A 144179-nucleotide genomic window follows, 5' to 3' on the forward strand; every position below is an offset into this window, starting at 1 on the left:
AAGTATTTGGTATTGAGATTCCCTTCTGTGCCTGTTTCATAATATGAACCATATCTCCCCCTATCTCCTCCCAGAACACCTTGTAAAACTCTAACGGAATCTTGTCAGGCCCGGCCGCTTTTCCAGAAGGTAAACTCTTCAAAGCCCCTTTTATTTCCTCTATATTTAATGGGTTATCAATCCTCTGTTTCTCTGTTTCGTCCAACTGAGCCCCTCAATAATGATTTAAATACTCCATTATATCTTCGGGATCTTTTATATCGCTTTCATAATATAGATTCGTATAAAAACTCCTGAAGACTTCCCTAATTTGTTGCACATTGGTTACAATCCCTCCTGAGCTATCTTTTATTGCTTTTATCTCTCCGAATGATGCCTTTTGCCTTGTTCTAGCTGCTAGCATTTTACCAACTCTTTCACTCATCTCATAACAATTCTCTCTATTAACCATATATTGTTTAGCTGCCCTCACTGCTATATGTTCTTCTGCTTCCATTCGTAATTTTGCAAGCTTCATACATGCAGGATCCATTGCACCTCCATTACTAGTCTGGTCTGGTCTATTGTTTAATTCTTCCTCTGCTAGCAATAATTCCCTCCTTACAACATCATTTCTCTCTTTCTCCTGTTTCCTTCCCCTAGCCCCAAAACTAATGGTCTCTCCCCTCACTCCTGCCTTAAAACAATCCCATACTATCCCTACAGGTGCTGTATGCCTATTTGTTGTCATAAATTCAATTATCCAGCTCTTCATGTGTTGAATATATGCCTCATCCTCTAACAATGCCTTTTCAAATGTCCACTCTGAGACCTTCCTTGCAGCTGCCAGTCCCTTTAAGGTGACAATTAGGGGGTTATGATCCGCTAATAACCTTGGTAATCTCTCAATATCTGCTCCGTCAATGCCTTGACTACTAATTAAAAAGTAATCTAGCCTTACACTTACTCTGTGTGGTGCTGAGTAATATGTATAACCATCTTGACCTGGCTTAAGGGTATCCCAAACATCCAATAGCCCATTATTCCTCGCTAAAGAATAGACTGCTTGGAACACTCTTTTCTTCCTTCCTTTATATTTACCTGGGGTTCCTAACCCCAGACCCAGTCCCCCTGCTCCATTGATATTAAAGTCTCCTCCTATTACTATAAATGGAGCCCAAGTCGCCAACTCAATGTCAATCTCTTCAAAGATTTCCGGATCATCTCCTGTGGACCCATAAATAGAGCCAATGGTTACCCATATTTCTCCAATCAAGCATTCTATTAAAGCCCATCTTCCCCAGGCGTCCTCCCATTTTTTCCTAGTAGTAATGTCTCTTTGTCTTGCCATTACAGCCACCCCCCTATTCCTAGCCCCCTGCCTAGAGTATGCTATGACAGTGAGACCTAACTGGTCTAGCAGCTTGATTTCAGACGCCTGTATATGGGTCTCTTGAAGTATTAAAAAATCTAGTCTTAGACTTTTAATCAAGACAGCCACCTTCTGCCTTTTTATTTTGTCATTAAGACCGCACACATTCCACGTCATTATTCGAGTGTTCATCCTGGGTTTTTAGATAATTTACCCTTGATTTTGCAGATTCTGAAGTGATACATACTACATATTGGACTCACAGCCATATACAACTCATATATTATTTTATTGATCCGTTTACTCCAAATTACTTCCTGTCTACTATAATTCCAATTTTTTTGGTGTTCCTCACCCCCCCGTGTCCCCCTCCCTGAGCCCCCACCCCGACTGTCCCACCCCCCCTACAGGCAAATAGGTCCATAGGACCTATGTGTGACAGCTGTGTCTGCTCGGGGCCACCGCGTCCCCCCCTCCCCCTCCTCTTTTACCTACCTAATAAACAAACAAGGTGAACATTTTAAATCATACATATATACTGATTTTCCATACAATACAATTCTCTATTCTTGTGCTTCTTCTCCCTTTCATACAGACATATACATACTCTATTTCTTATTTCCTTTGGCCACCAAAGCTACCGCGTGTTCCCTGTCAGCCTGTGTCTGAGAATGTGATTGATTCTGTGGGTTCCTTTCTTTTAGCCATGCCAAAAACTCAGCCGCTTTAATTTCAGAGTAGAAATTTTTGAACTGGCCATCCTTTACCACTTTCAATCTGCTGGGGAACATTAAATATGTCTCACAACCAATTTTTTGAAACAGTGATATTAGTTCCCGCAATCTCCACCTGCGTTCTACCGTTGTGTGGCAGAAGTCTGGTCTAGCGAAGAATTCAACATCCTGGTATCTACCCTTAGCCTGCGGCTTTGCCTTCGCCATTATTTCCTCTCTCAGTAGATAGTTACCCACATACATTAGTATTGCTCTAGGCTTATTTGAGACATCCCCCTTCCTCTGTGTAAATGGAAATCTATGAGCACGCTGAATCTCTGATTCCCAATCCCAACCTTTTAGATCAGGAAATGCACCCTTGAGAAGTTCTATAACGTAGGCTCTGACATCCTGCCCTTCTCTTCCTTCTGGGATACCCAAAAGCCTAATGTTGTTTCTCCGCTGCCTGTTCTCAAAATCTTCCAGCTTCCATAACACATCACTGTTAGTCTTCTCTTGCTCCTGTCTGAATTCCTTCCAACCCTTCATTTCATCTTCCAGAGCCCCAGTTCTTTCTTCCATCTCCGTAACTCTCCCTGCCAAGTCTGCGTATACTTTACTTACTTTACGTAAGAAACCTTGTATCTTTTTACTTTCCTGTCTGGCTCTACGACTCTCCACCCTTGCCTCAGTTTGTATTTGCTTCAGCATTGAAAACATCATTTCGAACCCCATTGGTGAAGTATGTCCCTGTGATTGGCCCTGGCTCTGGCTCTGATTTTCACACTGACCTTGCCTGGGTCTTTGCTCAAGAATCCCTAAAGAGCCCAGGTTTTCATCTGAACCCCCAGCAACCTCTTGGTACATCCGCGACGTGGCTGAGTAATCCCAGTCAAGTCTCTTTGCGACATTAGTGATTGCAGGGCTCATAGAACCCTTTGGTTTTCTCCTTTTTTTTGTCAAAACTTTGGATTTGTGCTTTGCGGATAACTCTTGTTCTGAAACCTCTCCAGATCCTGATGTAGCTACTGTTTCTGTTACCAAACCTGACATCGTTTGATCACTCTCCAACTCCTCAGCATTAGAAGAGTCCTCCGACTTGTTCCCCCCTCCTCCACCCGCCCCCACAACTACACCCTCATCTTCACCCTCATTTACAGAAAAGAAGCATTCGTCAGCCGGAGAACCAGGTAGAGCCAATGAAACATTTAAACCATCATCATTATTAGTATCCCCATTAGCCCCCAATTCAGCCAGATTATTCACATTAGGCCCAGTACTGTCATCCCCGTAACATCTACCAAATTGGGTAGGGAGACTTCGTACATATTAGCAATAATTTGCTCTTCTCTTAGCGCCTCTGTTAATGCCTCTGTCAGCGCCAAAATTTTATCTGAGGCCAGGTCTGTGGGCGGAGCATTTTCCTCAGCCTGCTGAATAACATTATCAACATTATTAACATTGTCAGTATCAATTGACATTCCCTTCTCTTTCCCATGTCTCTGTTGATCTAGCCCATTGAATTGTTTTTCCTGGGCAGCAGCCTCTCTACAGTCTTCCCCTTTCCCCTGTGCCGTTGCCCCTACCGGCGGTTCAGCAACCATGTGCGCATTCTCACTGAGAGGTACCAGTATATTAGTTTCAAAGTTTTCTGCCGAAAACTGAGCTGCAGAAGGGCCGGCATCTGTTAATCTCGCGTGGGAGTCGGGGTCAGGGTCAGGGTCTGGATCTGCGGGGTCTGCAGGGGATGCCACGATAGCTGACATCCGAGGATTAGCAGCAGAGACAGGGAAAAATGCCTCCGAAACTAAAGGCTGCCTCAGATTTCCCTGTTCTAACGATTTTCCTTTACTTGTAGAAGCCGCCTTACTCTTTTCTTTTTTCTTGTTTTTTTCCCCCGCATTGCCAGTCTCCTTACATCTTGCTGCGTTCTTCCCTTGTTCGGTAATGCGCTGCTCCTCCCGCTCCTCCTGAGTCCGCGTCAGTTTCTTTGCTCGTAAGTTGGCCGCCGGAGCATCTGACTCGCTCCAGGCGGCTTTCTCCTCCCTCAGGGCTCTTGCAATCTTCGGAGCCATTGAGCGCCAAAGCCTAGATGGAGCGACTGCAAAACTCTGATGCCGATGACGCTGCTGCTGCCTCCAACCACTAACCTTCACCATCAGCTGACGCGTGTAAGCCAATGTCCACGCCAGCGCCGATCCCACAGTCGAGGAGGTTAGTGCCTTCGTGAATAGCTTGAACTCCGTTACGGGTGGGATTACGAATAAATCCGTTGAGGTCTGTATCATTTCCTCAGTCGTGTCGTAGCCAAAAAACTGAACCACAAGAACAAAAAACGCCGTCAGTATTCCGCCGTCAGCATTCCGCTAAATCCATCTCCTTTAGTTTGATAAACAGCTTCAGGGAGTAAAGGGAGAACGCGTCCTCTCCCTATAGACTGCCAGCGGCCATCTTGCCGATGAGTCTGGGGACTGAATTCCGAGAAGTAAGTATTTTTGATGGCTCCTCATTTACTTAGAAGTAAGTATTTTTGATGGCTCCTCATTTGTTTCTAGTGTCGGCAGGATTAAGAATCTCTAACTACAGTCCTCAGCCTCCTGCACTCTGTGTGTAAATGTGCTCTCCCTGCCATCAGGAAATCATTGAAGTAATGCAGTACTTGCTACAACCCCACTACTTCATCCACCGATTCTTCGAAGAATGTATTGAATGGCTCAAATCTGGCAAATGCAACAGAATATCCCATCTACATGCCATAGTCCGCAAAACCCATTTAGAAAAACTGGATACACAGGAATTGGAAACCGTTCATATGGTCTTCCACATCTCAGTCCTCATGCCGGATCTGCTCACCGTTTGTAATGCCTCCTCTGTTTCAGAATACATCATTGAGAACTCACTTTGGCCCATAAAGTCATGGAGTTTTCTCGCTTCTGGTCATGAAAGACTGAGTATTAGTCTGAAATACCATTGTACTTTCTTTCTTCTAATACCTACTGGAGAAATGATACAATCCTTTATGTAAGTAAAAGGACCCACTATTTGCCACCTGTACTTCTGTAAAACGTTTATCCTTTACTATACGTCCTTCGTCCTTGACCTGCTGTAGGTTCTCAGTCCATCTTCCTCATCTGGGGCCTACAAATATTATTATTATTATTATTATTAAGAACTTATAATGCGCACAGCTACCCCACAGGGTTTACCGGGGCATGGCAGAAAGGGGGATTCAGAAAGCTAAGTAAGTGGATTAGAAGAGCCAGGTCTTTAAGCCCCTATGAAAATCAGAAAGAGACACACAGTTCATCAATAAAACTGGAAGGGAGTTCCAAAGATGAGGACCTAGATAGGCCAAAGAACGGCTGTCATACGGGACAGGTGAAATCAGAGTCCAATAAAACGGGTCTATTGGGAAGATCTCAGAGGGTGGGATGTGTGATATGGATGGACCAAATCCATAATGTATTTGGGACCAACTCTGGTTTTTGCCTCGAACATGTAGCATAAGGCTTTAAACTTAATGCAAATTGAGACAGTAAGCCAGTGCCACTCTTTGGAGAAGGTTAGAAACTGAGGCAAATTTGGGTAATCGATACAGAAGCCTAACAACTGCATTCTGCGCAAGCTGCAATCAAAGTATAGTGGATGTATTTGCTCCCAGGTATAGCACATTGCCGTAATCCAATCTGGAAATAATGAGACCTTAAATCACCATCCTTTGTGCAGAAAAGGGGATCAGCCAAAGGATCTTTTTTAGTCATGTAAGTACCGCAAAGCAAGTAGCCTTCATCTTAGCCACTTTTGGTTTCATCGATAATGATTAGTCCCAAATAAAGCCCAGGTTCTAAACCTTGTTCGAAGGTGTATGTGGAATACCTAAATTGGCATGCCAATGAAAAGGTCCCCAAAGATCGAGCCTCTTGCCCAAAACCATGGCTTCTGTTTTATCCCCGTTGAGTTTGAGGTTGTTATGCATTCAGTTGGAAACCTTACTCAAACCCAAACTACGATCAGAAGACCCCTGCCCCTGAATAGATGACAAAGAGAAGATAATCTGAGTGTCATCAGCATAGGTAAAGAGAGACAGCCCATAGGTTTCTACCACCTCCACTAGCGGGAGGATATAGATGTTAAATATCATTGCACTCCTAACCGAGCCCCGCGGAATGCCAGAAGAAAGGGCTTGGGAATTGGACCTGGCATATGAAAAAAACCTGAAAGGAGGGGTCCTCAAGAAAGGAACGAAACCACTCCAGGTCCACACCATCAAGACCAAGTACCATCAACCCATCCACAATGATGGGATGAGACACAGTGTCAAAGGCGGAGCTTAGATTTAATAGGATGAGTGCCGTTGTTTCTCCCTCATCCAAGTGCAGCCTTACCAACTTGGTTACCCCCAAAAGGGTGGTTTCCATTAAGTAACTTGCCCTAATGCCAGACTGCGAAGGATGGAGGAAGTTCTGGCCTTCTGTAAAAGAGGTTCACTGGCCGTTAACATGTTTCTCCAGAATTTTAGAGATGGGCAACAAAGAAATAGGACGAAAATTGGACAAATTGCTGGGGTCTAGATTCACTTTTTTTAAGAGAGGAAAGGCCATTGTGTGTTTCCACTTCTGGTAAACAACTCCTTCATTCAGATAAGCATTAAGAAGGTCCATAATCATGAATAGTGAGCTGGGGTCCAGCTGATGAAGCAAATGGGGGGGGGTCTAGAGGGGAGCCTGATTTAATGGACTGGAGAATACAATTAAAGAATATAAAGTTCTGAGGGGGCCAAGTATTAAGTTTAAATGAATGGCTAGCATTAGGCTGAGGGTTAAATACATCAACAGGCAAGGGATTCTGAATGACGGCCAATATCTCAGCATTGTTCAATTGTACTCTCTGTGAATGGTCGCTGGCCAATTGTGAATGAATATATAACTTTTTTAGTAAAAAAGAGGGCAAGTTCCTCACATTGAGCGTGGGAGAATGGGGGAAGCATGTAGACTTACAGGGATCAGATAATTCCTTCACCACCTTAAAAAGTGTTTTTGCACAGTTTTCAGCACCTAAAATATTGTTGGAGTAGGAGTCAGCTCGAGCAGCTTTACAAAGCCCATGATATTTTTTTTGTGCTGCTTTGTAGTTGGTTTTGAAGTCTTCTGTATAGGATTTTCTTCAAAGCCTTTTAAGTACCTTACATTCTTTTTTCTCAGATTTTAGCATTTCATTAAACCAAAGAGCAGAAGGCAAAGACCGGCCAGAACTTTTTACAGTGGCCGGTAAGCATTTATCCATGACCCCCATAAGCCAGTGATGGATGTGTTCATGGTCTAGAATCAACAGTTGTTTAAGGTCTGGTCTCGTATCGTGAAGTACATTATTAAAAGCTGGAATGTTCAGCTTAGACCAGATCTTGGTTTTTGCTTTAGAAGTCGGATAAGATGGTATGCAGGAAGATGCAATTTTCAGCATGAAAGGCACTGTAGAGTGGTCAGACCAAAGTAGAGGGCAAGGGGGAGCGGTAACCAGGTCTAACAGGTTTGAAAAGATTGGGTCCAAAGGATGTCCTGCAGCATGCGTGGGAATATGATTACACAATTTCAAGTGGCAGGCCCCAGGATCCTCAATAAAAGAGGTGCTTTTGGAGCAGTTGTGATCATCCAAGCGAAGGTTAATATCACACAAGATCGTGAAATTGTCTGATTTTAAAATATGGGGAGCAACTAAATCTGTAAAGGTGAGGTACCAATTCCCAGGTTGGCCAGAGTGGCGATACACCAGAATGGTAAATGACCTTCACTCCACATCCGTAACCCTGCATGCTGTCACATCGCGGTCGTAACAACGACCGTGTTATGACAATGCGTACCATTATCCCGCAAGTCGTTACAACGACTTGAGGAGGGGAGAGAAGGTGTTGGATTTAAAACCCAACCCCTTCCCTACAGTCCGCACAGACTGGAGTTGGAATCGTACATTTTACTATTCCAACATCCAGCGCCCCCCCCCCCTCCGCAAGTCGTTGTAACGAATTGCGGGGTAATGGTATACGTTGTCACAATGCGGTTGTTGTTACAACCGCGTTGTGACAGCATGCAGGGTAATTGTATGTGGGTAAAAGAGCCATATTCCACCAGAACACTAGAGATCGAGAATTTAGGTGTTAGTGAAAGGGCAAAAAGTAGTGCTTCGCAGGTGGGGGCAGGGAAATCTTCAATTTTACATTGAAGAGTATTTTTGAATACAATGTCCACTCCACTGCCTGACCTATTTTGCCTATCCTTCATGACTATGGAGTAATTGGGCTGAAGAGCTGCCACTACATCCAATGCTGATCCCTCATAAAGCCAGGACTCTCTAAAAAACTGCAACTGGTTTCACATCCTCTAAAAAGTTTAAAATATTTAACTGGTGTTTTGGCAGGTACTCAAAATTAATATTGTGGAAGTGGAACTCTTTAATGGCATTTGGTGATCCCAAAAGTGTTAGCATAGGGGTGACCCTACTAGTTAGAGTATCTAAACCCCTAGCAGGGAGCAAAGACTGATCTCTGTAAGCATTGTGTTTTGAAAATGTTGAGCTGATGAAATTACAGCAACTGCAACTAAAAGAACTAGCTCAGGCACCAGGGACTGACAATTGGACAAAGGATCTTGCGGTAAAGCCATAAGTTGGTTAATAGAGTAGCAATGTATCTACAGTGCAGATGGACCAGGGTTTAAGGTCCCTGGCCCCAGACGGACACGGACAGGTGCAGACGGGCTTGCCGTAGGCACGCCCGCTACATGTGTCAGCTCTGCGTCCGCTCCACGGCCATCTTATATAGGGCCTTAACACAGGAGCTGTACCGCGAACAGCCAGGAGAGACGGCACCGCTAGAATAGCCACCAAAAAGGAGGAATAGCACTAGAACACGTGCTTTCCTTCGAGCAGTTGATATCCTGAACCCTTTCAAGAATCCCACCATCACCAACAAGGTTGCTCTCCCATTAAAGCCACCCGACAATAGCCTCTATCTCAAATGGGATACTATTCCTTCTCCAACACTACTCTCCTGGCACCTCTGCAGTTGAACCTTTTCCCTGCACCTTACTGCCTGGAAGAATGCACAACTGAGACAAGTGGGTATTTGCCACAACATTTGGAACACTTATGTCGAGATCTGCAGGCTGAGTGGCAGCAGGCACCCTCGTTGAATTTACAGCACACTGCTTCTGGGCTGTCTTCCTACCTCTTGTGAAACAGCACTACCTAGAAAAGGCACAAATTGCAAAGGAAGCCCACTGGACATGTGTAACAAGGAGACTGGCTGTGTCAATGGCATCAATGGAAGCCATACTTCATATTTCTCCCCATGATTTGTCAGTGTTCAAATCCCTTCTTTTCCTAAGCTTTTTGTCATAGCATTGCCATACTAAAACACCAAAACGTATCTAAGCTGATATGATCATATCAAAATATTTAATGTTGACAATGCAGCACTCTGGGAATTTTTCACAAACAAATGCGTGCGTAAATCTTGAATGCTGCTGTCCATGGATCCTTATTAATCCAGCCACACGCAGAAAATCAGCGCAGGGGCATCGCCTCTTGGCACTGCATCACGCCCTGAGGGAAACGGCAGGAGCTTTGCACACCGGGAGACTCCCTCCCACCTACAATCCCCAGCAGCCGCACCAACCTCGGGGGCGGCACGCCTGACACGCGTCAGCAGAGCGCCCGGAGGCGCTACAAAAACACACAGCGCCCTCTAGCCACGCGAGTCACGCGGGAGCGTCCGGGTGAAGCCCGGGTCAAGGGCGGGGCCTTCTGTGGCCGTCTGGGGACGAAAAGGGACGGGACGGGCCACCCCCCTAATATCCTATCAGCGCCATGGGCAAAAGGAAAAAGGTATGTGCTCCTGATGATATTGGGATTAAAGCTAAACACCCAAGGAAATCTGAGTCTATAATTTCCTATTTAACATCTGCCGTGGGGGTCCTATCAAAAGAGATTGCCAATACTGAAAAAGAACTGGGCCTTAACCCCACAGAACTAACTGACTCTATACAAAGGTCACCAACGGGTAACACCCGGCCGATTCCTTCAGAGCCCAATGTTGTTATTGTGACCCGAGGTTCACTCCCCACCCAGATAACCCCCCTACCATCCAGGACATTCCCCCGGAGACTGCAACCATACCGGATGCTGCTACACATAAGCCCCCTTCGAAATATAGACGAAAAAGCACCATTACGATGGGCAGAAAAAAGACATTAAAGACCAAGACAGTGGGAATAGAACCTGCCCTTAAGGACTTAATCGGAAATATGGTGGAAGACTTATTTATCTCGCATTTGGAACCAGCCCTGGTGTCCATAGCAAAGGACATTGTTGATACCTTAAATACATGTGTGTCTGGGCTTTTGAAAAAATGCGAAAAAATTGATGAAATGCTTCAACAATATAGGGGGACACTGGGGGGGGGGTTACTCAGCCTGCAGTATCCGTTCGTAGTCAGATGATTGCTGATACACAGAAAAAAAGTGATGGTGTAGGGGGTCCGCAAAGGCAGACAGGGATATCTCAGGGGAACAAAGTGGTGGGGAACCCCTTACCCAATTTAAACATGGGACTCAGCCAGTCGTCAACCATGAGCAAGGGCCGACAACATTGGCGGGGCCGCAATCTGGAACTGCCCCCAGAGGCGGCACCATTGGTTGCGGTTTTCACAGTAGTACCTCCTATTAGAGGCGGCACCACTGAAACTACCGCTGAGCTAATGACTAAAGCGAGACAATGGTGCCATCAGTTTAGCTCGGATGGTGAGGAAGTCGTCTGTGCACTCACGACAGCAAGGAGGGTTCATTGGGTGGGGCATCGACCAAAAAGTATTCCTGGAGATTGTGTAGTGGTAAACTTCAGTAACAGGCATACAGCTCACAAGCTATTCTGGGATGGTTCTAACATCGATAACAAGGGGATTCGACCTCTCCCACTGGGTTTTTTCTATCCCCCAGTTGGGGCTCATAGTAGCCGTCAACGATTAAATCAGCCACACACACGATACATCCCATGTCCCACCCACATACCTTTAATATCTTATCAGACAAGGATGCGTGGTCAGGGAAGTTTAACACATGCACACCCAAGGGGTGAAGGGCCTATTGCTCCATTAAGATCAATAGCAACGCTCACTCAACCCTCAGCACCCCATCAAACAACGTTGAGCAGCCAGGAGAGTTTCACACATGAGCAGGGAAGGGGAGGGGAGACCATTACTCCAATAGGATCATCAGTCCCACCCATACAACTAGATCCCCAGGCACAGCTGCCATATAGGGATGAGATAAAGCTATATAATCCTTTCTCACCCCTATCGCAGATAGATCAAAATGATTGACTGGGGGGTGAATTAGGGGATCCTGGAAGCGGGATTATTGATGTTATTGATGTAACTGATGTAACCGATAAAAGATACAACCAGGCTGACACCAGCAAAATGATTAGCTGGAATGTTGCGGGAATTAGAGCAAAAAGCACAGATCCCATTTGGTTAAAAATTTTAAAACAGTATGATATCCTGGCTTTCCAGGAAACATGGGATGTAGACTCGGGTTTTATATTAGACGGCTACCATAGTTTTTCTATCCCCGCGGTCCAGGGCTTTGCGGGAAGACCTAAGGGGGGTTTACACTTCCTGATTTCCCTAGATTTAATAGGTAAATTCAAAAATCTTAATGGGGACTCAGATAACTTCCTTATAATTGACTGGCTGATAGCCGATCAACATTATCTTTTAATAAATCTGTATAACGCAACAGGAAATTACCCGCAAGAGGATCATTTTAGTGCATTAGACCATTATTTGTCAGTATATAAGTCTAAAATTTCGTTTGATTTTGAGATAATTTTTATGGGGGATTTTAATTTACACCCCTGTCAATGGGCTTGTTATGGTGAGGATATAATGGAACTAACAAATGGGAGACTTCCCCATTTTGAACACACCAAAAGGGGGGGCGCCCTAGAGGAACTATTATCTAAGCTAAATCTAGTTGAACCAGACAAGGAAGAGGGAGGAGAGCAAGTTCCTACTTTTATGGGACGAGGCATGGAGTCTGTGATTGACTATATTTTTGTTTCCCCATGCATCAAGATAAAAACTTGGTTGTATAAGGTTGTGATTTCGACCTTTAGCAACCACAATCCGCTTGCATTAGAAGTTAAATTGAGGTGCAAGGGCGCTACTACAGACTCAGACAGGGCTGCACTAATGCCCCTGTCTACGAAAGATCAAGGAAGGCGCATAAAGTGGGAAGCGGTAGTCCCAGAAGCCTTTTTCGAGAACTTAGCGACCCAAGTAGAGCCTAACCTTGGGATATGCCTGGACGAGAAAGCCGCGGGGCCAGAAATCCGATCCTCCTTTTCAGTAATTTGTAATCAAATAGCTGAAAATCTCCACAAGGAGAGTAGGCCCAATAACAATAAGGCATTTAGGTGGTTTGACTCAACAAGTTCAAAAGCACATGGGGCACTTTTAAAAGCCCTTAAATGCACCCCAAGGGTTAGAACTCTTGTCTCCTCCCTTCGCAAGGAATATAAACGGGCAATAACTATACGGAAAAATAAAATCAAAGAAGAGGCATGGGATAACCTGCAGTCGATAGATGTTTTGAGAGATAGCAGGAAGTTCTGGGCCACCATAAACCAGTCTTACTTTTTGGAAAGGGCTAATCCAGACACAGACTGTGTGATTCCTGATGATGTCTGGCTTAATCACTTTATGATTCAGAAAAGGGGGTGGTGATGAACAGAGTGTCTGAATTATGCAGACCACTCTTACCCAGTCCAAAGATCAGGGCTTGATCCATCACCGTTTTTTAGCTCGCTGCACCATCCCAGCTCAGAACCTGGCTACATGAAAATTAGTCTGTTCCTGTCCCAGTGCATGATGGGAACAGGGCAAACCAAACTACCAAGCCAATTCTTATACTGGGAAGGAAACAAGCTTCCGGGGACCGGTTTCTGGCATTTCAGCCGTCGTCGGCCCGGCTTGCTTGAATCCTGATGGTACAGTGAGCAAGGGACTCATGTCTGAGTATACCCTGCCACACCTATAGTGGCCAAAAACGATTCAGAAAAAGGGGGTGGTGATGAACAGAGTGTCTGAATTAAGCAGACCACTCTTACTCAGTCCAAAGATCAGGGCTTGATCCATCACCGTTTTTTAGCTCACTGCACCATCCCAGCTCAGAACCTGGCTACATTCAAATTAGTCTGTTCCTGTCCCAGTGCATGATGGGAACAGGGCAAACCAAACTACCAAGCCAATTCTTATACTGGGAAGGAAACAAGCTTCCGGGGACCGGTTTCTGGCATTTCAGCCGTCGTCGGCCTGGCTTGCTTGAATCCTGATGGTGCAGTGAGCAAGGGACTCATGTCTGAGTATACCCTGCCACACCTATAGTGGCCAAAAACGATTCAGAAAAGGGGGTGGTGATGAACAGAGTGTCTGAATTAAGCAGACCACTCTTATGCAGTCCAAAGATCAGGGCTTGATCCATCACCGTTTTTTAGCTCACTGCACCATCCCAGCTCAGAACCTGGCTACATGCAAATTAGTCTGTTCCTGTCCCAGTGCATGATGGGACCAGGGCAAACCAAACTACCAAGCCAATTCTTATACTGGGAAGGAAACAAGCTTCCGGGGACCGGTTTCTGGCATTTCAGCCGTCGTCGGCCCGGCTTGCTTGAATCCTGATGGTGCAGTGAGCAAGGGACTCATGTCTGAGTATACCCTGCCACACCTATAGTGGCCAAAAACGATTCAGAAAAGAGGGTGGTGATGAACAGAGTGTCTGAATTAAGCAGACCACTCTTACCCAGTCCAAAGATCAGGGCTTGATCCATCACCGTTTTTTAGCTCACTGCACCATCCCAGCTCAGAACCTGGCTACATGCAAATTAGTCTGTTCCTGTCCCAGTGCATGATGGGAACAGGGCAAACCAAACTACCAAGCCAATTCTTATACTGGGAAGGAAACAAGCTTCCGGGGACCGGTTTCTGGCATTTCAGCCGTCGTCGGCCTGGCTTGCTTGAATCCTGATGGTGCAGTGAGCAAGGGACTCATGTCTGAGTATACCCTGCCACACCTATAGTGGCCAAAAACGATTCAGGAAAGGGGGTGGTGATGAACAGAGTGTCTGAATTAGGCAGACCACTCTTACCCAGTCCAAAGATCAGGGCTTGATCCATCACCGTTTTTTAGCTCACTGCACCATCCCAGCTCAGAACCTGGCTACATGCAAATTAGTCTGTTCCTGTCCCAGTGCATGATGGGAACAGGGCAAACCAAACTACCAAGCCAATTCTTATACTGGGAAGGAAACAAGCTTCCGGGGACCGGTTTCTGGCATTTCAGCCGTCGTCGGCCCGGCTTGCTTGAATCCTGATGGTGCAGTGAGCAAGGGACTCATGTCTGAGTATACCCTGCCACACCTATAGTGGCCAAAAACGATTCAGAAAAGGGGGTGGTGATGAACAGAGTGTCTGAATTAAGCAGACCACTCTTACCCAGCCCAAAGATCAGGGCTTGATCCATCACCGTTTTTTAGCTCACTACACCATCCCAGCTCAGAACCTGGCTACATGCAAATTAGTCTGTTCCTGTCCCAGTGCATGATGGGAACAGGGCAAACCAAACCTTGGGATATGCCTGGACAAGAAAGCCGCGGGCCAGAAATCCTATCCTCCTTTTCAGTAATTTGTAATCAAATAGCTGAAAATCTCCACAAGGAGAGTAGGCCCAATAACAATAAGGCATTTAGGTGGTTTGACTCAACGTGTTCAAAAGCACATGGGGCGCTTTTAAAAGCCCTTAAATGCACCCCAAGGGATAGAGCTCTTGTCTCCTCCCTTCGCAAGGAATATAAACGGGCAATAACTGTACGGAAAAATAAAATCAAAGAAGAGGCATGGGATAACCTGCAGTCGATAGATGTTTTGAGATATAGCAGGAAGTTCTGGGCCACCATAAACCAGTCCTACTTTTCGGAAAGGGCTAATCCAGACACAGACTGTGTGATTCCTGATGATGTCTGGCTTAATCACTTTATGAACATCTATAGTGACAGGGATCATCAGGAATCACACGCTAGCGAACCTACCCCGAGACCTCAAACACAGCCGGTGAAATTTAGAATAGCGGATGTAGAAAGGGCAATCCGTGACACGTTGAAACACAAGGCCCCAGGCCCATACGGGGTGCCCGCCGATCTCTATATACTTTATCCCGCTTTTAGGGCAAAGATTTTAACTAAGGTTTTTAATGCCGCATCAACCATGGGTTTCCCCCTGTCCAGGGCTACTTCAATAATAGTTCCCATATTCAAAAAAGGGCGAAGAGAGGACCCCGCCTGTTATAGACCAATCTCTCTTCTGGACTCAGCGGTTAAGATCATGGGCAGAGTCATCTTGCAGAAACTGGGGGATTGGTTGACTGACAGGGGGGTGCTCTTGAATCTACAGTATGGATTTAGACAACATAGAAGCACCATGGATCAATGCCTGAACCTACATCTTTTGATTAATAAATACACTGTGGCAAAAGATGGCTTTTTATATCTCGGGTTCATGGACCTTTCGTCAGCTTTTGACCTGGTGAATCGTTCCAAACTGTGGAATATCCTACTGGAATTGGGTATTGAAGCACCCCTAGTTTATTTCTTAAGCGATCTCCACCAGAACCTAACAGCAGCAGTGAGGGTCACGCAGGGGGGAAGGTGTACCAGCCATTATAACACTAGGCGGGGTGTCAGACAAGGCTGTATCCTGGCACCCCTGTTATTTACAATATACATTAACGGCCTTGAAAAATCTTTGACTAGGGTGGGGGAAGACATCCCGTGTGTAGGAGGATCGGGAATTCCGGTCCTCCTCTACGCGGACGATGCCGTCTTACTTACTCGGACAGGGGTGGGTCTCCAAAGGCTGCTGGATAACTTCGGCACCTTTATGGAGTCACTAGATCTTAAAGTTAACAGCAGCAAATCCCATGTAATGATTGTGGGACGCAGAAGAATGACCAGCAAGGTCCCCACATTCAGATGCTTGGGCAACCACCTCTCAAGGGTACCTGCTTTTAATTATTTAGGGGTCCTTTTCGATGAAAAGGGTAATTGGCTCCCCCAAGAGAAATTGAAAAGTAACACTGTTATAAGATCTACATCAGCCCTTCTCAATTTCGCCAAAAAACTGGGAGCCAGGCCCATGGAAGCAATGTTAAAAATATATAAATCTAAATGCTGCGCTATTGCATCGTATGGGGCATCTATCTGGGGGTATGCCTCAGTTAGTAAAATCCAGCTAGTGGAAAACAGATTCCTCAGATCCTTGTTATCTGTTCCACAGTCAACCCCAACTCTCTCCATACATACGGAGCTAGGCTTAGGCTACATTACAGATCACCTAAAGACTGCGCCCCGGATCTGTTGGGCATCAACGTGGCTCAATGAGGAAATCACACTTAATCATTTGATCCTAAAAGACTGTCTGGCACTGTAGAAGGCCGAAGGAATCCCTTGGCTGGCATACGTTAGAGCGGCGTGTGCCAGACTGGGCCGACCCGATCTTTATACAGCTCCAGAGAGCATTAAGAAAGAGGACGTGGTTTGGATCAAACAAAATTTTAGAATTTTGTTGGAGGCTGATAGAGAGGATGAGGAGCTAAAAAAAAGGGTGTAAGAAGTATTTACCTTCTGCAGTAACCCCCTCAATAGAACCTTACTTAAGGATTGTCACAAAACCTTTCCATCGTTTCTTGCTGACAAGATTTAGGTTCAATTTAATACACTTTTCTTTGGGTTCTTTTGAGCATTGGGCTAAACTGGAAGATTCTGCACCATGCTCCTGTGATAACTTCTCCTCTCAAGATACACTCCATTTAATTATGTTCTGTGAAAAGTACTCTGTGCCCCGTAAAAAAATGTATTGCCCATATTTAGAGAAGCTGGATTTTTGCAAGTGAGACCAGCCCTCATACACTTGCAGCTACTGAGCAGCGTGCACACCATTTTTAGCGTAGCTAGCTTCTTGGTGGCAGCAGTGAGGATCAACAAAAGTACCGGGAATACCTGCCTACCTCATGATGTAGCAGAAGGAGAAGGGGGTAGCCACTCTCATTAAGCATATAAACCGAGGTGACATAAGAGCTTATACTTGAACAAATTGTGATTTGTAACTAAGATTGCATATTTGAATTTTGTATTTGCTTGTAAAACTTTATATTTGCACAGAGCCTTCGTGGCGCCACAAAATTTGCCATTTGCACTATAAAATTTGCCATTTGCACATATTTGCACACATTATGCACAAGTCATGAATTGTATATATCTCGCATATGTTTTAATAGTTGTTAAAAAACCAGTATCCCCATCCGTTTGTGTATAGTTTTTAAAACTTTTTAACTTGTATGTATGTTGTTTTGATGCTGCTTTTATGATTTTAATTAATCGAAATAAAGACTTTTTTTTTTTAAGTTTGAAGTTTATTAAGGCATAAAGAAGTAAAGACAGTACATGAAGAAACAATCATAAGTTATAAAAAACAAGAAATCTCTCTTACAAAGGAATGGAATTGATCAAAGAAATATCGTAAACAGAAAAATAATATGCAATAAAAAGTTCAGGAATATTGAGGGTAAAGGGAAAACATTAGAATCATATAACGTAGAAGTGATATAAAAGAAACATAGGATGCATCAATAATCTTACATATACTAAGATAAAACAATCACAGTGGTTTTTGAACTTCAACATTACGTAGTGGAGAAGTGGGAGAAGGCCTGGCAATTCTGGATAAATATTCGGTAAGGGGAAGCCATAGAAGGTCACGTTTAATTGCTAGGGAAATAGGGGAGACAAAATTGGTATCTAGACGATGATTAAAACAAACTGCGTTCCACCAAGCAGAGAAGGAAACATCCTTAGCCTGTTTCCAATGCGATGTGATATGATGAAAAGCAATGGCTATCAGGAGATCAAGTAGTTTGTGTTTATGGTGGGGTCCAGAAAGATCAGGGGAAAGAGAACCTAGAAAAATGTGAATAATTGAAAAGAGGAGAGTGAGCTTGAAAATTCTATGAATTTGGGACCAAACTAATTGCCAGAAATGTAAAATGGGAGGGCATTCGAAGAGCATGTGTTTCAAATCAGCCAAAGGGCAGGGACAGGACCAACAAGTGGAAGGAGTGTCTGAGGAGAAAGATGACAGAATTAAGGGAGTAAATAGTGTACGATTATATATAAAAAATAAGGTTTGGGTAGTGTTGGCAGCTCTAGATGTACTGTGAATTTTAGACCAAATTTTATCCCAGAGAATAGGGGGCCAATTTTGAGATAAATCTTTCTCCCAAGCCAACTCAACCTTAGATTTAGTGCGTTCAGTAGATGATTGTAGGGATTTATAGAGAAAAGAAGCAGAGGGGGATTGGTCAAGAGCATTAGAAATAGAAAGGTGAGGTACAGGAATAGAGTTGGTAGCAGGGAGGGAGGAAAGATATTGGATAAGGGAGGGGATCAGCGATAAATATTGTTTACGAGAAGAGGATGGCAACGAAAATTGGTTTTGGAGGAGATGGAAGGGAAGAGGGTGAGTATCAGAAAGAAGTTGAGAGATCCATTTTAAACCACGTGAATGCCAAGATTTCCAATAGAGTGAGCGATTACGGATTTTAAGGTGTTTATTATGCCAAAAAGGTTGGGTGTGAGTAGAAGAAGTAGAAGGGTAGGAGGATAACAAGTAAGGTTGAAGAAGAGAACGTGTGTGAGAAATGATGGGAGATCGGAGAGAGGTTACATTAGAGGAAAAGGAAAGAACCTCACTGAATTCATAAGGATGAAGGAAGGATGATTCTAACGTCAGCCAAAGTGGAGGATAATACGGAAGATCTGAAGAGAGCCAACGCAAGGCTTGTTTTAAAGAAAAGGCATTATGATATGATTTAAAATTGGGAAATTTGACTCCACCCAGAGATTTATCCTTCTTTAAAACAGAGAGGGCTATTCAGGATTTTTTACCTTTCCATAAAAACTTTAACAGAATAGAATCTATCGACTTGAAGTGTTGATTAGGGATGCGGATGGGAATCATAGAAATAGTGTAGAGGACCAAAGGAGCTAACATCATTTTGATGGAATCCAAGCGACCCCACCAAGAAAGAAAGAGAGGGTTCCAACGATTGATAGAAGTAGTGAGCTTAGTAGAGAGAGATTCGAAATTAAATTTGAGGGTATCAGAGAGACGAGGGGCGAACCAGACACCTAGATATTTAATCTTAGAGGGTTGCCAGGAAAAGCCAGATGTATCAAATAGATGTTTTAGACATAGAGGATTTAGGGGTAGGATTTCACATTTGTCCGTGTTAAGTCTATAGCCAGATACATTAGAAAAAGAGGAAACTTGATTAAGGAAGGAAGGTAAAGTTGTTTGAGGGTCTGAGCAATAAAATAAAATATCATCAGCGTACACCGATAATTTAACTTGCTGCGAAATAAAGACTTTTGACTGACTGACTGACTGGATCCTTATTAATGGGCAACCATTGTTGCTTTCCCCCTTCTTCTTTTCTTTTCATTGTCTTTCTTTGGTTATTCATTACAAATGTCTCCCTGTGGCAGAGCTTCAATATATCCAAATATTCAATCACACAGCTTTTTCCTTCATGCTCAATAGCAGGTACCCACTCAAAGAGGCTGTCACTCCTATAAATGACAGTTTAGAACCTGATGTTGGTGCTCCCCCTGAATTTCCCTTTCCTCCAAACATCTAGGGGCATATTACCAACAAGTAGCGATATTTATCGCTAAATAGGCTTAGCGACAATTTTTTTATCGCTGCCTATCGCTGGATATGTTAGCGGAGAAAACATGCTATTAGCAACGTTTTTCTCCATTGTGCTAAAATATCCAGCGATAGCGGCGAAATGTGTGAATATCGCGCATTAGCGATAAAATGCTAATAGCCATGTTATCCACCTCCCATTAGATAACATGGCTAAGAACTAGTCTGGTCAGGTGTTAGTATTTGAAGATATACGCACTTAGCGCGAATATTTCCAACGCTACGCCTGCCTTGCTAATAGGCGATAGCGACGTTAGCGACTGCTTTCAGTCGCTAACTGGTTGGGTACGCCCACTTTGCAGGTCGTTAGCGATAAACATCGCCGACATGCAAAGCGGGCCCCAAACCGCTCGCTATTGCCTAAAACCTGTCGCTAACATCAGTTAGCGACAGCTTGCTAATAGGGCTATAGAATTATCGCCGCTTAGTGGCCGAAAACGGCAGCTAAATCGGAGATAATTGCATATCGCCCCCCTTGGTAATATGCCCCCCCTTTGTTTTTAATGGTGTTGTCTGTCCTTTGACCATGTCTCGTGCTATATCTGTCACACTACTCTGACACTTACTTTCCAGTTAAGTTCCTACTTCCTTCCCATTCATCTCAGGCCCTGTTGAGTAGGTTTAATAGTTTGACCCCTCTTCTCTAGGGATTTATCCTAAGATGCCCATCATGCCCTCTGAAATTTCTGAAAATTAAGTGCATACTCCACCATCACCTACTACCCCTGCCCTGGAACCCACCCTTAGAAACCCCATTCAGCCCATCGCACTTCCCCAAATCCTACCACTTGCCAACATGCTCACTGTCAAGCCAATCCATTTTCCAGCTCTGGTTCTCTAATCACCTGGATCTCTTGTCACCAGCATCTACCCTACCCTGTGTCCAACCAACATTTGCCTTTTTTCTTTCACGGGCAAGGCCATGCTCCTCTAGGACAGTAGCTAACTTTTTTCCTGTGACCCTACTCTCAGCTTCCTCCCATGAATCATGCTTGCTCCTCCCACCTACTCTGCCATTCCTTCCTCTATCGCTGTCTTCCGCGCATGTGCCATTCAGTTCATCCAGCTCATACTTCTCTAGTCTATTGACTAATGAAGAATCCTCCAATGCTTCTTCAATAGCTCCACCATCCATCACAAAGCAGCCCATACCGTGGATTGCCTCCAAAATGTGGGCCCATTTCCTCTGCCTCAGTACTTGGACCTGTCTAATGCATGCTGGGCTTAGCTTTACCTGGGGCAGCACTATCCACAGCCACACGTTTGGCACTCCCTGACTCACCAGTAATTGTCTTTCACCCTCTTTTCCCCATATACCAGTCATCTGCATCCTGCCAACGGTCTTGTTCTGTGGCCTATGAGGGCATACACTGTTTAAAATACTTGATCCTCCTCCTAGAATCAGGGACCTATGTCTGAGACACTTTCTCCTGGGTGCCTGCGTCATCCCTACTCCGTCGATCTTATGTTCCCCCAGGTGACAGTTGAGAAAAGACATGGTGTCCTGCCCAGCAAATCCTGGGCCAACTCCACTTGCTTTGATTTGTGCTACCACCAGGAAGTGTTTACGTTTTCTGACTATCATCTCTCCTGGGGACTTTCTTGTTGGCCCTCGGGAAACTTCCTTTGCTGGCACCCTTAAGCATGTCTCCCTGTCCAAGAACCACTGGTGGTACTCCTTCAGATGCAACCATCATGGGCATGACTTCATCTTCTGGCACTGCACTGAGTCTACGATTTGCATCTCACCATCTTCCTGCTGCTATGAGGACTGCCACCACCTCTTTGATGACACACACTGATGGAGCTCTTGCTGCTATCTTTGCCATTTGCTCTGCAGATTGAAATATAGTTTACTCTCGTACTTGCTCTACAACTCCAGAGGAGCACACACATTTGTCTTCTCTGCTATCCTCCCCAATTTCCCTGTCGAAAGAGGGCAGTTCACTCCCATTAACCCAACACACAGTGTGTGTGTGTGTGGGGGTGGGGGTGGGGGTGGGGGGAGGTGAATAACTTAGCAGGCGACAGCACATTTTCTTTGACAAAGAAATTAAACACTTTGTGATACTAACTTAACATGCTCATCCTGTTAGAAATTGGGTTTCTGGTCTTTCTATGCATTAGGTGCTCTCCAAATAATATCATGCTGGGTGGTCCACACTGGAGACCGAGGTGTGCTCTTTAGTCAATACAAGGTGAAGCGACCTGGACTCCTTTAAATAAATGTGGTGATATGTAGCAGAGCGAGCTCTATACCGGGACATTAATTTAACATGCATAAATCAATTTAATGAGCATGGCCACCACTCACAGAGACTGCCCCCCCCCCCTGTATTCTTCAGTAAATACCGGCAGAGGCAACCATGATAAAGGCACAATTTCGCATAGCAGTCCTTGAGGAAACACTGTTCTCAGTCACAACTATTCAGCATTATAGGTAATCTGGAATTAATAAATACGTACATTTACCGTATTTCATGACTCCGCAAATTAATGTGTTGGTATCTAACAAACACTTGTGCGATCTGAATCAAAATAACATTTGCTTCTTTGTGTTCCTCTCTCTTTTGTAAACCAGTTAAACCTGACAGCATTAAACAGCAGGCATGTCCTAAGCTTTCGTGGCTCTGGGGCCAAATATTTTGCGAGGCCCCTCTTTGTTTTTTTTATTCCAAGTTGCAGCTCATAACTAAGGGCCATGAAGAAGAGAAAAATGAAAACACAGTGTTAGGCACCATCCAATGGTATTGCTGTACTAACTTCATCACAAGAATGAGGTCAGGCCAGCTTTTTATTATGCAGATACACATGGCAGGAATGAGAGGTCCCAAAAAAGGTCTGCCCAGGGCAAAAAGCCAAGGCCTCCATCCCTTTGGCACTGCCCTGTATAAAGGAGCCCTGAAGGGTTAACATCCTTTCAGCCCAGTGGAATTGTCAGATTCATAAGATATGGTCCCATGGGGCAGTAAGATGGTTACTTAAAACCTAAGAGTCATGTTTACTCACATTTTACACAATGCAGGGCAGAAAAGCAAAGTGAGTGCGCTGTGTTGCACGAAAGGGAGACAGATGAAATGCACCATATTGACCAAAATATGGCACATTTTTGTTGTCTCCTAGCTCTGGTGCACTGTGTGCAGCCTGGCACTAACGCAGACACCCTTGCACCATGATGTAAGGGTGTCTGCTTTACAGGCAGGATTGTTTTTGTGCAGGAAGTCATACCTTCCTGCACAAACACAATCCTTGGAGGCATATTCTTCATTCTAATTGTGCTGCGGAATGCAGCATGCATAGAAAGAGAAAGTAATGAGGAGAAATAAAAATATTTCTCGTTGTTACACCTGCTTCACGGAGGCATAGCTTTTTGATACATTCCTAGTGACTTTGTATGGCTCAGTAAACGCCAAAAAGGATTTTGCGTCCGGGCTGTGCCATAACAGTGACGCAACTCGGACACAAATCTTTAGTAAATCGGCTCCTAACTTATTAGTTGATCATAAACAGCTTGTTGGCTTGAGCCAAGCAGCAAATCATTTCATCCCACAGCATGTAATCCCAATGAGGGTGGAATAACTTTCACAGCACAGTAATAGTATTTTCAATCGCCCTACTTCAGTCGAGAACAATTTTGACAATGAAGTGTAAACACTTTATTAAATTCTTTAACATGAATCATTCTATCTACAGGGTGATAGGTCCTTTCACACGCTTCGCGTTGTGAACTTTATTTTGTCTTCAGTATGTCAGAGGACAAATATGAACCTCTCATCTAGATGGTAAATACTCTTGAGTACTTCCCTGTTATACTTGAGGTTACCCTGTGTCCAGTGAAGGGTTTAAAGGCATTGATATCTTCCACACTAGCCGAAGGAGGCTTTTAAGCACAAGCAATCACCAATACCCTAATGGGTTCATCCTTCCTGGTGCAGCCTGTGTCAGCCTTGGGACAGTTTTCTATATATGAAGCCTGAATGGGCTCCTATTGGATCACCTAAAGTTCAATAACCACATGGTATGCTGTTCACCTCAGCACATAAGGGCTTGCCCTACCAAAATCGGAGCTTGCCCTACCAAAATTGGAGCATTGGACACCACTCATACTGCTCTTAAGAAGAGTGCCAGGTAGTGCTTTTAGCAAGAACTACACTGGGTTTTCACATGAAAGAAGGCTTTTTCTGAAGATCTTAATAACAACTCCTGGTCTCTCCCTTCCACTTCTAACTGCCTCACTCACACACCCAAACACAATGGTCTCAGTGAAAGCAGGCCAAGATTCCACAAAGTCATCACATACACACCCCGCTCCAACTTGTCCTGGAACATTCCCTAATAAAAGCATCTACAACATGCACTCTATTTAAACAACATCACTTTCAAAATGCAGACACATGGGACAGGGATTTCGGATTGAAAAAAACATACAAGCATAGCACGAGCCACTGTAATTTATGCCCAGATTACAAGAGGGGGGGTGGAATGAATTCCAATCCCTGTATATAATTCACTTTGTGTAGGGACTGAATGCTGACATTTGCATTAAAGAGCACATCTCTACAATTTTCCTCTGAGGAATTTTAGCAGGGGAATCTTGCTAATATTTACCATTCAAAAAACGTGATATATTCCGATATGTGTGGAGTTTGTTGTGGGAAACATCAATTTTGCATGTAATCTCACATTTTCCAAATACATTTTTGGAATAGGAGTTAATGAACACACACAGTAAACATCTTCCCCAAGGTACTGGTATGTGGTGTGCGTGTGGTCTTTACCTCACCCTTGGAGCACAGCCACTGATTAGCAGTTTCTTGCTTTGGTCAGCAGACAATTTTTATGGAGGCTAACAAGCTGTTGGTTGTCTTGTGGTGTCACCTCCAAGGGGCAGCAAAGAGCTCTGTATTGCATGTAGGAACTTTAGAACTTTAGGTCCAGACCTTCTACTAGTGTGGGGCGGGGGAAGGCGAGGTGACACAAAGTCGAAAAATATATTTGTCTGTGTCACAGATATTCCTTGAGACTACTTTCTGTTTACTATGAGTCAAGGCAATAGGCGACATCTTCTACAAACAACTGTACTGATTCTAGTGTGCGCATAATAAACAGGCTGCAATTCTACACTGTAGGCTTGTAATCCAGAAAGAGAAGGCGCACATTTCTAAATACATAAAACTTACCTACAATCTCGGGCATATTACCAACAACTAGCGAGAATTATCGCTATGTTGGCTTAGCGGCAATATTTTTATCGCCGAACTGCGGCGATTTTTATCGCTTAGGAACCTTGCTATTTTCAAGGTTTATCTCCTACGCGATAAAAATCGGCCGTAATGCATGAATATCGCTGAAAAGTCAGCGATATTAATGCATTACAGAGCTAATGCTCTTAGCCATGTTATCCACCTACCATTGGATAACATGGCTAAGAACTGCTCAGGGGCAGGTATTAGCTTTTGAAGATAAACGCGCTTAGCGCGAATATCTCCAAAAGTTGGTAATAGGAGATAGCGATGTTAGCGACTGTTTCCAGTCGCTAACATCTTGGCACGCCCACTTTGCATGTCATTAGTGATAAATATAACTGACATGCAAAGCGGGGCCCAAGATGGTCGCTATCTCCTACTAGCTGTCGCTAACTGGTGTTAGCGACAGCTAGGTAATAGGGAGATGATTTTATCTCCGCTTTCTTGGCTTTTAAAGCCAAAAAAGCGAAGATAACCCCCCTTGATATGACCCCTGTTGCTTACTTTCACGAGAACCAGGTTAACTTGATGTTGATTTGAATCAGAAAGTAATAATTTGACACTTTGACTAGAGCTTTCACCAAAAAATCAGCACTTTTTGTTTATAAATTAGTTAAAATAGGTTGGATTATCTGGTGCCAAGTACTCCGCCTCTGAGGAGAGAAAGTGTGGTGTAAAGATTAACACTACAGTGTGGAATTGTAGTCCAACATCTCTTCTAGAAAATGTCTTTGCTGATCACAAACTACCCTGTTGATTTGCAATTTTCTCAGTGCTACTTGGTGCATTATCTTTGTCTACCACTGTTTGTGTGAGTCTTTATTCTAGTAGTGAGTTGTCATGTGTTCCCTCAATTTTCCCCATCAATGCCACCAATCGGTCATGCAATAGCAAACTTCCTTACTTGAATTGCGCCAATCATATTTCCACTCATCAGGCCTGAACTCTACAGTCAAAGGTTCCACACACAGCATGATTGAGCACTACAACCCCCGTTAAACTCATAACCAGAAGCTTTCGTCTTAGCAGCACACTGAACTACTGTTTATCCCAAAAGCGGGCCTCGCAAACCACAACAAAGTTAGTGTTTCCCCTTAAAGAAGGTGTATTGCTGCATATATATATATATATATATATATATATATATATATATATATATATATATATATATATATATATATAAATATATGTGTGTATATATATATATATATATATATATATATATATATATATATATATATATATATATATATATATATATATATATATATATATATATATATATATTATTCCCAAGTGCCTCTGAACACAAGGACGCCACTCCGCTGGTGTAGTTAAACAAACTATTTATTTCAAAGGTTGCAAGATGTACCGGATTTCTTTTCAATCTTCCCCGACGCGTTTCGAAGCTCCTGCTTCTTCCTCATGGGGTCAAGGCAGCACGTGACGGATTTCAAACCACAGCTGCATCTTTATTCATCCAGGGCATACTCTCCCAGGTGAGGCATGCTGGGGGCTGTAGTTTGATGTTTTCCCTTGGTAGGGTCCGTTGTGTGCCGTATTTTAAGAAAACGATTACTGTTCGTTTAAAACCCTCCAGTGGGCTCCAGGTACACAATGCAGCCCTCAATTGTGAAAACCACCAGCGCTGAAATTCAGGCAGAGACAGTCCCCGCCATTCAGTCCCGTTACCAGATTCTGCCAGGTGGTGCATCCTCCGCGGCTGAGGCCGCCGCGTGTAACAAGGACGCCACTCCGCTGGTGTAGTTAAACAAACTATTTATTTCAAAGGTTGCAAGATGTACCGGATTTCTTTTCAATCTTCCCCGACGCGTTTCGAAGCTCCTGCTTCTTCCTCATGGGGTCAAGGCAGCACGTGACGGATTTCAAACCACAGCTGCATCTTTATTCATCCAGGGCATACTCTCCCAGGTGAGGCATGCTGGGGGCTGTAGTTTGATGTTTTCCCTTGGTAGGGTCCGTTGTGTGCCGTATTTTAAGAAAACGATTACTGTTCGTTTAAAACCCTCCAGTGGGCTCCAGGTACACAATGCAGCCCTCAATTGTGAAAACCACCAGCGCTGAAATTCAGGCAGAGACAGTTCCCGCCATTCAGTCACGTTACCAGATTCTGCCAGGTGGTGCATCCTCCGCGGCTGAGGCCGCCGCGTGTAACATTATTCCCAAGTGCCTCTGAACACAAGGACGCCACTCCGCTGGTGTAGTTAAACAAACTATTTATTTCAAAGGTTGCAAGATGTACCGGATTTCTTTTCAATCTTCCCCGACGCGTTTCGAAGCTCCTGCTTCTTCCTCATGGGGTCAAGGCAGCACGTGACGGATTTCAAACCACAGCTGCATCTTTATTCATCCAGGGCATACTCTCCCAGGTGAGGCATGCTGGGGGCTGTAGTTTGATGTTTTCCCTTGGTAGGGTCCGTTGTGTGCCGTATTTTAAGAAAACGATTACTGTTCGTTTAAAACCCTCCAGTGGGCTCCAGGTACACAATGCAGCCCTCAATTGTGAAAACCACCAGCGCTGAAATTCAGGCAGAGACAGTTCCCGCCATTCAGTCACGTTACCAGATTCTGCCAGGTGGTGCATCCTCCGCGGCTGAGGCCGCCGCGTGTAACATTATTCCCAAGTGCCTCTGAACACAAGGACGCCACTCCGCTGGTGTAGTTAAACAAACTATTTATTTCAAAGGTTGCAAGATGTACCGGATTTCTTTTCAATCTTCCCCGACGCGTTTCGAAGCTCCTGCTTCTTCCTCATGGGGTCAAGGCAGCACGTGACGGATTTCAAACCACAGCTGCATCTTTATTCATCCAGGGCATACTCTCCCAGGTGAGGCATGCTGGGGGCTGTAGTTTGATGTTTTCCCTTGGTAGGGTCCGTTGTGTGCCGTATTTTAAGAAAACGATTACTGTTCGTTTAAAACCCTCCAGTGGGCTCCAGGTACACAATGCAGCCCTCAATTGTGAAAACCACCAGCGCTGAAATTCAGGCAGAGACAGTTCCCGCCATTCAGTCACGTTACCAGATTCTGCCAGGTGGTGCATCCTCCGCGTGTAACATTATTCCCAAGTGCCTCTGAACACAAGGACGCCACTCCGCTGGTGTAGCTGCCAGGTGGTGCATCCTCCGCGGCTGAGGCCACCGCGTGTAACAAGGACGCCACTCCGCTGGTGTAGTTAAACAAACTATTTATTTCAAAGGTTGCAAGATGTACCGGATTTCTTTTCAATCTTCCCGACGCGTTTCGAAGCTCCTGGAGAGTATGCCCTGGATGAATAAAGATGCAGCTGTGGTTTGAAATCCGTCACGTGCTGCCTTGACCCCATGAGGAAGAAGCAGGAGCTTCGAAACGCGTCGGGGAAGATTGAAAAGAAATCCGGTACATCTTGCAACCTTTGAAATAAATAGTTTGTTTAACTACACCAGCGGAGTGGCGTCCTTGTGTTCAGAGGCACTTGGGAATAATGTTACACGCGGCGGCCTCAGCCGTGGAGGATGCACCACCTGGCAGAATCTGGTAACGGGACTGAATGGCGGGGACTGTCTCTGCCTGAATTTCAGCGCTGGTGGTTTTCACAATTGAGGGCTGCATTGTGTACCTGGAGCCCACTGGAGGGTTTTAAACGAACAGTAATCGTTTTCTTAAAATACGGCACACAACGGACCCTACCAAGGGAAAACATCAAACTACAGCCCCCAGCATGCCTCACCTGGGAGAGTATGCCCTGGATGAATAAAGATGCAGCTGTGGTTTGAAATCCGTCACGTGCTGCCTTGACCCCATGAGGAAGAAGCAGGAGCTTCGAAACGCGTCGGGGAAGATTGAAAAGAAATCCGGTACATCTTGCAACCTTTGAAATAAATAGTTTGTTTAACTACACCAGCGGAGTGGCGTCCTTGTGTTCAGAGGCACTTGGGAATAATATATATATATATATATATATTTCACACGTTGCTCCTTCTGGAGCCATAGGACCCTTGGGGAGGGGCGAGCGTGTCGGCAGAGCGTACCGGCTGTCATAACATCCTCACAGTTCAGTAAGCGCGCTCTCAGGATACAGCATACACGGCACCAAGTAGTTACAGGAAACTGTTTAGTCACATAACGCGTTTTGGCTGCCCAGCAGCCTTGGTCACATGTGCTTTAACCACCATTAAGGTGTCCTTAAAAATGCATGAGAAATGAGAAAACGAAGAGGACGCTCTGCAACCTCATGAGAGACGACGAAGGAGTCGGGAAGAGACTCTGCCTAATGGGTAGGGAATCTTCAGACATTCTGATCAATGCCCCTGGCAGTAATTATTTTAGAGACACTCTGTCTCCTAATCCCCTTTGTGAGGGGACTCTAGTCCCTGGTCAAGGTGAATTACACACAAATACCCTTGAAGGTTGTACTCTGGGAGCAACACGGACTGCTTCTCATAATCACTTAGATATAACCAATATCATGTATATACAGTTTATATACTGTGTTATGCTTTGTTTGGAGTAAAATACTTATTTTTCTTTAGCGAACAAACATTTGCCGGAATTTATTTTGGTCAACTTTTTGTAGGCTTAGCCTCCACCCCACATACCTTAGTAACCTTTAGCCTGCGTCATTTTCAGTAGCTTGAGGGTCAAGTGCTAAGCTATTAATCTTGGTGCTCAATTTATGGTCCAATAGTAGGGTTGAGCACAAGCCACCTGTGCCTGGTAAATGGCTCCGATTGACACAACCTTAGCTCTGTAATGTCTTACTGTCCAGGAACTCCTGGAAAAGTTCCCACATCAAATAATCAGTCATACTTTGTTGTGGTACATCCTTTAGAAAGGACTAATTTGAACAGCTGCATATTTTGCACATTGTTGTGATGGTCCTACTGAATGGCATGTATGAAACCCCAACAAAGATGGTGTATCTTAACCCTTTCAGTGCCAAGACGCATGACTCCTCATACCTTTCACCCAAAGTCCATGAAATGTCAGGATGCACCACTTTGCAGTAGGAGGTCAGTTTGCCAATGATCACCTGCATATTTGTTGTTATAGGGTGCCAACTAGATTCCTACTGGGCTTTACGGGAAGAGTAGTTGTGACGCTGTAGAACTTGATAGCAAATCAAATGGCGGTTGTCCGTTCAGAGAGTGTGCAACAGGATATTACAATTCAAAAACCCTGTGGGTTTTCTATAAGACTTTTGTTTTCCAATAGGAAACCCATAGGTTGAATTGTGAATGGAGTGCCCTAATATTGGTTTAACTGTTATGACTCAGATTTCTGGGAAATAAGATAGATGTGGTGGTTGTAGTGGCAGGTGTGAAGTCCGCATGTGCAAGGACATGTACAGTAAGATTTTCGCCCAGGTGCTCAGTGTGAAGGAGGTCGGAAGTTCGAGGCTGAACTCCCAAATGGCATTCTCAAAGGTAAAGGAATCCCAAAGCAAACAGCACGTTTTCAAGCCAGTGTGTTTGCATGCAATTAGCATGAAATCAGAATACATTCATCTTTCCTAATAGGAAAATGAAAGCAGTCAACAGTGAAAATGATGCCAAGGTGCGGTCAAAGCACAGGCCAAAATTAATTTCTGGCTAGCAAGTTCCCTTTGCAGTTCTCAAAGGCAGTGCCCTCAGAAACAAAAGCCATTCGATCCGGCACAAAGGAAGGAATGCAAACAGAAGAAACTCTAAATCTGCGGTACAATTTGTCAGCTGCCACAGCTCCCCTTACTGAGTCATCGATAAGAAAGATTAAGCTCAGTTCCTCAGATTTGAGTGAAAGGGACAGCCCTTAGATCACCCTTGAGACAATACGTTAAATAGACATGTTCATACTACAAAGCAATATTGTACAGTCCTGACCTCTTTAAACATATACTACACATAACAATAATACGCATTTCTAGCGATTGCAATTGCAGTCCTAATTTCCTCGTGCTGTAAATAAGAGGTGATACTATTAACCAAAACATTGCTTCTCACAGAATCAACCTTGAAAGGATGAAAGGCTGAGCCGGTCCTGACCTGCTGATATTTGAATCTGTGACTCGCAGGTTTACTTAATGATCATAACCCACTGGCAAAATGTTCACCCACTAAAGGGCACTGCAATGTTTTTGTGAGTCTAGAGTGGTCAAAAAAGATAAGAGCAACCTTCATCAGCGCGTGGCCTTCCGCCATGTCTAGTGAGCAGAACCACTACCTCAACAATCGCTGGGCATAAATTACAGTTATGTCTTTCCATATATGTCATTGAGCACATGCAAAGGCTTTTCGCTTACGTACTATTTTTGACTCTTTTTTCCTATTTTTATTTAGGTGCTTGGTTAATTATGACTTACTGATAGAAACTTCAAACTGTTCTATAACAGGCAATTTCCATTGGCCCCTTACCTGTCAGATTTCATACTTTTTCCTTTGCACGTGCTTTGTGAACAAGTTAGCTCAAGTCATGGAACCAGTGTATTTTTAACTCAGTTGTTTTCTATTTTTGAAGCTATTCATTTTTCTTTTTACTGCTCGTTTTAGTTATATTTTTATGTACCTGAGTGTCACTGAACTTCAGAGGTGCAGGTTTTAGGTCAAGCCTACATAGACCGTGTAAGCTGTCTGTTTATGAGCTCACCAAGAAAATTCACAGCTTTGCAGCCTGCCCATTGCTTACCATTGGTTGGCTTTAGTCTAACTCATATTTGCATGCTTCTGTTGGTTAGCTTTCCTTGTTTCAGTCTGTCCATCTTGTGTATTTCCCTCCCCTGGAGCATGGCCTCTTTAGTATCTCTGATTGGCTGGCTTCTGTGTTTCATCTACTCGCTTTTAGGGAACTTCTTTTTTCTCTGTTTTTAAGCACTCCTTGAGATTGCATATGTTTTTCAGCTGTCTCTTGTGTGCATTTCTCCTCCCTCTTCCGCACCTTGCTCTCTCTTGCCAGGGTGCTCTCTTCCCCCACTTGCACTCCTGTTGCTCTCTCTATCCTGTGTCATTCTTCTATCCCCCCCACACTCCACATTTCTTACTTTCACACTGTTCTCTAATATTGTTTCTCCCCCCACAGTCTGTGATGCTTCCCCCCAGCCACCTCTTCTGTGTAGCTTCGGAATATCTGTGAGTGAGGTGTGTGATGTTAGGATCCTGTGTGATGAACTATCGCTCCAGACATTGGCAGTGGGGCTTCCGCACCCCCTCATTTAAAGGGGAATGGGAATACTAGTTATCAGACCCCACCTTGGTCTCTACACAGCTAGCTGAATGCTAACATTTTAGTCATACGGGCATGCTTAAGAATCGCCACTGTGCCAGTGTTTTGAACTGAGGGGGTCTACGTTTGTTGCCTTGCCACTGTCTAGATATCAAGCAGTGATTCTTTATCATTTTATTTAGCTCCTCTACCCTTCTGGCCACGCTTCCTGACCCCAGTCCAGAATATGAGCAGTTCACTTCTAGCTCCTAATACCTGCTAGTGCCAGCCTTATCTTTCTGCTAGTTAGACAGTATTAAAGTCTATTGCACTCAATGGTCGAAGTGGGCAGGACCTGAGGGGCACGACGTGCCCATACTTTTTTAATTTAAGAATAGTTCTCCTACTTTTTGTGAAAAGAGAACCGTCCTGATGCGGTTAATTCCGACGGTTGAAATGGTTCAGCTGAGTGTCCAGCAGGGAGTCTCCTGTTCTGTGAAACTGAGGAGGGATAGGCAGCTAAGCAAGCCTCATTGCCAGGGTGCCTGCTTGCCTGAAAGAAATGTAAATGTGCACAACTAGTTAACCTGCAAATGTAAAGGGTGCTTGAAAGACAATATTGGCTTTAATTGATCAAATCACTTGAGGATTCCTGATGACAGAGACAGTTTCGTTTGAGTGGTATTACAAGAGAGTTACCAGCTGATCTGCGAAGTGTGTGCTTTAAAAGACAGTAATTTAAAAATTGCACTACATACAGTCTGGGTATTACCAAAATCTATATTTTGGAAGCACTTTTTTATCTTAAACCTGTTTGCACATTTTGTGGCAGCCTATCTTATACCGTTATATTGCAAGTTTCAAGCTATGTACATGTTAAAAGCGCTTTCTGTAACAGACAGGGACCTCCTAGCACTAAATACACACAAGTCATAGTTCTACACTACACCAACTAGGCTTCAGTTTTGTGGCTCTCTGGTTATATGCACAGACCCCTTCAGTACATTAACTAATAGAGGTTTCATAATGTATGATAGTGCATTGCCCACTGATGAACTTAACTTGCCTTTATTTTCATTTAAACTGTGCGTTATTTTATATGTACAAAGCTGAAGGTGAAATCAGTCTTGACCCTGTGCCTCATTTGTCACCCAGAGTGGGACGGGTATGCCCAGACGTGGGTCCTGTGCTCTCCATGCCACTGGAATCAAACTATCCTGGCTGAAGAGGGGTGAAACCCCGAAACCTGTCCTAGGATGCTTGTTTCCAGTCCAGGGAGGACCTGGCTTGGCAGTTCTGGCTGGACTGTTCCCATGAGGCACAGGGTCAAGACTGATTTGCATATATGGCTGGGTTCAAACTGGAATGGCATGGTAAGCAAAAAAACAAAGGATTTAGGCCCAGATCTCTGTACTGGGGTGAATGTATGACATTGTTCTGTATTCTGTCCATCAACTGTGGTTTTTACATTTGTCGAACAAAGGAGTCAGGCATAACTTAGAGGCAAGGTGTTAAGTATTTGTGCAACCCTTCAAACAGTAACTCGGTGAAAACAAACCATCACACTAAGGATCAAAGACAAATTTAGAGTAATTCTTCATCAATCAAACAAGACTAAAATTACAAAAATAGCGTCAAAAAGCACACAGCGCCAACTGTAGAAGTTCAGGCCGACAAGTTCAGGCCGACTGCGCTGGAGTGCAGACCAGCAGTGGTGGCTCCTCGAGGGAGTGCTGCGGTGCGATGGGGCGGGTGGGGGTAGTAAACTCCGGCATAAGGCCGACAGAAGTTAAGTATAGAAATAAATGAATAAAAACAAATACATTACGCACACTGCAGCGCCATTTGGCATTGCAGCGCTTGCAATGTAATTTGTTCTATTTAATTTTTTATTTATTTACTTAACTCCCTTTGGCCGTATGCCGGGGTTTACCATCCCCACCCTACCCCCCCACCACCCGCCCGCCACACTGCCCTGCAGCACTCCCTCGAGGAGTCGCCACTGCGGACCAGCTACAGACTGCATCTGTATCTTTCGTGGATACCAGCTCTCTTATTACATTTGCAAACTAGGGATGTGCAATTTGCACACCAACTGGTTTGCAAATGGTAATACAATTTGCAATGTGAATTATGTACTAATAGTTTGCACAGTAAACTGTCTATTCACAAGGGGGGGCACAAAATGATCTGCATAATGATTATCACTTCAGCAGTTGACAGTTTGAACCTTGCCTGAGAACGGAGGAATGGAGGCCTTCAAAGGACACTAGGGTCTCTGCCCATACAGTTACATTCTTAATCATGAAACATTTTTTTTAAAAGCAGCCATGTCCATTGAAGGGTCAGGGGCTCCTTCTAATAAACATGTTTCTTGATCAGCAAGACCTGTGGTGGTGGGTGTGCAAAAAGTGTCCTCTGGAACACTTTCTCTCGTTCGGGGCTCCCCAAAATTTCCAGAGGGGAAGCTGTCTCACAGGGTACACCTCAGTTATCACCAACACACACGTTTAAGTTAATGATCAGTGATTTACAACTGCACTTGCGGACCCACACCATTGATACAAACATTTCCAGATCACATATAAGAGGGGGATGCCCTTTCATGTTCCCTCCTATTTGTGATTTGGAAGGAGTCACAAACGTTCTTCTAGAGGTCAGAAATATGTCTCTGATCCATAAAAAGGCTTTTACATATTTTGCTATTGCGAACCCTATGATTTGGTGATTCGCCGGGCGTGCATCCACGAAAGGGCTTTGATCTCACAGGTCCCTCAAGAGAGAACAGAAAGAGGAAACAAGGGTAGGGATTGCAAATTTTTGATATCACATTGGAAATTCGTGAAAGCTTGTGTTGCTGAAATTAGATATAGTGTTAGATTCCTTACAAGCCACCCCAGCTTTAAAGCTTTTCTTGTAGTTAATTAGGGGCATATTACCAAGCAATAGCGATAATTATCGCTATTGCTTGGTTAGAGACAAAAATTTACCGCTGCGCTGCGGCGATTTTTACCGCAAATAAACCTTGGTATTACCAAGGTTTATCGCAAATGCGATAAAAATCGCCGCAATGCATGAATATCGCTGAAAAGTCAGCGATATTCATGCATTACCGAGCTAATGCTCTTAGCCATGTTATCCACCTCCCATTGGATAACATGGCTAAGAACTGCTCAGGGCAGGTGTTAGCTTTTGGAGATATTCGCGCTTAGCGCAAATATCTCCAAAAGTTGGTAATAGGAGATAGCGATGTTAGCGACTGTTTTCAGTCGCTAACATCTTGGCACGCCCACTTTGCATATCATTAGTGATAAATATCACTGACATGCAAAGTGGGGCCCAAGATGGTCGCTATCTCCTACTAGCTGTCGCTAACTGGTGTTAGCAACAGCTAGGTAATAGGGAGATAATTTTATCTCCGCTTTCTTGGCTTTTAAAGCCAAAAAAGCGGAGATAAACCCCCTTGATAATATGCCCCTTAGCTATTAGGTATATGAAATGAGCTATTGGCTATATCAATTTCTAGCTCAGATATACTTAATGTAATTGTCCTGGTATGCTCTGTGGCAATATGCACCTGTAGTGATAAAGCATGTTTAGCAGATGCCTGCATAAAAAGGGTGCATTCCCATTTTTATGTTTCCTGGCAGAAATGCAAGGACACAGAAATTAATAGCTGCAACATTCTATCCTACGTAACTTTGACCTTTCCAATGGTGTGTATTTTGCTTGGCTGACCAATCGACCTTCGTCCCTGTTTACGCCCTTTCTCTCTCCTACGAGGAATAAATTACCAGCCAATGACAATATCAAATACGAATATGCGATAGCGAGAAAAGCATGTTGGCTAACGTGAGGGAAAGTTTTTGGGAAAACATACCACAGCGGCATAACAAACACAACAGATATATTTCCCCAAAAATAAACACGAGTATCATACAGTCTGCCGTCAGAATGGAAAAGCATTCAAAAGCTAATTATCATTTGTAATATTTCTAATCATGCAGATACCTGTCAACAAGTACTTCCCACAGTCCCACTTTGCTCATTTTTTCCCTTTAATATTGCAGAATGGTTAAAGACAAACAAATTGTATTGTTTCTCAATATGATCTCATTTCTTTTAAACAGCGCACAGGTCCTGCTTGAAATAGATATAAGAACGGGGCTTTGCCAGACTTCTCCTAACTTGTTTGCTGTGTGAGAAAGTAAATGCCCTGTTGACATTAGGGAAGATAGACAAGACTTAATCGGCCACATGCATCAATGTTCCCGTTTGCGAATTCTTAATTGCGAAAATTAAGGGATCGCAATTAAGAATTGGCAAACGGCTATGCATTAAGAAATCGCATTTTTTTTTGCGATTTCTTAATTTTCCTTAATTGTGATTCACAATTTGCGAATCGCAATTAAGGATTCCCTTTCCATTGATTCCTATGGGCCTAGAGGCCCATAGGAATGAATGTGAAGGCATTCTCATTTTCGATTCGCAATTAAGGAATCGCAAAATGAGAATGCAATTTCAAGGTTGCTGGGGGGGTCCAAAGGACCCCCCCCTGCACCCCTGAAATGTACCTTTAAGTACTTTTCACACACACACATGCCCCAAGGGCATGTGTGTGTGTCAAATGAAACTTTCAAAAATGCACTTTTGTGCATTTTTGAAATTTTTTGCTAATTACCATGAAGGTTAACCTCATGGTAATTTACCACTTCCTATTTGCGATTTCGCAATTTAAAAAAAATCATGCATTGCATTTAAGAAATTGCAAAATTGCGATTTCTTAAATGCAATCGCAATTTACGAAATCGCAAATAAATTGCGATTTCTTAAATTGCGAAATAAGCAAAAACCTTAATGCATCCCAATAAAAGGGATTTGCATTCGCAAACGGACGAATTTTGCGATTCGCACCGTTTGCGAATGCAAAAACCCATGTGCCCCAATGAACGTTCACCATCCCCAACAATACCTGTATTCCATTATTCGAAAATAGTGATGAGACAAAGGGCTCGAGATAGATTTTGGTGGACACGTATTCCATCGCAAACCGGACGGATATCCTGCCTGCCTGATTACTAGAATCAACAAGAAAATGCCAGTACTGCACTTCAATTCAATGATTTCTACTAATTGAGTAACAATCCTCAATTATGAAAGACCAATCTTTTAGTCTGGTTTTTTATGAATATTTCTTTTTATTATTATTATTTGATTATTAATCCTTATGTTTTTTATATTTTGTTGGACCTTATTTTTCAACAAAAATTATATCACAAGAATGGAGACTTGAAAGGTATATACAAAAACAAACAATATATATCAAAGATTGTCACAATTCAAATATGATGTATATCACTTCGCAAAAAACATTCAGTGGACACAATAGACATTCAAGAGACAACATTAAGTGCACTTAGAGACAAGAATATACAAGACTGGACGAATAGACAACATATTAACAAATGAACCTGTTCAGAAACTAGTGTACACGCCCTGTATTGAATGAAGTCTTTTAGAGAACAGGTGCGGGTACTAGTGATTAGTACCAGATTTGTTTCCGCATGTTTACATATAATAGACCATCTGATAATTCAGTTTTCAAGTTCTAATCCTGGGGAGATTGGTCTATTTGAGAAAACAGAGGTGAAGAGAACAGAGGTCGACGCGTTTCGAATCCCTTATGTGCCAGGGATTCTCATCAGGACCGTGAAGATTCAATCTACAGAAGTAAAAATAAATGAAAAACATTCTGTCAGTCATACTCAGAACACTCAACTTCTATCAGTCACACACACTCTCTTAGATCATACCTGTATTAATGGTTCAATGGTCGGTCTCTCAACAGAGATATCGGAACTCTACAACTTATAGAGGGGTTGGTCACCCCTTTTTCCCCTATCTCTCCCCATTAAACATCCATTGTGTTAAGAATTCATGGACCATTAGTTAGCAATAACACTTTTCACCATCACAAATCCGACTCATAATACTCTCATATTGGTTGCCAAGCAACAGCCAACAACAACCTCCAGACATTTGGAATCGGCACATCGATCAAAAAATCGGACTAGAATATGCCTTTGCACACTCCTAATATTTTAATCAACCTGTCTGACTCTGTTGCCAAGCAACAGCCAGCAAATCCTTTTTGACCCATGAATGTGGCACGATCTATCAAAAAACGGACTAAAACATGCTCTCCCCACTTCAAAACAAATCTAGCAAACAACGCAATACATTCAATATCAAAAAACTACGCTTCCCAGAAGCCTTAGCAGCAAGTTCAAGCACTTATACAACCGGGTCAACCGGCACCAACACAAACGCGCCGCAGTACTGAACGGAGCCGCGTATGGAGGAGACTTGACAAGGATTACCGGTAAGACTTCCCGAGCGCCAACCCAGCGGTACACGTTGGATTACCGCCTGAGAAAATCCGCCCTTCGAAAACGAGCTTAGACTTGCTATTTAATCCCAGAACATAGCTGGACCCAAGGCATTTTTCATTCTTCCCAATTGAACGCTCACAAACTCCATTGATTCACAGACCCGGCATCTTAAACAGCGCTAGAGGCGTTTTAAACAAATTTAAGAGCTCGACCATATCGGTCCCACTAAACCCGTTTTTTAACATGAGCACAACCGTAACATGTTTTTCACTGAGCCCATGATTGCCAAAGTAAATAGGACACCTCTCTCTTTTTCACTACAGGAGTGCTTGAAATAATCGATATCTTACTGACCACGCGGTCACACCGCCCATTCATGTAAGTACTCTGATTAATGACCGATACCATTGTGCCTGCGCTACTGGTCAACCAATACTAATTATGCCCATTGAATCCTTAATATTACAGCTACACGAGTAGCCACTCTGTTGAGAGACCGACCATTGAACCATTAATACAGGTATGATCTAAGAGAGTGTGTGTGACTGATAGAAGTTGAGTGTTCTGAGTATGACTGACAGAATGTTTTTCATTTATTTTTACTTCTGTAGATTGAATCTTCACGGTCCTGATGAGAATCCCTGGCACATAAGGGATTCGAAACGCGTCGACCTCTGTTCTCTTCACCTCTGTTTTCTCAAATAGACCAATCTCCCCAGGATTAGAACTTGAAAACTGAATTATCAGATGGTCTATTATGGTATAGAGACAAAATATCGACTCGAAAATATCGACTGGACATAATATCGAGTTTTAAATATAGACTGGACAAAATATCGACTGGACATAATATCGACTACAAAAATATCGTTTTTCAGGTAAGTGAAGTAATATCGACTGTATAAAATATAGATAGCAAAAATATCGATTTTTTAATAATATATAATATTTTATAGTGTATTTTTATGTAATAATATGTGTGAATAGTGTGTATTAATGTTATAAAATATTTTATTACATGAATTTTGTTTTGATAATAATTGCGTAATGTAATTCTGTAGCGGGTTGTGGGTTTATAGGGGAATAGGGTGGGAAGTAATTTAATAATAATTAATTAATTAATATATGTTTGTTAATATTTTTAATTAATAATTAATTGATAATTAATTAATATTAATTAGTTAATTAATTAATATAATTTTGAATATATTTTGTATTAGTAAATAATTGTTAATTAATTAATTGTAATTAGTTAATTACATTAATTAGAGTACATTTTTTATATATATAATTTTGTGTTATTTTTAAGTAATTAATTTTGAAAAAATAATATTAATTACTAAAATAATTACACCTAATGTTCTAATATATTTACTTTATTGTTATTGTTAATTAATAATTAATTGGTAATTAAATAATATTGATAAATTTTGGGTAAAGGAGCATTTTTAGGGTTCAGGGTCAGTTTTCAGTTCATGGGTAAAGGGGTATTTTTAGGGTTCAGGGTCAGTTTTCAGTTCATGGGTAAAGGGGTATTTTTAGGGTTCAGGGTCAGTTTTCAGTTCATGGGTAAAGGGGTATTTTTAGGGTTCAGGGTCAGTTTTCAGGTCATGGGTAAAGGGGTATTTTTAGGGTTCAGGGTCAGTTTTCAGTTCATGGGTAAAGGGGTATTTTTAGGGTTCAGGGTCAGTTTTCAGGTCATGGGTAAAGGGGTATTTTTAGGGTTCAGGGTCAGTTTTCAGGTCATGGGTAAAGGGGTATTTTTAGGGTTCAGGGTCAGTTTTGGGTTTTTGGGTAAAGGGGTATTTTGGGTTTTTGGGTAAAGGGGTATTTTTAGGGTTCAGGGTCAGTTTTGGGTTTTTGGGTAAAGGGGTATTTTTAGGGTTCAGGGTCAACAAATAAGATTTAAAAAAATTATTTTTATTATTTTCATTTATTATTTTATTATTATAATTTAATTTAAGTCGTTTTAAGTATATTTTAGTAATTAAAGTTTAATATTAATTTAATTTAACACTGTTTTTAATAAAGTCGATATTTTTTACATCTATATTTTTGTTAACGATATTTTGTACTCGATATTTTTGTACTTACCTGTTTGTAGATACAAACTCGATATTTTGACTGTCGATATTTTGTCCACGATATTTTGGCAAGTCGATATTTTGTCAGTCGATATTATTTCAGTGATCCGTCTATTATATGTAAACATGCGGAAACAAATCTGGTACTAATCACTAGTACCCGCACCTGTTCTCTAAAAGACTTCATTCAATACAGGGCGTGCACACTAGTTTCTGAACAGGTTCATTTGTTAATATGTTGTCTATTCGTCCAGTCTTGTATATTCTTGTCTCTAAGTGCACTTAATGTTGTCTCTTGAATGTCTATTGTGTCCACTGAATGTTTTTTGCGAAGTGATATACATCATATTTGAATTGTGACAATCTTTGATATATATTGTTTGTTTTTGTATATACCTTTCAAGTCTCCATTCTTGTGATATAATTTTTGTTGAAAAATAAGGTCCAACAAAATATAAAAAACATAAGGATTAATAATCAAATAATAATAATAAAAAGAAATATTCATAAAAAACCAGACTAAAAGATTGGTCTTTCATAATTGAGGATTGTTACTCAATTAGTAGAAATCATTGAATTGAAGTGCAGTACTGGCATTTTCTTGTTGATTCTTACATTGGCGCAGCCTTACTGCGTTGGAGCCAGAACCCCCATTATGCCTGATTACTAGGGCATTATGTCCTACTGCACTTGTAATAAGGGGGCAGGATATTCATCATGTTAGTGATGGTGAACGCGTACAACAACCTCTCAATCAAGCTCAATGTCTTCCTCAGCCATACTTGGTTCACCTTTTAGCTGCTTAGTCAAGCTCAAGGCTTTAGCCATAGCAATTTATATAGGCATGAAAAAAGCAGCAAGCACAAGTTAAAGTATTTACAAGATATATGGTTGTAAAGTACCCACTGCCGTACATTATAAGGATATTGCAAGTCACTAAGGCATTCCCGGACCATAAAGGAACGAGGCAGAAGGCCATGCTTCTTCATAAGATCATGGACCTACATTATAACCCGCCCCACAAACCTCTTAAATCATTGGGGTGGTGCTCCATCATATCGAAAGAGATAGGATATTTGTAAACATGAAGAATAAAATTTGAATCTTTAGTGCAAAACTAAACATCCCCAAAAGCTTTTTGCTGCAGAAAGATTTAAAATCAGTTTAATACAAGTCAGATTTAAAAAATTCTGTAGTCAGACTGTGTAAAAATATGTAGAGAGATTCTATCTTTCCTACAATTATATGAAGCGGGGAAAAATAACCTTCTTAATATAAATATCTACTTTCTGCTATTCACTGTTTATTAAGAAAAACAGAACAGTACAGAAAAAGCCACGTTCCTTTTTTGTTTTTAAACTACAGCTTTAATAATGCCGGTGACCTCCCTTTGCTTTTAGCTGTTGGCTCTGACTGCAGGAATTGTGATGTCAGAACTCAATTGTGATGCGTTTTTATAGTTGAGCGGCACGTCATATCTTTATTATAGGTAACTAGGAGAATCACAAGTAATCTTTAATAAAGAAATTAGAGATGGGATTTTACACAGGGATTGTGTTCTCCCATGTATCATAAAGAGAATAATACATGGATGCATTTCAGTCCAAAAATTAACACAGGAACTGGTAAGCAATAAATTCCCAGCTGGATTCAAAACAAGTTAATATTAATCATCTGATGGAAGTTTCAGATTTTAGTCCTAAAACTGACCTTTGCAATAAGGGTTGCTTCAAGTTTAAGACAGTAGAGAACATTTTCAGGTCCAAATATGGGGAGAAGTCTTAGTGGGACAAGTTGTTACCACCAAGCCAGACTTTAAAGACAACTACCTTGCATGCAAAAGAAGTTAGGCATTTTTAGCAAATTCACCTCATGAAAAAGTTTTAACATCCTCAGACTGGCCTAGTGAATCATGCATACTCACAGTCATGATATTTGAGTGTCTATACATTTCTCTGAACAGGAGCTGGTGAAGATGCAGTTGAAGAAAGATGCAGTGCCTTCAGGTAGGTTCAGAGATTGTGGCAAGTCACTTCTTTTGAAAGTACAGGCATTTTTCAGTTTGGATTCTGATACAGGGGTGTTTCAAAGTTTGAAACTCCAAAGGCATGCTCTGGCAGTTATTTTATGCTGGAATCGTTTTTTGTGTCTTAGAATCTAAACTGTATGGCCTGATCATTCAGTGTTGGAATGGCAAAATTGAAACATGTGGATAACATTTTTGACAGTGCAGACATTTCTCAGTGTTTATGCTGGTGCACAATTTCCACAAACCAAGATAAAATGTGTGGTGTCAAGAAAATCTTTTTAGAAAGGAGTAGAAATTACAGGTTTAATTTCCTCCACAATTTTATCTCTGAGGTGGAGGATATTCCGGTGGTAGATTCTATTGAATATTTGTTCTTTCCTACAGAAACTGGATGATTTTTAGTTCCCTCCAAACTCTATATGAGGCCCTATATACTGAACTGAGGTGTCCTAGAACCAGTTATGGTTGACACAATGTTTGTCAATTCTGTTTTGCTCCCAAAAACAAGAAACACGCATTTGAGACATTTGCAGAAAAGAATTATAACACTTACATACATCTCCATCCGACACAATCACTAAAATGTAATAACCAGATGATCTGGAGACTGAAAGTAATGCCAGTCACTTTTCCATAACTGATGGTTCCTAATAACTTCAACAGACAGTCTGGGATTTAAGTCCTAATCTCATAGTCCTGATCTTATCATTTAGCCCTCAAAAACACTTTTGGTAACATTGCTTTATTGGCAAATGAGACTCCAACTAAAGTGGATGCAAGACTTCATCATCCGGTTGGCACAGGTATACCTCAAGAGCAATTTCTGAATGGTTGAGACATTACTGTCTAAAGGCAGTCTGCATGAAGACTTCCTGAAATTAAGCAAACTAGCCAGTGTAGTGGGTAGCAAAGTTTTATTCTCAGGAGATGCCTCCTACAATCTTATTAATTCCACCCTTACAGTCTGCTAACAAACTAGTCAACCACTATGCATATTTCAACCTAAATTAATATAAAAACTATAATAAACGTAAGATACGTGTAATGCATATTTTTATTACTATCTTACCATGATAAATACCTAATAAATACACTTATGAAAGGGTTTATTTCTGAGTCACGATAAATACGTTTTTGTGTTATCTGCACACTACCATGCTCGACAATTGTAGTAAATATTACAGCAGTGAATAGTGGTGTATTCAATAGTTTGTAGTGCTGAAGCCCATTTCTTTACTTATCTCATAAGTACACCAAACTGTTTTTATACAAACGCTGTTTTATATTGCAAATAATGTATTGAAACAAATAAACAAATACAGTACATCTAGACTTGAATAAAGAGCACTTCGGACATTACTTCAAACTATTCTGAACCCATCTACCTCTATAATTATGTAGAGATTTATATATCCCCCTGAACATATTTTCATGGGCGTTTTTCCTATTCACAAGCTTTCCCAAATGGTACACCTGGAACATTGCATCAGGTGCATGGTTCCATGAGATCTATGCGAAATGCCATATGACATGTTCCACGTGTTCCTATTCTCCATGTGCAGAATTCTGCAAGGCTCAACAATCTCCTCCACTATGAATTTTGTTTTTGAGAAAGCTCTTCGCCTAGACCCCAGAAAATCAGTGGGAGGATCAATTCCCCTTACTATTGTGGAAAGGATAGTTCATCGTCCACAAAATATGTTTGCTTAGACCGTGGTCCATTAAATAGCTAAAAACAATTATTTCATTAAAACCATACAATCATCGATTATAAAATATCTAATACCACTTGCTTATCTTAAACACTAAAACCCCTCAATTAATTTCATAAAACATATCTATTTCATTTTATAAAACTATGTAATCTTAACATTTGTCAAGCTTTCCTTAAATGCAGTTTAAAAACAACCCAAGTGTGCAAGTGACATCAAAGAACTCCATCCTGGATAAAAACTTTGGAGCTGTTTATTGCTCCACCATTCTGCATTTCAATAAAACTGGTTTTAAAGCTCTATGGCGCTCCATTCTAAAAATAAGTAATCCAATAAAATATACATATTTGAGCATTTCACTCCCAGCACACAGTTACAAAGGCCTTTAGATTTCTTTAATCCATTAGCCACCTCACTACACAAATATAAAGGATTAATTCAGATACGAAATTTAAATATTTTCTACATCAAAGACATATATACCAATGCCAAAAGGTAGAGGAAAGTAGCTAAAACCTGCCAGCCGTTCCAATATAGGGAGATAGACTTATTTTTACACAAATAGGTGAAGTCTCTAATTCTGGAAATAGATTCCATTTTAATACGCATTTTTCTTTTGGGCAGTTCTGTTGGAAGATCACACCTGGAATGGTCCAAGGAATACATACCTGTTACCCTTAATAGGGTACATTGTAAGCTAACTGCCCATTTCTGCTCACTCTATAGAATTTCATCCCTACAAAGCAATTATATATTTCCTTTACTAGATACTGGTAGCTTATCTGAAAATGTCATCTGTTATGTTATGTTATGTTAAATAAAATTTATTGAGCGCACGTACGCCCGTAGGCTTCATGGCGCTGTTGGAAGATTTGCAGAAACATAACATATCAACAGAAAGAGGCAGAAGTTAACTATGGGTAGGCTTGCCTAAAGAGCCAAGTTTTGAAAGCCTGTCTGAAAGCCAACAGGTCTTCATGAAGTCTCAGTGTCAGTGACAGAGAGTTCCACAGGGAGGAGGCCAGAAAGTGAAAAGAACCGCCTCCCTGGCGTTGTTTCCTAATACGAGGCACCACTAACAAGTTCTTATGACCTGAGCGAATAGCACGTGAGGGAATATACCTAACAAGCAGGCTGCTAATAAATCCAGGGCCCTTGCCTTGTAGAGCCCTAAAGATAATGCATCCAGCTTTGAATGTTGCTCTCTGCGCTACTGGCAACCAGTGGAGACCGGCCAGACCCGGCCTGATGGACTGCCATTTGGGTATCTTACAAATCAGCCTGGCCGCTTGGTTCTGAACCAGTTGTAGTCTCTTGAGCTGCCCAGCTGGAAGACCCAAATACAAACTGTTGGAGTAGTCCAGGCGGGACAGCACAAGGGCGATGATGACTTGGATCAGAGCAGGGTAAGTTAATAGGTGGGCAATCTTCCTGATCTTACGAAGTTGAAAAAAACTTGAAGATACTACCGTCCCTACCTGACTTTTAAGAGAAAGATCTTCGTTAAAACTAACCCCTAGGCTTTTTACTGTTAGGGACTTGGCTGGAGGATTTCCCATTTCTGGAGGCCAAAAATGTGGCCCCAAGTACAGTTCACTCTTCCCAGGCAAAATCAATTCAGTTTTGCCTGGGTTGAGTTTCAGGTGATTTAGGCTCATCCATCTCTGAATGTGGACCATGGCCTCCCGAAATTCGGTGGCAGCACCAGGGGAGTCCAGACGGAAGATCAGTTGCAAATCATCAGCATAGTTAAAAATTAAAGCTTTAAACTTTCTTAATGAAAACAACAGGGGTCGTAAATACAAATTAAATAAAAGTGGGGACAGGGACGATCCCTGAGGGACTCCGCATTCATTTTTAATTTTAGGGGCTGTAAAGGTTCCTAATCTCACTGCCTGGGTGCGATCCGAGATAAATGACTTCAGCCATCTCAAGGCCGAGCCTCTAAGGCCCGCCTGTTCGACACGGTCGACCAAGATGGTGTGGTCGACCGTGTCGAACGAGGCCGACAGGTCAAGAAGTACTAGTGCTTGATGAATGTCCTTGTCCGCGTTGCATCTAAGTACATTCTGGACCGCCAATGTCACCATCTCGGTAGAATGCCCCGGTCGAAACCCAGCTTGGTTAGGTTCTAGATATCCAGTGGTTTCAACGAAGCTAGAGAGACAGCTAGCAGCATGTGCCTCCAGGATCTTTGAAAGGAATGGCAACAAGGATATCGGACGATAATTTGATGGATCATGAGGATCCAGGCCAGGTTTTTTAATCAAGGGAATGAGTAGAGCGTGTTTAAACCCTACAGGTACCTTTCCCTGATCAAGTGAGTCATTAAGCAGAGGAAGGATCCCCTGAGGGATGGATTGCCCTATTACTGTGAAAATGTGGGGTGGGCAGATGTCGTCGGGTGAGCCAGACTTGACACGTGCCAGGAGAGCAGAAAATGTTTTAGGGTCTATTGCAGGGAAGGCATCTAATGTAGCGGGATTATTAAAAATATCATCCAAAGGAGATGATATAGGAGAGCTTGCAATGTCGCGTTTTATAATTACAATTTTCTCTCTGAAGTATTTATTCAGAGAGTCACACAACTTCTGGGTGGGAACTATTGAGGGAGCTGTCCTATCATCGTCACAGAGCTCATTAACTATATTAAATACATCTTTACTTTTATTGGAAGAGGTTAAAAATTTTTGGGAGAAGTAATTGGTTTTGTGTTGGTGCAGAATTTTTTGGAACTCCTTCCTAGCAGCGCAATACACTTCTCTGTCTTGTGGGGAGTAGTTTTGTCTCCATTTCCGTTCCTTTTGTCGTACCCCTAATTTAAGATTTTTCAGTTCTTGGGTAAACCATTTATGGGCATCATTCCCTCTAATACTAGAAACCAGTACAAGAGGGCTGAGAGGTCAGCTGCGTGGCGTAGCCAGTTTGACAGAGCTCTCTCGCCGGTGTCCAGGTCATCGTGCGGCAAAGGTACAGATTTACTTAGGACATCAATGAATCCAGGAAGATCCATAGATTTCCATTTACGGAATTCTTTGCCCATGCATGGTCTGAACTTGACATTCCCTCTTATTTCTAATGTGAACTGAATAACGAAATGATCCGACCATATGCATGGACTGGCGTAACGAAACATGAGGGGGCCCTCCTGCAAACTACATGGAGGGGGCCCCCCTCCCATCCTCCATGCCTGTCTAGAGCTCTCAGGCCAGCGACCCGCCATACTGCAGGGGATGCTGGCGATTGTTACGCCACTGTCACCAATGCAGCCGTTAATAGTAACACTGGATGGTGGAGTTAAAGGTTGGGCTTAGTCTGCCAGCAGGCTGTCATAGGTGGTGGTCCATTCATTACAGGGTCCCTGCCATCAGTAGGCCGGGGAAGTTTGCCCAATTTTAGGTGGGTTTCCTGATGCAGACTCCTGTCATGATATACAACATCGGGCCCACTCATCATTTAGTTTTGACAAAAGTGCATTCACTGCTCCTTCCCGTTTCCGTTTTAAAACATTGGACAAAGCGACAATGCAGTATTTCAAAAGCAGATATAACTACAAAGAGCACATTTTGATAATACATTTTTATTTTTATTAGACAATAGCAATCTTAAGAGGCATTGCATAGCTTCATACACACTTTGACCCCAATTCCATCACAGTCTCTCTCTCTCTGTCAGTCAGTATCTCTCTTTCAGTCAGTCAGTCTATCTCTCTCTGTCATTGAGTCTCTCTTAGTCAGTCACTCTCAGTCAGTCAGTCTCTCTCTCTCTCTCTCTCTCTCTCTCTGTCTCTCTCTGTCAGTCTGTCAGTCAGTCCCTCTCTGTCAGTCAGTCTATCACTCTCTGTCATTCAGTCTCTCTCAGTCAGTCTCTCTCAGTCAGTCAGTCAGTCTCTCGCTCTCTATCTGTCTGTCAGTCAGTCTCTCTCTGTCAGTCTCTCTCTGTCAGTCTCTCTCAGTCAGTCTCTCTCTCTGTCAGTCAGTCTCTCTCTCTCTGTCAGTCTCAGTCTCTCTCTCTGTCAGTCAGTCTCTCTCTCTCAGTCAGTCTCTCTCAATCAGTCTCTCTCAGTCTGTCAGTTTCTCTCTCTTAGTCAGTCTCTCTCTCTGTCAGTCAGTCTCTCTCTCTGTCAGTCAGTCTCTCTCTCTCTCTGTTAGTCAGTCTCTCTTTCTCTGTCAGTCTCTCAGTCTCTTTCTCTCTCTGTCAGTCTTTGTCAGTCAGTCTCCCTCTCTGTCAGTCAATCTCTCTATCAGTCAGCCAGTCTCTCTCTCTCCCAGTCAGTCTCTCTCTCTCCCAGTCAGTCAGTCTCTCTCAGTCAGTCATTCTCTCTTTACCCCAGTCAGTCAGTCTCTCTCTCGCTCTGTCAGTCTGTCTCTGTCAGTCAGACTCTCTCACTCAGTCAGTCTCTCTCTCAGTCAGTCTCTCTCTCAGTCAGTCTCTCTCCAAGTCAGTCTCTCTCTGTCAGTCTCTCTCTGTCAGTCTCTCTCTGTCAGTCAGCCTCTCTCACAGTCAATCAGTCTATCTCTCAGTCAGTCAGTCTCTGCCTCTCTCTCTCAGTCTCTCTTTCTCAGTCAGTTTCTCTCTACCTTAGTCAGTCTCTGTCAGTCAGTCAGTCTCACTCTCAATCAGTCTCTCTCTCTCTGTCAGTCAGTCACTCTCTCTCTCAGTCAGTTTCTCAGTCAGTCAGTCTCTACTCTCTCTCCATTCTCTCTCTCAACTCTGTCCACTCTATCTCTACGGTCTCTCTCTCCACGGTCTCTCCTCTGTCTCTCTCTCCACTTTCTCTCTCCACTCTCTCACTATCTCTCTCTCCACTGTCTCCCTCCACTGTCTCCTTCCACTGTCTCCCTCTACTCCCTCTCTCTCCACCCTCTCCCCCTTCTCTCTCTCTACTTTCTCTCCACTCACTCTCTCCACTCACTCTCTCCACTCACTCTCTCCACTCACTCTCTCTCCACTCACTCTCTCTCCACTCACTCTCCACTCACTCTCTCTCCACCCACTCTCTCTCTGCTGTCTCCCTCCACTGTCTCTCCCTCCACTGTCTCTCTCTCCATTGTCTCTCTCTCCACTGTCTCTCTCTCTCTCTCCACTGTCTCTCTCTACTCTCCACTCTCTCTCCACTCTCTCTCTGTTCTCTCTCCACTCTCTCTCTCTCTCCACTCTCTCTCTCCACTCTCTCTCTCTCCACACTCTCACTCTCTCGCCACACTCTCTCTCTCCACTCTCTCTCTCTCTCTCCACACTCCACTCTATCTCTCTCCACTCTCTCTCTTCCCTCTCTCTCTCTCTCCACTCGCTCTCTCCACTCGCTCTCTCCACTCGCTCTCTCCACTCGCTCTCTCCACTCGCTCTCTCCACTCGCTCTCTCCACTGTCTCTCTCTCCACTCTCTCTCCACTCTCTCTCTCTCCACTCTATCTTTCTCTCCACTCTATCTTTCTCTTCACTCTCTCTCTCTCCACTCTCTCTCTCTCCACTCTCTCTCTCCACTCTCTCTCTCTCTCTCCACTCTCTCTCTCTCCACTCTCTCTTTCTCTCCACTCTATCTTTCTCTCCACTCTCTCTCTCTCCACTCTCTCTCTCTCCACTCTCTCTCTCCACTCTCTCTCTCTCTCTCCACTCTCTCTCTCCACTCTCTCTCTCTATTCTCTCTTTCTCCACTCTCTCCAGTGTCTCTCCATGCTCTCTCCACTTTCTCTCCACTGTCTATCTCCACTCTCTCTCCACTGTCTACTCTCTCTCCACTGTCTCTCTCTACTCTCTCTCTCTCTCTCTAGCCACTCTCTCCTCCACTGTTTCTCTCCACTGTTTCTCTCCACTCTCTCTCTCTCCACTCTCTCCCACTCTCCCTCACAAAGTAGTGTGCGTTCCATGGGTGTCCGCAGAAATGTTTCCAGGGGGGGCATATTTTTAACTTCATCACCATCCCCCTTGCACCCTTCTCTCCTCTGCCTTGCACCCTTCTTGCCCTCCCTCTTGCACCTTTCCCCCCTCCCCCTTGTATCCTTCTCCCCCTCCCCTTGTACCCTAGTCCACCTCCACCTTGAACCCTTTTCTACCTTGCACCATTCTCCCTCTGCCTTGCACCCTTCTCCCCTCTGCCTTGCACCCTTCTCCCCCTCCACCTTGCACCCTTCTCCCCCTCCGCCTTGCACCCTTCTCTACCTTGCATCCTTTTCCTCTCTGCCTTGCACCCTTCTCCCCCTCCGCCTTGCACCCTTCTCCTCTCTGCCTTGCACCCTTCTCCCCTCTGTCTTGCACCCTTCTCCCCTTTGCCTTGCACCCTTCTCCCCTTTGCCTTGCACCCTTCTCCCCTTTGCCTTGCACCCTTCTCCCCTCTGCCTTGCACCCTTCTCCCCTCTGCCTTGCACCCTTCTCCCCTCTGCCTTGCAACCTTCTCCCCCTCCACCGTGCACCCTTCTCCTCTCTTCCTTGCACCCTTCTCCTCTCTTCCTTGCACCCTTCTCCCCTCTGCCATGCACCCTTCGCCCCTCTACCTTACACCCTTCTCTACCTTGCACCCTTCTCCTCTCTTCCTTGCACCCTTCTCCTCTCTGCCTTGCACCCTTCTCCCCTCCACCTTGCACCCTTCTCCCCTCCGCCTTGCACCCTTCTCCCCTCCGCCTTGCACCCTTCTCCCCTCCGCCTTGCACCCTTCTCCCCTTTGCCTTGCACCCTTCTCCCCTTTGCCTTGCACCCTTCTCCCCTCTGCCTTGCACCCGTCTCCCCTCTGCCTTGCACCCGTCTCCCCCTCCGCCTTGCACCCTTCTCTTCCTTGCACCCTTCTCCCCTCTGCCTTGCACCCTTCTCCCCTCTGCCAGGCACTCTTCTCCCCCTCCGCCTTGCACCCTTCTCTACCTTGCACCCTTCTCCTCTCTTCCTTGCACCCTTCTCCCCTCCGCCTTGCATCCTTCTCCCCTCCGCCTTGCACCCTTCTCCCCTCCACCTTGCACTCTTCTCCCCTCCGCCTTGCACCCTTCTCCCCTTTGCCTTGCACCCTTCTCCCCTTTGCCTTGCACCCTTCTCCCCTCTGCCTTGCACCCGTCTCCCCTTTGCCTTGCACCCGTCTCCCCCTCCGCCTTGCACCCTTCTCTTCCTTGCACCCTTCTCCCTTCTGCCTTGCACCCTTCTCCCCTCTGCCATGCACTCTTCTCCCCCTCCGCCTTGCACCCTTCTCTACCTTGCACCCTTCTCCTCTCTTCCTTGCACCCTTCTCCTCTCTGCCTTGCACCATTCTCCCCTCTGCCTTGCACCCTTCTCCCCTCTGCCTTGCACCCTTCTCCCCCTCCACCTTTCACCCATCTCCCCCTCCGCCTTGCACCCTTCTCTACCTTGAACCCTTCTCCTCTCTTCCTTGCACCCTTCTCCTCTCTGCCTTGCACCCTTCTCCCCTCTGCCTTGCACCCTTCTCCCCTCTGCCTTGCACCCTTCTCCCCTCCGCCTTGCATCCTTCTCCCCTCCGCCTTGCACCCTTCTCTTCTCTGCCTTGCACCCTTCTCCCCTCTACCCTGCACCCTTCTCCCCCTCCGCCTTGCACCCTTCTCCTCTCTTCCTTGCACCCTTCTCCTCTTTGCCTTGCAGCCTTCTCTTCTCTGCCTTGCACACTTCACCCCTCTGCCTTGCACCCTTCTTCCCTCCGCCTTGCACCCTTCTCCCCTCTGCCTTACACCCTTCTCCCCTCCGCCTTGCACCCTTCTCTACCTTGCATCCTTCTCCCCCTCTGCCTTGCACGCTTTTCCCCCTCTGCCTTGCACCCTTCTCGGCCCCCCTCCTCCCCTACTGCGGATGCCCATGGTGTGTTCTAACAAGAGGGCTTACCTGAGGGCACCATTTTGCTGCCTCGTCTCTTCTCATGTGAGCTTTGCCTTGGAGAATGCTCTCTCTGGGGGCCCCCACTCCCACCCTTGTCAGGGTCCCGAGCACTGCTCTGTGCTGTCTCCTGCTCTTGCTCTCTGAGGCCCCCACCCCATCCTTGTCCCTGTCTCTTCTCTTCTCTTGTGGGGTGGGCTTTGCTTATGGGGAGGAGAGCGTTGGGGCCGGGCTCTGAGCTGCCTCAGAGGGGAAGTGGAGAGTGCTGTCTCTGGGGCCCCCACCCCACCCCATCCTGGTCCCCGTCTCTTCTCTCTTGTGGGATGGGGCCCCCAGCCCATCCTTGTCCCTGTCTCTTCTCGGGTGGGGCCTGTCCCTGTCTCTTCTCTTGTGGGATGGGGCCCCCACCCCATCCTTGTCCCTGTCTCTTCTCTTCTCTTGTGGGGTGGGGCCCCCACTGAATCCTTGTCCCTGTCTCTTCTCGGGTGGGGCCTGTCCCTGTCTCTTCTCTTGTGGGATGGGGCCCCCACCCAATCCTTGTCCCTGTCTCTTCTCGGTGGGGGCCTGTCCCTGTCTCTTCTCTTGTGGGATGGGGCACCCACCCCATCTTGTCCCTGTCTCTTCTCTTCTCTTGTGGGGTGGGCCGGGCCCCCACCCAATCCTTGTCCCTGTCTCTTCTCGGTGGGGGCCTGTCCCTGTCTCTTCTCTTGTGGGATGGGGCACCCACCCCATTCTTGTCCCTGTCACTTCTCTTCTCTTGTGGGGTGGGGCCCCCACCCAATCCTTGTCCCTGTCTCTTCTCGGTGGGGGCCTGTCCCTGTCTCTTCTCTTGTGGGATGGGGCACCCACCCCATCTTGTCCCTGTCTCTTCTCTTCTCTTGTGGGGTGGGCCGGGCCCCCACCCAATCCTTGTCCCTGTCTCTTCTCGGTGGGGGCCTGTCCCTGTCTCTTCTCTTGTGGGATGGGGCACCCACCCCATCTTGTCCCTGTCTCTTCTCTTCTCTTGTGGGGTGGGCCGGGCCCCCACCCAATCCTTGTCCTTGTCTCTTCTCTTCTCTTGTGGGGTGGGGCCCCCACCCCCTCCGTGTCCCTGTCTCTTCTCTTGTGGGGTGGGCTTTGCTTATCGAGAGGAGAGAGTGGGGGGCCGGGCTCTGTGCTGCCTCAGAGGAGCAGTGGACTGCTGTCTCTGGGGCCCCGTCCTTGTCCCGGGCCTGCCTCTGGCTCTGACTGAAGAGAAACAATGTTGATACTTTGTTTCTCTTTAGTCAGAGGGAGGGAGTGAGGGGAACGGAGCAGGCTGCACCTGCTTCAGACACAGAGGGAGAGAGGCTTGCTTCAACGCAGGCCTCTCTCACAGCCCTCAGAAGAGAGAGCTGAGGGGGCCGGGCCCCCTGGGGGCCCCCTTCATTAACTGTAGAGTGAGGCCCCCCCGCACTACGGGGGCTGCAGGGGCGTTTGTTACGCCCCAGGTTAGGTAGTGGTAGGTTATGCGTCCAGATTTGGTCGAGGCTGTGACCTTTATGGTGGGTAGATGAGTGAATGTGCTGGGTTAAATTAAGGTCTCTGAGCAGGTCTTTTAGTTCAGCAGCTTGGGTATCTGTGTCTATGCTGTCGAACCAGTAGTTTATATCCCCGATTAAGATGGTTTTAGAGTAGCTGACTACGTATGAGGCCAGCTGCTCTGCCAGAAGAGATGGATAATTGGCCATGTATTGGGGAGGGCGGTATATCAAAACCAGGATAAGGGCCCCACTTTCAGTATCAAGCTTGATCACCAGATTCTCAGTGTCCGGAAGGGTCAGAGAGGGTAATTCCCTAAAGTGGAGGGATTTCAGGATAATAGCTGCTACGCCACCTCCCACCTTCCCGGATGTGCGATTGGCTGTCAAAATATAATATTCTGAGGGAAGTGCTACAAGAATATCGGGAAGGGAGTGAGGGGTTAACCAAGTTTCAGTAAGTAAAAGGATGCCAGGTTTTGCCTCCTTCAGGAATAGAAAAATGTCGATTTGGTTTTTAACCAAGGACCGGGTGTTGAGATAGTAACAACACAAACTGTGAGTTACAGTAGATGCAGGTCGAAGCTCAGGAGTAGATGGTAAAAGAGGCTGAGCGTCGTTCGCTGAAGAGGGGGAGGGAGAGAGTCCTAGCCGTTGAATGCGTGTCAATATATGTGGAGATGGTGAGTACAGGCAAGAACCGTGGGGTATATGAGAGCGCAGACTTAGAAGTTCCAAAGACGAGTACTTAAAAAATTGGCCAGGGGGGGTGGGCCCGGGTCCCGGTCGGCCGCGGACGGGCGCAGACGGGCTTAACTCAGGCGCAACTCCGGCGCGCCTTTGTCGCGCCCGCTGCGCTCGTCCGCTGCGCTGACACATAGTGGACCGTTTAAGTAGGGGCGGAACTCGGGGGGTGTGGCGATGATGTCACTGGCCTCGCCTCACCCGAGCAACCCAGCCCAAGATGGCGCCCCCGGCCGGTGAGAGCCCGCCGATGCGATCAGCGCTCAGCCGGCTGCCGGAGCACTCAGGAGGAGTGAGCAGGTAAGTGTCCTGGAATCCGGAGAGAATAAGAACAAGAAATGTCAGAGGGTTAAAAGCGCGCCTCTGCGCTTTGTGCGGCGGAGCGCTAGTTAAAATCAGTGTCTCTTCCAGTAAAGTTAGTACTGCAGCTTCCTCAGCTACAGGCGTGGACCCCTGCCACAGGGTCACCAGCCTGCTATTGCCGCGAGTTGGAATATTCGGCACTCCTAAGTAGGGGCGGAACTCGGATGGGTGTGGCGATGATGTCACTGGCCTCGCCTCACCCGAGCAACCCAGCCCAAGATGGCGCCCCCGGCCGCTGAGAGCCCGCCGATGCGATCAGCGCTCAGCCGGCTGCCGGTGCACTCAGGAGGAGTGAGCAGGTAAGCGTCCTGGAATCCGGAGAGAACAAGAACAAGAAATGTCCGAGGGTTAAAAGCGCGCCTCTGCGCTTTGTGCGGCGGAGCGCTAGTTAAAATCAGTGTCTCTTCCAGTAAAGTTAACACTGCAGCTTCCTCAGCTACAGGCGTGGACCCCCTGCCACAGGGTCACCAGCCTGCTATTGCATCACTGCCTTTTCTGAAAGTTAGGAACATGAGGACAATACTGTTTCAAGCCTTATAGCCTGAACAATGGCAGTTTTGGGGAGATTCAATATCCTCCTTAAGCACTGCCCTTCAGTTTTATCCTACTTGATCGTCTTACTCAAGTACATAATTTGTAACTTTGAATCATGCGCAGGTCACGATACATGCTCACTTCTTCTAGCCTTCCTTTTCCCAGAAACCATTGAAGCTCTTTTGTTCTATCCCCAAACATCAATATTTGGGGTTTTTTCCTTAATAATAGAGAGCTTTTTAAATTAATGTCTTTCAATAACATCTAATTTACGCTACAAGCCAATTTGTGTCATTTCCATTATCACTAAATCTTCCACATAGCTCAGACATGCTCCATGATGCCCACCTATCTTAGATGAAAAAGTTGTTGCCCCATTGCGAGTCTCCAGAAAATCCCTTAAATAAAATGCAAATAGGATAAGGGCTGAGACACATCCTTGGCCACAGTCCATTTATTATTATAAACTTCTCGGTTAATGTCCTGCTTCCATCAAGTTCTACTTGGTCCCGAATTCCATAATGCAATTCTTTTAAAATACAAATCAGGCCTCTACGGATATCTAACTTTTCCAGATTATCCCATAAAATCTCTTGATTAACCAAATAAAATGCAGCTCAAAAATCGACAAAACAACTCTTTTATATCAATTGCCTGTCTGGCCAATGCCCACAGTGTACAACAGTGGTCCAGAGTTACGTGACCTTCTTTGAAGCCACTCTTAGATCTTAGTTTCTTTACTTGAAATAACTTCTAACATTGCCTGCCAGTTAGTATTGTAAAAGGTAATTTTTTTCGCTTTAATACTTTTTTGTATATTTTTTCGTTTACAGACCCTCACTTCCTTATCGTTGTCCTTGATATCTTTTAAGTTTCCTTAATTGACTATTCTAAGAACTGCGTTCAAACCATCACCTTTGGGGAGTTCTCTCAGACCTGTATTGGACTCCCCCTTTCTCATCTTTCACTGCTCTGCTTGACTACTTTCCCCGTTAGTTCAGTTAATTGTCCCAAATATTGACAGCTTTTGCACCTCCCCTTTGGGCTCTAATTGAAGCTTTACTAGCATATCCAGCTCCTTTTCCTCTAATCTGATCTTTAACCTCCAAGGTAGGGTAATATCAGTAATTACCATCTTATACTTTCCCATAGCAGCCTTAGGTAGCATACCGATTGGATTGGTAGTAGGTCAATGGCATCTTCCTCAAGTACCAGGAAGTCCATGAACAAATGAAAGTGCTCAAGTGCACGCATATGTAACCAATTGGAGCCTTCTGAGAACCAAATCGAAAAGTATGGGATGCTAGTGTATCATTTTGGAAACGCCCATTTTGCATCACTTCATCCCACTTTTTATCAATTTTTACGGACCTACTAGGAGGAAAAATTGCATTCAGCACATTATTGGCTTTCAAGAGTTCAGTACAATTGTCCCAAGACTTGTTCAGATAAATTCTATCATTAAAATCGACCGACTATAAGCAGCAGCCCCCTTGCATAGGTATCCATGCATACATATACACCTTCTAGAAAAAAACTTGTGTGAGATTCTTTATTCCCAGCATCGTTCAAATAAACATATATATTAATCCCAATCAGATATTCCACATTTGAAGAGTTTTGATAAAGATCAATCTTACACATATGTAACCATTTGCATTTTGTCGGTAAGCATTTTACATATTTAGCTACCCTTACTGAGGTAGTATTGCCAGGCTCCCTGACGAGTGCCCCTGCACATTACACTTTGAGTCCAATTCTTTTGTAAAAAAAAGGTTCAAATGTAATCATCTCCCCATGCAGCCAGATTTCTTTAACATAAATTACTTCATTGTCCACTAGAATTTATTCCAGGAATCCAAGGAACTTTAACATGCACATTCCAGTTTATTAGTCTAAAGCCGAGTGGGGACAAGGGCCTCTCTTAATCTATATCAATTAGGCCTCCATCCTCAGCATCTTCTACACAGACATTCTCACCTCCTTGGTGATTCTCTGTGCCTCTGTGCTACTTAAGGTCATTGCATATTCTCATAAGCATTCTACCGTTTGCCTCTTTGCAAAATTGCTCTCCTTTAGGTATCTGCCTTACTTACCACAGTTCCTTTATTTGTTCTGCATATAGTGCAGCAATGCAACGGAGGAAGGTTGCTGCTTGGGGTCTCACCACCTCTATATCTGGAATCAACCTAATTCTTTTACTATTCAATTTTCTTTCTTCCTTCAATATCAAATCTTTTACCAACCTTGACCCACACACTATCTTTGTTATTTCATTCCCTTCCTTTTGTGCATGAAACCTACTCTACTAATATCCTCTGAAGAGACGGGCTTAAGGGCTTTACAACTCTGAAATACACCTAAAAGACTACGGGCCACATGCATCAAACTTGGCAATTGTAATTCCTAAATCGCGATTTTTAAGAAATCGCAATTTAGGAATCGTAATTGCGTATGCATGTAGGAATCGCTAAGAGATTGCTTCTTGCGACTCGCAAATTGTGAATTGCTATTAAGGCATTGCTTCCCATTCAATCCTACGGGCTTAAAGGCCCATAGGATTGAATGGGAATTGCATGCGCAATTTGCGAGCACCAAATAGATACTCACAAATTGCGCATGTAATTTCAAGGGTGCCAAAATGACACCCTGATGCACCCCTAAAATTGCCATGTTACCACATGTTGCACACACACATGTCCCAAGGGCATGTATGTGTGCAACATTGAACTTTGAAAAATGCACTTTTGCTCATTTTTTTTTAAAGTTCTAGCAAATTACCATCAACTTTGAATTGATGGTAATTTGCGTTTATTAATTGCGTAATTACAAAAAAAATTGGGTTAATGCATTTCATAGGTTTCATTTTCGATGCCCCGCCCCTTGACATTTACATATGCAAGTTAGCATCATGTGTCTAACTGATGAAGTATACACTTATGCTCTTACGTTATTTTTATTGCTCATGTGATTATTCATTTATACGTGTGGTGATATTTGGTTTCCTTAGCTTTGCTTGTGTGCCTCCATTTTGAGTATTCTTCTGTGTCTGCGAGTCACACTCGCTCATCCACCCCTCCCGTAGGAATAAGAAAATCACTAATGCAGCAGTTTTCGTTTCTCAGCTAACAGTGGCCGGAACTAACAAGTTCCTTATCAGTAGTGTTCTCATGCACCAGAGACGCTTAGGCTCGGCTCCGCGGCCTTGGGTAAAGATAACTAATGTTGCATTTGCAGGTGCAGATGCCTCTTGTATGATGCCATTGTTCCTCTCTCTGGGGTTCAGTAATTTTCCAGAAGGGGCGTGTTTTACTTCACTGTACCATGTTATAATGTATTGCTGTGATGATATGAGTTAGTCCTCTCGGCGCACTCTTAGGGGTGAGGTCGGACAGGGCCCTCTCATATGGTAGTTTGTGGCCTAATAAAATTACCTTGTTTATTCTTCTCCACTGTCCGGCTGACTTCTTACTGAGTAACTATAGGTGAGTGTGGTAAGTCACTCGGGTGGAATTGAGACACTCTTGTCAGATGGCGCCCGAACAGGGACCCCGCAATAAGGATCTTTCTCACCCGTAGGTGGGTAGCAGAAGACCAGGGACCCTCTGGTCAGCACGGTGGGTCCGGGTACCCACTTTGATGCCGAGCTTGGTTCTCGCAGCGCTGCCCCACCTTGCTGATCGGGAGAGGTCCCGGTTCGGATCTTACGCAGGGGTCCGGAAGGCAGAACCTGGAGCTGACCGTGTTGGTCTTGGCAGCCGGAGGTGGAGAACGGTAGAGGTCGGTATCACATACGGAAGGTGAATGGTCCGCCTGTTGTTTGAAGGAGCTGGAGTGCTCCGAGAGACTGGGGTGTCTCTAATGGTTTGAGGAGCCGGTGCGCTCCTGGGGCTAGTGTGCTCCGGGGAACTCAGAGTGCGAGTGGTGCTCTGACAGACTTGACGGAGGTTGGGAGGACATTTGTTTGTGGTCATCCGACCGGGTGGTACTGCGGAGGAGGCGTGGCTCATTGCGGGTGGACTCCGGAACTCACCCCGAACCCCTAAGAGTGGTGGTTCAGCGGGAGCGAGTCCTGGGTCCCCCGTGGTAAAGTGCACAGCGATCTGTAGTGCCGCCCGAGTGGCGGATGTGTCCTCCATCCTCAGAACAGTTAGTGTACTGTTCGGTCTGCGGTAGGGTCCAGGTTCCCCAGAACTTGGTCGGCCGGCCTTGTCCTATTTGGTAACACGTGTTTGGCAGGAATTTGATGTATAGGATGTATGTGTGTGTGTTTTGAATTCAATGTATACCATATGTATGTGAATGTGTTAGGAGTTAGTAAATAGAGGTAACGAAATTTGTGAAAAAGTGCGATTGCAATGTGGTAAAGATGCCGTGCTTGTTGTCGTGTATCAGATTCTAGATTGGCCGAAAGCCAACCCGCCCCGGTGGAGGGCTCTCCTAATTTTGATATGTTCGTGAAACATGGATTGCCTCCGATTCTGTTTGGTACTCTGTGGCACCGATACACTAACGACAATGTGGATTTGCAGTGGCCCCTGACAGGTTCTTTCGATGTGGCTAAATTAGATTATTTGCAAGACAGATTGTTTGCTAGGCGTAGTCGTCAGAGCATGTTCGATTCATTAAGGATGTGGCAGAAGGAAGTTAGGGAACGTCAATTGAGAGAGGAGAAGGTGGCTCAGAAGAAGGTGGCGCAGACGATGGCACAGAAAGCGAGGGAACATACAAAGAATGAGAATGAGCAGCGTATCGAGCGTGCAGATAGGCTTTGTTGGTTGAGGGAAAACAAAAGTTATGTGGTGCGAGAGGATGAACAAGATGAGATGGAGGACGTTTCGAATACCCGGCCCCCTCCCCCTTATGCCCCGCAGTCACTGTACCCCGCATTGCCGGTTCCGGCTTCCTCCGGTGGGGTCTCGGACCCACAAGCAAGTGTCCCACACCTGTCTGGCGCAGCGTCTTCTACCTCTCCATCGTTGCCGGCACCCCTTGTTTCTTTGCTTACGGCAAGCTCACCTGTTCCCTCCCCATTTCTCCCAGCACTCCCTGCTGTCTCTGCTAGTGCTACCCCCAGTCAGGAGTTGTTGAAACCGAATAGAGGTATGGGAAGTGGGTTGCTTTCTCAAGTACGGAAATTGCTTACGCGTTCTACAGTTGGCTTAGATGAAAAAACGGTGGTGGCTAATCAAGCTTGTCAGTGGGCCAGGAATAACATTTATTCGTTTGAAGACGTTTGGTCCACGATGAAAGATTTTGAACCTCTGACGCAACAGCATGCTTTGTGGCACATGTCGAACACGTTGATAGCGCTATGGGAGCAGGGGTATGGAGGAGCAGCTCCTGCGACTTTGCAGGACATAAAAAATGGAGCTTATAGGACTAACACTGGGGTATGGGAGGTGATGCAAAGTTTAAAATCCACATTGCAGTATAGAAACGAATTACCCTCTGCGGGTTCACCCCATTTTCCTGGGATACATCCAATGCGTGAGGTGCACCCTATTTTTCACCCAGAGGCCCCCGAAGTGGTGGATCCGGTCACACATGCTGTCACTAGAGCGCGTATAGACGCTAATTTTCAGGAACAGTGGGTATATACACCGTGGAAAAGGAGTGAGGTGTTAGGTTTGAAGGCTCAGCTACCAGATTCTAGAAAAAATCCGACTGCCTATTATAAGGAATTGACAGAAGCCGTATCCCCGACTGTTATGACTTTAGCAGATATTGAATTATTTTTTGGACTATTGGTCCCGGTGGACGTGTGGAGACAGGTGAAGGGTACTGATCATACAGAGGAGCTGGGTGGTACATGGACGGAATTGCAGGATTGGGACAAAGAACATAAGCCAGGGGAAAAGCCGAAAGCGGAGATTTTGGCATTGCCGGGGCGGATTATTAAGTATATGCACTCTCTCATTCCCCCGAAGAAAGTGGACTGGGATAAGCTGACAGCCTGTAGACAAAAGAAGGATGAAGCAGTCTCTGATTTCTTTACCAGGTTTGAGGAGACGTTTATGGACTTCAGTGGACAGGATATGTCACAGGACGGAGGGTTACGACTTTTCGTTAACAGATTCGTAATGAACTTGTTACCGGAAATATCGGCAAGGTTACAGGCGTCGGAGAGTACGTGGACGACGTCCACTCCCTCTGGCATCCTAAGCATGGCTCAGTATTATGAACACAGAGAAAATGAGAGTAAGGGGCAAGCAGGAGAAGAAGGCCAAGGATTTGAAGACGAGGGTTTTATTACAACAGGTATCCAGAGGTCGAGGCAGAGGTCGAGGCAGAGGTGCTTCGCCTGCGGCACCGGGACGAGGAGGCGGTGGTTATGGCAGGGGTGACAACAGAGAGCGATTGGGACCGAATCAATGTGCAAAATGTAAACAGGAGGGGCATTGGTGGAGAGATTGTCCTGAGTTTCAGTCGAATGCTGGCCATGGCAGAGGGTGAGGCCGAGGTGATTCTTGTAGAGATGATGGGCAGTCTGATGGAGCGGGGAGACAAGGAGGAAATTGTTTCGATGGCAATAAGGATAGACAACATTTTCAGAGGGGAGGGGGACAGTACTACAACAATGATTATGCCATGGACGATTTGACAGGATTTTCTCATAACTAGGACAGTGTAGGACAGAGCGAGGGGCCGGTTTCTGTGGAAATTGATCAACGAGGACCCTATGTGACTGCAGATTTGTCAGGGTCCCAACAGAAATTTTTAGTAGATACGGGTGCTATGAAAAGTTCAGTGGCTCGTTCTCAGGTCCCAGGGGCGGCTCTGTCTGGCAAGAATAATATCTCTGTGGGGTTCTCAGGCACTCCGGTGATTAGCCCCATCTCTAAACCACTCTCTCTAACGATTGGCCCTTTCACTGTAGATTCCCCTTTTCTGTTGACTTCCAACTGTGGCGAGAATTTGTTGGGTTTAGACTTGCTGAAGAGGTTGCATGCCACCATTTATTGTTCCCCGGACGGTGTGTACCTCACATTGGGTCCTACCGTTGCGCAGCAATGTTTTTCCAAAGACGAGCCTTTGCCACCTGAATTTGAAGGGGTCCCAGAGAGCTTATGGGCCAACAGTGATACGGATGTGGGAAAAATGGATATTGCCCCTGTGACAATTAAGGTTAAGGTGGGAGCCCAATTGCCTAGAATACCCCAGTACAGAATATCTAGGGATGGCGAAAGGGCCCTATTACAGATAATACAGGATCTGATACGATCAGGGGTTGTGGAGGAAACGGACTCTAACATATGCAATAGTCCTATCCTTCCGATTCTTAAAAGACGGTCACCTGATGCCAAAGATGATACACCTGATGTTTATAGGTTTGTGATTGACTTACGCCACATTAACAAGGTGGTGGAGCCCCAATACCCGGTGGTTTCTGATATTACAACAATACTGACAATGATTCCCCCATCGGCTAAATATTTTTCTGTCCTGGATTTGAAGAATGCTTTCTTCAGTATTCCTGTATATGAGGATAGCCGTTATCTCTTCGGATTCTGATTGGCTGGCCGAAGTTTTAGATTTAAGAGAATTCCCCAAGGATATACAGAGAGTCCCAGCATTTATAGTCAGGCATTAAAAGCTCAATTGGACGACTTGGAACTACCCGCAGGCAATGTTATGTTACAATATGTGGATGACATTCTCATAGCATCGGACACCGAAGACGGTTGTCGGGATGCCACGGTTAAATTGTTACATCATTTGGCACATAAGGGCCACAAAGTGTCCCTTCCTAAATTCCAATATTGTCGAACGGAGGTAACCTACTTAGGTCATCTCCTTTCGAAGGAGGGGAGGGGGTTGACACCGGAGCGCATAAAAGCGATAACTAACATGGCTATACCTAACACGCAGCGAGAGGTGCGCACGTTCTTGGGCATAACCTCGTATTGTCGCCAGTGGATACCCAACTATGCCTTACTAACAAAACCCCTACTGTATCTGACTACTAAAGAGGTGCGCGAACCCCTACCCTGGAACCCCGCATGTCAGGAAGCTTTCGAGTCACTAAAAACTGCTTTATGTTCTGCACCTGTTTTGGGAACACCTGATTACCAGAAGCCTTTTGTGCTTTATGTACACGAGGCGGAAGGTTGCGCGTTGTCTGTCTTAACACAGTGTTTTTGGGGGAAGCAGAGACCTTGCGCCTACTGAACCCAGCCACGTTGGTACCCAACCCAACAGATACATAGACGATGAAATACACGATTGTTTGTTTCGGACAGAGGAGGAGACGAAAGGGAGAATTGACTTGACTGATACACCCTTAGATGATCCTGACGGGGAGCTGTATGTTGATGGGTCTTGTTTTAAACTTGCAGACGGTACATCGACGGCAGCATACGCAGTTACGACATTACAGACAGTAGTGGAGACTTCTAGGATCCCCTATCATTCGGCCCAGGCTGCAGAAATAATAGCTTTGTTGCGAGCGTGCGAACTGAGTGAAGGACTAGACGTGAATATCTATACCGACAGCCAATACGCCTTCGGCGTGGCTCATAGTTACGGGCGACTGTGGGCAGAACGTGGGTTTTTGACATCACATGGACAAAAGATACAACACGGCCCACTGATATTACGACTACTTACAGCATTGACACTACCCAGACGACTGGCCGTGATAAAGTGTAGTGCACATAAGGCATTGGTGGATGATGTGGGACGGGGTAACGCTTTTGCAGATCAAACAGCAAAAGAGACTGCAAGGACAAAATTCCCACGAATGTTTGTAGCAGGGCCAGCTAGATGGGTACCAGACGTTAACATGTTTGCAGATACTGTGCAGAGTGTAAAGAACATACAAGAAAAGGTGACTGAGGACGAATTGAGGACATGGAAAGATGGTGGGGGGCGATTGGATTCTGACGAATGTTGGACAGATGTGACCGATAAAAGACGATGGTTACTCCCAAACGCATATGTCCTCCCAGTGGTGACAATGGCTCATGGCCCAGCACATATTAGTGCTAAGGGTATATGCAAATTACTGGACCCAGTGTGGAGCAATAAAATATCCCTAGAGTGGCGGCTCACCTAGTACAACAATGTATGGTATGTTTGAGGCACAATCCAGGAAAAGGAACACCCGTCCCAGTGGGAAATTTTGCACCCCCCTCTTTCCCTTTCGAGGTGATTCAGATGGATTATATTGAAATGGAAAGAGTCAATAACCTCAAATATGTCCTGGTGGTTGTATGCTCTTTTAGGAGATGGGTGGAGGCATTTCCAACAAAAGATTGCACGGCCATTTCCACAGCCAAGATGTTGATTAAGGAATATTTTTCTCGTTTCGGATTGCCTAGGGTGATCTGGAGTGATAATGGCACATCCTTTAATGCTGAATTGATGAAACAGATATGTAAGGGCCTGCAGATTTCCCAAATGTTCCACGCGGCCCAACACCCTCAGGCCGCGGGACTCGTAGAGAGATTTAATGGCACATTGAAGTTAAAAATGGCCAAAATACAGGAGAGTACAGGACTCCGTTGGCCAGATGCCCTTCCTTTAGCCTTGCTTTCTACCAGAGTGACAATTAACTCCAAAACGGGTGTCTCCCCTCACAAGCTGATATTTGGCCCACTTGTGGGACACCCCCGCGCCGCACGGCCACCAGCTGCTGCGTGTGCCCCCAGTGCCTGCCTCTGCCTCAGCGCCGACCTCGCTGCCGCCTTGAGTGCTCCCCTTTGGTTTTAGCCCGTTTTTGTCTGAAATTTGTGCTTGTTTTCTTTCTGTGCCCAAGATCGTTTTCCTACTGTTTTTCCCCCGTTTTGACCTGAATTGTTGCCTGTTTTTTCTGTGCCGTTTTCTCTTCGTGTTTTGACCTGTATTATTGCCTGTTTTTTCTGTGCCGTTTTCTCTTCGTGTTTTGACCTGTATTATTGCCTGTTTTTTCTGTGCCATTTCCTCTTCGTGTTTTTGACCTCCATTGTGCCTGTCTCCTTCCTGCTTGCCCGCCTACCTCGCCGCCCTCCGCTCTCCCTCCCCGCTCCCGCTTCCCGCCACCGCCATTAGCCCCGCCCCTTTTTCTTCTGTACCCTCCCCACTCCCGCCTCCCAGCTGCTCCGCCCACCCGCGCACTTCGCCTTAAATGGCGACCGTGCGAACGTGCAGCGGTCACGCGCAGCGGGCGCGCCGTTTGTGCGCCGAAGGCGCGCCAAAGGTAAGCCCGTCTACGCCCGTCCGCGCCTGGACCGCGCCCAGTGCCAGGACCCCTGGCCCCCGAAGAGCCCGACCGACCCGCCTGACGTACTCCGCCGCCACCCTCACCGCACTCAACACCGGCTGACTCCCAGAATGCCACCTAGCCGCTCCACGAGGTACCCACGGACCTTTCAGCTGCCACGCCTGCAAGTTCTCCTGCATCCGGACCAGCCTCGCACCAGCACCCGCCAAGACGAACACCAGCAGCACCCACCTCAAGTGCATCCTGCTCAACACCCGCTCCGTCCACAGACACGCCATCGAACTCTGGAACCTCCTAGACGCCACAGCCCCTGACGTTGCGTTCCTCACGGAGACCTGGATGAACGCCTCTTCAGCTCCCGACATCGCCATCGCTATCCCAGAGGGCTACAAGATCGTCCGGAGGGACCGAAACGCCAACCAGATGGGAGGAGGCATCGCCATCGTCCACAGGAGCACCATCCGTCTCACGACCAGCACCGACAACACCCTGACCAGCGCCGAACACCTGCATTTCCAGATCCACACCAACCCGAACACCACCCTCAGAGGCACCCTGATCTACCGACCCCCTGGACCACGCACGCAATTCAGCGAGGACATCGCCGACTTCGTCAGCCCGCATGCCCTCCCCTCCGCCGACTACATCCTCCTGGGAGACCTCAACTTCCATCTGGAGAACAACAACGACCGCAACACCAGCACCCTGCTCGACAACCTCGCCAACCTGGGACTCAAGCAACTGGTGTCCACCCCCACCCACCTCGCCGGACACACACTCGACGCAGTCTTCTCTTCCAGCACAGACATCAACTTCAGCCACGCCACAGAGCTTCAATGGACGGACCACAGCTGCGTCCACTTCACCTTCAAGAGAACGACGTCCCACCACCACCAGAAACAGGCCGCCCGCAGATGCTGGAACAAGATCACAGCAGACCAGCTCGCCACCTCCCTGAGCCAGCACCCTCCTGCCAGCTCAGCGAACCCCAGCCAGGCCGCAGACAACCTCACGAAGTGGATCAACAACTGCGCGGACGAACTCGCCCCACTGAGGACCCCGCCCAGCAGACCCGGCAGCAAGAAGGCCCCATGGTTCACCGACGAACTCAAGAGCTCCAAGAAGAACTGCCGAGCCCTCGAGAAAGTCTGGAGAAGGGAACCGACACCGGACAACAGGACCTCCTTCAAACTTGCCACCCGGAAACACCACCAGCTGATCCGCGCCGCCAAGAAAACAGCTTTCAAGGACCGGTTGGACAACAACGCACACAACTGCAAGGAACTCTTCAACATCGTGAAAGAGCTTTCCAACCCCAGCGCAGGAAACAACGACATCACCCCATCGCAAGACCTCTGCAACTCCCTCGCTTCATACTTCCACAACAAGATCGCCGACATACACAACAGCTTCAACAACCAACCAACGCACACCATGACCGAACAACCACCCCCCACCACCACCCTCCACGCCTGGACCCCGATCAGCACCGAAGACACCATCCGCACGATGAACTCCATCCACTCCGGATCACCGACCGACCCCTGCCCTCACCACGTCTTCAACAAGGCCGACGCTGTCATCGCACCCCACCTGCGAGACATCATCAACACATCCTTCGACACCGCCACCTTCCCCGAGAGCTGGAAGCACGCCGAACTCAGCGCTCTTCTCAAGAAACCCACAGCGGACCCCACCGAACTCAAGAATTACCGCCCCATCTCGCTCCTCCCGTTTCCAGCCAAAGTCATCGAGAAGACCGTCAACAAGCAGATGGCCGCCTTCCTCGAGACGAACGGATCCCTCGACCCCTCACAGTCCGGCTTCCGAGCCAACCACAGCACCGAGACCGCCCTCATCGCCGCCACCGATGACATCCGAGCCCTGATGGACAATGGAGAAACAGCGGCCCTCATCCTCCTAGACCTCTCCGCGGCATTCAACACGGTCTGCCACCGCACCCTAGTACGGCGCCTCAGCAACATCGGCATCCAGGACAAGGCGCTGGAATGGATCATCTCCTTCCTCGACGGAAGAACACAGAGAGTCCGCCTACCACCGTACAAGTCAGAGGCCTCCGAAGTCATCTGCGGCGTCCCCCAAGGATCATCTCTGAGCCCCACCCTCTTCAACGTCTACATGAGCCCCCTCGCGGCCATCGTACGCAAACACAACCTCAGCATAATCTCCTACGCCGACGACACCCAGCTGATCCTCTCCCTGACCAACGACCCCGCCGCCGCCAGAGCCAACCTGCACGAAGGGATGAAAGAGGTAGCCGAGTGGATGACGACCAGCCGCCTGAAACTGAACTCGGACAAGACGGAGGTCCTCATCCTGGGCTCCTCACCCTCCGCCTGGGACGACTCCTGGTGGCCTCCCGCCCTGGGCACCGCACCCAAACCGACTGACCATGCACGAAACCTGGGCGTCATCCTGGACTCCTCCCTCTCCATGACCAGGCAAGTCAACAACGTCTCCTCGGTGTGCTTCAACATCCTACGCATGCTACGGAAGATCTTCTGGTGGATCCCCACCGAGACCAGGAAGACCGTCACCCAGGCCCTCGTCACCAGCCGACTGGACTACGGCAACGCCCTCTACGCCGGTACCACCGCCAAGCTCCAGAAGAGACTCCAGCGGATCCAGAACGCCTCAGCCAGACTCATCCTCGACATCCCACGAACCAGTCACATCTCCGGACATCTGAAAGACCTTCACTGGCTCCCCGTCAACAAAAGAATCACCTTCCGCCTCCTCACCCACGCACACAAAGCCCTACACGACCAAGGCCCGAGCTACCTCAACAGCCGAGTCAACTTCTACGCTCCCAAACGCCACCTCCGATCAGCCAACCACGCCCTCGCCGCCGTCCCCCGCATCCGAAGAGCGACTACAGGAGGAAGGTCCTTCTCCTACCTGGCCGCCAAGACCTGGAACTCCCTCCCTCCCGACCTGCGCCTGACCCAAGACCACCTCTCCTTCAGGAAGAAGCTGAAGACCTGGCTGTTCGAGCAGTAGCGGCACCCCCCCCCCCCCCCCAGCGCCTTGAGACCCTACGGGTATGTAGCGCGCTTTATAAGTGTCAATGATTGATTGATTGATTGGCCGTCCTGCCAACGTGTGGGGAGTACCAAGACCTAAATGTTTTTCTGAAATTGAGTATCCTTTATTGATAGACTACTTGTATGCTTTGACTAAAGATCTTCATTCTATTCATCAGCAGGTAGCAGACACCCTGAAGCCGTTGCCGGGGGGGCCCGGACATTCCATCCTACCCGGGGACTGGGTAGTGATCAAACGATATCAGCGGAAATCCTGGAGCCCAGATGGTCGGAGCCGAGGCAAGTGCTCCTCACAACGCGTACCGCACTTCGAGTTGAAGGTCGGAAGGCGTGGACCCATGCATCGCATGTGAAGAAGGTCCCGCTACCGTTACCATATGATAAATGGGTGAGAGATGGTGTTGCCGACCAAGAGTGTGAAGAAATACCGAGATACACTCTTTTCTCTGATGCTTCACTGAGGGGAGGAGAGCCGAGTGCAGTAAAAAGAAAGAAAGAAAAGGCTGCAGGCTCCAACACTCCCATTGAGAATAGTGATCGGGCATCAACAGACGCAACATTGGTCAAAGATACCCCCATTTTGTTCACAGATCCTGAAGTGCGAGGGAGCACTCGTTATAATCTGCGGCCCAGAAAGGAGAAAGACATAAGGGACTAAACACTGGAAGGAGGGCTTAGATATGGTACTGGAACAGGTGGCGGAGTAGACATTATCTCACAGAAGAAGACTAGTGATAGGGATGGACTTGTAAGAGCCCTGGTGTTTGGCCGAAGATTCTGTTTTACGAGACATTAGAGTGGTGCCTGGGCCCAGATTAGTGCTCCTGAGTTGCGACAGCTGTGCAACTCCGACGAGGGATTAGGTAATGAACAATAGAAGTCTACCTGTGAGTTTTTAATTGACACAGGGACGAAGATCCCTTTTAAGGGTTGAAGAACCCCTCTGGCCGGTTTTGGAGTGCCTGGGACTATTTTTCCTAGTTTAGTTTTTCCTCCTTATTTTTTTTTTGTTTTTGATTTTTGGATAAAAGAAATGTACCCCTTTGGTCGCCCCGTCCCCGACAAGGAGCAGCCTTTTGCGGCTCCTCGTAGACCCGAGCCTGATTCCCCATGGTTGGCCTTATCACGCAAAGGGAAAATAGTGGTCATCATAATAGTGCTCATCGCTTTCCTTGTGACTCTTGGAATATTGTTTTTTCTAGACAAAGCTTATCCTGTACATGTGTTTGCCCCCACGCCTTCTGCTATTCCCGAGCATAACATGATTACTGTTGATTGTGGTGAACAAAGTTTGCGTAAAGGTTACAAAGATAATGTTTTTATTAAAACTCTACATCATACTCATGCCGTGTATAATGTAACAGATTGCTGGGTTTGTGGATTGTTACCCTCTGCTGCTTATAAAAAGGATAGGTTTTTAGCACTTCCCTTGACACCAGTGAATAGTTGTGTGGGGTGGTACTCTATGATTGGTATCGTTAAATATTTCCAACAGCCAGATTCTCTAACTCCCCGACTACAAGACAGAGGATCTACTATGAAAATGCGAGTACGCCCTATGCCTGCTTCTTCCCTTGGACGGTTGTATACTGATGGACGGTTTGACCAAACGTTTTTGGAGACATGTGAAAGGAAAGTAGGACGATTCTTGACTCCTAATGACACCGACAGGGTTAGAGAAAGTTTCTTACAGTCAAATTCCTCCCTGTCCTATAGACAACCGCCAAAGGGGAATGGTAGCAACAAGTCTTTGGTGCCCTTAGCAGTCGTAGGACCATAACCATTCTTTTGTATTGCAGGACGGGGTCCTATAAAGGTTGGGAACAGCTCCTGTAATGTGACAGCATCAATACATCTGCCCCTTAGCCCTTCTCTAGTCACGCCTCCTAATATTTACTTCGTGTGCGGGGACAATGGGTATCTGTGGCTGCCTGAGGGTTGGGGTGGAGTATGTTATCTAGCTTATATGATCCCACCTGTGTATGTGGCACCTTCTGACTATCATAAGACTCACCGTAGGTTTACCAGCTTGCCAGAGCAGCGTAAAAGGAGGGCACTTCAGGTTGACGACGTAGATCAGACTGACACCTCTTTACAACAATGGACAGATTTTTCCAATGGCCTCTTGCCTTTCTGGGGTCCGTTATTTAACAGCAGGGCCATCCGCAAGTTGTCGAGGGTGATGGAAAAAGTGGTTATTACTGAAGCAGATATTACTACTAATATAACTGTTGAGATGCAGGCTATGAGATTATTCACGATCCAAAACAGGATGGTGTTAGACGTAATCCTTGCTGATAGGGGCGGAGCTTGCCGCTTCATCGGGACGTCCTGCTGTGTTTATATTCCTGACTCAGCCCCGACGGTTAACTTAGCAGTACAGAAACTCCACAGACTAGCGACTGAACTTCATCAGGACAATGGGACGTGGTCATTACAGGGATGGCTCTGGGGTGTTTTCTCCTCGTGGGGCTGGAAAATATTGATGGGAATAGTTGGAGTAGTGGCTGTACTCCTGGCATGCTGCCTTTGTGTTTACTGCCTTCCCCCATGTTGCTCGATGTGTGCCAGTAATTTGCGGCCCTCAAGAAAAATGACCGGTCAATATCCTGCCTCTACTGCTATTGAACTTCCTGATGTTCGTTTGTTAATGTTAAGAGACCAGGATATTTTTGATTGAAGTGTATCCAGCCCCTAGAATGGAATGTAAAGGCGCTACCTTTTTAGCTAATAAAGGCTACGTTCCAGTTAGCCAAATGATGCTAAAAGGAGGGTCTGATAGGTTTCATTTTCGATGCCCCGCCCCTTGACATTTACATATGCAAGTTAGCATCATGTGTCTAACTGATGAAGTATACACTTACGCTCTTACGTTATTGTTATTGCTCATGTGGTTATTCATTTATACGTGTGGTGATATTTGGTTTCCTTAGCTTAGCTTGTGTGCCTCCATTTTGAGTATTCTTCTGTGTCTGCGAGTCGCACTCGCTCATCCACCCCTCCCGTAGGAATAAGAAAATCACTAATGCAGCAGTTTTCGTTTCTCAGCTAACTGTGGCAGAAACTAACAAGTTCCTTATCAGTAGTGTTCTCATGCACCAGAGACGCTGAGGCTCGGCTTGGGTAAAGATAACTAATGTTGCCTTTGCAGGTGCAGATGCCTCTTGTATGATGCCATTGTTCCTCTCTCTGGGGTTCAGTAATTTTCCAGAATGGGCGTGTTTTACTTCACTGTACCATGTTATAATGTATTGCTGTGATGATATGAGTTAGTCCTCTCGGCGCACTCTTAGGGGTGAGGTTGGACAGGGCCCTCTCATATGGGAGTTTGTGGCCTAATAAAATTACCTTGTTTATTCTTCTCCACTGTCCGGCTGACTTCTTACTGAGTAACTATAGGTGAGTGTGGTTAGTCACTCGGGTGGAATTGAGCCACTCTTATCACATTGCATTTAGGTAATCGCATTCACACACTCCAGTCAAAAACATACGCTTCCAAACTTCACATATAACACCAGACCCACAGGCAACTGCCAAACATACAATCACAAGCACATCACCACGCCAAAACCGTCTACCTCCAAAAGCTACTCCTCCAGCATCATTGGTACCCTTACTCCTTTTTTTCTTAAGTTTTATTTTTGTAATTGTAAAAAATTACATGAGAGAATTATACCAATTATTTTTACATATTTTAAATTTTACAATTTAAATTAGTTTTTTAAGGGTTAATATAGGTGCGTTTATTTTAACTTAATAAGTGAAAGAGTAAACACATATGCATTACAAATATAAAAATATTGCATGGAAGAGAAATTTAAAAATGCACGAATCCAGAGCAAATCTAAACAGACAATTCATAAAAAAGCAAGTAAAAAAGTAGCTTACCTTCGACTTTGGCGACGACAGCTTTGATTTGCTTCGTGGTCAAGTAGCAGCAGCAAAAGAAGGACTTTGACAATCAGGTTCGTGATGGAAACGGAAGTGGATAACAGAAAAAAGTATGTTTCAAGCTCATATCACTTCGATTCCACCAACTCAGGTTTAACAATGTACCCATCACAGTTTCCTTGCAGAAAGGCACATCATGATTAGGCCAGCGGAAATATTGTCTGTCCTCCCTCCGACAGCCGCTTTTGCCTATGAAGCTTTAGACACGGAAGGAACTTTATGGCCGGGATGGCGGCACTGAGACGGACTATCATCCATAGACCCGACAGTATCTAAATTGAGTGGGCGAACTGCCAAGTAGGGAGGCAGAGAAACCATGGGAAAAGTGTTTGTGTGACCAGATCAGCCAAGAGCTAAATCAGGCCCTGACTGTCTTTGAATTTGGATCTTGAGAGAGAAATATGGAATAAAGATGCAATCTGCTGTACAGTGAATCTTAATTTTAGGTGTTGGTTTAATGGTCATTCATGCCAAATCTGTTACCCACAGCAGAAGAAGAGTGTCCGGGGCAGTGGTGTAATGCAAATCGATAGGGTCCGCCTACAGAATGTGATGAAGGGCCCCCAAGTCTCCCATCCCTCGGAGATATTCATTAGCCTTGGCCGGAATTGGGGCATCATGAAGGTCTGGGACCCCAATGAAGGGTTGCCCTTCTGCACCTCAGGGGCTTTAGGGGCCTATACTACACCACTGGTTTGGGGCTGAAATAGAAAATTGTAGGTTTGTTGTTTTTTGTCTTGGGAACAAAGAAAGCAAAGAAGTTGCAGTTTAGCTGTTGCATTACTTCATGAGACATCTCCATGTTTTTGGTGCTTAAAGTTAAAGAGGCTTGTATCTGCACAGTTGTCATCATGGGATCAAACATTTGCTGTTCTAAATTATGCTCACTTGACAGCTGAGCCTGGTTAAAAAAATGAGTAGACTTGTTATTTTTTTCTCAAACTACAGAAAATGTTTCTTGTTCGAGGTCTGTTTTGCTGCACAAAGATAGAACCCATTTAAACAGATGTTTTCTCTCTTATCTGTTAGGTCTACCTAATTTGTATATTTTTTGAGCCGATCATTTAGAAGCATGCTTTGTTGTTTCTTCAATTTTTCATGTAGGATCAGGTTCAAAACACCTTCACCGAACAGTTTATTTAATATAGTGGTTACAAATTGTTACAAAATGTAAATATTGAAATACATTAGATCTGCTGCAAACAACAAACATAATAAATTACACTCTCACAGACTAGATGTATGCATTTGTTATTTTACACAAATACAGTCATTCAGCTACCTACCCATCCATTCACCAATCAATTATATCAAAGCAAATACACCATGAATGTATTTCTTTTGCCACACAAATCCACCGATCCATCAGTGCTCACGAATATTTCCACCTAATGTCACCGATGCAATTTAAGGATTGCATTCATCTTCATGAATCTATGCATTCACACTCATTAATTCATCAATCCATCGCCAAAGCACGCATTCATCCATCAATTAGTTCTCCCTATAATTCCATCTATCCTCCTGAATTACCCCCTTTAAAAACCTATTAAAATTTAAAAGAGCATCCTATTCTTCTATTCTTAACATAAACTTCATAGAGTTGTTTAATGCAGTATGAAAGGAGGGTTCTCTCCTTTTCCCACTATAGACACTCTTAGAATTTCCAAATTAGCAGGATGGATTATGTTTTTGTATTGTCTCACAACTGACTCCTTCTGTAACAGCACTGATGCATTGTAACTCTTAGAATCAGAAAAGTATTTCTGTAGATATTTACCCTCTGTTACAGTTTTTAGCGCTGTTTCTTACTGACCATTCTTGGCCCAATTCACAGAACTAACTTAACTTACTATCATTATGGTATTCACAGAAGGCACTTACTCATTTTGGTATTCACAGAAGGCATTTACTCATTTCGGCATTCACAGAAGTTAGGAGTCCTAACTCGAGATGGTGGAGGTCTAGGGTCTAGGGTCAGGGTCTAGGGTCATATTTTTTACTTTCCGTATGGTTTTTGTAATACTAAGCTGTTTTAGGCCTAGACTATTGATTTCGTTTTTAATGGAGAATTTACGTCCTCAGTTTGGCTGTGCTAAAGATATTTCAGGGGTTTGTGGATGCCTTGAATTCATAACAAATATAGGTTATGTTCGGAAACTAGCCAAAATGTAAGAGCCTAACTTCCTCCTATTTTCTTTGGTAGAAGGAGAATAGTTTCTGGAATTTGTGGAGTCTCTGTCCAGAATGGAAGGTTCCAAGCAGAGCCTATTTTCCAACTGTTGCTGTGTCACAGCTCCACCACAAAGTGGAGGAGTTAGTTGCTGATGACACTAAGGATATCACATTGCAATTCATCAATCTCACTGCAGACATTTGGACCAGTTGTAAAGCTACAGACTATTGAATCACTGCACACTGGGTTTCGTTCAAGGTGTTAAACAAATGCTAGCCACTGGCACCACCACTGCTGATGTTTTTCAAAACATTTGTCAGCATGCAACAGTTGCACATTTCACCATGGAAAAAGCACACACAGCTATCAACATTTTGGAAAAAGTAAATATCAAAGTCTATGAATGGCTTCAACCAGAGGTCTCAGCATTGGATTTGTTGCCACTGACAATGACAATAATATCATCAAAGGCATGGCGGATGGAGGAACCTTCAGAGTTCTGTGTTTAGCTCATAGCCTCTTGTGCAGGACTTCCTCAAAAAAAGAAGATAGTCCACAACACACTGCATACTAATTTACAAACAGGTCACCCATTCCTTAAAAGCCAGGAGCTGTTGAGAATCATTTGGTGTGCTACTAAAGTCCCATTAAATGCCTTTGTACAGGAGGTCCCACCTGAAGGAAATCCACCTTATACATGCTGCAATGCCTAGTTTGAGTAGTGCAAGTCTATCAATGATTATGTGCTATTCAACCACCAAATCTATGATGATCGGGGTTGGAAAATTGGGCTAACTGAATACTTCTTTCAAGTGTCTTTTTAAGATTTTGATGATGGATTTCAGCAAGAAGTACTGTACCATGAGTCAAGCTATCCCATTCTTTCACTTTTCCTATTCATATAAAGCAGAATATGCATATAACAAAGAAGAAACAGGTGGCTTGGTCAATGAATTGATACTTCGTCTGGATAGAATTGTGAACTTTAGAGATCATGGGCCAGATGTAGGTATCCAAATACCGGTCGGTAACGACCGAAAATACTGATTTTCGGCCGTTACCGATTGGTATTTGGATGTAGGGGCATAAGAAAATGCAGATTCTGTAATTTTACCGATTCGGTAATTTTACCGAATCGGTAATTTACTGAAACGGTAAATATACCGACTTGGTAAATTACAGATTCGGTAAAATTACAGAATCTGCATTTTAAGATGTAGGTGGCACTGTAAACAGTGCCACAGGGCTTTAAGGATTTGTTATTTACCATTTACCACCAACTATTAGTTGGTGGTAAATAACGAATACCTGTGTATATGCAAATCTGTGCATGTACACCTGCACAGATTTGCATACAGGCCCATAGGAATCAATGGCAAATACCGAATCGGTAAATACCGATTCGGTAAATACCGAATCCTACCGATTCAGTATTTTTTACCGAATTTTTACCTACATTGGATTTTCCGATTCATAAATACCGAATCGGTAAAATTCGGTATTTATGAATCGGTAAATCCAAATTACCTACATCTAGCCCCATGTCCTCAGAACTGCGCATATGTGACATTATATTGGATGCACTTAAAAAGAATGAGCCATATTCTTTCATTTCTTTTTCTGATGTCCCGATTTGAAAGAAAGTGGTTGAACTGAAATACTGCCAGTACAAGGGCAAAGAACAAAAGTGGTATATTCACCAACTGCTGGAGAGCAGGCTGGAAGCATGTGACAAATGCAGCTCCTGCCACTAGTAACACAACCACCACTCCAAGCCACACCTGCTACTAAATTAACAACACTAACGTCAACAGCATCACTTCAACCACCCTCTCCATTGAGTTGAATTTTGGCAATTCCATGCCTTAAATCCAGAACACAAGTGCAAGAAATTAAGAAGAAGTGAATGTTAGCAAATATGATGATAGAGATTATTCTGCAAGACTCCTTGTATGACCAACCAGAATGCTATGCGCACCAAGAGCCACGGATCTAGTGGTATGGGAAGGAAGAAAAGTAGGCAGGACTCACGAGGCTGGCAATAGATATATAGCATAATGAAGTTAGTGGGTTGCCTATGAAACCTATGCAATTGTCAGTCAGAAGAACCAACCTCACTAGTTAAATCGAGTAGAGACTGTCAATAATCAAAATGACTAAATATTTCATCCCAAAAATAATCAGGTTCAGAAGACACAACAGTGGATGGGGTGATTTCTCAGACATCTTAAGCATGGGGGAGTGTTTGTCCTCCAGATGAAATTCCTTAAATGTGAAGATGAACTTTATATTCTGGACTAAAGGAGTAAAACAAACACACTAGTAACACAACAGAATTGTCTTCGGGGAAAAAAGAAAAAAACTGTGTATTTTGATTTGTATATTTACTGTGCAAAAAAAAGTAAATAAACTTGAACTTGTCAATATACAAGGCACAAACAGATCAATGGTGGCATAGCCATTTTTCCCTGGAGACTGAGTAGTGGCAAAGCAAGACAACTAATTCAACCTTAGGGTCAACCATGGAATATACAGGGAGTAATGGCTTTTACATCTACTATGGACTCTTCCACCTCCTGCAAGAAAAATATGTCTCCAATTCCTAACCTTTCATTGCCATGTTTATCAGTGAAGCTTTAAATGACTGCACTGCTTATGTGTGTGGCTTCCATGAAAAAGAAACACATAAATATGATGCCAGTTTCGAACAGGTGTCTTGCTTTAATTTTTGAAGCCAAAAATGATTACAGGGATAAATAAGTAGGGCTTAGGTAAAAACAGTATTTTGAGTGTTGGACCTCTCATTCCGGGTGGACTCTTCTGAGAGTGCGGCTTGAATGGTCTTTCTTTACCTGAATACCAGCATTTCTTGATTATTTTGAGATCTCTCAGTTAATCTTGACTCTAAGGGGCTCATTACGATGGCAGACGGACTGGCTCCGTCTGCCATAGTGGTGTGAACCGGGATCGTCCGCCATGCATGCAGTGATCTGGCATGCCCAATATAATGGGACCGCAGCAGTCTTTTTCTGAACTTTTAACATTGTGGCGGTCGCTGCTGACAGCAGCACCGCCGCAATGTAAAAAAGATCATGTTGTGCATTTCACTGCACTACATGGCAGGCACTACACTCTGCCTGCCACTTGTTGCAGTGAAATGTAGGCCCAGTGTACCCTCACCTCCCCCAACACAAGGGGGGCCTGCAACAGGCCCCCAAAACTAAAGTCTGCATGCCTTTCGACAGCGATTGCACCGCCGTGGAAAGGCTGGCTGGAGATCTTATCATAATTTGGGGGACGGTGCTTGCTACGCACCGCCACCATTTTATGTTTGCAGACCGCTCCCCCGGGCGCTCGTAACGATTGCCTGTGGCAGTTCTGTGGCAGACGGGCTTAGCCTCCACTGTGGTCGCAGTCTGGATCCCGCCGCCATCCTAATCTGGTGGTGGGAGAATCACTGCCTGCAGGGCCGGCGGACCTCACCACCGGCCCGGCGGTGGTGTGTAATGAGCCCCTAAGTCTCAATTTATTTTCCTCTCATGGTTTAACAAGTCTGTCTCTTTTTGGAAGAAAACAACTTTGGCACGTCCCATCAACAATGCTTAGAAGAACCCATCTTTATTTTTGTCTGAAAGGAAAGACTCAAAGAACTGAGAACCCTAAGAACTGGAAAACACTGAATTATTTAGAACACTACTGACTGATGGGTTGAGTCAAGTGGCAAATCCAAAAAAATTAATGTTGTGGACATGATAGCTAAACCTGACATTTTTATTGTTTCATGTATTTTAAATCTAACCATAAAGGGTACATGCAGAGAGTTGTCTGTTTGTCTGAGTTTGCTAGTAGAATGGCCTTAGTAAATGGTATACCAGCGTATGCTTCTCATTCTGAGTCCTCACGAATCATATTTATCTTTAATACTGTCCTTTTTTCTCATTTAAAACATCTTCTCTGCTGTAAGAAAACTCCAGGGCACTTCTGCTCTGTCGTTTAATCCTCTTGCCCGAAATGACAATGTCAGAATGCAGTTTCACCTTCGGTGTAAATGTTTCTTATTATAATAAATAATTTTGACCTATGTGTGTGCTCTCCATATTTTGCATTCCAGCTTATATAACTAACTTGGGAGGCTGTGGGCTGCTAGAGACTGTCTGAAAAAGTTAACTTAAGTGTCACCTTCCTTCCATAATGGATGTGCTGTGTCTATGGGGTGGCTAAACTTTGTGTCTTTCTCTCTCTCAACATTTCTGAATTTCCCCTACTCACCTATTAATTGAATCCCATGCTCATATTGTGTTCCGTACCTATTGCCAAATGCACAGGAAGCGAGTGGTGGTAGAAGGCATGCACCTTTAATACTACTATAAGAGACAGGTAAGCAAAAACTGTTTAAATTCCAAAGTCAAAATGATACAGAATGACTATGTACTTCATTACAGTAATTTTTCTGTTGAGAAACAACTGTAAAACTACGCACAAATACATTTTACAAGTTGCGATTAATGATGTAGGTGATGAAAACATTGCCTTCAAACATGAGTATTTCTTTAACATTGTGGGCCTGATACATAGACGATTTTGTGCACCTAAGCAAATGTTAGTTGTGTGAAAAGTAAATGATTGTCCTGCTGCACTGAATCAGCATCTGCATACATATATAGGTGATGATTTTTAATCTGCTAACTATACATGCACAAACAGAAAAAGGAGTATGTAAGACAGAACAACTGTCAAATATTCTATCTTAATTCTTCTTTGGTTATGAGATTTTCTAAGAGAAGACAAACACTACCAACTAAAGCATGTGAACAGAATGAACATCAGAAACACATCTGCTAACTCTGCTGAATTGATTCAAGCCGTTATGCACAAGCACAATATTATCATTATCCGATTATGATTGCCTGTGCATGATATCATAATTGCTCACCAGAGTTATGTCTATCAAAAGTGAAGGTTGATATCACACACACTCTTCTAGATTGATCTGACAATGCTCAGCACATGAAAATTATGGAGCATTCAACAGGGAGTGTCACAACCTGAAAGCAAAGTAATTTAGCTCCCACAAGGCCCAAACAGCTGACCCTCATTCAAAAACATGCTTGTGCGTGCAATCCTTGGCTTCCCTTTATAGCAATTAGCCACAGAATTAGCCAAACCACAATTAAGGTAAGAAACAAGAATTCACAAAAGTTCCCAAACCAATCAGCAAAAATTTTAAGTGGGGTAAATAGCTTTATACAAAACTAACCTTTTTAATAGGTTGCTGAGGTCCTGATTCACAAACTGCACTTTATAGTACGTTTTATAATATTACGGAAGTACTACAACATGTATTATAAAGTGCTATTACACATGCCTGCACTTTTGTAGTAACTTACACTTTTGAGTACATTTACTTCTTTTTGTTATTCACATTGTTCACTTTTGTAGTACCTTACACTTGTGTACTACTTCCCCCTACCTCCATTATTTTCTATTGCAAGGTGTTGCAGTAGTAATGGCTGGCCATGTGTAGTGCTAGATTTGCGACAAAAGTGTAAGTTACTACAAAAGCGCAGTTTGTGAATACCGAATAGCAGTAAACTTATTTAATAGTGTAAACGTGCTCAAAAGTGTCAATTACCTTTGTGAATCAGGACCAAAGTGTTCTGCATGGTGTTGAGCCATATGCAAATCAGTCTTGGCCCTATTCCAATAGGCACAGCCCAGTTCGAACTGCCAGGGCAGGTCCTCCCTGAACAGGAACACGAGCAACCCAGGCCCAGTTTCACCCTTGTTGAAGCTCGTTAGCCAAATATATTTTGGTTCCAGTAGCACAGTGTGCACAAGACCACGTATGGGGATACCCATCCCACTCAGGGTGTTACACTGAAGTGTACAAAAAAGTGATGGATGGAATGCTTGAATTAGTCTCAGCTACTGGTAATCCTAATCCATTGTTATTTTACTCACCATCATGGCCGGACTGGCCATACCAGGCTTTGGGGGTTTCCCTGGGAGGCTGGAAGGGTGGGGGCAGGTTTTGTTACTGAGGACAGTTTTGTCACTGAGTGCCGGTTTATCGCTTACCTGGGGAGGGTTGTGTTATGCAAATTAGCTTTAGAGTTCCTTTTATTTCCAGCAGTTTTCAGACAACAATAAAAATGTTAAAATGTCAAGATAACACTGGTGATTCATTTTCCTGTCTCAGAGGGGTTGGAGTTTTGTCTAGTGGCAGTTTTGACTCATCTAAAGTAGCGCAGATGGTTAACATACTGCTGTTAAGAATGTGACCCATGCAGATCACAGAACTGTATTTTATGTGAATAGCTCAGTGAGTTACTGCTTTTGTCACAGAGATCCTTTTGTTTCTTGCATTTCACATGTTTAATTCGTAATATAGCATAGTGAAAGAGATGCATGTAGCATGCATGATACAGGTTAGAAAGTTATGTTTTTCCCAGTTTTTCATTAACCCAATGTTACTAAAAAGGGTTTGTTGGAGTAGAAATAGATTATTATTAGGTAAGCCAACTCTAACCACAGTGTTACTCTTTGAATCCTAAGTTTGTGCTTCCCTAGCCCAAGCACTCTTAACAAGCATTTGCAATGCAATCGGTCTCGCCTTTGGGACTTTATATGTATTTAGCTATGCAGTCTGGGTGCTGAAACATCTACTGTTCTTCAACATGGAGGGAAAGTAAGCACCAAATTGTGTGACACGCCAGGTATGGGAACACATGGAGAGAAATATTGACGTTTAGCAGGAAATGGTATAGTCCAAAGCTCTGTTTTATAATATAAAATCAGGGCCTACATGGTCATATTACTGAAGATACAAGTTTTGAAAATAAATATTATTGTCTACGGGTGCTCGAGGAAGACAATTTCTATGGACTGAAATCTAGAGAATACTAAAGTGATTCTGGTATTTTACTGGCCTGTGCTGATCGTATTCTATCAAGAAAGGTAAATAGGGGGTGTGGCGAACTGCACAGGGAAATGTCCGCACGTTGCAGGACATCCTTGCCGCGATAATGTTGGTGCGTACCTCCCTGGAAAGCCGTATAGACACCATCGCCTCGGGGTCTAGTTGATTAGAGTGGACATGAAGAAAATGGCAGAACGAGTGCGTGAAGTTGAAAGTGCGAACAAGGACCTATCTACAGACTTTGACCTTGTCAAGCGCCAGATGGCCGACCTCCAGACTACCCAGGAAGCCATGGCACTGCAACTCGATGACTATGAGGGCCGCATGCGGCGCAATAACATCTGTATTTTGGGAGTACCGGAACGGGCCGAAGGGGACCTCTTTGCCGAAGACCTAATCCCTAAATGTCTGCAGCCGAAGGGACTATCCCAACATTTCTCCATTAAACGCGCACACTGAGTGCCGGGCGAAAGAGCCAGGCCTGGTGCGGCACCCGAACCCCCTTTGGCAAGAGTCTTCAACTTTTGCGATAGAGATGTTATCCTGCAAACAGCAAGAGCGGCCCGCCACTTTTTATAGACAATATCAAGGTCACCATCTTTCCAGACTTTACTCTACAGGTTCAGAAACAACGTTGCAGCTTCCTGGATGTGAAGCATGCGCTGCGGGACCAAAGCATTAAATACACCATGCTCTTCCCAGCCAAGCGGCGGGCGGAATCGGAAGCGATGCTGTGGTTCTTTGCTAGGCCCGAGGACGCTTGGGACTGGCTTGAGGGTTGGAGAACAGGTGACAAACTCTATTGTAAGCCAGCTGGTGACAGATGCAGCAGTGACAGGTAGATCCCGCGGATTGGGTCCCTGCTAAATGGCAATTCAGCAATACAGAGCCCAACATGTAAGGTTTGGAGGTTTGAAATTGGTGTGGCTGGTCTTTGATCAATGGGACTTGCCGAGTTGAGTCTCGACGGAAACCCCGAGCCTCATTAGCAATCCACCACATACTACATCTCCAGTGCTGTACAAGGTTTTATATAGTCCAATTTTGCATTTACGCCGACCTCCAATGGGGGTTAGGCAATCGCTCTAGTTTTCTGGCGAAAAGCCTTTTATTGGTTCCACTGACGAGATCGATGGTTTGAAAATGTAACAAGCTGATCCTTGGTCAAAGCAACTTCTTGAGCAAAGGCCTGTTAGTCGCAGACTGTTCTGGCATCAACTGCCAACTGCCCCTCACTTGACCTCTAACACAGGTCTGTTGTATTTTCAACTAATTCATTTTCGTGAAGTCTGGAGATGATGGAGTGTTTCAAAATTGTCTGGAATTGTGAAGGATGCTTTTCTCTTTAGCGAAATAGTGTGCCTTTTTGAGCCAACCAAGATAATTAACAATTGAACATTTGTGATGTTGGGGAGGGATGCCCTTGCGTACTATGGGGATGGGCGGCCAAAACTTTCTCTTGTTGAGACATTTTTCAGAGCAGGCATTGGAGCTCCAAACAAGACCTCGAAGAGGCTAATGGAAGAGAATTTTGCAACCAAAACTTTGCAACCAGATAACATGATGCAAGCAGAATGGACCTCTGGATCAATGGACATTGCACGGCTTCTATATTATTGTTTCTTGATTATTATTAGTGTGCATACTCTTGTGCGATTGCTACCCTATTTTGCAACTCACTCACTACCGAATATTATACTGTTTTCAAGAGTTTGTTTACCCTACCTACTGTTTCTGTAAAGCGCTCTGATATCTGCAAAGATCTTGTTCGCGCTATATAAAACTTTAATAATAAATAAATAAAATAAATAGTGCAGATTTTAAATGTCCAGCTTGATGCTGTTGTTTGTTCCAGTGGTGCTGACATCGTTGCCTTTTGTATTGCTTTTTGACTAAAGTTCACCATGTTGCACACTGTGGGTTCGAATGATAGGGATGCAAGTACTCTCACAAGTTTCTGCTCCAGGGAATGGGGATGGAACACGTTCCTAATACTGTTGAGGGTGGGTGACAGGCACTCTGTAAGTTTGGGGTGGTGGGTGATTTTGTGCCCGCTGTGCAGGGAGGCAGCGTGGGGGGTGGGTGTTGGGTGTTGGGGAACAGGAGGGTTTGTTTCAGCTGCTTTGAATTTTGTTTCTTTAGGAGGATTCTGTTTGTTTCCCTTTTTTTGTTGGGTCTTGTTATTTTTTGCAGCAATTTTCTGTATCTACTGTATCATATGTCCACAGCCATGTTCCTACCACGTCACTATGGGTAGCACAAGAGGTCCGTGGGGCTGCAAGCGATAGATCACTCACAAAGCTTATGAACGCATGGTCCGCCATACGGCCACACTACGGGCCCCCTTCCGTTTCCCCTCCTTGATGTACGTACACTGATATTGCCTCTGCTTCTCAGCTCTACGCTGCTCATCTAGCTGTTCATACATGGGGCCACACTTAGCACTCAAGTTCCTTACATGGAACGGTAATGGCTTGGGAGATAAAATCAACCGGGGTATAGTCCTCCAGTACCTGAAGCGACAGGCGCCAAACATTGTTCTTCTCCAAGAGACACATTTAATTGGTAACTCCTGTGGTACATTAAATAGATGGGGATACCGCTTGGCTGCTCACTCTGGATTTATATCGGGTTCTCGTGGGGCTGGGGTGCTCCTACACAGTGGCTGTCCGTATTTAGTAAGCAGTGTCTGGTCGGATTAGCAGGGTCGATACGTGGCGCTCTCTGATACCTGGGAGGGGCAGACTCTAAATGTTATTTCCATGTATATCCCACCTGGGCTGCAACGTACTTGGTATTTGGGCCCATGATGAGTATTTCTGTTTTGTTGGTGTTTAGTTGTAGACAGCGAGTATTGCCTCCCGCCTCGTAGGGATCCTCCAGGGGGTCTACAATGGCAGAGTTTCTGCCCACTATAGGTCTGGTCGATATCTGGCGGTGACTTAACCCAACCGCCGTACAGGTTACATTTTATTCTGGAGCCCATAATAGTCAATCATGTCTTGATCACATGTTTATTCACACTCAGGATATACATGTGTTTACTGAATCCAGGTGTCTGGTGTGCAGAGTATCTGATCATTCCCACCTCCTCACAACACTTATGCTTGACCTGCCCAAGCGACGCGCCACCCTCACTTTAAATCTCTGGACACTCGTTCACTTCTTACTTCTCGTCGGTTTACACTTCCTCTGGGACGTCCCAGTCATCCGAGGCTGTAGACCTTCTTTCGCCCATTAAAGTTGCATGACTGTCCATGCAAGACCAAGATTCCCTAGAGGGCGCTATCACAGATGCTGAAATCCAGGATGTTCGCTCGGGCAGAGCCGTGGGACCCAATGGGCTCCCGATCGAACTCCTGAAGACACTGGCTTCCAAACTCTCCCCCAATTGCTGCAAATGTAAATTGAAAGTCTTGATAAAGGGGCATTACCTGCTGATGTCCGAACAGCCTCCATTGTGGTCATCCACAAACAGGGCAAACTGCCAGATGATTGTAGGGCGTATCGCCCAATATCACTCCTTACCGTTGAGGCAAAAATATTAGCTAAACTCTTGGACAAAGGACTTATCCTCTGCATTACAGAACTAGTGCACCCTGATAAATTCAGGTTTATGCCAGGGAGGAATACAGCTTTAAACCTAAGGCAATTGAATGGGGTTCTGAGTAGATATGATATGATCAGAGAGGACGCAGCTTTGCTATCATTGGATGCCTCCATGGCATTCAATGCTATTGAGTGGGACTTTCTGTTTGCAGTCTTGGATTAGATGGGTTTTGGCACAAACTTTATAAGGTGGATCTGTTTGCTCTATGCCCACCCAACCGCACATGTGGCAGTCAACAACCCCGTCTCAAGACAATTCCCTCTGGGCAGGGGTGCCATCTGTTACCCTTGTTATTTGCCCTAGTACTTGAGCCACTGGCAGTCTGGATCAGGGGAGACCCGTTGATTAGAGGACTGAAGTGGACGAAGGACCATGAAGGCCGTATCTCCCTATATGCGAATCATGTTCTCTTATATCTGTTGACACTCTGACGAAAGAAGGTTATGCTGAAAAGGTTATGCTAAAAACGAGCTGCGTGACTGAATGCAAGTGACGCCGCTTTCCTGTATTTTAAAACTTTGATCTCTGATCTCTGATCTCTGACCGACCAGCGCTGAAAACCGAACGCATGTTCAAGCGCCACACTCTTTTATCTCACTGCGCTGATTTGATTTTAAGAAACAGCACCGTGTGATGTAAATTGTGTAAACCCACCTCCTACATAGCTTTCTGGAAAGAATTTGTGTCCCCTGTAGCCCCGGTCCTGCGCAAGCGCTAGGCTTGTTTGTGGGGAGGGCGCAGGGCGGTACCTTCTTCCGGCCTCCAGGCTGGGGCAGGCACTGATTGGGCAAACTGACTTGTAGAGGCGGAGCTGAACAATAGCCCGTCCTCTACAAAAGCCCTTTAACTGTTACCATCCTTCTGTTGACACTCTGACGAAAGAAGGTTATGCTGAAAAGGTTATGCTAAAAACGAGCTGCGTGACTGAATGCAAGTGACGCCGCTTTCCTGTATTTTAAAACTTTGATCTCTGATCTCTGACCGAGCAGCGCTGAAAACTGAATGCATGTTCGAGCGCCACACTCTTTTATCTCACTGCGCCGATTTGATTTTAAGAAACAGCACCGTGTGATGTAAATTGTGTAAACCCACCTCCTACATAGCTTTCTGGAAAGAATTTGTTTCCCCTGTAGCCCCTGTCCTCCGCAAGCGCTAGACTTGTTTGTGGGGAGGGCGCAGGGCGGTACCTTCTTCCGGCCTCCAGGCTGGGGCAGGCACTGATTGGGCAAACTGACTTGTAGAGGCGGAGCTGAACAATAGCCCGTCCTCTACAAAAGCCCTTTAACTGTTACCATCCTTCTGTTGACACTCTGACGAAAGAAGGTTATGCTGAAAAGGTTATGCTAAAAACGAGCTGCGTGACTGAATTCAAGTGACGCCGCTTTCCTGTATTTTAAAACTTTGATCTCTGATCTCTGACCGAGCAGCGCTGAAAACCGAACGCATGTTCGAGCGTCACACTCTTTTATCTCACTGCGCCGATTTGATTTTAAGAAACAGCAACGTGTGATGTAAATTGTGTAAACCCACCTCCTACATAGCTTTCTGGAAAGAATTTGTGTCCCCTGTAGACCCGGTCCTCCGCAAGTGCTAGGCTTGTTTGTGGGGAGGGCGCAGGGCGGTACCTTCTTCCGGCCTCCAGGCTGGGGCAGGCACTGATTGGGCAAACTGACTTGTAGAGGCGGAGCTGAACAATAGCCCGTCCTCTACAAAAATCAGTCTCACCTTATGACACGCAGCGAATACGCGCAGCAACCGCGCCAAAGACTAACCTAAGACATGCCCGTCTGGGCCCGTCCGGGACAGGACGGGGCATGGGGCAGGATACCCTACTCCTACCACCATTCAGGTATGAGCTCCTTGCAATTAAAAGCTTTACGCCCCGCAACACATCGCGACTGCATAGGGCTCTCGCCATTAGGTGATACACACTGCATCAATTGCAACTTCCAACTCACAAATATTCAACCATACCAGGACCCAGAACCTCTATCCCAAATCCCCACCAAATGCCCAAAACGCACCAGCTGCAATTACTCCTTTTTTAGCGTAAACTGCAGATCCTTACCACAGCACAAACTGGATATTCTTACCCTTTTATTAGAAGAAGCTCCAAGTGCCCTCTTCCTCACAGAAACTTGGCTACACGAAAGCTCTGGACCGGATGTAGCAACTGCTCTCCCAGCCAACTATGCCATCACAAGACGAGATAGACAAGGCCAAGTGGGTGGAGGAATCGCCATTATATATCGCAAAGATTTTACCTGCAATTTGCTCCCAGTTAATATCCCAGACTGTGAAGCCGCCTCTTTCCAAATTACCCTTAACCCCAATTTTACTCTCTCTGGACTCCTAATATATAGACCGCCTGGAAATGCAAATACCTGGACAGCCAACCTAGCAAACCACATCGCCCCATTCTTGTTAGACTCCAAAAATGTTACACTCCTAGGGGACCTAAATTTGCATCTTGAGGACCAAACAAATGTGGATTGTTGTAACCTAATAGACAATCTAACTGCCCTAAACCTATCACTCCTCAATTCCGGCCCTACGCACAAGGCAGGACATTTATTAGACCCTATAATCACAAATATCCCTGACCTAAAATGGACCCAAACCAGCCCTGTATGCTGGTCAGATCACCACCTCATCAGCTTCAGCCTAACGAGACCATTCTCCCCCAGAAATACCACCTGGCCTGCACAAACCATGAGAAATTGGAAATTACTAGACGTGAACAAACTGAATCACGCGCTTACAACTAGCACACCCTCCCACAACCAAAATGTGGAAAGTTTAGCTAAAGCTACCAACCAGTGGTTAGAAACGGCAGTAAATCAATGCCTTCCTTTAACAGAGGCAAAAAGAAATTTCCACCGCCCCCCTGCCCCCTGCTTTAATGAACTTCTCAAAACTGAAAAATCTAAATGTAAAGCTTTAGAAAGGAAATGGCGCAAAGATTATAACCATGAAAATAAGAAAATATACAACAAGGCAAGGAACGCATATCACTCCTCCTGCATGAAAGCCCGGGCATGGAAACCCCACTATTGAAAAAACCATCAGCCGACCCCACGGTCCTATCAAACTACCGACCTATATCTTTACTCCCTGCATTTTCCAAACTCATGGAAAGGCACATCCTTTCCGCCCTCACTACCTTCACAGAGGAAAACAACCTCCTCCACCCATCGCAATCAGGCTTCCGAGCAGGATACTCCACGGAGACCGCTCTACTGGGTGTGATGGAAAAAATTCGAAAGCTTCTGGATGAGGGTCAAACAGTCGCACTCATTCTTTTAGATCTGAGTGCGGCTTTTGATACCATATCGCACAAAACTCTTCTGGCCACTCTAGAGAGAAACGGCATTCGCAAGGATGCCATACTGTGGATAAAGTCCTTTCTCACCGAAAGAACCTTCCAGATCAAATCCAGCATTGCATGCTCAGACACATTTCCCGCCCCACATGGAGTCCCACAGGGCTCCATCCTGAGCCCGTTGTTTTTTAATCTATACCTTAGACCACTGGCCGATCTGGCTGACTGCGCAGGCCTGACTTTAATGTCTTACGCTGACAATACTTTGTCAAGGAAACAGCAGGCAAATAAAGTCGCTGGCCTCTGCTTCACCATAATAAAATGGTTGAAGAAAATCATTTGGATGCTGCCCCGAAACACACAAAAAACCGTAGTCAACGCACTAATAACATTGCGTATTGACTACGGAAACATTCTCTACCTAAGCTCGAACCTAGCAGTGATCAAACGACTCCAAATGGTCCAAAACTCAGCTGCACGACTCCTGTGCAGGATACCAAAGTCTGAAAGAGTATCAAAACATCTGAACGATTTACACTGGCTCAGGATAGAACATCGGATCAGCTTCAAAACCCTGAGTTACATGTTTAAAATCAAAACCAAAACAGCACCTAGCTACCTACAAGCCTTGGCCTCCCCCTACCTGCCAACAAGAAACCTTCGCTCTCAAACTGCAGTGAATTTCGCTGTTCCCAGATTCAAATTGCAAAGAACTGGATGGAGATCGTTTGCTGTCAGAGGGCCTATTCTATGGAATTTACTCCCCCCGCATATCCGGAAAGAGGAAAGCTACATGAAATTCCAGAAACATGTAAAAACCTGGCTGTTCCAGAAACAACTGTGTTAATATTACCACTCAGCATATTCCTTCAATCCAAATGAATGTCACAGGCGCCGGGAAACCCTTTTTGGGTAGCTGAGCGCCATACAAATGGAAAAAATAATTATATCTGGCCCGCCCTCACAGTCTCCCAGCCGGGACCTCAATATATTCCATATCTTTGACGCACACTCAGGGTATACTATCAAACGCGTCGGCGTTTGTTCCAATTGTGGAACCCAAATAATCCTGAGGGACTGTATGCCATCTGTCCCATATACATCGGATACATCGGTGGCTACTGTGTGAAATGCTGTATGAAGTTTGAATGACTGTGTTTGTGTGTTGGTGTTGTGAATCGTGAGAACCTGGGCTATAATTTGTAAATAACTGTCTTATTTGCTATTTTATATTATATATATTTTTGTCTTCCCTGTATATGTCTATTTACACTAAAGAAATATCAAATGAAAATAAGAAAAAAATGAACTACAATAATCTATAATAAACTGTCTTTGATACAATGAATGTGTTGATGTATCTGTGAGATGTTCGTGTAGGGTTCAGAGTGGTACATAATCCTTCGGACCTCCTGTAGGCCGACCATAAAAAGTACTGGGCAGGTCTCCTCCTCTGTTTTGATATACTATCAACTGGACTAAGTCCCAACTCTACGTGCTGTGGGGTGCACCGCTGTACAACTCTAGAGGGAATGACCTACCGGTGGCAACAGAGGGCTTTAAGTATCTCGGTATCTATATTATACCGGATCCAAATTTATTCTATGAGTCCAACCTGCTCGCACCCCTGACACATCTTCGGTCAGACTCTAAACATTAGCGATCCCTCCCCCTTACCCTCCTGGGACCTGCAGCCCTCTTTAAGATGCTAGCACTGCTGCGTTTTCTCTATGCATTGAAGAACACCCCTTAAAAGATTCCTGACAATTACTTAGCTAGCATTGATGGGGTTGTGCGTGGGCTACTGTGGGATGGACGGGCCTCACGCATAGCTATGAAAAGGTTGGCGATGGGGTGGTATGATGGGGTATTGCACTACCCGACATGAGGCTCTATTACCAAGCATCCCAACTGGTTCCAATCAACAAATGGGTACATGTGGAGTATGATGACCAAAGTTTCCGTACGGACCGATGGCTCCTTCGACAGGGGGGTTACGCTAGGGCACTCTACGCAAACCATCGCAAGCTCAATCTCATGGGACCCACGGCACGCACAGTGGAGGTTTGACACTACGTGAATAGAAAATGGGGTTGGCACAACAAACTCACAAAGGCCACGCCACTCTGGGAGCTAGATCTCTTGGGGCAGCTCAGCAAATTCCCTGGCTTCAACAAGTGGGATATGATAGGTATCGCAACAGTGGGAGACAAGTGGATGGGGGAAAATTGGCCACATTTGCAGACCTACAACCCAAATACAAATTAGCACAGACCGAGGCATTCCGATATCTGCAAATTAGCCACGCAGTCAAGGCAGTCTTACCCAAGGATGCCCCTCTACATGAGGCCTCTCCATTGGAGGACCGACTCATAATTGACCCCATGCACAAAAAGGTCATATCTCTCACATACAAAAAGCTATTAAACAATCGCCCAGACTACTTAATGTGCCTGCGACAATACTGGGAGGCAGACCTGGGAGACTTGGAGGATGAGGGTGGCTATCCCAATGAGGTTGCGCCTGGTCCAATTGAAGATCTTCATCGTCTGTACCTAGACGCAGGGATCTTGGTCATGACAGGAAGGAGGGCTGACCCCCTGCGCCTACGGCAATGCCGCCAACCGGGAACCTTCTTTCATATCCTTTGGGATTGCCCTATGGTACAACAATATTGGAGCAAGGTTACAAAACAATTGGAGAGGGCAAATGGTAAGACACTGAAGGCCTCCCCCCAATTATGTCTTCTAAACATCTTGGAAGCCACTGATCGAACACAAACTGAGCAAACATGGGCCTCACTCGGGTGGGCCATTGCCAAACCTAACATTGCCCAGAAATGGGGGGTGGGGGCGGTCCCAACCCTACGCGACTGTGCAGTTGACATGGATAGGGCAATGATTGCCGAGAAAGATGTCTTCAAACACAGGGGCTTCCCCAGGAAATGGGACTCCAAATGGGGGAGGTGGAATAGATACAGGGGAACCATTTGCTTGTCCCCTACAGTAGAGCTGCAACGTGAATGGAATAGACTACTGGATATCTCTGGTTTCGATGATGTGCCCTTACCTGGTACTGAATAAGGGGATTACTTGCACACCAAGTGCTAAATGAAGTACATATTAATTAAACAAATTTGTCCTCCTATGTGTGAACTACTTGATGTATATGCCGGAAAGTATTAACCCCTTCGATGCACCCCGTCGGCCAACGGCCGTCGCCAGCACTACCTCCGTAGTGCTGTGCACGTCGGTTGGCCAACATGGCCCCGCCCACTCTTTAAAAACGCCTCACCGCGGGACAATTGCTGCTGCTGTTAAGAGTTAATATGACTAAATTTAAGGGTTTGTACTGTGTCTCCCAGATTCCAACTGTATTGAAAAGTGTACATTTATGCTTTGGACTCCTATGCTGTCTTATTGCTGCTTTATGTTTTTCTTTTTCTTTCATCAATAAAAAATGTCTAACAAAAAAAAAAGAAAAAGAAAGCAATTCTGGTATTTTACTGACCTCTCCTGGTCGTTTTCTGTCAAGACAGTTAAATAGAGGCAGTTGAACAGAAAATAAGTCCCTAAGCAGTAGCAGACAAGTTTTAGGGCTGATCTTCACAGCCCACAAAATAAATATACATGGAAGTATATACTAAAGTATATACAAGAGGTCTCAAATGCTCGACCTAAAAACGGCCACCAGTATAAATGCTATCTGAATCCTACACCTTGTAGTCACCTTTGTCTTATTTAACCTTTTCCATACACTGATTTACATATGTATCATTCATTGTCTCTGAATGTCTGTGTGATGTAAAGCACTCCAACACCCTACACTGGTGTGAGAAGAGTTATAAAACAAATGAAATCCCGGTGAGAGAGGAGTTATGGAGAAATAAGGGGCCCTGTTTGAGTGTTATAGTGAGGGAATCTGTGCATGAGGGGGTCATTGGGTGGGTGGTGACCAAAAATATTGTCACACCAGTGCTAAAGCGAGCCCTGCTGTACAGCTTATTGGAGTGGCGATTGCTAACATCCCTCAAAGTGGTCTTTCATTGTGTACTCAGACTCTTGGCTGTGCTTGACGGTGAATGTGTGCACTTATATTAGATTTAAATTCATGTACATGCTTGACATCTTATTTTTTTGTTTTTTCTGTCAGAGTATCTAAAGGAATGACTGGGTTTTTCTGGTGCACTGTAAGGTCATCATTTACTATGCTTCAAAAACGAATACAATTGAATATATGTTGCAAAATGTGTAGTAGAATGCACCATTTTGCTATTTTTTCCCCTGATTTTTTGGAGGGGACCTCCGACAAACTTGTTATATGGGTCATTCTTGCTTGCTGCTCTTATTCACTATGCACAGTACAGGGGCTGGTCTGACAGAATTTTCCAGGGCTGCTTGGGGTTCCCAGTCCAGCCTTGCACACCATGCCACCTGAGTTTGGAACCAGCCATATGCAAATCAGTCTTGACCCTACACCAAATGGAACAGTCCCGCCTGAACCACCAGGTCTGGTCCTTCCTGAACACAAGCAACCCAGGACCGATTTTTCTTTTATCAGGGATCATTAGCTGGGTGTTGTTTCGTTCCAGTAGCATAATGTGCACAAGACCCACGTCTGGGCATATACATCCCACTTAAGACATCACAGTGAAGTATTTAAAAAAGTGATAGATGAAATGATTGAATTAATATCAGCCACTGGAAATTACTCGGCCCCATCTCAGTCCATTCGTATTTTGCACACCATGCCACCTCAGTCTGGACCAGCCATATTCAAATCAATCTTGACCCTGCTCCAATGTCAACAGTTCAGCCTGATTTGACAGGCCAGGTCCTTCCTGAACTGGAATACAAGCAAACCAGGACAACTTTCACCACTATAAGGGTACATCAGTTCAATATAGCTTGGTTCCTGTAGCACAGTGTGCACAAGACCCAGGTTTGAGCATACCCCATACAACCACGCATGCCTAAACAATGCGGTCGGAACCACAACTATGTCTTTACCAGCAAGCCATGGCCACGCATGCCATTAAAACAAATTTTGTTGTAAAGGCATGATTGCTAAAGGGATATGCATGGTAAATTGCACACCCCTGCCCCTCCCACCACCCTATGCCTTAACCCCCAATACCCCAGCCCTGCAATTCACCTCGGCCCAACCCTTAAAACTATGCTGACTCCTCACCCTGAGCCCTAACATTCGGCCCCTGTCCCAAAAACTATCTGACCCTAAACCCTAAAACTGACCCTAGCCCTAAAAAACGCCCCTTTCTCTCCCCCCACCTGATGCCTAAAGCACTGCCAAAAACTACTCCAACCACAGTTCCCCCACCTTGAGCCCAAAAACTGCCCCCACCCCTGTAAACTGCCCCTTTTCTCCCACCCTGAACCCTAAAACCAGACCACCCCTAAAACTACCCCCACATACCTGGCCCCAGTCCCACTTACCAGGTCATGTCCCAGAGCTTCCTCTCCCGATCCTTCCTGTTCCTCTTCCTGCCCATTAGTACAGCTAGACCACTAACTGCCTTACCCACGCATATGCTTGGTTAAGGAATATGCATGGTTAAGGCAGATGCATGGTTTAGGCAAGCTTTGTTCCGCTTGTGTTGAAACAACATGCTTGGCTCTGTCCACATTTTAAAGGTCTTTTCCCATTTAGCACACCATGCCACCTCATGTTGGACCCAGCATATGCAAATCAGTCTTGACCCTGCTTTGTTAGGAACAGTCTGCTCCGTACTGCCAGGCCAGGTTCTCCCTAAACTGGAACATAAACAACCCAGGAGCGGTTTCACACATATGTGAGATTGTCAGCTGGGTTTAGCTTGTTTTCAATAGCACAGCGTGCACACAAGCCACGTCTGGGCACTCCCATCCCAATTAGGGCCTCAGACTGAAGTTTACAAAAGAGTTATGGATGGAATGCTTGATTTAATCTCAGTCACTGGTAATTATTTTTGGGCCTCATCCCAGTCCATCATATTTTTGCACACCATGTCACCTCAATTTGGACCCAGCAATATGCAAATCAGTCTTGATCCTGCTCCAATGGGAACAGTCCAACCCGGCCTGCCAGATCAGGTCCTCCCTGAACTGGAACACAAACAATCTAGGACTGGATTCACCCTTATGAGGGCTCATCAGATGAGTATAGCTTGGTTCCAGTAGCACACTGTGCACTGCACCCACATCTGGGTATGCCCGTCCCATTTAGGGTGTTACAGTCAAGTATACAAAAAAGTGATGGATGGAATGCTTGCATTAATTCCAGTCACTGATAATACCTCAGGGCTGTATCCCAGTCCATCAGTATTTTGCACACAATGCCACCTCAATTTCAACTCTGGTATATGTAAATCAGTCTTAACGCTGCTCCAATTGGAACAGTCCAGCACGAACTGATAGACTAGGTCCTCCCCGACCCCAGACACAAGCATCCCAGCATCAGTTTAACCTTAATTAGAGCTCATCAGCCAGGTATACCTTGTTGTCAGTAGCACAGCGTGCACAAGAAGTATGTCTGATCATATTCATCCCACTTAGTGCATCACCATGGCAGGCATACTCATTATGTTGGGTGTCAAAACTGCTTCACACATGGAACCTGATATACTGTAAGACACTCAACTCTTTGGAAACTGCAATGATGGAAATGAGGTTTGAACCTATGGAAAATAAATAACCATTTCTTCCATTGCCAGTATCCCCCTGATTTCCATTGATGTTCTGGGAAATCCTCAACAAAAGGAACGGCGAGTAGGGGTTCTGCTGGAGAAGGCGTGCACCTGGTTAATGAGACTCTGATAAAAGATAAGTACAGATATTGCGGCTGCCATCCCCTACATCCTATGGGCACTATGAAGAGCCCCGCCAAAGACTTCTTGCTGTCTCTTCTACAGTTAAAGGACAAACTCACTTAGCACTCTATGATAGCGAAGGAAATTTGCGTAGAAAATGTAAATCAAGTAAACACGAATTCGATCCAGTTGAACATCAAAATGGAAGATTTATTCTTCAAAACTTAATCTTCAATCATCATATGATACTTCTCATATTCAAGATTGTATAGTAATTGTACATTGAGCTTGTATGAGCAAAGTGTTAAGTAACATGGCACTTCGCAATGCATTTCGGGCCTAACCCTTTGTCAGGGGAAATTTCCTTCAGAAAATAAAGATAAGTTGGATTCCAGCAATGTGGTGTACTTATTGAAATGTCCGTGCAGATTACTATACGTTGGGAAAACGGCACGCAAAATTAAGACTCGACTCACGGAACACAAAAGCAATATACGCACAAAGAGCACCAAGTCCACAGTGGCGGCGCATTATTTAGTGTTAAAACACAACATGAATCAACTGTGATTTATGGTGTTGGAACAAATAGCAGAAAGAGAAGGAAGAGATAATAGAAACTTTCTCTGACAACGCGAATTATTCTGGATCAACAAACTTAACTCTGTACACCCACAGGGGTTAAATGAACGATTTAAATTTAGTTGCTATTTATAATTGTTCTGACTTCATAAAGTATGTGACCATTTTTTTCAGTTTTTACGCATAATAGGTAATGGCATCATAACATTATCTTTTATCTCATTTGTTACTTTTTTGTCTTTGTTTTATTTGCTCAGCTATTTACATACTTAATTTTGTACACCCAAAGGGGTTTATTGAACAGTCAGTATATAGTTGGTACTTGTTTGTCTTTGTTTTATATTCTCAGCCATTTACATACTTAAATCTGTACACCCTAAGGGGTTTATTGAACATTCAGTATATAGTTGCTATTGTTCTGACTCCATTTAGCATGTGACCATTTTTTTCAGTTTTTCATGTATGACAGGTAATGGCATCACAACACTGACGCCCACCCATCTGGTATCTGATTTGATAATATTTCTTAGCTATTTTCTTTGCACTCACGTTTTTTTTTTCATTTGCCTGCACCCGGTTTTTGTTCTTTCACTACTGCATCGAGATCACCATGTAAGCGAAGTATTTTTTTAGTGTTCAGGCTTCGTGCCTGTCCACTTCCAGTTTGTTGGTTATTTTACTTCCGGGCCACTGGGGACTTGAGATTCACTACGCATGATTCACTATGCTTTGTCAATGGCGGATGTTTACTGTAGCACGTGCGCGGTTCGTTTTTCATATGTGTACACACTATACCAGTTTCGTAATTTGTCCGCATCTGGTAATTACCTTTCTATACGCGGTTCATTTATTTCACTTCCGCATTCAAGCATGCTTGTTGTTATTTCTAATTCTGCATGAAAACACGCCTGATACTCTTTTTACATAGTTACTTTCTACGACGCACTGGCCGCTCTCGGCTTTTTATTGTTTAATACGCGGTTAGTGTATATCGCTTTCGCATTATCATGCTCGAAGAACTTTGGTATTTTTAACTATTCACTGGTCGGCTATTTCTTTTACACGTGAGTTCCTTGAGAACATTTCTTTCTGATCTGCTTGAGTGCACCTCGAGTTTTGTTTTTCACTGCTGTTCACAGCAGAGGTGCAACTAGAGGCAAATTTCGGGGGGGCTAAGAAAAATTTTTGGTGGGGGGCTGAACCTCTAATCAGTAGGCAGAGTGGAGCTGCAGGGGCTCTTAGAAGGGGTGAAAGGCCTAATTAACATTCAAATGGTCTTTTAAAGACCTGTGAAACGTTCGGGTGCGGCTCTGTGTGTGCCCGGGATCTGTCTCATCCCGGGCTGCCACACACGACGGGGGGGGCTGAAGCCCGGTGAGTTCAATGGGTGTTGCGCGCCTGGTTCACAGCACATGCTTTCATGATGAGGATAGTTCACAATCCACTTTTTGATCACATTCACTAAACATGTACCATTATTTGTTACGTTACATGGGTGTGGCATTCTTGAATCCTTGGATTATACGCTTATCCAACTTATCTTTATTTTCTGTAGGAAATTCCCCCTGACAAAGGGTTAGACCCGAAATGCATCGGGGAGTCGATGTTACTTGACACTCTGCTCATACAAGCTCAATGTACAATTACTATGGAATATTGAATATGAGAAGTATCATATGATGATTGAAGATTAAGTTTTGCTGAATAAATCTTCCATTTTGATGTTCAACTGGATTGAATTCATGTTTACTTGATTTAAATTTTGTACGCAAATTTCCTTAGCTATCATAGAGTGCTAAGTGAGTTTGTCCTTTCCCTGTAGGAGGACGCCTTCTAGTGACTGTATTCTACACACCTCAGTGGATCAGGCAGTGGCACTCACTAGCACCTAAGAATATTTACTTGAAGACTTTTAAGTACAGACACTCGTTACCCTGGAGTGCGACCATCCTTTTCCTTCTACAGTTAACTCACTGTTACCTGTGCCACATGTTTGGAGATTCTCCTAAATATGCCTACCCTATTACGTTTTGCATAGTGCTGCCTACAGAAAATCGGTTCTCCCCGGCTCCTATATCCCTTGAAGGTAGGGTGTCCTGCAGAGAAGATCAGAGATGCATGAGGGAGACCACCACCTTGATTATAGGAGGGTCCGTTTTAAGGCCATCCTTAATGGATGAGGGTGCCTCACACACATTATAGTGTCATGCTTCATCATAAGCATCCTCTCCTCACCCTGATAAGATGACACTACCAGGGTGGACTCAACCTGCATGAAGACTCGGCAAGCGGAGGGAGTTCTTAAATAAAACTACTGGACGATGTGGGATCCAGACAATCTAAAAATACCTAAGGGTTCCTCGGTTATCACCTTTATTAGTGAGGACTCTGGGTATATTTAAAAACCCTTATCTTGACGGGTAAAGAGAGTGTGATGGCTCAGACCCGTCTGCTACTCACCAACATGTTTCTGCCCTCAATAATTTGTCTATCTGGTCTAGGGCATTCGGCAGGGCTAAAGGATACCTACAACAATTGCCAATTAGCAAAGTTTATCCTGACTGGTAATGGAAGAGCATCACCACATAACACATTCCCCCAGGGCAATCATACCTGGGTTTCTTCGCAAATGATTTTCGTAAAATACCCTGGATTTTAGGGTCAGGGAGGGGGTGGTGTCCTTCGTAGTCACACTTTTGTCAAAAGGTTCACCACTTTTATGAACCTGATCGTTCCCGCTCCAAGCCACTGGTCCTCCCTGGCTCCAACAGTGTTTTGTTGTTGATCGACTCCATTCCTTTTTTTAATACACAAAGTAATAGAGTACCCAGTCTCCTCACCAGAAAAATCCATGAATCCCCCCCTCCAAATGGATAGCTTTTACTCCATTGCAATATTAATGATTTGGCCCTGGAGGCATTTGAGATAACTTCAGCACTGCACTAATGACTCCACTTGCGCTCCACTAAGCATGGGTCTGAACACCTCCCTTTCCTCTAATACTATGCTAAGCCACGCTGATTGGTGCTGAATCTTACTATAAACTGCTTGAGGGCTGTCATCCAGGAGTGATAGAGTTTTACATGCAGACTAAATAGGCTGTTGCATTTCATTCTATCCCTTTTGATCCCTGCTCTTTAAGCTCCTTCAAATGCTTTCATTCTTTAAGTCAACCTTGTACACTCTCTCACACTCATCTTCTCCATCACATACAAAAGCATCCCGCTCATGTTGGTGAACACATAGCTACACCATCCCTGTCATATTTCTCTTAATTCGTGCATTTTAGAACACCCTAGCCCCAATGCACTTGTCCCTGGGGTGAGCCAACTTCAGGCATTATAGTTAATTGGATGATTCTCCACTTAGGGCCCAAAAGCAGAACACCACTGTAAGGGTTCTATTTTTTAATATTAATGGTTTTCACATTTTATTAAAAGGAAAAATTATTTCAACTGTTTGGGAGGCAAATGTAATTTGGTAAGAAGGTTAGTAGTAGTCGCTTTACACTTTCCTCGGAGCCCTCTCAAAATATCATTAATAGCTCCTAGAAATGCAGAGTGGTGATATTATTCCATAAGACTTTCCCCCCTAAGGTTCTTAAGACTTGTATGAATAATGAAGGCAGATAGAAAACAGGGCATTGGGATCCATTGAATGTTAGGTGCATATGGACTGAAAATATTTGGGTGCCTATGTCAAGAGAGGTATCTAGAACATTGTTGACATATTTTAATACCACTGATGGCCAAACTGTAAAATGACTTGCCAGGATAATGTTACTTTAATCTATCATTGGGAAGATGGGACCCAGATCATTAAAATGGTTGTGGCATCAAAGTGCAATTATATATTTGGAATGCCCCACTGTTAATACACAAGTCCACCCAATCAAGAATCAATGCAGACAATTATTTGCCCTAGTGGAGAGGGGCTAAACTGCAACTTGAATTAGGCAAACTACAGGCACATACACAAGCTTGAGTGTTACATCCCCCATATACATAAGACCAGTGCTTAATTTGAGCCAGTGGTTTCCAGGGCTAGGCACCAGCATTTAATCATCAAAACTGGTGCTTTTCATGAGCACCAGTTAAGGACACATTAATTTGTGGTAGGCACAGGAAGATTAAGTGATTTGCCCAGAATCATAGGATGTTGAGCCAATGCCAAGACGTGAACCTGGTTCCCCAGCTCTGAAGCCAACAGCTCTGGTCATTACACCACATCCTTTACCCACTTTCATGGTTAGAAGTTGGTTCTGTTTTAGGCGGCACTAACAGGAGAAATGGGCTGGTTCACACTGCCTCCTGACAAGCGCCACAGCACTTATTTGGTTTTTAAATAAACCATTGCACCACCATTTGTCACAATTGTTTTATTTCCTACCTCAGTAAAGATCTACCCCATGATTATTCAGAAGAGAGTTGATCCACCTTATGCACAATACTTGATAAAAACGGGTGTTTAAAATGCTTATGCTTCAAAATCTTGAAGGTATTGGACCTTTCTCAGACTAAATAGAGCAGTTGTTATCCCCTGCCAAAATGTTGGCAATGTGCTGCAATGTCCTGTAACTTAATGCACATAATATGGGCATATCCGAAAGTCTCTGATTATTGGTGTGAACTATTGGGCAACCTATCTATAGTTAGTGAACTTGAGATGCGCCCCTTCGCAGTTTTAGCCCTGTTGAATGGAATGCCCGATGTGGGGTTGTCTAATCACAGAAAGAGGTGGCTAGGGATAGCATTTACAAAGCAAAATATATGAATCATATGTCACTAGAGGAAGCCTAGAGTACCCAACTTGGATGAATTCCAGGCTGACATTGCCAAGAGTGCCTCCTATGAATGTCATATCTATAAGGGTGTACAGTCAAAATATCGAGTTTTTAATATCGAGTAGCAATAATATTGAGTAAAAAATATAGAATAGACAGAATATTGAATAGACAGAATATAGACTACCAAAATATCGAATAGAATAGTATTAATATTGAATAGAATATCATTAATATTGAATCAAAAATATAGAATGGACAAAATATTGAATGGACAGAATATAGAATACAAAAATATCGAATGGACAGAATATAGAAAAAAAATATCGAATTTGAGGTAAGTAAGTTAATATTATTTGTAATATTTGCGTAATATAATTCTGTAGTGGGTTGTGGGTTTATAGTGGAATAGGGTTGGAAGTAATTTAATTATAATTATTAATTAATTAAATATGTTATTTTATTTATTGGTATTTATTTTGAATTAATTGTTAATTAATTATTAATTGGTAATTAATTAAAATATAATTGGTAATTATTTTTAATTGATTAATTGATGAATATGTTAATTTTAGTAATTTATTTTCTGTAGCGGGTTGTGGGTTTATAGGGGAATAGGGTGGGAAGTAATTTAATTATAATTAATTAAATATGTTTATTTATTGGTATTTATTTTGAATTATTGTTAATTAATTATTAATTGGTAATTAATTGAAATATAATTGGTAATTTATTTTAATTGATTATTTGATAAATATGTTAATTGGAGTCATTTATTTTCTGTAGCGGGTTGTGGGTTTAGAGGGGAATAGGGTGGGAAGTAATTTAATTATAATTAGTTAAATATTTTAATTTATTTATTGATATTTATTTAGAATTAATTGTTAATTAATTATTAATTGGTAATTAATTAAAATATAATTGTTAATTAATTTTTAAATAATTGATTAATTGATAATTATGTTACTTTTATTAATTTATTTTCTGTAGGGGGTTGTGGGTTTATAGGGGAATAGGGTGGCAAGTAATTTAATTGTAAGTAATTACATTTTTAAAATTTTTATTTTTTTATCTAATTTTTATAATTTTAAATTGTTAATTAATTTATTGTTAATTGGTAAATAATATGTATTAGTATGTAATTATTAATAATAATTAATTTGTATTTGTTTTTTTAATTGATTAATAATATATTATATACAATTGTTAATTATTTAAATTAATTTGTAATTGGTATTAATATTTATGTTATTTTTATTTATTTATTAAGTATTTAGTTTCCCTACTGTTGCACTCTTTGGAGTGGGAATAGTAATTGTTACCCCTACGCTATCCAACGCTTTCCCTACTGTTGCACTCTCTGGAGTGGGAATAGTAATTTCTACCTCTATGCTATCCAACGCTTTCCCTACTGTTGCACTCAGTGGAGTGGGAATAGAAATTTTTACCCCTACGCTATCCAACGCTTTCCCTACTGTTGCACTCTCTAAAGTGGGAATAGTAATTTTTACCCTCCCACTATCCAATGCTTTCCCTACTGTTGCACTCACTGGAGTGGGAATAGTAATTTTTACCCCTACGCTATCCAACGCTTTCCCTATTGTTGCAGTCTCTGGAGTGGGAATAGTAATTTTTACCCCTACGCTATCCAACGCTTTCCCTACTGTTGCACTCACTGGAGTGGGAATAGTAATTTTTACCCCTACGCTATCCAACGTTTTACCTACTGTTGAACTCTCTGGAGCTGGAATAGTAAATTTTACCCTCCCGCTATCCATCGCTTTCCCTACTCTTGCACTCTCTAAAGTGGGAATAGTAATTTTTACCCTCCCGCTATCCAACGCTTTCCCTACTGTTGCACTCACTGGAGTGGGAATAGTAATTTTTACCCCTACGCTATCCAACGCTTTCCCTATTGTTGCAGTCTCTGGAGTGGGAATAGTAATTTTTACCCCTACGCTATCCAACGCTTTCCCTACTGTTGCACTCACTGGAGTGGGAACAGTAATTTTTACCCCTATGCTATCCAACGTTTTACCTACTGTTAAACTCTCTGGAGCTGGAATAGTAATTTTTACCCTCCCGCTATCCAACGCTTTCCTTACTGTTGCACTCAGTGGAGTGGGAATAGTAATTTTAACCCTCCCGCTATCCAAAGCTTTCCCTACTGTTGCACTCACTGTCGTGGGAATAATAATTTAAACCTCTACGCTATCCAACGCTTTTCCTACTGTTGCACTCACTGGAGTGGAAATAGTAATTTTTACCCCTACGCTAGCCAACGCTTTCCCTACTGTTGTACTCTCTGGAGTGGGAAAGGTAATTTCTACCCTCCCGCTATCCAATGTTTCCCTACCTTAGCACTCACTGGAGTGGGAATAGTAATTTTTACCCCTACGCTATCCAATGCTTTCCCTACTGTTGCACTCTCTGGAGTGGGAATAGTAATTGTTACCCCTACGCGATCCAACGCTTTACCTACTGTTGCACTCACTGGAGTGGGAATAGTAATTTACACCCCTACGCTATCCAACACTTTCCCTAATATTGCACGCACTGGAGTGGAAATAGTAATTTTTACCCCTACGCTATCCAACACTTTCCCTACTGTTGCACTCTCTGGAGTGGGAATAGTCATTTCTACCCTCCCGCTATCCAACGCTTTCCCTACTGTTGCACTAACTGGAGTGGGAATAGTAATTCTTACCCTCCCGCTATCCAACGTTTTCCCTACTGTTGCACTCACTGGAATGGGGATAGTAATGTTTACTGCTACGCTTTCCAATGTTTTTTTCTACTGTTGCACTCACTGGAGTGGTAATAGTAAATTTAACCCTCTCGGTATCCTAAATTTTTTAAATTATATTAATTATCTATTAGTTTTGGATGTTATTTAAGTATTTTAATTATTTTTAAGTTAGTTATATTTATTATTTTATTAATTTTAAATTACTTTTAACTATTTAAAAAAGTCGATATTTTGACTGTCTATATTTTTAACATCGATATTTTTGATTCAATATTTTTGTACTTACCTGTTTGGAGATAGGAAGTCGATATTTTGGCATTCTATATTTTTTACTCGATATTTTGGTATCTCGATATTTTTAACATCGATATTTCTTCAGTGATCCTCTCCATAACTAGGGCAGAGACCTCCACAATGTAGATAATAAGAGGATTACTTATGCCTAAACCAAATCACACACACCTGACACACAGTCTCTTTCAACAACATAAATATTGCGTACACCATAGGCTCTGCTTTTTTTCTCATCATCTTTGAGCACCTGCAGACACCACATTCTTCTGCAATAATGCAGACTATTATTTTGGAGGTGAAAATAAACTTCATAGAGAAGGCAATAGCTCTAGTAGCTAGATTAGTGGTAAACACTACAAAGAACTACATAGGTTGCCTCCACTGGCCTTTAGTGGAACACAGAAGGTAGCCTTATGGCAGGAGGTGACTGACTCAATACATTGGGGGCGGGACAAACTGTGAGGGATATTAAAAAGAAGTGGAAAGTTGATAGGAGGAAGGGAAAGGAGATGTTCTCCAGGATTCATCTAGCACAAGCTCATCCTCGAAAGGCACCTGGATCTCTACCACACCCCTTTGAGAAGATTGACCTCTCCACAATTCATGCCTACTTGCTATGTGGACTACCTTTTTGGACAACACTAATGTGGTGGTAGGTAAGATTCTAAACCCCTTTCTCTCTCATTAAAGTAAACCCACAATCACTCACCCATACCTACATTGTTATGCCCACATCACATGCATATCCCTGAAAAACACTCTCTAACAAATACGGTATAAATAACTTCATGTTTAGACAATTTTTGATTTGTACTCTTTTCATTTTCATACAACCACTCTTTCGAGTAGAATGGTTGTTTCAGCTGTGTCAGGAGTAAGTGCAAGTGTAGAAGGGCAACACAAACACACAGGGCAGATATTTCAACAAAAAACAAATACACTTATGTCTTCATGCTACAAATGTCACTACCACACAATAGGGCATTTCGATCACTTGGTTTGTTTTATCTTAACACTATCTTTTTACTGGGTGTTTTGTAATGAACTATAGTTGCAGTCAGATCTGGCCTTGACATTTACCTTATGAAACTAGTATAGATTTACACACTTTTTTTCATTTATAAGGCCATATGTTGTTCTCTCATCCACCACCTGCCATAACATTTACTTCTGCTCCTAGCACTGCACTAAAACCCAGACTGGCACCAGGGAACACACACTGACGGTGTAGATGTAACTGAAATGTCTCCTCTTTTGGCTTTGGTTCTAATATCTATTTATTTGTAACTGACAAGGTAGCTGCGTGTATATTGTCACACATGTCTATCTGCACCCCAGTCAATATGCAGTGAAATTGATTATTGTTAGATTTTGGGGTCTCTAGTTGGCACAGGTAGGTACTTGTGACAAATAGGGACCGTTGCCTCTAGTCAGCATAAGGGGATTACACTCCTAAATAACCCCTGCTCACCCCCTTGGTAGCTTGGCACGAGCAGACAGGCTTATCTCAGAGTCAGTGTGTAAAGCATTTGTGACCACATACAGTAACCCAGTGACAACCCTACAGATGGACACCACACAAGGTTTTATATCAAAAATAAGAATACTTTATATAGATTTACCACAAGACCATAAGTGACAAAAATACATGATACTGTTACTTTAAGATGGTAGATTTAGCTTAGTTTAGTTCAGTTCTTAAGATGCTACACTTTGCGTCAATGTACCTTAGGTTGCGTTGCGCTTCCACGACAAGCAATGTCGCAGCGAGGGAAATGCGGTAAAGTTCAAGTACAAAGAATAAAGATGTGAAGATCTTCCAGATGCGGCCCGCTTCTCCGGGGATGCGAGACGTTCTCGGTTCGATGCGTTGACTGCAGCGGCGACACCCTTGCTTAGCGATGTGATGGCAACAGCTTCAGCTGCGACACTCTTCTCCCACGACGCGTGAAGCTTCTGCACAATGCGACAACTACAGAGGCGACAACCACGATGCGACGGCAGCAGCTCCGACAGCGGCGTGCTTCTCGGGGATGCGAGGTGCTTTTCTTCGCTGTGGTGCAGTGCGACAGTTCCAGCGGCGACACCCTCCTTCGGAGTTGCGACAGCAGGCACAGCGACGGCGACACGCTCCGACCTCGTTGTGAGACTCTTCTCTTGATGCAGTGCAATGCGACAGCTACAGCGGCGTCACCCTCCTTCGGAGTTGCTACGGCAGCAGCAGCGACGGCGACGCGCTTCCTCTTCGTTGCGAGACGCTTCTCTCAATGAGGTGCAATGCTACACTTCCAGCGGCGATACCCTCCTTTGAAGTTGCGACGGCAGGCACAGCGACGGCGACACGCTTCTTCCTCGATGAGTTGCGCTTCCAGCTCCTTGCGACACGCAGTTCCTCAGAAGCCCCAAAACAGCCACAGGCACTGCCAAATAACTCTGGGGAGCTGGGGGGTGAAGTCTGTGGTCCCTGAGACTTCAGCAGCAGGCAAGCTCTTTTCCAAGCCCTTGGAGATCCTTCACAAGTAAAAAGCAAAGTACACAAAGTTCCTTTCTCCTTCCTTTGGCAGTAAGGCAACCACTGCAGGCCAATCCCCCAAGCAGCACTTCAGCTTGGGAATAGTCTCTCCTCAGTTTCTTCAGGTTCCTCTCCTCAGTAAAGGTTTCTTCTTGTAGTCCAAAGTGATCTAATTTCTTTGGATTAGAGTCCCAATATTTATACCCCAAAATCCTTTGTTCTCTGAGGGAAGAGGGGCCTGTGCCCAGTCCAAACCATTTCTGAAGCACTCTGTTTACCAAACTTCTTTTTCCCTTTCACAGTGAAGGGCAGAAACATCAGACGCCCCACAGGAGGTGGAGCCAGCATTGTGGAAGGCAAGTACAGTCCTGGAGCACTTTGTTGACAGGACTCCTTCTCTTCTTTCAGTGAGCAGGGTAGAGACATCAGCCGCTCCCCAGGAGGTGGAGCCAGCATTGTGGAAGGCAGGCAGAGCCCTATTCAAGGTTCAGATGCAACTCCTCCCTCCCATGAGATGCAGATCTCTCTATTCACCACTGGGCTGACATCCTGTCTCTTGGAATCCCCCAGCCTTGTCACTCACAAAACCAGACAAAGGAATACACAACCTAGCAGAAGCAGGCTTGAAAGGTTAGTCAAGCAAATACCTACTTTCTAAAAGTGGTATTTGCAAACAAAGAATGATAAAACCAACTTCACTAAAATATGCATTTTATCATTCTGAGTTCAGGCATACTATCCTCGAATTTCTACCATGTTCCCTGAGTCAGTTAGGATTATAAAATGTAATAATTCTAACAGCCCATTCTGGCCTATGGAGAACAGGTAGCCTTGCAATAGTGAAAAACGAAAATGACTGTAATTCACTTTCAGGACATGCCACACACACCAGGGCATGTCCTACCTTATACTTACAGTGCACCCTGCCCTTGGGCCTACTAAAGGGGTGACTGATAGGAAGAAAAGAGAAGGATTAGGGACTGGCAAGTGGGTGCACTTGCCCAGTCAGTGTAACAGTACCAGACAACACACAGGCTCTGCAATGGCAGACCTTAGACACATTTTACAAGGCTGCTTCTGTGGGTGGCACAACCAGTGCTGCAAGCCCACCAGCAGCATTTGGATTTACACACCCTGGGCACACTCAGTGCACTGTACTAGGATCTGACAAGTAAACCAAATAGCCAAACATGGAATCACTGATTAATACATCAATGTACAATAGGGAGCACTTGCACTGTGGCACTGGACAGCAGTGGCACAGTGCCCAAAGCATCTAACACCTGCAAAAATACACGAGACAAGACAACTGCAAAAAAAATGGAAACAGACCCACGCCAATGCTGCCAGGTCTAACAATTATGAAGTTTTATTTTGTCTGATAAAATTGTCTTAGAACATGCCATTGTAAGGGAAGCACTATAAGATATCCTTTACATCTTGTTTTAACTTGCAGGAGAGGAATGTGTATAGCTCTCAAACTCTCTTTTTAAAAATCAAAATATAAGCTGTAAGTATGGCTAAGAATGGCTCTTCCCCTTATGCCTGCCTCTCTTCGATCAGCTTCTGCCATACAACAGCCCCTGGTGCACACCTTGCAAACATCAACTCCAGTGACATCAGGGGACATCTCAGCAGCAGCAGTTAGGACGTGTATCATCCCATAAGTCTGGGTAACCACTGATCCTAACTTTCACAGCCCATCAGTAGTCTTTCTTTTATTTAATATTGTTTATTTTATATAAAACGTTTAAATGTTTTTATTGTTGTGTATTGTTTTCCTTTCATGTATTTTTCTCTAACGTGCCAGCATTTGTGTTCAAACTCACTTTTATAGTTTGTCGGTAATCATTGAACATCATTCATCTCTCTGTAGCTATTGTATCAAGAGATACATTTGCAACACCAACTATGAGGACACTGGTTCATCAATTGACATCAAATGGCCCATCCTAAAATAAAATATTGGTGGCTCAAGCCTGAGCGAAGACATTGCTGATATATTATAATTCCATGCATGGATCATTCCTTAATTTCATATGTTTCTTTATTTTCACCTGGTATTTACTTTAATATATTGTATTCAGAACAATGTTAATTCAAGTACTGTATAGAACCTTTGTCACAAAGCTATATTTCATGTAATTCAACCATTTCACATCTTCTTATTGCTAGTACTAGGGACATTGCGCTAATCAGTGATGTTGAACCATCTACATATGGAGAACAGTTGGCAATCCAAAGAGAGAATCTAAACCACAGCCAAGCAACTATCTCAAGGGTCAAGAATAAGAGGAGAATGGACAGGAGCTGGTCAAGGTGGAGGAAAACCAGCATGGAGAAGAGGACATTGTTGCCCCCACATAGAATATCTCCAAGAGGATCACTTCATGGCTGGGCAGTAGTCTTCATCCAAAATCAGTACTGAGGATTACCAGTCCACAGCTGTTACCTAAGCACCCTGGATGCTATTTTCACCTATGCAAGACCCACCTCTACACAGACCTCAACTAATAGGTACCTCTGTAAAATCTCCTACTCACTTCTCCTATGAATGTGCATCTTCGGTCTTTTCTCATTCAGCAGAGAGAGAAAGAACACCCCTGTCGAGGTTGAGGTATCCCTCATTATGTCTTACCCCCCTCACAGGAGCCCGGGTAGTACCCATCTTTATGATCTTCAACCTGCTGGCCACATTAGAACGACACCCATGCAGAGGGGTTGGCATTGTCTAATGCTTCTCTCTACAAGGACCAACAGCAGTCTAATGTGTGGGAGGATATTGCCATAGGGACTACTCTCTATGAGACAGATCCTTCAAATGACTCCTTCAAATGATTGACAGGTAAACCTATGCCTTAAGCATCCTGGGACCAGTTTCATGGTATCACCCCTCATCAGCCAGGCTAGCTTGACTCCAGCGGCATGGTGAGCACGGGACCCATGATTTGCATATGGCTTGGTCTAAACTGTGGTGGAGTGGTGAGCAAAAGAATAATGGATTTATCCCAGATCTCTTGACTGGGGATGAATGTTTTGATTTGTTTTGCATTCCGTCTATCATTTGTGTGTCTTTAGCTTTCTTGATCTAAGTCCGTCAGGTATGCCCAGACATGGATCCCCACTCAGTGTGCCACTGCATTCAAGCTAGCTGGCTGATGAGAGGTGATAGCCCAAAACTGGTTCCAGGATGGTTGTTTTTTCTGGTCCAAGGAGGACCTGGCTTGTCATTTGGGGCTGGGTCTGTTCCCACGAGGAGCAGGGTCAAAACTCATATGCATGTGGCTGGGTCTAAACTGGGGTGGCATGGTGAGCAAAAGAATGATGGATTTAACTCAGATCTCTTGATTGCGGGTGAATGTTTGATTTGTTCCGCTTTCCCTCCATCATTTGTGTGTCTTTTGCAAGATTCTACAAAGGCACATCAACCTTGGAGGAACACACCACCTGACAACCTAACACCTCTACCCCAACCACAGTCACCACATCCACTGCCACCGCCTCCATCACCTTAATCTCTATCACTGCCAACTTAACTATCCAATAGACAAGTACATGCTCAAACAATCTCTCCACCAGTATTGTGCAGGTGGATGACTGAGCTAAAATTCCCAAAATAATTTTGTTTTGTTAAAGTCACCCCTCTATCTCTAACACATTCATTGAAAACCTTTTAGAAAATTAAAATACTTTGGGCCTGATTCACAAAAGGAAACGGATACTTTTGCGTAAATGTAAGTTTTTTTTGCTATTCACAAAGGTATTTTTCTAATAGTATATTTAAAACTGCAGAGTCTTCGAACATAAAAAGATTAGACAGTCCTATCTTTTTATGTGCAGAGACTCCACAGTCGGAAAGATACCACTAGTAAAATGCCTTTGTGAATAGCAATTAATCAAAAAATTACACAAAACTGACAATTTACTTTTGTGAATCAGACCCACATCTGGCCCATATTTTTATGTGTGGGGACTCTGCAGTTGTAAAGACACTATTGGTAAAATACCTGTGTGATTAGCAAATGATCGTAAACGTACACAAAAGTGTAAGCTTAGCTTTGTGACTCAGCGCCTTTGTATTCTTATTTGACAAAAACTGCTGTCGATCTTTCAACTATGTTGAATGGTTGATGTTGAAGTTAGCACATTGCAAAAATAGGAAAGTATTATTTATTTTCAGTTCTGTGGCTGCTTGTCATTATGATATTGAAAGCATCTTTAAAATATCAAAACATTTTTTGGGGAAGACATACCATACAACAGAGAGTCATTTATATTTAAAATTGCCAATATGTTTATAGAAAAATTTGTAAATGGTTGTTTCAGTAATCAAATTAGTTTGGAAATAACTATAAATTTTCCTTTAGAAATTAAAAAAAAAGAGTCTTACTTCAGACAGAAAATGCAAGCTTGAAGGTGGTGGGTAAATAAAAATAAAACATGTCAAAATATCTCAAGGGAGCCAGTCTACATACAAAGGGGCTGAATGAAAAAAACATTTCCATAAAGAGTCAAAAACCCAGTCCATAAAAATAATTATTAATCTTGTAATAATATGTGAAAGTTCAGAAACAAATCCCATTGCCTAAGCACAAATAACATAATTCCCCCAGACAAAGCGGGTGTCATGGTCCATTTCTTGGCTTGCGGGGGCAGTCATCCTCTGTTTTAGGCTTCACCACAAAGAGGGTAAAAGTGTCCTCCCATACAGACTTAAAATGGCTGGCCGTAGCAGGGCAGACACCCTTTGGGAAGAAGGAAATTCAGGGGGGGGGGGCAGGGAGGGCAAATGAACTGGGTTGGTAAGGCAGGCAAGAAATTAGCCCTGCTATCAAGTAAGTCATGAAGCCACAAAAACCTTAGATCTGTTCAGTGACAACTGCTCAAAGCATCTGCACCTCTCTAACTAAGACCTGGATATCCCGTAAGATTGATCACTGAACCTGTCCGATTTGCCTGAGGACCTATGTGAGAGCAGTCAATTGCACATGACCTGGGGGGAAGGACTGGGTTACACAAAACGGGCTCTGGGGTGTCCGGGGCTAATTGTCCCATGACTCATGGTGTTGCACTTGAGGAGGAGGTAAAGGCAATTCTGAGGGTGCAGCTGGAGATGCTAATGTCACAGGATCGTGCTAGCTAAAGAGGGAGTGGGTGTAGGCTACGATGCCCTTGGGGTATCTTCTTCAGACACCAGTGGATTGTCTTCCTCAAGTCCAGAAGGAGATTGAATATCTGCCTCTGCCTCACTAGTGGTATTCACAACTCCCGTTCCCCCAGTTGGCTATCTACAGCCTCCACTAGCAGTCCTTTCATGACTGATCGTGTTGTTGTTTACAAGTAGGCATGCTCTCCACCCTCCCTGGTGGTGAATTGCTGACATGAAAAGGAAGGTGAAAAAAAACATTTTGAATTTATAAATTTAATACAGCATATCAAATGGACTTTATTTAAAAGAAAAATGATAACCCTAAATAGAATAAATAACACTGTGGAGCCTTTAACAAACATTCAGCAAGCTAGTGTTTATTTACTAATCTTTGCAAACTTTCAAATTGAAAGACATTTTAATATCTAAAGAATCTTTGTAATCAGACATTCAAAGTAAGAGAAATTGCAAAGAGGGTAAATGTTTTGTTCCTAATCCTGTGAAAACATTTTAAAGTTTGTTTGCAACACATTGAGTGTATTTTTAGAAGGTACGTAGACTTTCAAAGGATTGTGTATCATTTTTGAGTAAATATTTTGAAAACAAATGTTGTGAATTTTGATATGTTTTCTGGAAAAAATACGGTGGTTTGAAAGTAAGGCACATCAGTATCCTAAACCTGTTGCGTGCGTTTATTGGCCAACGGCCGTCGCGAGCACTACCACCATAGTGCTGTGCACATCCGTGGGATGACACGGGCCCGCCCACGCAATGGAACGCCCGCACCGCGGCGTATTTCCGCCACGGTTAACGGGTTAAATAAACGTTGAGAAAATTGCAATGTAACAGATCCCAAATGTGGAAGGTATGTTTTAGCTGTTATTTTATCATGAAATATAAACATTGGAAAGCATTTTCATGATAACATAACATGTGTATAATAATTTATTCCAGGCACCAGATAAGTTGTTAACTGTTTTTTTTTGGTACATGCAGATGAGCCTCCCATCTCCTTAAGTCTCTAGTAATAACTGAACTTGTATATCTTTGAATATCCCTAACATTCCTTGCTAGAATGCCTCTCTAATACAATTCCTATCTTACATCATAGTGCATGCACATCTCATCATTACATTTCCCCCTACCCACTATTATAAAAAAGAAAAAAAAAACATTTAGCAATGTTCAATTAAACTGAATTTTTTTTTTATTCTTTCAGACTTCCTGTTTAATTGCTTGTCCTGAAAAGTATTTTGTTGCATGCTCAGTAAGATTAGCTTTTTTGAAGAGTGTCTTATTTCTTGTTATTGTCTTGCTTTCATACTCTGCTGTTAATGCTGTTCCATGCACATTTTTTATTTCCATTGGCTTTGGATGAAATCTACTTTGTGATTTCTTTGTTTACTTTTGACGAACTAGTACTAGATCACCTACTTGATATTCTCAATTTTGATATCTTCCACTGCTCTCTGCATAGTATTTCATTTTTTCTTTTGCCTCTTTGTCTTTCTTTAGTATCTCATTATGAATTCTCGGTGGACTTGCTGGCAAATGTGGCAAACGAGTATGTCTTGATTGATCAAACATTAATTCCGGTGGACACTTTCAAGTTGATGTATGTGTAGTGTTTCTATAATCCCTTAATACCTGACATAACGCTTGATTTATTGATATTTGTGGCAATTTCGCTTTTTCTATAGCTGTTTTAATGGTGGCCATTAACCTCTCTACTATTCCATTGGCTTGGGGCCGCATGTCGGTCACTCTTTGAAGTACAATTCCTAGATAATTCATGAATTTTTGAAATTTGTTTCCATTATCTATTTTCGAAATGCTAGGTATTCCCCATGTTGAGAACATTTCATCTAGAACTGGAAGTACCGCTGTTCTTGAGATTGAAGATACTATTTTAACAAATTGGAACCGAGAATATTCATCTATTATGTCTAACAGATAATGTCCTGAGTCTAAAGATCCATAAAAATCTGCTGCTACGTTAGCCCACACAGCATTTGGTAATTCTGACATGTGAAGCTCTTCCATTCCTCTTTCTCTTTATGTACATTGATATATGTGACATGACATTATTCTACTTGTTGATCCAGATTTGGGAACCACAGTTTTTCTCTTAAAACGTTTTTAGTAGCAGATATACCTCTATGACTCTCATGAGCTAAGTTAATTACTTATCGTTGCAGACAAGCTGGGGTAATTAACTTATTTCCTCTCAGTAACATTCCTGACGAAGCCACTGATAGCTCTGACTGAATGTTTTTAAAGTCCAAAATATCGCTTCTTTTCACATTTGGTTTGAAATGACAAGCAAAATGTATTAATCTCCAATCATGTTCATGTATAATTGTAATTTCCTCTTGAAGTGTATCATCTGAACATGTAGCTTCAATGAATTCTCATTCTGTAATAACTACAGGTATTGCTGATTTGATTAAAACAGATATCATCTGCTTCTAAATGTTGATCAGTTTTTGAATTGACAGTGTGTCTAAACAAATAATCTGCTGGGTTATACTCTTTCCCAGGTTTGTCAAAAAACTGACCGGGGTCTGCTTTCGCACCCTCAGAACACTCAGAAGGATCTTCCCCCTGCACCCGAAAGTGGCCAAAGAGGCAGTTACTCGTGATCTAATCCTCTCGCGGCTAGACTATGCCAATGCTTTGTTCATAGGTCTACCTGGCTACCTGTTGCAAAAACTTCAAACAATACAGAATGCCACGGCTAGACTCTTGTACAATGCCGCGAGTAGATCTAGTGCTAGGCAATATCTACGGGATCTGCACTGGCTGCCGGTGGCGCAGCAAGTACAGTTTAAAGCTATCACCCCGGCCCACCGGGCCTTACATGGACATGGTCCTACCTATCTTAGGAAGCGCTTTGCCTTCTATGCGCCGAACCAACCTCTGCGATCTGCCTCCTTCCACCGGATGATTGTCCCACATTTCCGCAGAGTCTGTATGGGAGGCCAGTCACTGTCTGTTAAAGCCGCAACAGCCTGGAATTCGCTCCCTATGGATCTTCAGCTTATCCAAGAGTTCCATCTTTTTAAAAAACGCCTGAAAACACATTTGTTTAGTCTGACCAGCTAACTGACAAACCTTTCTGCCCCAGCACGCCCGCGAATGGACACTCTTGAGTATTAGTGCGCAATATAAATCCCCTATATCATATCATATCATATATCATATCATATGAATGATTCTAAAATCGTAACCCATTACTCTCACTCCCCATCTTTCTATTCTCTGAGGCATCTTTGTTTGTGGATTTCCAAAAATGGATGTAAGAGCTTGGTGATCTGAAAAAACGACAAAAGGCTTTCCATATATAAAATTGTGGTAATATTGACATGCCCAAACAACTGCCAAACTTTCTTTTTCGGGCTGGGAACATTTTTGTTCAGCTTCAGAACGGCTTTTGCTAGCATGAGAAACTATATATCTTGGAGTCTCTCTTCCAGGCTTGTGTTGTACTAATATTGCACCTAGCCCTACAAGACTAGCATTCACCACCAATTCCGTACATAAGTTTGCATCAAAATATTTTAAGTTTGCTGCCATAGTTATTTGTGACTTTATTTCTTTAAACGCTTGTTCACAATTATCATTCCATTGAAATCTTCGACTTTTTTTGTCAGTTCCCTAGAGGTGAATTTAGAGTTTTAAAATTATTAACATACCTCGCACAGCAGCTGGCCATTCCTAGAAATTATCTCAAGCTTGTTATATCCTTAGGTCTTTGAATTGCATTTAGTGCAACAATTTTCTTGGGATCTGGTTTCATACCCTCACGATAAACTATATGCCCATAGAATGTTAGTTCAGTTTTATTTATTTCACATTGCTTGAGGTTAAGAGTTAATCCAGCTTTAAGAAGCTGTTGACATACACTGTCCAAGGCTTGATCATGCTCTTCTTGATTTCTACCAAAAACTAGGATGTCATCGCTATAATTCATGCTATTTTGTACTGGCCTTATGACATTTTTAAAGATTTCCGGAAAGATTTCAGCAGCAGAACATATTCCAAAATGTAAACGTTTATATCTGAAAAGACCCAGATGTGTTGATAATGTTGTAATATACCTTGATTGATCATCAATTTCTAACTGATGCTATCCCTTACATAAATCAAGTTTTAAAAAAAACAACTGCACCATTGATGTTGCTAATTGTAATATTTAAATGGGGACCTGGATATCTCTCCCTTTCAGTTACAGTATTTGGAACTCTCATGTCTACACAAATTCTAATATCTTGAGTATTCTTTTTCGGAACAAATTCAATGGGAGATACCCACAATGTTGGGACTGTTGCTTCTTCAATTATGTCTTGTTCCAGTAGCGTCTTAATCTCTTTTTCAACCTTTGCTTGCATATGAACTGGAATCCTTCTGTGAGTTTGCGCTACACATTTTAAAGCCTCATTTATATGTAAGGTGATTGTTTTATCTTTTAGTTTTCCTAGACCATCAAATCATTTTGGATATTTCCGGAGAACAGGATGATCAGTTATTAAATAAAAGGTCACTGCTAGTAACCCCATAAATGGAACAGTAATATTACTTAGTAAGCATGGTCCTGGAACTTCTCCTTGTAGAACATGTATTTCTTTTAAAACTTCTTCAAACTTTCCTAAACAGGAGACAGAATGCTTAGCTCCCCATTGAAAAACACTTACATTCAATGGTTTGAGAGGTGGCTGTTCAGACATTTTTACATACTCAGTTACACACATTCTATAGCATGTTGCTCTACTGCCTAGGACAAAAGTTACTTTTTGAGAACCAACAAATAAATAAACTGGGGTTGTCTTTTTGATATCTTCTTTTCTTATTACATTGAGTTATTGAACTTCATTGTGCATAGCCTTTCACTGTGTTCAAATTCTTCTTCAGATTCTTCATCTTTTTCAATTCCTTCCATTTCTCTTATATGTTTTACATTTTCATTTGTCTTTTTTCCATTTAAACCAAACTGTTTATTTTCATTTTCTTTTTTAGTCCAACTTTCCTTTTTTACCTTTCTTAAACTTACACGTACTTGCAAAATGGTTGTATCTCCCACATTTTTTACATTGTTGTCCCATGGCTGGGCAGAACTTTTGATGAGGAAATTGAAATCTGCAACTGTAACATAATCTCTTTTCTTTATAGCATGTCTCCAATTGTTTTTTACTGTTCACTTTTTGTGACATTTGTCTTACTTGTTTTTATTCTTCCTTTTTCCATATTCATAGCTTGCTTTTCAGCTCACGATTCTGTACATGCCATACGTAAAATTTCTTGTAGATCATATGTCTTCTCTAAAAGTTTTTTCCTAAATTTCTTAGAACTACAACCTTGTATTACTCTTAGTCTTATTGCTTCTTCATTGTTGAATTTGTTAAATTCACAAAATGTTAATAGTTTTTTTTAGTCTTGTAATAAAACCATCCATTGTTTCATCCTCTTTTTGACATGCCATATTGAAATTATATCTCTCAAAATCTAAGTTTCTGTGAGGATCAAGTTTATCATTTAAACATTTCGGAAGCCCTTTATATGTGTTTTGTTCTTGCTCTAGAAATGTAGTTATTATATCCTCTACTTCATCTCCTACAAGATTAGGTAACAGATTCTTTGCCTGCTCATCTGTATGATTTTTACACATTGCGTTTAAACCTCCTTGTCTATTTCTTCCATCTTTGAGCAACATTCTGTTGCTCTGACAGATCAAAGTGTAACGGCCCCCTAAAAACAGCACCTGATATTTCCCCTACATCATTTTCTTCATCATGCATGTCAGAATTCTTGTTTATTGTTACTTCTCCTTCCGTTGACATGACTATTAATATTTAGCTGTAATGTTTGTTGAATGAATGTTTTTTAAATATGGTTTCTTTCCTTTTAATTGCAATTTACATTCTGCACACACATGTGACAAAATAAGCTGTGTGTATCAGCGTTTTAAATAACCAACTCGTTTTCTGAGTAAACTATTGGTAATGTGGGATACACACATAATAAAACTGTGTGCATCAGCGTTTTGAACAATTAACTTGTTTCGCCGATATAGCTGTGCGCATCAATGAACAATAAAGCTTAATATAAGGCTAGTATATTCTTCAGTGACTTATAGAGAAGTAATTAGTGTTTAATAATTACACTAATAGTATGATTGGCTCACGCATCTGGTCCTGGAAGGGTGGAGCCTTTTAAGTCACATACTAATGCAAAAGAAGGGGATAAAAATGGAGGAGATGGTCAGTGTAGACATCCTGGCCTGCTTCGTGCGATAATGTTTTGGCATGGCAGACATTGAAATGGGGTCAGCGGCGGAGTATGCAAAAAGTCGACGGTACCCAGACATGGGTCGAACTTACTTGGTGAAGAAGTCTCTCCTGCTGCATGACCTATTGCGGTGTCCTCAGAAGCAGGCTGGTAGGAATCAGGGGAGCCGGTGCTGGTTTTTAAGAAATCTCAAGTCGAAAGTAGGACTTACGGAAAGCTTGCGCTTCATCATGTCCGTAACGTGTGATGCAACGCCTAGTGTCTAGACACTAGGCATAAGATCGAACCATAGCCGGCTGCACTCAGTTTATCAAAACCTCCGTTAATGATGATAACCACATAAAGTCCAACAGCTCATTCACTGCCACTGTTCACAATGAACAATAATGCTTAATATAAGGCACCAAAAAGCGCTCCTTTCCTACAGTATTTGATGGCATGATCACCATATCATACACAAGCATGTTATACTGAGCGCATGGTATGTGTATGAAAGGTACTACACGTATCTCTGACACCACATGCCGCAGTTAAAAAAACTATAGTCCACCACCATTGCGTTTAAGGCATAACCTCCTGAATGTACAAGTTCTGTTATTAATTGTTGTATTGTATTGTGTTATGTCCCTTTCTCTTTCAGGTATTAGCCGATGTGAGGACACGAAACACAGTTAGTCCTCCCAGCATATACGGCACTCCTTAGCGCAAGTACTAAAAATGCTTTAAAACGTGGTTAATTTTTACCACTCACTTTTTCACTTCACTCACTTTATTTGAGAGGTCCTGAAGAAAGCCCCAATATTTTCCAGTGGGCTGAAACATATCATCCATCAAAGGATAATAACAGGTTACACATAGTATCCTTAACACGTTATCCATTCTCTTGTTTTTATTATACCCCGAATCACCAGGAATAAATTAACAGGTAGAATTCCGGAGGTATTTTTTAATTCACACTCACTTCATCACATTCACCCACACCTCAAACCCACTCAATTGTAAACAGGTGTTGCAGCACAACTGAGTAGAATTTGGCTACTCAGCTGGAACCAGATAATGAAGCATGACTCCAACTAGGTAGGTGTGTGACGGTTTTCTTAACAAATTTTTGAGGTGCCAGACACTACTGTGTCCGACAGTCATTGAACATGGCCATCTTAGTTGGTTTATAATTATATTAAGTGACAAGGACGGCCGTCCATATGTCCTAGCTCTCTCTTTTGTTTTTTGAAAGAAACAAACACCTTCATTGAAAAAGTGAAAGCAGAAAAAGTTGTTTTGTGTGGGAGTTCATTTCTTATATGGGCAGCCTGGATGTGATGGCACATGTAGATCTAGTGTAAGATCTTGTTACTTGTTACTCACTTATGAGCCATATGTCACCAAAATCCCCTTTGAACAATGTATAAGTGGTAATTGACCGTAGATGTAGTTGTCATGTGTGCTTCTGTGAAAGGTAGCAAAAACATCAACAAATTACTACTTATCTGAACATTCCTAAATGTCCATTGCCAGTAAACCCTTGTTCTCATCCTCAAAAATTATTCCTGAAAATGAAGAACAAAGAAACAAGCACATTCACCGAAATAAGGAAGGCAGAAAAAGGTTGATGTGCTGTGTTGCCCAAGCAGAAGAAAGCATAGCCATATTTATTAGAAATGATCTGCTGATGTGGGCATCCACTGCACACAAAAAGAGGCTGTGAGGTGCCACATAAAACCTTTGCATCATGGTCTAGAGGTGTGTTATACCTTGCATAGAGTTTGTACAGGAAACATACCCTGCATGTAGAAAATCCTACACCTAGACAAATTCTAATACATTCCACTTACTTAATGTGTATTTTACAGTGAAGCCCATATGCAATAAATAAATGGTAATAATAGTTTAAATCAGTTCATCATTCACACTACACTACATTTGGAGGAAACTAAGGGGCTCATTAGGGTGACAGGCGGACTTTTTCTGCCCGCCATCCTATCGGAATTCGGGACCGCCCGCCATTAGGGCGGGGATCACATGGGGGGTATTAGGATGTGCCCGCCACAGTGGCGGACACATCCTGCATTTATAGTATTGTGGCGGGCGGTGCTCTCTGCACCACCCACCACAATGCTATAAATGCATTTGCATAAACAAAGCGTCAGGCACCGCACGGTGCCTGCTGCTTTGTTTATGCAAATGAAGGGGGGTACCACAGGTACCCCCCCGTGTGCACCCCCACCCCTCCTTCACTCTGGGGGCCCGCAGGGAGCCCCCAGAGTGAAGACCGCATGCCTTTCCGTGGCGGCATTGCCGCCACGGAAAGGCATTATGGAAAAGGCATCCTAATATGGCAGGCGGTGTCTGACAGACACCGCCACCATAGAAACCTTTTTCCGCTCCGGTCGCCTTGCAACCAGGGCAGAAAAGCGTCGGACGGTCTTTCCGTCCGCCGAGGTCCCCCCCGCCATACTAATATGGCGGGGGGAAAACGAGTGAGGATGTCGGGCGGATTGCCCCCGCCAGGCTGGCGGTGGCTACCGCCAGCCTGGCGGGAGCAATCCGCCCGACATTTTAATGGGCCCCTAAGTTGTGGATATAATTTTTATGCAATCACATAAAATAATTTACTTCATTGTAGGAAAGTCATCTTTTTTGCTCTGATCACCTCCCTTTTTAGACTGGTGCTGGTGGGTATTCAGTTTGAAAGTGTCCTCGGCTCTGATAAGCAGCCCCACGGCTATGTTCAAACAGACCACTCCGATGGCATGCTCATGAGGGGAGGGGGGACCGCAATTGTTGAGCTGGTCCATTTCCCTACAGGGGATGATCTTCACAATGGAAGAAAGACCAGGGACTGCCCATGCCAATGTAGATGGACTATTCCGGTTTTTCCACTTAGATGATAAGGACTACCAGGGTGTAAGTTAGTTACCATCTTTCATCGGGGGGGACATGTAAGTAAGTCATCCTTTTTGATCGCCCCCATTTTTAGACTGATGCTGCTGGGTACCGACTCTAAAATTGCCCTGGACTCTGCTAACCAGGCCCAGGGCCAGTACTCTGTCTTTTAGAAGTACATTGTAATCAGTAAAATTCTAATTGGCCAAGACAACCTACTTGTCAGTCCCTAGTATATGGTAGGGACGTAGGTTTAGAATCCCCGGTGGGCTTAATGCACCTAAGTGTACACTGCTGTGGTGTCTGGTGTCATTTGAAACCCGGGCCTGCATTGGAGACTAGTTTTAAAATAATAGTCCAAAACGACCTTTTTATCACATGATTGTTTTGCAATGGTGCAAATCTTTGCTTCACATCCACACAGGTCAGCCTGTTGTTTACATGTTTGAAACAAAGGTTCTCACTTTTGAGGAGTCAGAAGGGAGTACATGATTAAAGGAATGATAAGTAGTGCGACACTCATTTCTGCAAACTAAATATGAGGGTAGGAGAAGCATCAACGTGACTTTTTTTCCTAGAGTTTTATATATCTCGAACTAGACCTGAAGACATCAGAGCGCTTTCCATGAGCACCCGTTTCGTTACACAAGAAGACATGATTTTTTTCCTTTTTGTTAGGCACAGTGACATTCATGGATTTGCCTAGACTCACAAGATGTTGAGCGTCATTATCGAGACTCGAACCTCGCCCCCAAGGTTCGATGAAAGCTGCTCTACCTGTAAGGATACATCCTCTTCCCCGATTCATTCACGAAAAATGTTCCAAGAGACGTCAGAGAAAATCAAGCGTCTATTTATAGACCCATTTGCAAAGCAATGGAATGCAGGGAATGTGTTTAAGAGAGCTGAGAGACAAGCAGGTAAGATATTTTTGAAACTTTATGAGGGAAGGTAGCCTCAAGGTGGAATTATTAGACTGCAGAGAGAAGCGGGAAACAGCATGGGGAAGGCTCGTGAAAAGGCTGAAAATAGGTTTGGGAAATATTCACTCTGGAATATTTGAAGAATGTAGTAAGCATGCTGTGAATATGTTGATAATGGTGTCTTAGTTTTACCCTACATTTAGACTATGTACTGTCTAATATGCCTCAATTATGAGGGGGCTAAAGCAGTTAGGTTTTGTTTCAATTGTATGTTCTGGGCCTATCTTGAAGCAGTTGTTAAGGGCACTGAATGTGTTTTAGAAATAAAAATAAAAAACACCACAAATGTACAAAAATTAAGGTGATGGTTGCAAGCCTGTTAATGGAAGAAAGAATCCTGCAGGAAATAACAAATGGGGATTTTTATTGGACCCAGGTACACTGCTATGCTAAGAAAGGGAGGAAGATGATCAAGGTGTTTCTAGCATCTCTGACAGCATAGTGAAACCGACTGTAGGGGCGCTGGAATACTGGCGAAGGGATGATGTGGTCTATTCTAGACTCTCTTTAAGTTTCAAGTCTGCTCTCCTCCACGCGGTGTACTGCTGCATTGCACAGTCATTATGTGCAGATTGTGTGAGTTGGTGAAAAGTAAGTACATTTTTCATCATGTTGAATTACTTAAAATCGTTACATGGTAAGAAAAGATAAAGAAGAGAAAAAGAAGAAATGTTGCTAAAATCGTAAGAGTAATTATAACAGTGTTTCTAACTAAATTAATTTGAGTGTGTGCTACACTGAAACGCCAAAAAGGTCAAGTGCTTTAGACTGACCTCAGTCTTTTTAAATAGTTGGTATAGTGCATCTGTGAATACTGAGTCCACGTTTAGCATGCTGACGGGCTACAAGAATCGAAAACATCAACAAATTACTGTTTACCTGGACATTCCTAAATGTCCTTTGCCAGTAAACCCTCTTTCTCATCCTCAAAAAGTATTCCTGAAAATGAAGAACAAAGAAACAAACACATTCATTGAAATACAGAAGGCAGAAATAGTTTGCTGTGCTGTGTTTCCCAAGAAGAAGAAAGCAAAACTAAAGGGAGCAAAGCCAAATGTATTAGAAATGATCTGCTGATTATGTCACCCTGTGAGCACAAAAACAGGCTTTCAGGTGCCACACAAAACTGTTGCATCATGGTCTAGAGGTGTGTGTATTACCTTGCATAGGGTTGTACAGGAAACATACCCTGCACGTAGAAAATCCTACACCTAGACAAATTCTAATACATTCCACACACCAAGGGGGTCATTACGATGGAGGATTTTCCGCATCCCCCGGGCCGGCGGAAGCCACAGCCGGCCCGGAGGAAGCGGAAAATCCTCTGCGGACCCACCAGGACCCACTGCCACATTAGATGGCTGGTGGGTCATGGTTTAGGTCCCCAGCTTTTCCGCCGCGGCTGGCTTACAACCGCGGCGGAAAAGCACTAAAATGGTGACGGTGTCTCTCAGACACCGTCAGCCAGATTAGGATGTGCTTGGGAACATGCTTTTCCGCGGCGGCTTTTCCGCCGTGGAAAAGCATGTGTAACTGCACTGCGGGGGCCCGTTGCGGGCCCCCTAGGTGTAGTGGGGGGTGCACATGGGGGGTACCATAGGTACCCCCTGCATTTGCGTGCACAATGCAGCAGGCACCACGCGGTGCCTGCCGCTTTGTGCACGCAAATGCTGTGCATGCATTTTTTTTTAAGTTCAAAAGAATTTTATTTGGTAGTAATAAATAGAGAAAATCAGGTGTCAAAACAGAATACAATGGGATACAAAGTTAAAGACTCTTAAGCAATAAAAAAGAAATCTGGGTGCAAATTGAAAAATGAAGAAGAGATAAAGGAAAAATACATGAACATGAAATGTGGCAATCATAAAAACATTAAGAAAATTTGAGATAATAATATATTGAAGGAGAAATGGAATGTATCGGGCAATTAAGGGGGTTTGGGAACCTCTTGTTGTGGAGGTGGAGGATGAAACAAACGCTTACTACAAGAGTCCAAATAAAGTGTAACTGGGGTCCATAAGTCCATGCGTTTGACAGCCAAACATGCCGGAAAAACATGAGTGGTATCGAGCCTGTGGTTATGACACACATTAAACCACCATGCTTTGAAAGAAATTTTGGAGAAATCCTTCCAGTTAACTGTTAATTGTTGGAAAGCAGCAGCAAGTAAGAGGTCAACAATTTGGGGTTTCAAGTCAACAGCATCCCAGCAAGGGGAAAGGCTACCCATAAAAATATGTGTGTGGGAGAAAGGGATGGAGGTGTGGAAAATCACATTGATTTGAGCCCAAACCTGCAACCAAAAACTACGAACGTGAGTGCATAAAAATAACATGTGGAGTAAATCAGCTTGTGGAGATGAGCAAGACCAGCATGTGTGAGGAGTATTAGGAAAGCGTTTGTGCAGGTCAGAAGGTGTGAAGAGGAGTCTGTTATAAATAAAAAATAATGTCTGAGTGAGTGTTGCTGCCCTTGAAGATTTGCGGAGTTTGGTCCAGATTTTGTCCCAGAAGGGAACTGACCAAGAGACAGATAAATCATGCTCCCAGGACTCCTCGACTTTGGACTTAGGTCTTGGAGTCTCACTGGCGTGAAGGTATTTATAAATAGCGGTGGCTCTTGGGGCAGTGCGTAAGAAGAAGTGGAGTGAGGAGGTGAGAGTGGATTTGGGAGAAGAAGGGTTGGGCTGAGTGAGGAGACCGTATTTCAATAAAACTGTGTTTTTAAGGGATTGATACTGACGTGCAGAGGAGGCGGGTAAGTCATAAAGGGTGCGAAGTTCATGAAAAGATAAGAAAGATGAGTTAGAGAAAAGTTGGGAAATCCATTGCAGACCTCGAGTATGCCAAGATTTCCAGAAAAAGGGTCTATCTCGGATGAGTAAGGAAGTGTTATGCCATATGGGGGAGGATAGGAAATCTGTAATAGTGGTGGGGGGTGAATGAGAGGAAGAGAGGAGTATTTTTGAGGTAAACTTATGAATCAGAGTAGAGACAGATGCGGGTTTGCGAGAGAAGGAGAGGTATTCGGAAAAAGAAAAGGGAGAGAGAAGAAGGCGTTCGAGTTTGGCCCATAATGGGCATGGGGTATCAGGATCTTGGAGCCAAAAAGAGGCTTGTCTTAATTGGAATGCTTTGTGATAGGCGGGGAAATCAGGGAAGTTAACCCCACCCTCCGATTTAGGGCGAATCAAGCGCGCCAAGGACATTCGTGGTTTCTTTTTGTTCCAGAGAAAGGAGATTAGAATGGAGTTAATCTGTTTGAAAAATTTGGATGGGATGGGGACCGGGATATTAGAGAGCGTGTATAAAACAATAGGGGATAGCATCATTTTTATAGTGTCTAGGCGACCCCACCAGGAGAGGTAAAGGGGATGCCATTTGGACGTGAGATCCGTCAATTTTTGAACACATTTGGACATACACAGGGAAACAGTATCCGGGATGGTGGGGGCAACATGCATGCCAAGGTATTTGATATGGGAAGGTTTCCACGTGAAGTTGGAGGCGGCAAAATCTGGTTTAAAGGTAAATTTGGTTAAAGGGAGGATCTCGCATTTGTCATTATTAAGTTTATAACCAGAGATTTGGGAGTAAGTATGGACTTCGGTAAGAAAAGCAGGAATGGAGAGAGAGGGGTTGGAAACAAATAACAGAATGTCATCTGCATAAGCAGCTAGTTTGATGTGGGAGTCCGATAATTGGTAACCATGGATGGAGGGGTTCTGGCGAAGCTTGGAGAGGAAGGGTTCTAAAGCCAAGTTAAAAAGGAAGGGGGATAAGGGACATCCTTGACGAACGCCTCTTTTTAAATCAAAAAATGAAGAGACTTGACCATTGGCGCAAACCGCTGCTCGTGGGTTGGAGTAAAGCAGTGAAATTAAAGATATAAAAAGAGGACCAAAACCAAACCATTGGAGGGTATGAAACAAGTAAGTCCACTCAACCCTATCAAACGCCTTTTCAGCGTCCAAAGCAATGGCCGCAAGAGGGTGAGGTCTGTAGAGAAAGGCAGTGTAGCTAAACTCTAAGGGCGTAAATATTCCCTGAATCAAAATCCAAAACAGAATAATAGACCCTCTAGAGCAATCAAAATAAATGTGTGCTGAAACGAAAATTTATACAAAAATCCTTTAGTTTATTTATTTTTTGTTTTTAGTATATTTTGTTTGTTGTTCATATCCTTTATGCAAAATTCATTTACTTTTTTAATTCATTGTTTACATTTAAAAAGAAACTTGATGTGTATTGCATGATATCAAAAAACATAGGCAAACAATTAATTATTTACACTTAAAGGTGTATAGAATTAGTAAGTGAGAACAGAAAAATTTACATAAACACAAATACATGTACACATTAACCCCGTGATATACGAAATATTCAGTTGTTGGTAAATTGATGAAGGCAATGCGGTTGAGTGGAACTACGCGCGTTTCGGCCAGAGGCCTTCGTCAGGTGACCGTCATTCGTATATTAAACATAAATAAAAAATAGTGATATAACACAACAAAGGACAGGATGACGTATCAACGCTTTTGCCTCTTATGGTGACACATTTGATATCGTTAGTCCAGTGTTAGATATTCTTATTTGCTCCTGCCACGTGGTTTTCTATCCATCAAATCAAATCACATGTTGAAGAGTAAAGCGAATCTTTGGGATCCTTAATTCAGAAAACTGGTTCTTAAATATCTGGTATTTCTGAAGTATTTTTTTCGCAAGGCAAACCACCGAAGAGGTACAAGCTTTTGAATCACTTTCTTTGTAATCAATCTTGATCTAGTAGCGCTGTCAGCTGCGCATGCTTGGGATATTTGCCACTTTGAATACTGATGCTCGGGCGTTCTAACGGGAGTTCTGTTAAGGTGATGCTTCCGACGTCCGCAAGAGGGTGAGGTAAAGGGCGGGATTTAGAGAGAATGTTAAATAGGAGTCTGGTGTTGTCCGTGATGAATCGGCCTTTGACAAAGCCGGACTGTTCTTCACCCAACAAGTCTGGGAGGAGAAGGTCGAGTCGTACTGCAAGAGATTTTGCGAAAATTTTGTAATCAATATTGACCAGAGAGATCGGCCTGTAATTTTTGCAATATTGAGGATCCTTCCCCTCCTTGGGTATGAGGCAGATATGGGCGTCTGAGAAGGAGCCCGAGGAAGAACCCAAGGAGAGGAAAGTGCAAATAAGAGAATGGAGTCTGGGTATAAGAAGCTTTGAGAAGTGGAGAAAGAATTCTACAGTGAAGCCGTCAGGCCCAGGGGCTTTGTCTTTTTGGAGTGTTTGAAGTGCTTTAAGTAATTCTTGCTGGGATATATCGCGTTCCAATTGAGAAAGGTCAAGTGGAAAGTGCGATGGTTTTTGTATAGTGGAAAAAAATGTGTCCAGTGAATGGGGAGATGGGTGAGTTTCAGAAGAATATAAGGTTTCATAGAAAGTGGAAAATGTAGTGAGAATGTCTGCGTCTGTGTGTTTAAGGTTCAAGTCAGTGTCGTAGATAGATTCAATGTTTAATTTGTTGTGTTTCACCTTCAGATAATTAGCCAGGATTTTGCCAGCTTTGTTTTTGCCCCCATAAAACTTGGCACTAGACTTTAATAAATACAATGATGCATCATCTGTGGATTTTTTGTTAAAATTCATCTTAGCGTTGATAAGGGCAGTTAGAGTTTGCTGTGAGCGGGAGGTAAAATAAGAATGCTCCAATTTCTTAATGTCTAGGAGGATGGTTCTGGTAGCTTCTCGAGCAAATCTACGTTTTTTAGCAACATAGCCAATGATAAAGTCTCTCGCTGCTGCTTTAAAAGCATCCCATATAGTGTGTTTGGGAACAGGAGAGTTGTCGTTTAGGGCAAAGAATTCATGAGTGAAGGAGGTGAAGGCGGTAGTAAATTTGGGGTCCAGGAGAAGAGAATTGTTAAAACGCCAACGTTTCGGGCCTGTTGATTTGGGCAAAAGGTCCAGTTGAACTAATGTAGGGGCATGGTCAGAAAGTAAAATTGGGCCTATTTCTGCGTAAGAGAGAGTCTGGGCAATATTGTGGGTAACAAAAATGTAATCGATTCGAGATTGGGAATGATGACATGGGGAGTAGAAGGTAAATTCTTGGAGACTTGGGTTACAAAGACGCCAAGCATCAGTGAGTTTATGTTGGGAGATGGTTTGGGAGAAGAATTTGTGAGGTTTGTTGGGAATAAAATGTGCTTTGGAGTTTCTGTCTAAGAAGGGATCTAAGGGCTGATTGCAGTCTCCCGCTAAAATGAAATTATCATCAATGAATCTGGTGACATGCTGGGAAAATGAATGCCAAAAGGTGGGATCTCCAGTGGTAGGGGCATAAACATTAAGAAGAGAAATTGGAACATTCTTAATGGAGAGTTTAACGTAAGTCCATCGGCCCTCAGTATCTGACTCTTGAGTAATCATAGAAGGAGAGAGAGCTTTGTGACATAAAATAGCAACTCCATTGCGTTTGCCATCCCCAGGGGAAAAATAAACATCACCCACCCAACTTCTTTTCAACTTAACAGATTCTTCAGCAGACAAATGGGTTTCTTGCAAAAAAGCAATGTCCACATTTAAACGTGAAAGATGAGACAAAATTCGTTGTCGTTTGATAGGTGAGTTGATACCCTTAACATTCCAGGTGATTATTTTGAGAGACATTTCATATCAAAGAGGAGGGAAGAAAAAGAAGAAAAGCAGAAGAAGATAAGAAAATTCGAAAGGGACCCAGAGAAGTAAGAAAAGCATAAAAATCCATGAAGGATAAGGGAATCGGTGAAAATCAGCGTAGTATAATAAAGAGTAGAAGGATGAGTAAGGGAGAAAAAGAGTGAAGGAAAGGAATGTAGAAGGGAATTGTGTAGTGAAAAGGATGAAGTAGTCCAAGAAGTAGTTAGAATGATATGCAGAAGACAGTCATAGAAGAGTGTTCGAAAACCAAGAGAGAGAGACACCTGTACAACATGAAAAATCGGAGAGCATAGAAGTGAAAAAGATACAAAGAGGGAGGCGAGGAACCGGGAAGATAGGGACAACATACTTACGGAGGGTAGAGATGGGGAGGGTTGATCACCAGGGGAGGGGTACGCGAGAAGATGAGTGAGGGGGGAGCACCAGGCAGAGGAGGCAAGCGTCCAGTGCAAACGAACCAACGGGTCGGGGGATTAACGCCACATATATCGAAAAACCTGCAAGGCAAGGGGAGAAAGAACAATAATGAATGAGACAAAGGAGAGAAGGTGCGAACTCAACAATAAAGAGTGACAGAAAGGCACATAAGTAGACGGCAATGAACAGTACTAACTAACGAAGAAGGATAAAAGAAAGCAATGTGAGGGGAAGAGCAAGAGAACATGAGAACAAGAACCGCCGAGAAACATGGCAGAAACAAACAAAAATACATGCAACCAAGCACGACAAGCATGCAGAATGAATGAAACTTCAATGCTTCAGCACGCCGAAATCATGGCGGAAAGGCTGACGAGGAGCTGGAGAAGTCCATATCGGAGGCTTGAGTTGCATTCAAAAAGCTCCGTAGGCGAACAGGATCTTCATATGTCGTAGTTTTGTTGTTGTAGGTTACTCTGAATAAGCAAGGATGAAAAAGACCGTATCTGGCTCCAAGGGCGCGAAGTTCTGGTCGCATGTCCAAAAAGGCCTTGCGGCGAGTAGCTCTGGCTTTTGCGTAATCCTGCGCAAAGAAAAGATTGGAACCAGACCATTGTAAGCGAGGTGAGGCACGAGCTGCTGAAATAACTTTGAGGAGGTCAGTATATTCTAAAAAGTACATGATGACACCCCTTGGTCGTGAAGAAGGAGAGGAAGTAGAAGGAAGGCGACCCAACCGGTGTGCACGCTGAATGTTAAGCGTGGTGTCCTCAGGTAGATGGAGAAGTTTGGGTAGAAATGATTTGAAGAAGGCGATGGGATCAGTCCCCTCAGAATTTTCCGCCAGGCCGTAAAGGCGGAGGTTGTTGCGCCTGTTACGATTCTCCAACTCCTCGACCTGCTTTTGAAGAGACGTAACTTGAGATTGCATGTGTGTTACTTTGGAGGATGACTCTTGCAAAGCGGTCAAGGAATGTTCTACTGTGGTTACTCTGGCGTCCATCTGAGACCAATTGTCATTTAGAACCTGCAATTTAGAATTAGTTTCCTCCATGAAGGGTCTGAGGGCTCGAATTTCTTCCAGTAACAGCTCCATGGAGACAGCCGATGTGGCGATGGAGGATCCTTTTTTAGGCGTTTTGACGTGACTTTCCCTGGAGGTTGGATGGGCCGCTCCGTGTTGGACTGCGACATTTGAGTGGTAAACTCCAGGGAGGCCTCTAGGTGCGCCAACGCTGAGAAGACTTTAGAGTTTTTAATGAAGACACGTCGAGGAGGCTTGGAGGTGCGAGAGAGTGCCTTTCTTTCCATAAAGGTGAAGAACAATATTATCCAGTATAAGACCAGAGGCAGTGAGGAGTATGCGTAGAAGTTTGTGAATGAAAAACTGCGCAAAATGCAGGTATGTACTGAAGTAAAGAGGGTAGGTGAAGCAGCCACCAATCCTTTAATTTAAGGAGTTAAGAGAATGATGTGAAGAGCCGAGAGCCAAGAGCCACCTTGTTGATGGGATATAGAGAAGTGGCACTTTGTAGAGCAGAGGAAGTCCGTCAAGGAGAAGACATCATGAGTGCAAGGGGAGCAATTTGAAGGAAAGCGAGTAAAAGCCTTGCTCAAAGCTGCCCCAAATAGTAAATATTGTCAGAAGTGCGAGCAGGAGAAAGAGCAGCGCTTATTGGCATAACATTAACAATGTCTGAGTGCACCTGCCGAGTAGCTGAGGAGACAGCAATCCATTCATTCAAAATGGCCGCCCAGGAGACACAGAAGCGAATTAAATGCACTGGAAGTCAGTAAGAGGCAGCATAGGGCATGCGTTTGTGGTGAGGAAGTACAGGAGCAGGGAATACCTCAATTGGAAGGCATAACGTCATGCAGGGCTCCGTGGCAGAGTCGCACCGTTCTGAAGCGTGAGCGCCGCAGTCCGCACTGAGAGGAAGGAAGAAAAAAAAAAAAATGGCCGGCGCGACTTTTACTCAGCCGCGTCCGCCACAAAAACACCAAAAACGGGCATTCCGGCACTCGAGAGGGGCTCCAAACGGAAGCTATGCGTCCGCTTCAGTGTCCGATCATGAAAAAGTCGTCTTGCAGGTGCAGGGACAGCACTGAAGGTGGCGAAAACCCCAAGCGACCGGGAGCGCTCACATCTGCGCTTCCGACCTCGCCGGGCGCCAAGCCACGCCGCCCTGTGCATGCATTTTTGACATTGCTGCGGGTGCAGCTTGAAGCTCCACCCGCCGCAATGTTAAAATAGAGGATGTGACCGCCACCCTGGCGGTCACATCCTAATCTGCACAGAGGGAACGCCGCAGCCCATGCGGACGTTCCCTCATGCTCTGGGGACGCGGACGGACTCAAGGCCGTCCGCGATCGTAATGACCCCCTTAATGTGTGCTTTAAAGTGAACCCTACATGCAATCTGTGAAATGTTTGGAGACATAAGAACAGGGCCGGACTGGCAATAGCGGGCACCGGACATTTCCCCGGTAGGCCGCCAGGGAGGGGACTGGTTTTGGGCCCCAGGGGGGCTGTTTTTGGTTACCGGGGTCAGCAATATCGGCCCCCTGTATCAAAATCGTCCGAAACCGGCCATCGCAAACTGCTCGGCTGCACTCCCCCTTAACCGGGGAGGGGGGTTGTGGCTGAGCAGTTTGCCAGGGCCGGTTTCTGTTCCCAGTCCGGCCCTGCATAGGAAAATGTTACCAAATTTGCGCCTGCTTCAACGAGGTTTGATTTTTGCCGCAAAGTTTAATCTGACTCTTTTAGTAGACCAGGCTTTTGGTCGAAAACAATGGGTCTTTTTGGTGATCTGCCTATTTCCCAGCAGTTTACTGACCCATTAACACAAAGAGGCACAAAGCTCTATTTGCACAGAGAAAAGGGTGCATTTCCAGTCCAACATACATTTTGTGCAGAAAAGTAAATACCCTTCCAAGAGTTTACACCTCTTTTCATCACATAGCATACTTTAGCAAACCTGATCCGTTGGCTCTAGTGATAAGCTTTGGTTGCAAACTAATTGAAGTTGCAGACACGCTTGGGCAAACAAGTGTGATTCAATTTTCCACCATTTTTGCTGCTTCCATAGATTGGTACAGAGCAAAACAATTTTACTGTAGTCCATATTACATAAAGAGGTTTGCTACAAAGCAATAGAGTAGATTATTTGTGGAAATCTTTGCAGAAAAAAATGTGGACCTTCTTTCTTACTAAATAGCTTTTTGTGTGTAAAAGTTCCCAATAAAAACAACATATCTGTATATATAGTTTATAAAGTAATGGAAGCAAATCAATTTTGCACTTTTGCCCCTTATGTAATAAGAAATTTTACAATTATATTTTGCTTCACCTTACTACCTTGTTTCAATTTGAAAATTGGAGTCAAATGTATTTGCTTTTTCCTCAATAAATAAATGGTGATAATGTTTAAATCAGTTCATCATTCACATTACATTTGGAGCAGACCAATTTGTGGAAATCATGTTTATGCAATCACATAAAATAATTTATTTCATTGTAGGAAAGTCATCTTTTTTGCTCTGATCACCTCCCTTTTTTAACTGATGCTGGTGGGTATTGAGTTTGAAAGTGTCCTTGGCTCTGTTAAGCAGCCCCACAGCTGTGTTCAAACAGAACACTTCAATGGCATGCTCATGAGGGGAGGGGGGACCGTAAATTGTTGCGGTGGTCCATTTCCCTACAGGGGATGATCTTCACAATGGAAGAAAGACCAGGGACTCCCCATGCCAATGTAGATGGACTATCCAGGTTGTTTCAACTTAGATGATAAGAACTACCAGGGTTAGTTACCCACCTTTCATCGGGGGGGACATGTAGGTAAGTCATACTGTTTGATCACCCCCATTTTTTGACTGATGCTGCTGGGTACTGACTCTAAAATTGCCCTGGCCTCTGCTAACCAGGCCCAGGGTCAGTGCTCTGTCTTTTAGAAGTACATTGTAATTAGTAAATTTCTAATTGGCCAAGACAACCTACCTGTAAGTCCCTAGTATATGGTAGGGACGTAGGTTTAGAGTCCCCGGTGGGCTTAATGCACCTAAGTGTGCACTGTTGTGGTGTCTGGTGTCATTTGAAACCCGGGCCTGCATTGGAGACTAGTTTTAAAATAATAGTCCAAAACGACCTTTTTATCACATAAATGTTTGGCAATGGTGCAAATTTTTGCTTCGCGTCCACACAGGTCAGCCTGTTGTTTATATGTTTGAAACAAAGGTTCTCACTTTTGAGGAGTCAGAAGGGAGTACATGATTAAAGGAATGATAAGTACTGCGCCACTCAATTCTGCAAACTAAATATGAGGGTAGGGGAAGCATCAAGAAGATTTTTTTTCTAGAGTTTTATATATCTCGAACTAGTCCTCAAGACATCAGAGCGCTTTACATGAGCACCCGTTTCGTTACACACGAAGACATGATTTTTTTTCTTTTTGTTAGGCACAGTGACATTCATGGATTTGCCTAGACTCACAGGATGTTGAGCGTCATTATCGAGACTCGAACCCCGCCCCCAAGGTTCGATGAAAGCTGCTCTACCTGTAAGGATACATCCTCTTCCTCGATTCATTCACGAAAAATGTTCCAAGAGACGTCAGAGAAAATCAAGCGTCTATTTATAGACCCATTTGCAAAGCAATGGAATGCAGGGAATGTGTTTAGAAGAGCAGAGAGACAAGCAGGTAAGATATTTTTGAAACTTTGATGAGGGAAGGTAGCCTCAAGGTGGAATTATTAGACTGCAGAGAGAAGCGGGAAACAGCATGGAAAAGGCTCGTGAAAAGGCTGAACATAGGTTTGGGAAATATTCACTCTGGAATATTGGAAGAATGTAGGAAGCATGCTGTGAATATGTTGATAATGGTGTCTTAGTTTTACCCTACATAAAGGGGTCGATTACGATCGCGGACGGACTTGCGTCCGTCCGCGACCCCAGAGCAGGAGGGAACCTCCGCATGCCATGCGGAGTTCCCTCCTGTGCAATTAGGATGTGACCGCCACCCTGGCGGTCACATCCTCTATTTTTAACATTGCCGCGGGTGCAGCTTCAAGCTGCACCCGCGGCAATGTTAAAAAGGCACGCATTGCATTTGCATGCAGAAAGAGGCAGGCACCGCGCGGTGCCTGCCGCTTTCTGCATGCAAATGCGGGGGGTACCATAGGTACCCCCCATGTGCACCCCCCACACCCCCTTCACCTAGGGGGCCCGCAACGGGCCCCCGCAGTGAAGTTCCGTATGCTTTTCCGCGGCGGAAAACCCGCCGCGGAAAAGCATACTTTACAGGCCATCCTAATATGGTGGACGGTGTCTGGAAGACACCGTCACCATATTAGAGCTTTTCCGCCGCGGTTGTAATCCGACCGCGGCGGAAAAGCTGCGGACGGAAACCAGGACCCACCAGCCATCCTAATCTGGCGGTGGGTCTTTGGTCAGTCCGCTGCGGATTTCCCGCATCCTCGGGGCCGGCGGTGGCTTCCGCCGGCCCCGAGGATGCGGAAAATCCGCTATTATAATGACCCCCTTAGAATTTTACTGTCTAATGTGCTTCAATTATGAGGGGGCTAAAACAGTTACATTTTGTTTCCATTGTATCTTCTGGGCCTATCTTGAAGCAGTTGTTAAGGGCACTGAATGTGTTTTAGAAATAAAAATAAAAAAACACCACAAATGTACAAAAATTAAGGTGATGGTCGCAAGCCTGTTAATGGAAGAAAGAATCCTGCAGGAAATACCAAATGGGGATTTTTATTGGACCCAGGTACACTGCTATGCTAAGAAAGGGAGGAAGATGATCAAGGTGTTTCTAGCATCTCTGACAGCATAGTGAAACCGACTGTAGGGGCGCTGGAATACTGGAGAAGGGATGATGTGGTCTATTCTAGACTCTTTAAGTTTCAAGTCTGCTCTCCTCCACGCGGTGTACTGCTGCATTGCACAGTCATTATGTGCAGATTGTGTGAGTTGGTGAAAAGTAAGTACATTTTTTATCCTGTTGAATTACTTAAAATCGAAAAAGAAGAGAAAAAGAAGAAATGTTGCTAAAATCGCAAGAGTAATTATAACAGTGTTTTTAACTAAATTTGTGCTAAACTGAAACGCCAAATAGGTCAAGTGCTTTAGACTGACCTCAGGATTTGAAAAATTAACTGAGTCTTTTCAAATAGTTGGTATAGTGCATCTGTGAATACTGAGTCCAAGTTTGGCATGCTGAGGGCTACAAGTATCGAAAACATCAACAAATTACTGTTTACCTGGACATTCCTAAATTCTCATTCTCCTCCTCAAAAAACATTCCTGAAAACGAAAGACAAAGAAACAAACACATTAATTGAAATACGGAAGGCAGAAATAGTTTGCTGTGCTGTGTTGCCCAAGAAGAAGAAAGCAAAACCAAAGGGAGCAAAGCCACATTTATTAGAAATGATCTGCTGATGACGTCACCCCGTGAGCACAAAAGCAGGCTTTCAGGTGCCACACAAAACTGTTGCATCATGGTCTAGAGGTGTGTGTATTACCTTGCATAGGGTTGTAAAGGAAACATACCCTGCACGTAGAAAATCCTACACCTAGACAAATTCTAATACATTCCACACACTTAATGTGTGCTGTAAAGTGAACCCCACATGCAATCTGTGAAATGTTTGGAGACATAAGAACAGGGCCGGACTGGCAATAGCGGGCACCGGACATTTCCCCGGTAGGCCGCCAGGGAGGGGGCCAATTTTGGGCCCCTGGGGGCCGTTTTTGTTACCAGGGTCAGCAATATCGGCCCCCTGAATCAAAATCGTCCTAAACCGGCCCTCGCAAACTGCTCGGCTGCACTCCCCCTTAACCCTCGGGGGGGGGGGGCTGAGCAGTTTGCCAGGGCCGGTTTCTGTTCCCAGTCTGGCCCTGCATAAGAAAATGTTACCAAATTTGCACCTGCTTCCACGAGGTTTGATTTTTAGCCGCAGTTTAATCTGACTCTTTTAGTAGACCAGGCTCTCCATCGAAAACAATGGGTCTTTGTGGTGATCTGCCTATTTCCCAGCAATTTACTGCCCCATTAACACAAAGGGGCACAAAGCACTATTTGCACAGAGAAAAGGGTACATTTCCAGTTCAACATACATTTCGTGCAGAAAAGTAAATACCCTTCCAAGAGTTTACACCTCTTTTCCTCACATAGCATATTTTAGCAAACCTGATCCGATGGCTCTAGTGATAAGCTTTGGTTGCAAACTAATTGAAGTTGCAGACACGCTTGGGCAAACAAGTGTGATTCAATTTTCCACCATTTTTGCTGCTTCCATAGATTGGTACAGAGCAAAACAATTTTACTGCAGTCCATATTACATGAATAGGGTTTCTCCAAAGCAATAGAATAAATTATTTGTGGAAATCTTTGCAGAAAAATATGTGGAGCTTCTTTCTCACTAAATAGCTTTTTGTGTGTAAAAGTTCTCAATAAAAACATGTCTGTATAGATAGTTTATAAAGTAATGGAAGCAAATCAATTTTGCACTTTTGCCCCTTATGTAATAAGACATTTTACAATTATATTTTGCTTCACTTTACTACCTTGTTTCAATTTGAAAATTGGAGTCAAATGTATTTGCTTTGTTCCTCAATAAATACATGGTAATAATGGTTTAAATCAGTTCATCATTCACATTACATTTGGAGCAAAATAATTTGTGGAAAGCATTTTTATGCAATCACATAAAGCAATTTACTTCATTGTAGTCATCTTTTTGCTCTGATCGTCCCCCTTTTTTTAACTGATGTTGGTGGGTATTGATTTTGAAAGTGTCCTGGGCTCTATTAACCAGCCCCACAGCTGTTTTCAAACAGAACACTCAGATTGCTTATGCACATAAGGGGAGGGGGGACCCTAAGTTGCTGAGGTGGTCCATTTCCCTACAGGGGATGATCTTCACAGTGGAAGAAAGATCAGCGACTGTCCATACCAATGTAGATGGACTATCCAGGTGTTTCCACTTAGATGATACAGACTACCAGGGTGTAAGTTAGTTACCCACCTTTCATCGGGGGTCTTGTAGGTAGGTTACCCTTTTTGATCACCCCCATTTTTAGACTGATGCTGCTGGGTACTGACTCTAAAGGTGCCCTGGCTTCTGCTAACCAGGCCCAGTGCCAGCGCTCTGTTCTTTAAAAGCACATGGTAATTAGTATTATTCTAATTGGCCAAGGCAACCTACCTGTAAGTCCCTAGTATATGGTAGGCACGTAGGTTTAGAGACCTTGGTGGGCTTAATGCACCTAAGTGTGCACTGCTCTGGTGTCTGGTGTCATTTCAAAGTCAGGGGTGCCCTGCAGGCTGGTTTTAAAATAAAACTGTGTTGAAAATCGATTTGGGATTTAAAAGCACTTCCAAAGTCCAAAACTACCTTTTTATCACATACATTTTTGCAATGGTGCACATCTTTGCTTACCATCCACACAGGTCAGCCTGTTGTTTATAAGTTTGAAACAAAGTTTCTCACTTTTAGGGAGAGTCAGAAGGGAGTAGTGCACCACTCTTTTCTGCAAACTAAATATGAGGGTAGGAGAAACATCAACATGATTATTATTTTTTTTCTAGAGTTTTATATAGTGCGAACTAGACTTGAAGATATCAAGTATCAGAACACTTTATATGAGCACCAATTTAATTACACAAGGACCTTAAGTGATTTGCCTAGACTCACAGGATGTTGAGCGTCGTTGTCAAGACTCGAACCCAGCTCCCAAGCTTCAAGGAAGGCTGCTCTACTTGTAAGGCTACATCCTCTCCCCTATTGACTCACAAAAAATGTTACAAGAGACGTCAGAGAAAAAAGAGAGTCTATTTATTGACGCATTTGCAAAGCAATGGAATGCAGGGAATGTGTTTAGGTGAGCAGAGAGACAAGCAGGTAAGATATTTTTGAAACTTTGATGAGGGAAGGTAGCCTCAAGGTGGAATTATTAGACTGCAGAGAGAAGCCGGAAACAGCATGGAGAAGGCTCGTGAAAAGGCTGAACCTAGGTTTGGGAAATATTCACTCTGGAATATTTGAAGAATGTAGAAATCATGCTGTGAATATGTTGATAATGGTGTCTTAGTGTTACCCTGCATTTAGACTATTTACTGTCTAATATGCTTCAATTATGAGGAGCGTGTATGAGGGGGCTAAAGCAGTTAAGTTTTGTGTGCATTGTATGTTCTGGGCCTATCTTGAAGCAGTTGTTAAGGGCACTGAATGAGTTTCAGAAATAAAAAAAAAAGAACAATACAAATTTACAAAAATTAAGGTGATAGTTGCAAGCCTGTTAATGGAAGAAAGAATCCTGCAGGAAATAACAAATGGGTATTTTTATTGGACCCAAGTACACTGCTATGCTAAGAAACGGTGGAAGATGATCAAGGTGTTTGCTGTCGTCCCGCTCCCATTAAAAACCACTCTATGGGATTGGTGAACTGCCGCTCCTTACTCGGTCACGCCAATGACATCTGGTTACTACTATCTTCTACCTCCTGGGACGCTTTATTTTTAACGGAGACCTGGATTAAAGACCACTCCAACCCCGACATATCTCTCGCCGTACCCTCCGGCTACCGCTTCACTGGCTTATGCCGGGAAGGCCCCAAAACAGGGGGTGGAATCGCAGTAATCCTAAAAGACCACCTGAACATCACTTCCACGAAAATTGCAAATACTAAGCCCATTGAGGCTCTATACTTCTCGATCACAGACTCTATAACAGCCATTGCCTCTGGAATTTTGGTATACAATCCCCCGAATACCCCCCAATCAGCCATCTCTGAACTGCTGGCAATCACCGCAGATCTCTCTATCAAACATCCCCACTTCATGGTACTGGGAGATTTCAACCTTCACGTTGATATAAGCAGCTGCAACCGCGCCGCCCATTTCCTAGAATCAATGGAAAACCTAAATCTGACACAGAAAGTTATGGGCCCCACTCATACAGCAGGACACACCCTCGACCTTATCTTTTCTAACCACGAAAAATTGACAATCCTTCAAAGTCTACCTCTGACATGGTCAGATAATTTTTTATCCCATTTGTGATTCACTCGACTCAAACTGTCAACAAGGATTCTGCCATAAGAACGCAAGGCAGGAAATGGTATAAAATATCATGTTCTAACTTAGAACAACACTACCATAACAACCTAAACCCGTGCCCTGACGACCTAAATGTAGCAGTTCACACATTTAGCAATGATCTTACTACTGCCATCGAGAAACTTGCCCTGCTGCAAGCCCTCTCCTCCCGCAGACAAAAACAGTCAGCTCCCTGGTTCACTCAGCAACTTAGAGAGCACAGAAGCAAATGTAAAGGAATGGAACGAAAGTGGCGACAGGCCTATGATCCTGAAGCCAAAGCACTCTACAGACAAACTCTCAAGGAGTTTCGTATACTCAAACGCAACTCAATGAGAACCCATTTCAAAGAATCTATTACAAATGCAAAGAACTCTTCCAAAGCCCTTTTCAATATAGTTAAAGAATTTGCCAAGCCCACTGCCATGTCCACCTCAATCCCCCCTTCCCAAGAACTGAGTGAAAATCTTTCAGACTTCTTCGGAAAAAAAATCTCCAACATTGCGGAAAATATTCGTCAGAATGCCACCACGACTACCAAGGAACCTGCCATCATCAGTAAGCATGCATTCTCAGCCTTCAATCCTCTCACGAAGGAACATGCCCTGAATCTTTTAGTGAAATGTAAATCTGGCTCTCCTTTAGATCCAGCCCCGGCTTCTATCATGAACGAAATTGCCCCTCTCATTATTGACCCCCTCCTCGAAATATGGAACTCTTCCCTACGCTCAGGTGTGGTCCCTTCCGCTTGGAAACACGCCATGCTCATCCCGATCCAAAAAAAAGCTGGCATTGACCCCACCTGCCTAAGCAACTACAGGCCAATTTCACTCCTACCCAAGCCCGCTAAGGTGCTTGAAAAAGCGCTCCAGGAACAACTATCCCATTTCCTTGAATCCAACTCTTTGTTTCATGATAGTCAATCCGGATTCAGACCTGACTTTAGCACTGAGTCAGCTCTCCTTGAGGTTTCGTAGTCAATTCGAGAAAGCACGGATAGGGGAGAGGAGGCCATGCTGGTTCTCATCGACCTATCTGCTGCATTCAACACCATCTCCCACGACACTCTTCTGTCCCGCTTACATGAGGTCGGCATTAGCGGAACTCCCCTGCATGGATTAAATCCTTCCTCACCAACAGATTCCAACAGGTGATGTTGGGCTCTTTCTTGTCCACCAAGAAACCTCTGATCTGGGGCGTGCCGCAAGGTTCTGCTCTCAGCCCACTTTTATTCAATGTATGTTTAAAACTTCTGGCTAAAGTGATTGAATCTTGGGGAGTCAAAGCAACCTTCTACGCCGACGACACCCAACTGGTGTTCTCCTTCAAAGACTACTCCGAAACAACCTTTCACAATTTCCGTCATTGCATGACGAATATCGCCTCCTGGATGTCAGCTAACAACTTAAAACTTAATACGGACAAGACTGAGGTCCTATTCTTCAATCAAAAATCCCCGATTCCCTCCACCCTCTGGTGGCCGACTGAATTGGACCCTCCCCCTGAACCTGTTCTTACAGCCCGTAACCTTGGCTTCCAATTTGACACTGCCCTCTCCAGCAAGACACAAATTAATAAAGTTACCTCAGCGTGCTTTGGCAAACTACGCATGATAAAAAAGATTATCCCTTATCTACCAATAGAATCACGGAAAACGGTTGTCCACTCTCTCATCACAGCTCACCTGGACTACGCAAATAGCCTTTACGTAGGTGCCCCGGCTTATCTCATAACCCAACTTCAGAGAGTACAGAACGCAGCGGCCAGACTGATATGCAACATCCCTTTTCGCCACTCTATCTCCCCCCATCTGATCAATCTTCACTGGCTCCCAGTGAGACGCCGCATCCAATTTAAAGCCCTAATTTTGGCCTTCAGAGCGATGAATGATCGAGGTCCTCTCTACTTACGCCACAGAACTAAACACTCACAAGCCTCCCGGAATCTCAGATCCAACCATCTCCGCCTTATGATCTGCCCCCGCTTTCGCCTGGCCCGCACGGGTGGAAGAGGCTTTGCAGTGACCACCTCCAAACTGTGGAATCAACTGCCCATTGAACTAAGATTCTTGACATCGGAACTTTTATTCCGGAAAAAACTCAAGACATGGCTCTTCTCCTCTATCTAAAATTCTTCCATCGCAGCATCATCCCAATGCCCCTTAGTGAGAGTATACCTTCAGCGCCGGGACACCTCCGTTGGAGGTAGCTGTGTGCTCTACAAAATACTAAATAAATAAATAAATAAATAAATCACTGACAGCATGGTGAAACCGACTGTAGGGGCGCTGGAATACTGGAGAAGGGATGATGTGGCCTAGCCTCTCTCTTCTCTACAAGTCTGCTCTCCTCCACGCGGTGTACTGCTGCATTGCACAGCCATTATGTGCAAGTTGTGGGAGTTGGTGAAAAGTAAGTATATTTGTTATCATGTTCCATTACTTAAAATAGTTACATGATAAGAAAAGACAAAGAAGCGTAAAAGAAGAAATGTTGCTAAAATCGTAAGAGTATTAAAACAGTGTTTCTAAGTAAATTATTATGAATATGTGCAAAATTGAAATTCCAAAAGGTCTAAATGGCAGTAGCGGCTGCAGGCAGGGGAAATCAGTTGGGCAGCGTTGAGGAAAAAAAAACAAATAAAACTTACCTGCTGTCTGACGTCTTCCGCCTCTACAGCTCCGTTGCTCAAACAGGCTCTCAAAGTCCCCTGCGCCAATCCAGAGGCTACTCTCGTCCTGGTATTAAATTTAACCAGCATGAGAGTAGTGTAGAGCAGGCCGATTCAACGTTCCAGCAGGGACTGGAAGCCTGTGCTCCTGAGCCTGCCAATATCTATAAGCAATAGCCTGGAGATATCCAGGTGCACATGTCGGTTTGGCAGGCTGTGACTGGCCGGCCAAACCTACATGCTCACTGGCAGTGCCTGATCCCACCATTCCTCCTGCTGCTTATGGCCCCACCTTCAAGACCAGGCTGCTGGTGTAAAATAAAATGATAATAAAGCAGTTTTATAACTGCTTTATTATCATTTTATTTTACATACGTCTGCTGGTTCCAGTAGTGGGGCGACGCTCCTCCGCCATAATGGAGGAGCCACCCCTGCTAAGTGCTTTCCATTGACTTCAGGATTTGATAAATTAATTGAGTCTTTTTAAATAATTGTTGTAGTGCATCTATGAATTCTGAGTCCAAGTGTGGCATGCTGATGAGCTACAAGTGTCCAAGGTTGCTTTGTAAAGGTGAACAGTACTCAGGGTTGAAAGATCCTTGGAAGAGGTTTTGGGAGACATGTTAACCGGTTTGTCTAAAGTAGCTATTCTTGACCTGCTGGAAGAGCGACACAGTAATTAAATGGCGTCTTGGTCATTGGAACCAGATCGTGAAGTGTGGTATGCTACACTGATAATGTCACTAAATTTCCCAAACCTTGCTAAGGTCACTGGAGTTGTTTGGGAAAACTACAGGTCGAAAAATGATTTGCAGGTGTGTGATTCTTTTGCTAGTATTGAAGGGACTAGCAGGCAGTGATGCTCATCGAGTTTGGGGCAGTAGCATAACAGGTGAAGTGAAGATTCATTGCCATAGCTGCAGAGACTACAGGATCTTTCTACCCTTTCCCTTGTGGGGTTAAAGTCCATAATTGGTAGCGTAAGAAAGCGCATGTATAGAATTTTACTAGGTATGGGCGGTGAGCGTTTAATGAAGATAGGGCTGCCCATGTCAGAGACCTCATGTGCCTCCGTGTTCGAGGAGCATCGTTAACTGCTCTGATCCTGTTCTAGTGAAGTATTTTTTTACCTGAAATTCACTATCTTTTTTCCAGGCTGAGAATGGAATGTTTGTGACATAGATGTTACAAGCTTAAAATTGGTTGAGTTAAATAATCATGTCACGGATTACCAACAGTTTCAAATATTGTTTTATGTCACCCGGCCTAGCTCACCCTTCTTATGTGCTGGGGTAAGTGAGGGATTTTTTTGTAAGCCTTGCTTTGGAAGTGGTCCGATAATGTAGATAGAACACCTGGGAAAGCTTGGTATTTTAACAAAGGAATCAGTTTTGCCTTTGGTACTCTTACGATGGGTTCCGCAGGCGGGCTCCTCAGGTGGCTATTAAGGCAGTTTAGGCCATACAGTACACCAGATCCATTTGATCTTAAGTGCTTCAAGTGTACCGTCTGTTGAGACCCTTCAGAAAACCAGACTCTTAGGGCGTTGTATTTTGTTACTGTGGTTATCTGTAATTCTACGAGCCGCCAGTGAGCATGTTTATTTTTATGGGTGCTTACCAAAGCTAATGACTTTTCTTTTGTCTTGGTTCACTTGGAGTTTGTTGTCCTTATTGTACCCATGCAGTGCATACAGCGCTCTCTGTAGGCCTGACTTTGTGTGATGACCACTATATTGTCTGCATATTGCAGAATGGGAAGTCTTGTTGATGCCAGGCTAGGTTTGATTAGGTTGGCACCTTCCAGAGCTTTACGCAGGTAGGCTGTGTCACAATTGAAGAGGCAGGCGGCCAGCATGCACCCGTTTTAGACCACTATTGGTGGAAACCTTGTCAGTGACTGTGGAGGGGCCAGTTTTTATTTGAACTATGGTCCCCTGGTATAGGAATGTTATTGCTCTTAGAAGTAGGGGCAGAACCCCATGCCAATAGTTTCTTTCCCAGCATCCCTCAATTCATCCTATCGAAGACAGCGATGTAGTCAATGAAACTGTTGTGATGTTGTCAGAGGTGGAAGCTGCTGCCCTGAACTCTGGTTGAAAGAAAGGTAGGATGTTGCTCTATTTCACCCAGTTCTCACATTCCTGTAGTAGTATTGACGCATAATCCTTTGCTTCGGAATCTAGCAAAACATGGAACTGATAGTTGGCAGAGTTAGAGTGATCGCCCTTTTTATATATTGGAAAAAGGATGGAGCCCCTCCATGAATGAGGGGTTGAGGTGGTAGTAAACATATGGTTGAAGATGGGAGTCAATAGCATTATCCAGAAATCAAGCTCAGGTTTAAATATTGCAGCCATGAATCCACTGGGCCCACGAGCGCCATCAATCCTCATTGTCCCTCTTACTGTTAGGATGGGGGCATCTGTAATAGGGTATTTGGCTGATCGAGAGAATCTGGAACCGGTTCAGTCAGACTATGAGTTTCATCATTTGCCTAGTCATTGGT

Source organism: Lissotriton vulgaris, unplaced genomic scaffold, assembly GCF_964263255.1.
Source record: "Lissotriton vulgaris unplaced genomic scaffold, aLisVul1.2 SCAFFOLD_2369, whole genome shotgun sequence".
Lineage (NCBI taxonomy): Eukaryota > Metazoa > Chordata > Amphibia > Caudata > Salamandridae > Lissotriton > Lissotriton vulgaris.